This window comes from Ursus americanus, chromosome 6 (assembly GCF_024610735.1).
Source record: "Ursus americanus isolate L20-20 chromosome 6, mUrsAme1.1.p, whole genome shotgun sequence".
NCBI classification, from domain to species: Eukaryota; Metazoa; Chordata; class Mammalia; order Carnivora; family Ursidae; genus Ursus; species Ursus americanus.
In genome coordinates this window covers 26,503,394-26,625,289 of record NC_142132.1, presented here as the reverse complement: position 1 = coordinate 26,625,289, position 121,896 = coordinate 26,503,394, and the positions used below count along the sequence as shown (strand labels likewise).

Here is a 121,896-nt window from a genome sequence, read left to right as displayed (position 1 = left end):
TAGGGCAGGGCCCACAAGAGCTGCTGAGGAAAACAGGCGCTCCTAGGGCCTGACTTCATGAATTCTCTCTCTTACTCATCCACCCTTGCCCCCTTCTGAGCTCAGGAGCTGACTCAGGCCAGCCCATCTGGAGAGCCGTTAACTTGCCTTTCTGGGCTCCCATTCAGCTCCCATCTCCATCCCCACCCGGGTGGGCGGCCGGCAGGGACTGCAGCAGCTCAGAGACGCCAGGCGGTCGAACACCAAGTGCACTTTATTGGGCCCCTGGGCCTTCAAGTGCTGTCCTTACTGAGCCTCAGGTGCCCCCTCCCCACACCTCCAGCTGCAGAGGAAGTGGGCCGGGTAGAGGGAGTACGCGTGGAGTAGCGCATTCTCTTGCTCCAAAGGGTCTTAGGGTGTGCTCAGTCACAGCTGTTTGCCCCTCCCCTGCAGCTCGCATCCCACCCCCAGCAGCCAGACCCTCCATGGGTACGGAAGAGGGGGTGTCTGGGCCTTCAGCACAGGAAGCCGGCTTCACACCGGCACCTGTTCTTGCTGAAAACGGGGCAAGGGGCAGTGGTGATGCAGGCCAGCAGTCTGCTCCTGTTGAGGAGAGGGCCGGGCCGCTCCTGGGAGCCAGGCTGGCCCTCTCCCTCAGGCCCAGGCAGCTGACGTGGTGAGGTCCAGCCCGCTAAGGCTGGAGCCGAGTACTGGAAGGCCAGGTGGGGCAGCCGGTCCAGCTTGGCGCCCCTTCCCCCCAGCCATAGGTCACCAGTCCCGCTCAGCTGGTTCTCGGTAGGGTAGGCCTAAAAGCCTGAAGACATCCTTCTCCGTGGGGGTGGGCAGCACTCGGCCAGGCCCCACCTTGAGGCCTTGGGTGTCCCGTACCACAGAGGTGCTGAGGGCGTGCTCCGACAAGCTCATGCCTTTGGTCTTGGCCAGAGCCCGCATGGAGCGGTTGAAGTGGGCCGAGCCAGTGAAGTAGAGCAGGGCACAAGCGAACTCGCTGTAGGGCACAACGATGATATCTAGTCGTCGGTGCCGCCGCCCTGGCCCGGGGAGCTGGCACACGCCCAAGTACTTCTGCTGTTGGCCGTTCTCCTCCTGGCTCACCAGGTCATCCGTCAGGAACCCTGGCGCAACATCGGAAGGCCGCTGGGAGGGCGGGGAGCCAGCCCTGGGCTGCCCTGCCCTCCTGGGTCTCTCCTGTTCACCCCTGGGTCCTCCATTGCCAGCTCCCAAGTTTCGTTGCTGGGTGACCTTGCCCTCTCTGGGCCTGCCTCTTTAAACCATGCATAGTCATTCCTCCCCGTGTCCCCCACGCATAGTCATTCCTCCCCGTGTCCCCCTCCCCCCATGAGGGAGAGGTGGCCTTCTCACAAAGCAGCCTTCCCCTGCTTCCTGCCTAGAGCTTGAGACTCTGAGGCTCTCCCTCCTGGGGGTCGCCCTCCCGCACTGCGCCAGCCAGCCTGCTCCCCCAGAGACGGAGCTTATACCTTGGCGCCGAAGGCTGTCGAGGAGAAGACTGAAGATGCCCTGGTGAGACCGGCCGTCCGGGTGAGTGAGCAGCACGTCCACATCACCACAGGTTGCCTTCCCCCGTCGGTAAGAACCACATGCCATACACAGCAGCCCGGGGTTGAAAGCCTGAGCTGCTTCCCGGACCTGGGAAAGAGCGGGGGGCAGCGGGGAAGGCCTGTGGGCCTCAAGCCCTGCAAGGAGTTCCTCTCCCAGGGCGGTACAAGAGACTTCCCTGACCCAGGAGCCCACATGTCCAGCTGATGCCCCAAGCCAATCCCCGGATGTGTGATACAAGCCTGAGGGAAAGCCTCAAGGAGCAGATGCCAGAAGTCTGCCCTGGGGAATTGCAGTTCTCCAGCTTCACTAGGACAGAAGAGAAGAAAATCTGCTCCCGCCACCAGACTCAGCCTGAAGAGTGATCTAAGAGGCGTATACTCGGATTCTGAGGGAAGGCACTGATCTTTCCTCCTCGAGTTCTTTAAGAGCAGAGAGACACACCTTCACTTGGTCCCTGCCCCAACCCATGTGCCCAGGTCTGTCCACTTAGGACAAAGGGCCAGGTGCCTGGAAGCCCTCTGCCAGGTCTCAGCAGCCCCAGATATGGATTTGGAGCTAAAGGCAGAGTGTGTGAGTTGGGGCTTGAGGCCTAAGCAGGTGGCTAGCAGGGTGCCCTGGGCCCAGGCCTAGGGGGAAATGGAGCCCAGAAATACAGCTGTACCTACAGTAAAGGAAAAGAAAAAAAAAAAAAAGCAAAGAGGGAGGCAATTCTGAGCCAGTGTTCACACCCTTACTTGGAGGAAGGAGGCTCAAGGTTTGGAAAGGGAGTCAAGAAAGAGGGGGCTGTCAGCTGAAGGGTCATCCCTCACTGAGGGAATAAGCCCATTAACCTCTACCCCAGCGACATGCAAGCCTTTCATATGCAGATGGCCTCCACGCCTTTACCCCAGGACACTGAGATTTCTGGGACCCTGGATACTTTGGCCAGGACACCTCAATTCTCCTGACAGGCCAGGCTCTGCTAATCCCCTCACTCCTTTCTTGAGCCTCCCAAGAGGATGGGAGGAGACCCAGGGTAAGTAATCCCATCAAAAACTCCTAAAGCTGGAGCCCTTAAATGCCAGGTGGGAAGCCACTGCTGTTCCAATGGGCTGGGGGCTGGAGGCTGACTGGGACATTCTCTGTGCCTAGACACCGTGGCTGAGTGACGGTGTCATCACTAGCACCAAGGCCTGGTGATGGGTGGACAAAAGGGCCTGTCCTGTGCCAGCCTCACAGTCCCATAGCCTAGAGTAGAGCTGGAGGCTGATTTCAACTAAGGTGGGCCAGGGTCTCCATAGAGTCCTACCTTAACAAACCTGATCCCAAAGCCGCAAACCTTGCCCACAGCAACCAGCCCCTAATCCTGATACCAACTGAACAAATGATATATCTAACCCCAAATATACCCTAGTCTCTCTCTAATCTAGGTTTTACATGAATTTAATCCCTAAATCCAACTTTAAATCAAACCCTAATGTTGGCCAAATCTTATTTTTAGGACAATGACAAATCTTAACTAAAAGCATCCAATACTAAGAAAACCCTACTCTAAATTCAGGCCTAACATTAACTCAACTCAACCCAAGTTTTCCTCTGACCCCTAACCTAATCGTACTGGCACGGTGCTTCTACACCAACTCGAAACCAAACCCTGAACCAGCCTCAGGTTGTGGGGGGCTGGGGAGGGCACCTTCAGAAGATCTGCGCATCTGGGGATAGAGAACTTGGTACACAGATTTTGGAGACAAAGAGTCCATAGTTTTCATCAGGTTCTCAGAAAAGTTTGTGAATCAAAGAACATTAAGAACTCTGCTCTGACCTACCCTGACCTAACCCAGTTCAAACCCCAATATCCTCAAGTAGTTCTGACCATAACCCACCTCTAATCCAGCCCTAACACCATTCTAGCACCTAAACCAATGCTTATTCTACGCTAATCCAGAGACCTGGTGTTACAGCCCTTCCCTATCACAGCCACCCACCCTTCCAGCTTCAGTCTCAGCTGGCCCTCTCCCCATTGGTCCCAACCTCTGGTGTCTCACAGCTTCCTCGCCTGGCTCCCTAGCTGAGGGATCAGGTGTTCTTGGCTCGAGCCAGGCCCTGACCTTATAGCAAGGCCTGGCCCTCCTCACTGCTCTGGGACTTCTGCTTACTGTCTGCTCAATCTCTGTAGCCTCCTCCCGGGGTATGCGCTCCAGGAAGTCATCATAATGCTTCAGGCCAATGGCCTGCTGGGTAGTCAGGGAGGCCTGGCCACGGATATCTTCTAGGGTCCGGAAACCCTGGAAAAAAGAAGCCAGATGAGGAGGCTGTGAGCAGCCAGGACCACTTGAGAGGCAGTGAATGAGCACATACACAAGGCTTCCATCACCCCCAGATTCCAAGGAAGGCCTGAGGCAGGATCAACCCCAGGAGTGGTTGGGTCTGTAATCTGCGGGACCCAAGAAAGGTAGGGAACATGGGAGACACAGCCTAATCCAGTTCTGCCACAACCCTAAAATACTGGTTCTCAAGTCCATCGATCTGGGGGATTCTGGGCATCACCAGGTTGGGGAACCACTGATCTGGATACTCAGCCCTGAGGCCTGGTCTTCTCAGGAAGGCCCCTGCTGGTCTGGGAGACAGAGAAACACTCTTGTCTCTCTGCCTCCATCAGATTAATGCCTTGAGGCTATCAGGCAACAGGGCAGTTCTAGGAGCCAGGAGAGGGGTCTACATGAGCCCTAGTCCCCTTGAAAAGTGGTCTCCTTATAGTCCTGTTCATTCCCATCAGAGCACAAGGTATGAGAACTGTGGGGCAGGACTTCTGAGAAAGAGCAAAACTGAAGTGGGTGCTGGGACATGGTGTCACCTGTTGGTACCACATCTGGGCAGTTTTGGTTCCAGCTCCCCAGATGTTGGAGAAGAGCTCCAAGACAGGCACGCTCTCACTGATATGGTCCAGCTTCCGCAGATGCCCGCTTTCCAGGATTTCTATGATTTTCTCAGCCATCCGCTTTCCAATCCCAGGGATACTGAAGGCCTCCTGAGGGAGGAGGAGGCAGAGACAGGAAAAGAAGAGTGAGAGGATGGGAGGCACAGAGCCAGCAGTGGGTTAGCAGACCCCTTTAGCACATATCTGAGTAAAAGCCAGCTTGGCCAGTTTGCAGCTGATGGCTGTGTAGAGCCTGGGCACAAGTGAAGACGAGAAGTTTGGATGGGATGGGCTGGGTCGCTTGTCTTTTGGTTCTGAGAGGAACAGAGATCAGCACAGGAAGTAAAGAAAAGGCAGCAGTGTGACACTGGTCACCATTGCATGGCAACAGCGAGAGCAAGGCGTTCACTGAGGCCTTTCTTCCAATCAGGTCCTACACTGCAGGAGCATGACACTTGGTCCTCCCAGGAGCACTTGAGTCTCTCACTAGTCTTAGTTCCTTTTCATTGCTCATAGGGTTTAAGTAACTTGCCTAGAATCACACAGTTAGTGAATGATGGGAACCAGAATTCAAACCCTGATCTGTTGGCCTCTAGAGTCTAATCTTTTTTAAAACTTTTTACTTGGGAAGAATTCCCATAGTAGAGAGAACAGTATAATGATCCCCCAAGTACCTGTCAGCAGCTTCTGTAATTATCAAGATTCTGTCAATTTCATCCATCTCCCCATTTTATTTCTTTTATGCAAGTCTCAGACATCATAAAAGCTTTAGCATTCCACCTGATCCCCACTTGTGACTGGTGCCCAGTAACCAGAAAGCCCCCCATCTCCCTGCATGCCCTGCCCTGGCTCCCAGGTACCTGGTAGGAGGTGACAGGCTTGTGGAAGCTCTTGAGGGCATTGATGGCCTTGGCATAGCCCAGGGCCCTCCACTTGTCTCCCTGAACACTGTAGGCTTTGGCCAGCACTTCCAGCTTCTCTGTGATGTGGGGGTTGTGGTTGATCGCCTTCTGGCTCGAAGGCTGTGCACAGACCCACTTATCCAGGCCCTTAGGGGCTGGACTAGGCTCACCATCTTCCTCAAGGGGGGTGGAGCAGTGGCCACTGATAAGGGCTTCCAGATCAGCTGTGCTAACCTGGGTCTCTTCCCCGTCACTGGTTTCATCATCATAGCCAGGCTTGAGGTAAGGAAAGAGAAGAGATGATAAATTCATGTCCCCAGCCCCCAGGAGAGCTCCTCAAAGGTGCGGGCTGAGTCTCCTAGTCAGACCCACGAATGAAGCTGGGTCTCTTGCATCAGACCTGGGTCTCCTTAACTGTGGGGCCATGTTCCATTTGGCTTCCCCCAGTGCCAGCCGTAGAATCCCCAGTGGTACGTGGTAGATATGGAACTGGGCAAATGGAGCCATCATGAGTGTTGGGCAGACCCAAGTGGCTTCACAATAAAGAGATCCTTCCTCTGTCAGGGGCCTGGGACTTCCTGAACAACCACCAGGCCCTCCCTGTTTCTGTGACCCAGTTCCCAGGGGAAGGGAGCTCTGAGGGCTGGGAGGCTTCTGACCTGGGCTTGGGTGCTCGGGGCCTCCTCTATCCTCCGGGGAGGAGATACAGGCCTGGTGGGAGGACGCAGAGGAGAGACGGCTGTCCTGAGCACAGCCTCATGGGCTCCAGGAGGCGCAGAAAAGTCTTGGTCTGCCTTGCTGAGCTGTGCTTGGTCCAGGTACCTGCAGGGATGGTGATGGCAAGTTTAACACCCCAAAGGCCTGGCCCTACCTCTGCTCCCAATCCTCTACTCTCAAATCTTGGCTTTCTAATGTGTCTGATTAAGACAATGAAAGTTATTTTTAATAACCCAAGAAGAGAGCTCAAGATGCTGCCAGAAAACACTGAGGGAAGACAGGGTCCAGCCCACCTGTTGGGGATGCAGATGCCAAATCCTGCCGTGTCCACTAGCCTTTTCTCCTGCAGGCACAGGCTCAGCCAGGCAGACTTCACCAGCTGAGCACCCTGGGGTAGCTGGGGCAGTCGAAGGAGGCGGAGGGCTCGCTCACAGTCCATGCCTTCATCCACCACAATGTGAGTGACCCCTGGGGCCTGGGCAGCGCATATCTGGCCACCATGCTGGATAATCTGCTTCTCAAAGAGTTCTGCCCGGGCTCGCCCAATGCCACTGGGCACAATATGGGCCCGCAGGGAGCTCAGCCACTCTGTGGAGGGGACATCCAGATGCCTATTGTCATAACTGTCAGATATGATCCAAATGAACCCTTTACATTCCTTGCCCCAAAACGATCATTTTCCTTCCATCCAGACAGCCAGCCTTCTGGGGATTCTGCTGCAAGCATACAGTTAATTTACCCATGAACCATCACTTGATGTAAGGGGCAAGGATTTCGATATGTCTTATTCCCTCATATAACCCAGAAAAGTGTAGACTCTGTTAGAGCACATTGTAGGTATCCTGTATATCGGTTCATTTGATCACTTATTCTTTCAAGTATTAATAGACACCCACCTCCATACAAAGCTTAAGGCACATATGACTTGCCATTACAGGCCTCACAGTGTTAACAGATATTCCCTTCCCCTACCTGCCACATGAGCTGTCATTTATTTGTCAACTTGGCTGCAAAATAACATAACTCTGGCGACCTGAGTCTCCTCCCCCTCCCCCAATCCCTTTTTAGGCCACTTCCTGTAGAGCAAAGGGTTCTGCTGGTTATTTCCTTAGGGACAAGAGAGTATTTCCTGATTGATGGAGGTCTAGGGGTGGGGTAGAAAATAACATAGCAAGTGGCCTGTCAAAGACTGGGGCCCAAGCCTAGGGCAACAAAGATGCAAACCAACCTGTAGGCCATGGACTGGCAGAATCAGCTCTAATACCTGATTCTAGAAATGAACAATATAGGAAGCCTGAGGGTTCAAGTACGTGAGGGTTCTGAGAGTGGATCTGCTCACCTCCTGCTTCTTCTCCACCTTCTTGCTTGGGAATCTTTGCAAGTGCTTTTGATGATGGATTGGCATGAATTTTCCTCCGCTTGGGAAATGCCTTCAAGATGCCCCCAGGGTCCATTGAGGTATGGCCGGATCACGGTCTTTTGGTTTTAGGTTTGATCAGGGCAACTGTCATGTGGAAACCCAGAATTGAGGTTACCCAACTCTTTGCCTATGGAGGTGGTGTCTCCAGTGACCAGGCTTTAGGGGCAGTAGCTCAGTTCCGGGGGTGGGGGTGGGGTGTCTCCCAAAACCCGAATGAACTTCAGCAGGTTAGCATAGCACTTACCAGCCTTTCAAAGCTAGAGGTACTGGGGGAAATAAGAGGGAAGAATGGGACTACTGAGGAACTCTTGAGGGGTACAAAATGGTACTGCTCAGAGGGGTTGCTCGAAAGATTCACTGCAGTGTCTGCCCTGCTGCATCCCACTTTGAAAGGGCTTTACCAAAAGGGGATGCCAAGCTAGGAAATGGAGCTACATCTTTAAAAGGGTTTGGGCTCCCGAGAGGTTTGAAGGACTGAGAGGAATCTACATAGAAACCCCACATGATCGTTCTCGACCCCATCACAGACCAGCAGAGGAAACCCTGGTGGTGGCGGGTGTTCGGGAGGCGAGGGAACGCTCTACACCTGCCCTGGTGGCGGGCCTCTCGTCACGGGAGTACTCAGACCCGCAGCTGCGGGGAGATGGGGCATGGCCGCAGCAGGTGTGGGGCGCCTTCCGAGACTGGGGGAGTCTCGGCCTCACAGCTGGGGGTGGAGACGACCGGCAGCTGTGGGGCACCCGCCGAGTCCGCAGCTGGCACGCGCCAGGGACTCCCAGCTGGGGACGAGAGGAGGGCTGGAGTGTCCGGACCCTGCCCTAAGAGCCCCTCCCCGCCGCGGCGATTCGGTCCGCGGTGGGGGCCAACTTCAGGCCCCGCGGGTCACCCGCGGGTAGGCAGTTGTAAACCACTTACCAGGGCAGCCAATGAGAGCGGACGAAGGGCGTGGCAGGTGGGAAGTGGGGGGTGAGGGGGAAGGGCAAATGCCCAGAACACCTTCCGGGTCGGCCGGAAGTGACCGTAGGCCGAATGGTTACCATGGCAGCGGCTGGTCGCGCGGCTGGGTGGAGGGAAGATGGCGGTAACCGGCTGGTTGGAGAGTCTGCGGACCGCCGAGAAGACTGCGCTGCTGCAGGACGGTAACTCGAGGCTCCCCACGAGCTCCCTAGTCCTTTCCCCCAGGGTCCAGCCCTCCGCGCTGGCGCCTCCGCGAAGGGCCTCCAAGGCTGGGACCGCTGAACTGGAAGGGCCGCAGCTGCCAGACTAGCCCCAGTCCTGCATTGGCAGATGAGGAAACTGAGGCCCAGAGAGATGACGTGACAGGAACGCGCGTCTCTGGACACCTCCTAGTTTCCTCTACACCACTTCGCCCCGCTTTGAGTTCTGTGACTAATAAATATTAACTCCTTTCATATTTGTTATGTCATTTGCGCCCCACAGCTGTCCCAAGAGGCTGTTAATTTTCCACCCCATTTTACAGAAGAGGAAACTGAAATGAAAGAGGGTTTTAGACTAGCCCTGGCCCCTCGTCCAGTCAGTGGGGCTCTGTTGCTGAACGCAGCCTGGCGTCATGAAGAGGCGGGAGATCTGGGCTCTAGTTACTACTTTGCCATTAAGTCACAGTTAGCCTCTTTACTTGCTTGGGCCTTATTTTCCTCATCTGTAAAATGAGCTGGAGGGGCTACCTCTGATGTCCTTTGCAGCTGTAATATGTTTGTAAGTGACCTGAATGCTCCCTGGGGTCTGTAGGGAAAACAGCAAGGGTCCCGGCGCTGTGCCTGGAAAAGGTGGGCATAGGAGTAAGGAGTCCTGATTTTGTCTCACCCTGGGACTGGTGGATGTAGGACCTCCAGTGCTGCAGGGGTCCTTTCCTGGACCCTCTTGGCAGCCAGATGAATTAGGTCTAAATTCCTGTGGCGTGTGGGAGACCAGTTGGAGGCACACATCCACAGGCAGAGGCCAGTCAGGGAAGCATGGAAATTAAAATCACCTGCTCATTTGCTCATTCGTTCACGCAGCACTTAGGGAGGCTTTTAGTATGTTCTAGGCTGTGTGCTAGAGCAGGGAGAGGGGAAAAAAGATATGTAAATAAATAAGGGTGTGTGTTAAGTAGAAGCTGGAATCTTCTATAAAGTGTATGAGAGCACGAAGGCAGGAATGAGCGTCTCTTTGAAAGAAGACCTGACAGAAGAGGTGATGTTTATGAGTCCTAAAGAATTAATATGTGTTTGCTAAGTGTAGAAGAGGCAATGACTCACGTGTAGAGAAAGGTATGGATGTGTGAAAGTATCGGGCTGATTACTAGGGGAATAACGAAACATTCAGTGAGGCTTAAGTGTTCCCCCAGTCATAACGACCTCCCACACTGTGTCAGGTACTAGGCGCTAGGATGCAAGGGTGAATAAAATTCTCTTTTCTCAAGGAGCAGTGAGGAGAAATGGTGAGAAATGAAGAGGGATTTTAGATAAGTTGGGGTATGTTATGATCTCTTATGCCAAGCTAAAGATTTTGGACATTATCTCATAGGGTAGTGGTTTCTGGCTTTATTGTAAAAAATAGGTAACATAGAATTTACCATTTTAACCCTGTTCAAGGATACAGTTCTGTGGCATGAAGTATGTTCACATTGTGGTGTGACCGTCACCACCATCCGTCTCCAGCACTTCTTCACCTGCTAAACACTGACCGCCCCATTCCCAGCCTCTGGCAACTACCATTCTACTCTCTGTCTTTATGCATTTGGTAATGGCAGGAATGGCACATAAGTGGGGTTTGTCCTTTTGTGACTGGCTTATCTCACTTGGCATCCACTTATTTCACTTTAGTGTCCATCCGTGTTGCTGCATATATAGAGGCTAAATCGTATTCCACTGCACGTGTGCATACACCGCATCGTGTTTACCCATTCATCTGTTGACGGACACTTGGGTTGCTTCCACTTGTTTAGCTATTGTGAATAATCCTAGTGTGAACACGAGGGTACAGTTATTCGAGTCCCTGCTTTCACTTCCTTTGGTCAGGATGGTATCTAACCCAGTATTTCATCACCTAGGGTTTTGTTAGTTTTTTTTGTTAGTAGCATCACAAAACAATGCTGTTGGTCTTTTTTCCCCAAACCAAATAATAATAAATAATAATAATGTTAAGTATATGGATACATCTTGTCAAACGTTTCCTATAGATTTACGCTTCTGGTGGGTGTGTGGGTGTGGGGAGGATGTTACCTCCCTCCCACGAAAAAGCACTGCTATTGGTAATGAGAACCCAATACTCTTCATATTTTTTTCAGAAAGAATTTATGGTTGTTGTGGAAATACGAAAAATAAGTAAAATCACCCATCAGCTACCATCTAGAGATAATCATAACTTACATTTTTAAAAAAGATTTTATTTATTAGAGCACAAGCAGGGGATACAGCAGAGGGAGAGGGAGAAGCAGGGCCCCCATGGAGCAGGGAGCCTGATGCAGGACTTGATCCCAGGACCCTGGGATCATGACCTGAGCCCAAGGCAGACGCTCAACTGACTGAGCCACCCAGGCACCCCCATTTTCTTTAAGATTTTTATTTTATTTAGTGTTTTAGAGAGAGAGTGAAAGAGAACAAATGGGGGGAGGGGCAGAGGAAGAGACTTTCCAGCAGACTCCCTGTAGAGCCCACCATGGTGCTTGATCCCACAACCCCGAGATCATGACCCAAGCTGGAAACAAGAATTGGATGGTCAACTGACTGAGCCGCCCAGGCACTCCTATAATTTATATTTTCATGCATAAACTATCATATTGCTTCACGTACACTCATACATTTATTTTTTTTACCAAAGTAGACTAATATACTTAAAATTGTTTATTATCCCCATATGTACACATACATATATACATATAGAGTAAATTCTAGTATTAGAATAAAGTACAGGGGGCGCCTGGGTGGCACAGCGGTTAAGTGCTGCCTTCGGCTCAGGGCGTGATCCCGGCGTTATGGGATCGAGCCCCGTGTCAGGCTCCTCCGCTATGAGCCTGCTTCTTCCTCTCCCACTCCCCCTGCTTGTGTTCCCTCTCTCGCTGGCTGTCTCTATCTCTGTCAAATAAATAAATAAATAAATAAATAAAATAGAATAAAGTACAGATAATTATTATATGATCTTTGGGTAAGGGAGGATTTTTTTTTTTTTTGAAGATTTTATTTATTTATTTGACAGAAAGAGAGACAGCCAGTGAGAGACGGAATACAGGCGGGGGGGTGGGAGAGGAAGAAGCAGGCTCCCAGCGGAAGAGCCTGATGTGGGGCTCGATCCCAGAACGATCCCAAAAGGCCGGGATCACGCCCTGAGCCCAAGGCAGACGCTTACGGACTAAGCCTTCCAGGCGTCCCAGGGAGGATATTCTGAGCACAACTCCTGGGTAGTAAACACAAAGGACAAAATAGTTGACTATATAAAAATTAAGCAATTGTTTGGGAAAACCCCCTTCAAACAAAGTTAAAAAACAATAGAAATAATATTTGCAACATATATGATACATTGTTAATATCATAAAGGTCAATCAGATTAGTAAGAAAAAAATGAATATCCAAATAAAATAAAGTCTAAATAGGTAATAATTCATTAGAAACATGACCAATAAACCCTTGGAATAGTATTCAACCTTACAGATATTTAAAGCTATGCACATTATCCTAGTATAGTTATTAGGGCATGGATTTTGGCCTCAAATGAGCTTAAGTCTGGGTCTGTCATTTCATAGCTTTATGAGCTTGGACAAGTTACATGACCTTTAAGCCTCAATTTTCCTCATTTGTGAAATACAGGTAACGGGGGCACATAGGATTATTTTGAGAATTAAATGCAAAAAAACATGTAAAATACCTGGCCAATAGTAAGCACCGCATCCTGGCTGGACCCAGGATGGACTCCAAGGGGAGAAGAGGGTCAGGCCAGACACCTTCGGCTGCTCACAGGCAGCGCCTCTTACCCACTCCTGACAGGAAATCCCTTCTAGCTCTATTAGCCATCAAAATGACTTAAGGTGGTATAACCCAGGGGCGTGCTGAGAAGCCCTGCAACTTTGGGGATGAGTTTCCCCAGAATACAAATTAGGAATGACTTAAGGGAACTGTGTCCACGGGAATGAATTAATCGGGGAAACGGCTTGGAAGATCAGATACAGTTGCAAATTTCAGATGGTGACTCCTTTAGCTGCTCAAGGTCCTTGGGGCTCTTATTCATCAAGTGTAGGTTGGGTACCTGTCCCTGTTATTAGGCTCACTGAGGAGCCTACCTATGTCAGCTCTCCCATTTGTAAAAATAGGGAAATTATGTAGTCACTTTATTTATTTATTTATTTATTTATTTATTTATTTATTTATTTATTATTTTTTTAAAAAGATTTTATTTATTTGACAGAGAGACAGCCAGCAAGAGAGGGAACACAAGCAGGGGAAGTGGGAGGGGAAGAAGCAGACTCCCAGCAGAGGAGCCTGATGCGGGGCTCGATCTCAGAACGCTGGGATCATGCCCTGAGCCAAAGGCAGATGCTTAATGACTGAGCCACCCAGGCGCCCTTATGTAGTCACTTTAAAAAACAAAACAAAACTTATGATTATAAGATATAGGTGGAAGAGTTGGGCTAGGAGACTCCCCTAGATTCTTCCGTTCTTTCAATGAAAGTTGAATCAATGTTTATTCTTTCAATTAATCCTTAGTTGAGCTCCTAATATATGCCAGGTACTGTGCTTGTGTTAGGGAAACCACAGGCAAGCAGGATGATAAAACCCCTCCTATCTAACAGAGACAGGCAATAACCAAAGAATCACACACATGTAAATCGTAACTGCGGTAAGCGCCACGAAGAGAACGTAAGAGGACTAACATTACATGGCTGTGTGCTAGGAATGGCCTAGACACCTTGCAGAAGCCACAGCAGTGGTGTGGCTGGAAGGAGTGCTTGGTCAGGAAACCCAGTTCAATGTCCTGAGCACATAGGCTTGGTTTTAGGAACTGCGGAGACAACATAAATATGGCACCACTCCTGGGGAGACAGGAGGCTCTTTAAAAAAAGTATCCACCGTGCAGATGAATAAAGCACTAGGGAGGCCCAGACAAATAAGGGAGTGTGAATTCTGCCAGCGGCTGAAGATTTCCCAGTGGAGTGACATTTGAGCTGAATTTTGAAGGGCAAGGAGTTCAAGAGATCAGAAGTATGGAGCTCTGCTGGTAGAGGGAACAGCAGAGCAAAGACATATTCAGAGAAAGCTGCAGAAAGGAAAGGTTGTCCCAGGACACGTCTTAAAGTAGTGGTGGGCAACGACTGGCAAGGAGTTCGTGGGCAACTCTGGGCGGGTTTCTCACGCCCAAGCCCAAGGCTGTTGGTGTTTCCCAGGGAGATCCCTTGACGTGCGTGCAAGGCACAAGGTAAGAAGAGGCATGGGGGTAAGGCACTCTCTGCTTTGTGCATAGGGAGAAGAAAGGTGCACTATTTGTTCCCAGATGGAAAGGAAATGGCCGAAGAATATGATGAGAAGACGGGTGAACTGCTTGGTAAGTGACGGGGGCTTCCAGTGGGCCCGTAGGAGCCCTTGGGGTGACCTAAAGTGCACGTAAGCAATGCTAGCCTGAGGCTTGAGGGAGGAACTGAGCACCAAAGGTGGAAGCCAGGGGGAGACTGAGGCCCTCAAGGGAAGATTGTTCCTGAGAAGAATATGAGGTCAGGACTGGACACGAGAGGTGGAGTGGGTGTCTGCTGGACCGGTGTGCGCCCCCTGACCCCCAGCCCAGTGAGAGTGTGAGAAAGTCTTCTGTCGGGAAATGTTGGGCAAGAAATGTATGGAGAAGGCAGAATTGGAAGTGAGCCTCTGCTCCGGGCCGAGTGGGCAGAGGTAAGGGCAGGTTTAACTGCAGTTGTTCTGTTTGTTCGTTTGTTTGTCTTCCAAAGCCACATCAGCAGCAGGTATCAGGGCAGCAGGTACTGAGCTGGCTCAGAGGCCGCGCTGTTAAATCTGCCCCTTACCTTGGAAAATGTCTGAGTCAAAGGGGGTCGGGAGTAGAAATGGGGATTCTGCAACATTGTTGTTTTCATTCCTGCAGCTCTTTTGCTCTAACTCGAGGCTCGTGAATAGGGGCTCCAGCTCAGATTTCTGGGAATTATTTGATTTGTCCGTCCTCTGTGCCCAGGTCTGCACGTCCGCATTAACTGACGCCCAGAGCTGGGCGGCTGCTGCCCTGACCCAGGGCCTGAGCCTGTCAGCAGTGGGAGTTGGTCTTTATTAAGTTCCGCCTGAAATTTTAAATCCAATGGCGGAATCATGGGTTGGGTTATTTTCTTGTCATTATTCTTGACTTTAATTTCTTCCTGGGCCTGATCGACAGGTAGTATTGGCAAGGGAATTTCTTTTTCCCTTTTTCTGACAGCTCATAAATGTCGAGAACCGACAACGTGGATTACACTGGTTTGCATTTTCTTAGTCTCCAGTCTTAAAATGTGTGTCCTGCGCATGTTCAGTTGCAGAGTGAAGTGTTGATCCCTCCTTATTATGAGCTGCTTGGGCTGCAGTCCCAATTGGGTTAGTCTGGTGCTATTAAAAATCTTGATGTGTTTAGCATATGACACTGATTTGGTGGAAACCAATACAGTAGTAATATCCTCACAATGCATTGTAATTTATAGCGCTCCCAGGGGGCGACAGCCTTGGAATGCCTAACAGGGGCGAGTTTATGAAAGCAGAGGTCACGTGGGCTAACCACCACCATCGCCAGGCCGGAGACTAGCTGCAGTTCCTCCCCGTAGCCCCCAGCACCACCTCTCTCGTTCACTCAGAGCAAATAACCCACCGATGGCTGCTGTGGCCATAAAAACAAGCAAACAACCCCCGGCCTCTTAGTTGTGCTCGGACAAGAAATTAAACTGAAAAACAAGTTTGGTACCTTCCTCTGTAGCATCCCACATTAACCTGTCACTTCTCTTGGCAGGTGGGGAATAGACAATGGCCTACAAACTCCTTTTTTTCTTAAAAGCAGAAATGGAGATTGATAGGAGAACACTGGCTAAAGTTTACCTAATAGTGATATTAATACCATAACTTTTATTAGGCACCATGCTAAGTGCTTTACATGAGTTATCTCACTGAATCACCCTCGTGACAGCCTGACGAGGATGCCCTGTTGTCCCCTTTTACAGTCAGGGAAGAAACGGAAGCTCTAAGAGGTTAAGCACCTTGCTCAGAATTCCATAGCTGGTTAGTTTCTGAGTTAGGATTTAAATCTGAGTCTGCCTGGTTAGGAGCCCATGCTTTAATGCACAACAACATACTACTGGGAGTTGAGAATATTTAATCCTGCTTTCTTTTCTTACTAAATTTTGTTCTCCCCAGAATGACTGAAGTAGGGGCTGGTGGGAGCAGAACAGAGATGGGCGGACAGGAACACCCCACTCAAACCACTGGATCCTTTGAACAGCTGGTCCTTCTCTTACCATCTCCAACCACTCCACCCTCCCCCCACCAGCTGCCCTTGCAAAATGATTAATTTTTAAGTGTAAACAGTCTCAGGGCCTGAACTAACTAGAGCTTGAGCGCTCTGCGAAGTAAGACACGGACAGGGTTAGTATGGCCATAAATGGGAGTCGTTTTCCATTTTTCCAGCTAACTACAAATTTGATAATTGGCTAAACTGGTTTTCTGTTAGAAAAACCCAGAGAGTCATTTGTCGGTGGTGCATCTGTGTAGGAAGTTCTTCCAGGCGGTGTGAATAAGCAGAGTGGTGTCATATTTTTTTCAGCCGCCTCAGTGCTATTCATTCCCACCCTGCACAATGAGTGCTGCGTGTAGTCATAGAGGAAAAACCTGAAGGGCCCCATAACAATGATCGGAACATCAAACCAGCCCCAGAAGAACACAGCGCGTCCAGGGGGGCAGAGGCTGAAGGGCAGGCCATCCCCCAGCGATTACATTTGGATTACTGGCTTAATCTGCTTTGGTATTTGACCGCCAGCCTACCCCCCCAGGCTGCGTTTGGAGGGTATTGAGCACTTTCATCCCCAAGCACTTCACCGGCTTTTTAAATGACCCACTCGATCTCGTCAGCCTCCTCAGGGATGGGCCGGGGCAGCTGTTGAATAGCCACAGAGCGGAGCTGCAGCGTTCTAGGGCAGAAGAGAAGAATCCTGCGTCCCGTGTAAGCCGCAGGGCGTATGTAGGAAGGGGGAAAGTAATTATCCACATTGGAAGCAGGCCAAGGCTGGGAGCTTTGGGGAAAGAGGCCTTTAGGACCTCCACTTTCCAGCCCACCTGAAAGATGGGGCTTCCTTTCAGCAGTCCAGGACATCAGCCTGCTTCCTGCTGATTTAGGAAAAAGCCCCCAGGCACTGCCTCCTTCACGTATTCCCCATCAGATCCTTTAGGGTCACTGAGCGGCTCCTTTCCAAGGACTGGCCCTGGCTCAGCCAGGAAGATACGACAGCGTCCCAGGGAGCTACCCTCCACACACCAGTTTGGGCTTAACATGTAATCAAATCAGAGTGACAGCAGGTGGAAACAGTCCTCTGTTGCCGCAGGAACTGTCCTTGAGTTCTGGAACAAAGACAGGACAAGAAAGACCACATATGCGTTCGTGCCCATAGACATGGGAAAATAACAAGGACTTCACCAAAACCGTTTATTGGATCCTATAATAGAATGAGTAGGAAGACTTTCTTCTACATTCTAGCAAAGAATTTAATCCCAAGGTGTTTAAAAGAAAGAAAGCAGCGAAAGAGCCAGAAAGCTAGCCTCCAGTTAAGCGAGGTATTACACAAATAGATTTGGATATACTCCTGGTCACAGTCCATTCACTTAAGAGAGTAGAAGTATTTGTGAGAAAAAAAAAAGTTGCCTATAAAGCATATTTCCAAGTTTTACTCTTCCTTATTAATTTTCATTATAAACTTGGAAATGTGTTTCTAGGGAGAATTTTTGGCCCTAAGACGTAATAAAATCACGCTGCAGAATGCAGCCGACCTTATAAAAGCACATATTCAAGGGAAAATTCTAATTTTACAGCACACTTTTGTGTTAAGCTTGCATGCCTTCCTTGGAGCAGGGAGGGTGTTTGGGTTTGGCACGGCGGCTCCAAAGGTCTCGAAGAAACCCATCCTGAGAGTCCGACTCCAGGTCTCACCCCCCAGCCCAGAAAGGGGGTGGCTGGGAGTAGCTTTGGCACAACCCCAGGCACTTTTCGACCCGATTCGCTCCTTACAAGGGCTTCAGGAAGGCTGCTGGCCTTTGGAGGCACCCGGATGCTGCATGAAGAGAGGAGCCCAGGGGTTACAGCTGGGGTGGGGGTGGGGGGCGGGAAAGCCCCCTGCTGTGATGGCTGCACGGTGGAGATGTGGATGACTGGGGTGCCCAGAATCCTGGCAGGGGTCCTCAGGTAACGTCCACTGAACTAGTGTTTTCACTTATAATTTCCATACCGTATGCACCTTACTTGAAAAAAAGCTTAGGTAAACATGTGGGTTGTAAACGAAGATAAAGTAGAGACGACTGTGTGCATTGTGAAAGGGCGAGCCTGCTCTACGAGACAGTTGGCGGGAGATCTTCTAGAAATACTGCATTTAAAATCTGGTATGTGGGGCGCCTGGGTGGCTCAGTCGGTTAAGCGTCTGCCTTCAGCTCAGGTCATGATCCCGGGGTCCTGGGATCGAGCCCCACATCCGGCTCCCTGCTCAGCGGGGAGCCTGCTTCTCCCTCTGCCCCTCACTCCACTCATGCTCTTGTGCTCTCTCCCTCTCTCTCAAATAAATAAAATCTTTATTTAAAAAAAAAAATCTGGTATGTGCCTACCAGTCTGTTTAAATATGATTCTGGGGCTGTTGTTTTAAGGCAGGTATACCTGAAATGAATGAATTTTGTATTCGGACTTTCTAAACCATGAGACAAATCTGCCTGTCAGCTTTCATCTTAATTTATTTTTCCCTTGCCTATTTGTAGAGGGAAAAAATGCAACTCAGTTCATGCTTGTTGGGATCCAGATGTTCCCCGTTACCAGTAGCTCCCCTGCTCCTAACTAGCACGTATCTCCTTTGCTTGAAGTCACACCTGGAGCCAATCCACTTGGCTCCTTTCAGAGCTTTGTTCAATCCCTTTAGGTTGGGCGCCCGTGATGTGGGCTTTCCAGGTTATCCGGTGTGGAGATGCTCTGCTGGGCTTCCGGGGGCTGGGAGGTCCTGGTCCCCTGGACGGGCTGGTGTAAGGTGGAAAGGCTGCGTGCCCGCTTCTCCCCCCTTCCAGTCATCTAACGTGACATCAGTGATTCAGCAGGAAAAGCAGAGTCCCTTCCTTCCCCCTCGGTAATCCCGTTGCTTCCTTCTCTCCTCAGTGAGAAAGTGGCGTGTGAAAAGTGCCTTGGGAGCCTTGGGCCAGTGGCAGATTGAGGTGGGAGAGCCAGCACTCCCGGGAGCAGGGAGCCTGGGGCCTGAATTCATCAAGGAAAGCAATGCCAATGTATGTCTCTCTGTTAGGTGGCGGGGGAGGCGGGGGTGGGAGTGGGCTGCTGGCCCTGGAGGGCAGACACCACGTCTTGTTCACCTTGTCTCCAGTGTGCCCATCTGGTCACAGAGCTCTAGAAGCGTTTGCTTGAATGAATACCCAAAGGGTTTTGGCTTGGTCATCGCAGGACGAGGGCTCCAGGCCTGGAATGTCACAGCAATAGCGTCAGAGGGAAGCTGTGGAAAGAGCTGAGGGTCTTCTCCTGCTGTGGGCCCCGGGTAGAGCTTTGCAGAGCAGGGAGCCGTTCCTTGCTAGCCCTCACCAAGAGCGGTCCCTAAGTTGCATTTGCCTTCTGCAGCCCATCTTCATGCGCAAGGACACCAAGATGAGTTTCCAGTGGAGGATTCGAAACCTCCCCTACCCTAAGGACGTCTACGGTGTGTGTGTGGACCAGAAGGAGCGCTGCATCGTTGTCCGAACAACCAACAAAAAGTAAGTGGCAGGACGGGCACCTGCCTGCCTGTGTAAGAGCACAAGGGGGGGGGGGGGCTTGACCTGGGGTTGGGCTCAGACTGCTCCCTTCCAGCTCTGAGAGAGGGACGAGGGCTAAACTAAAGCCCAAGAAAGTGCTGAAAGCTGGAGGGCTTCCTCTCCGCAGGACCAGTGGGGGGAAATTGGAACAAGGCATGCCTGGTCCAGGAGCTGGCACATACTGGGGGTCAGCAAATACTTGTCGAATAAATGAGGGGATGAGGAATCACCTGGCCATTAACTTGTGATCTTAGGTGGTTCTGCTGTAAGATTATTACCTTGACCCCTGGCTGGATCCAGTCCATGGTGAACTTGGCCTGGTGACGTCACCATTGGGGCGGTCAGGGGGCCATGGCCTCTGTAGAAGGCACACCCAGCCAAGGTGGCAGTTAGAGGACTTTAAAGTACTCGTCTGGGGGCAGCCAACAGTATCCCTCCCTGGACTGAGGGGCAGTAGGCAGGTACACCTCAGCCTTCTGGAAGTCTCTTGCGTTCTGTTTCAGAAGGGGTACCTAACTTCCCTTTGTTTCTCTCCTGGTGTTCTGATGGGGGCAGGCAAGGGGGAGGCAAAATGTAGGGTTGAGGGGACAGAAGGTGGCCAAGGAGGAGATTGGATCCAGGCAGGGGTGTTTCTGGGCTGGCCATCTTGGAAATGCGTTGATCCTCTTTAGATTTCCAGAGCTCTGACTGATCCCAGGAGGAGAACCCTGTTCATGAGCTGGCCTTGACCTGGGCCAGAGGGACTGCAGAATAGGACCAACTCCCATGAAACACATTTGAGGTATTAGAATGGAAGGCTTTATGAGTGACTGGTCCGCACACCGAAGCCACCCAACACGTCTCGTGGGTGTGAGCTTGGGTCAGAGGTGCCGCCATCCATCGCGGGTTTACTTGCAGTGAGGAGGACCCAGCTCCCTGTCCGGCTCCTCGGGGTGTGGTGCGCCTCCCCTCCCGTCTCCCTCGGGTCCGCGAGGCCCACAGGAAAGCAGCAGAGCTCCCGGGCTCCCCCGTGCAGCCGTGGGTTCTGCCCTCTGCTTATGACCCCCGTACCCTCTCACTTTGCAGGGTTAAGGGGATGGGGAAGAGGTGGAGATGAATGAATTAATTTCAAGATTATTGCTCTGCATGCAGCCAGCAGCCCCTGCAGTGGGCTTCGTCTGTAAATATAAAGTCATAATAAGAAGGGTTTGCGTTTATAAAGCACTTTGAAGCCCTCAGATAAAAGGCAGTTTATCCCCGTTATTGTTCTCATCATTAACGGGAGTCGGTGCCGAAAGTGGAATTGAGCAATTTCAGACAACAGAGAAATTGCCTTCAGGAGAACAAACTCCATGCTTCAGCAAGCATTCCCTGGCGTAAGAGGCCCTGGGTCCAAACCAGGAACAAAAGTGCTTCTGATAGCACTTGAATCTGCAGCCCAGCAGTTTGTGGAGCTGGCTGCTGCCTCCCTTTTGTCCCCCAGAGGTCACTGTCGAATACAGATATCAGGCAGAAATGTGATTACCCGGGAGTGAGAGGAGAGAGGCTAGCTAGCTCACCAAAAAATTTATCCGCGGGCCGATCCTCTGGGGCCCATCTGCTGCGCGTCGCCAGCTGTAGGCGGCGCTGTTGGCCAGGAGCGACGAGGCCAGAAGCCCACTCCTGCGCTCTGGGCGGCGGGAGACGTGTTTAAACTGATGGGTGAGGCCAGGTGGGACGGGGGTGATGCCCCCGGAGGGGGCAGGGCTAGGGCTGGATCCCCACAGAGGGGAGAGGAGCGTGTGAGCGCCCGCTTCGGTGCCCGCCTGGAGCCTCTGGTCCAGCAGCCCCTGGTTGGCTCAGCCCAGCCTTCCTCAGGTCCCTCTGCCCAGAGGGAGGAGAGAAAGGCCGCCAGACCGCCTCTTTCTTGAGCCTAGTGGCATTTTCATCTCCTACCAGGGGCAGTAATGTGTCTTACACTTTACTACCACTAATTAAACCACTCAATGGTGGTTATTTTGAGCAGGATACTCAGTTTTCTCAGGATACGCTAAAAATCGGCCTTCTGATCGTCACACCAGCCAGCGCTGGGCAGGTACATACTTTCATTCTTGTGTTATAGCTTAATGATTATATAAATGTGTCTGTAAAGTCAGCGTGACGAGCTGACTTGTGAAGGGAAAGTTAGCGACGGTCTAGCTGCCCGGGCATGTGCAGTACCCACACTGTGGCATCTCTCCGATTTGTCTTCTTCCATTACCTGCTGGTTCTGTGCCTGCCCGAGTTCTAATATTCTGGAATGTGGTTACTAGTAAAAGGCAACGTTCCTTTGTCCATACGTGCCTTGTCCCTGAAGGACTGGGTTGGCCACTTTTCTGGAAAGGATTGATTCCAGTGTATCATGTCCTTGGCCTCACGTCTTAGTGAGAGGATAAATCAGGGAAGAAAGAAAGAGCTTTTCCAGAATCCCAGTGTGGTACTTCCTTTCCTGATGAGAGTGTCTGTGCAGAAGGAAGATGCTTAGCCTCAGCCTAGAAGCTGGCAGCCATAAGTGGAATAGACCAGGCACTGGAGTGGGAAGAGGTTGGCTTAAATCTGGCCTCTGCCACATACTAACTGTAGTATTTTGAGCAAGGCTTCCTCACGTATCGCAGGAGAATACTCATACCCATGTCACGGATTGTTTGGGCACGTGATGAAATCACATGTATACAAACTTCCAGCACAATGGCCAGCCTGAAGCATGTCTTCAGCAATTCTTTGGCAATTGGAACTTGGCTGATTTGACATTGGTGACATTAACACTGTGAGGGGTGTTAATAGGCATCACTAGAAAAACAGGATTCTGTGGTCAAATAAATTTAGGAAACTGGATTAAACAGTGTCTCTTTGGTAGGACATATGGCGGTCTTAGTACGCGCATGTGCGTTGGGAGTCTAGGAAGGGCTGCTGGACGCAGGGACGACCGGCTTGCCTGGAGCTGTGATGTTCAAGAAAGAAGGAAGGTTTGCCTCCTGCTTTTCTGAGGGCTGGACTGGCCAGAGGCTTCTCAGGACCGGTCTGGCCCAGCCTGTGTGGGGTGTGCGGGCCGCCCCGGAGCTGTGCGGGGCACGGCCCACGTGACTCTGCACAGCGGCCCTGTCCCCTCCGAGTCTCTCTAGATGCCTGGCCTCTCTGGTGAACTGCAAAGGAGAATAGGTTGGAAAATGACTGGAAATTGGGAAGGAGCAGCAGCAGCAGGAGAGCGGCGGGGTTCTGTGGGTCATTTCAGAAGCAGCCCAAATGAAGGAGCCATTCTTTCGGCACAGTGTGGGGGAGGTACAGGGTTGGCCTGTTCTGGTCCCTTTGACAGTAACTTAAAGTTCATCTCGTTCATCTGGTTCAGAGACTAAAGCTTTATTGGAGGAAGGAATCTGGAGGAAGAAGCCGGGACCCAGAAGGAAGTGGCCTGCCCGGGAAGGGGTCCCAGGCCAGGACCGGGAGTTGTCCTGACAGCCTTGGCTTCCCAGGTCTTTCGAACACTTTTGACATTCAGAAAGGAAAGCCACCGCGTTGGAGTGCCCGGAGGACCTGTAGGGCAGCTGGATCCTAAGGGAGACCCCCCGTCCCCCCGTACCTGCCCCATCCTTGGACAGCAGGGAACGTAGACTAGGGGACTGTGACTTTGAGGAGAGGGTGTGCAGAGATGGCGGGGTCAGGAGGTTTGGGGAGTTCTTACTCGTGGTAAGGGCTCCTCTGCTGACCAGTTTTGTGACTCCAGCAAGTTGTGTGTCTGTACCTCAGTTTTCTCTTTCATAAAAGAGGACAATAGAAGCAACCAGCCTGAGGGGTGGTTCTGAGAATTCCATGTGTGTAGAGCGGTGCCTGGCCCCGCTAAGCATTAACATCCCCTTTCCTTGTGTGACGGAGACCGAGGACAGTAATAGGAGATGGGAACGGAGTGTCACGTGTCAGCCCGAAGCCCAGGACCCGCTGCACTGTAAGGGTCTGGCTTTCAGGCGAAACACAAGATCTCCTCAGGCAGAGATAGGGCCTTCTTTCTTCTTCAACTTTAATCCCCAGCTCACAGCTCAAAGCCGAGGACACGGTTGATGCCTCAAGACATCTTTGCTGCCTCCCTCGGGCTGCCTGAGGCTGAGTGTTCTGTCTTTTCCAGAAGAACAACGGGTCTCTCTCTAGTGCAGGTACTGGTGAGAAGGTCAAGTGTGGTTCCTCTCAAGGCAAATCCCATGGCCAGGGGATGGAGGTGAGAAGGGGGTGGGCTGCACCCCAAGGAGAGGAAGCAGGTGTCCCATACTCCCTTGAACACTGCCCATCAGGAGCCTCTGAGGAAAGTTGTGTAACCTCAACCAGTAAACTAAATCCATTAGAACAGACTCGGGACAAAGCAGAGCGTCCACACTCACTCGGCCTCCACCCCCTAGCCTCGTGGTGACGGGTGTGGGAGTAGGACGGGGAGGAGGCAAGCCACGCACCTCAAGTTCCCTTTGAGGCCAAGGCCCCTGGGTTTCTATTTTCAGTCCCAGTGCCCCTCTGAGGGTACACAGGTGTGTCCCTGTCCCGCCCTGGTACACAAGCCAGGGACGCAGGAAGGCTGTCCCCACGCTCTGCACGGTAAGGCCTTACGCAGGTTCGGCTGGGCTGCGCGTGCCTGGGCTGCTTCTCTCTCAGTTCCGCTGCTTGTGTATATTTGCAGGGAAGATGTTAACACTTCCTAACAAGCCTTTGTGTTCATCTAATCTCTGCTGTTTAACCTTTGACTCCCCCCTATTATCAGTGTCTGCCACCTTTGCTGGCCAGCCCAAGGGCCCCAGGAAGAGCCCTCAGCCCAGCCTAGGACGGGGATGAGGCAGCATTCCACCCCGGTTTTGCAGGCAGATGGATCGCCTTTCCCTGCGGCAGAGCTCTGGGAAATAAAGCAAGCTTGCAGTGCCATTAGGGTCTCCCAGCCCCCACTCCTTTTGAACTGTCAGCCTTTAAGTAAACATTCTTTTCCTGCTGTGGGTCCCAGCACCTTGGCGGGGACTGGAGAACCTGGGAGGAGAGGGGCCCTGAGAGCCTCTGCTAAACTCCGAGGGATTTGGGCAGGAGAGCAGGGCAGGAGTGCTGCATTGATGTCAACTCTCTGAGACCCTGGGGCACCAGGGGCTTTTGAAGTGGACCCGGAGTAGCTGTCACCACAAGGACCAGGCCCCTCTGAAGTATTCAGAGCCCGGGCCTCTCCAGGCCTCCCCTTGAGTTTGTGTATACCTGTCTGCAGCGTTCCCCGTCCCAGCCCGCACCCCCAGCAGCAGCAGGGTTGCTGTGCCCGGGGGACAGGTCTGCCTCCTGTGGTCGGGGCGCAGGCTCCACTTCCACCAGGGAAGACGCCACACGGGCCTGTTGCTAGAGAGGCGGCGCTCTGTGGTAACAAGCCCCTGACCGGGAGCAAGGAGCTGGGTCCCGACTCCACGGACAGCTGGCTGTGAAGCCAGGCGAGACCCGTCACCTCCCTCTTCGGTAAAGAAGGCCGAAGTTCCTGTAAAACGAAATCTAGTTGTATACATCATGGGCTAGGTGTTGCTCTCTGGGTTTTCTGGGTCTGTTTTTACTCAAAAGGATCATTCATTTCTGGACCGGCCTTGCGGATGGTAGGGACTGTGTGTGAAACTGGAGGGGGGGGTGTCTCAGGGCCAGCAGGGCAGTCCAGAGAGCCAGCTTCTGAGAGGGGTCATGTGCTTTGTCCTCCTGGATTTCTCCTTGTGGATGTACTTCCCTCTCTGGCCTACAAGTAGAGTCAGGCCCACAGGGCCTTGGAAGACCCCAAAAGAGGGAAAAAGTAGCTGGGGCCTTCAGAGAAAGTTGCATGTAAGTGGCAACTGTTGGTCCCCAGCTTTGGGGAACAGCCCTAGACAGACTTACTCGGTCCCTCGTAGCATACATATTCCCACGTTCTCGAGGTACTGCGGAGGCCTGGCCTGCCCGAGCTGCTGTTCCAGGACGCTGCTTCGGCTTGTCTTTGGGAGTCTGAGCCTGAAGCACGAGTCGCTCTAACCCCTGGTCTAACCAAGGAACCATGACTGGTCCTGCCCTTCCACTGCTGGCCTGGCCAAAACGCCTTTCATTCACACTGGTGTTCTGATTGGCTTCTCTTCTTCCTCTTTGGCTCCGTGGAAGAAGTGTGTAAGAAGTTGGCACCACAGAGGGCCTGCTGCCCAGTTGGGGGTCACCTTGCTGGATGTGCCAGTGACCTCTTGGTGTTCCCACAGGTACTTCAAGAAGTTCTCCATTCCTGACCTAGACAGATACCAGCTACCTCTGGATGAGGCCTTGCTGAGCTTCGCTCACGCCAACTGCACCCTGATTGTCTCTGTAAGATTCACCCAGACTGGCCACTGCATCAGGGAGAGGCTCCTTTCCCTGCCCATGTCCCATCCCCAGCCCCTGGCGTGTGCTTGCTAGAGAATAGGCATCTCTCCTTCGGGGGGGGGGAGGGGGCTCAGCTTATCTTAGAAGAAGTTACAGCTGGAAGAGGATAGAGGGTGATGTGGAGGGGGGGGGATCACAAGACCGGGATTCTGCTGGAAGGCTCCTAGCTAGCCGTGTGACTGTGAGCAAATCATTAAACCCTGTAGGCATCAGTTTCCTCATTTCCAAATAATGGGATCAGAGGAGGCCCCAAGTGTGTACGTAGGCAGGGGAGATGTGGCTGAATGATGTGCTCTTTCTGGTTCCATCCACAGTACCAGAAGCCAAAGGAGGTCCTGGCGGCTGAGTCAGAGCTTCAGCAGGAGCTCAAGAAAGTGAAGACGGCCCACAGCAGCGATGGGGACTGTAAGACCCAGTAGCAGAGCGTCCCTGCGCAGGCACCTCATGCAGCGTGGCGGACCTCCGGCAGCAAGGCGGGTGGGTGAGGCTTTTCCGGACTTTGTGGCTTGGGCCTTTCTGGTATCGGGGTATGTCCTCTCTTCCAAGAGCTGCCCAGGCTCTGTGAGAACTGGGCCTTGGGGTGCTCCTAGCCCCCATATTATGGTTTGCTCTCCCGAGTAAAGTCATTCTGAGTCACTGTGGGGGGACTGCCCTCTTGTCCACCTCTCCATGCTCCTGTCTGTCACCAGGGAGGGTGCTGATGAGGACACTCCCTTCTATCCTCAGGGACCTTCAACATCAAGCCTTTCACATAAAGGGAAGCATGGGTCTCCGGTGGAGCATAGCTGGGGGAGCCCAAGCCTAGTGCTGGACGGGCATCTTCCCTGGCCTGTGTGCATAAATTCAGAGGGACACTAGGCTGGCAGAGACCCTGGGCTGTCTAAGCTTGCAGAGGGGCTCGGATGAGCTCTGTACGGTGAGGGGAGGTAAAGTAGTAAAGGAGTAGTTTTTGAAATACAGAAACCTTGGAAACAGCCCAGGATATTAAGACATTGTGGGTGTAAAGGCAGAAGGAGGGACGTATTGTTGCCAGGAGGGCGCGTGTGTTAGAGTGGGGTGAAGTGGAGGTATTGCAGATGGGGAGTAGCTTAGCTCCCCAACAGCACAGAGCCCTTCCATGGTCCCCTATCCCTACCCCACCACTGGGGCAGAAGGGGTGAGTGGTAATGAGAGGTTTGGTCTTTGGTCTTACTCTTTCCCCAACGTGCCCATCCTCGAGTTTGAATATGTCGTTCCCCCTTTTAGGGCCTCCCAGGACTCCCTAGCCAGAGAGGAACCAGGTCTGTGAACAATCAAGCTTTATTTTTACAAAAATGAACATTGTAGCCTGTCTTAGCAGCTCGCCTGAGATTGGACTGGCTCAGGACTCACTCAAAACTGCTGGGTTCCCTTTGTCCTTCCTCAATTTCAAAGCCAGACCAGGCCACAGTGCCCCAGGAATGAGCCCCGAGAGCTTGGTCCAGGGTGGGGACTGACTGAGGAGGTAGGGGCCAGAGCAGAGGATTGGCAGCCTCACCCCTCCTTCCAAGGAAGGGGCATAAAGGGACCGACTGGGACAGCTGGCGCCCCTCACCTCACTCTAAGCTATCATGACTCTAAGAAGGGTCAAGGTGCAGGGCAGGCCTGTCCAGACCAGATCCTTGCTCTGGCCAACAGGGAAGCAAGGCCCGGCCAGGTTCAGCCGTTCTCTCAAAGCAGCAGATCCCTTCTCTCCAACTAGTTCCTGGGAGGTACCCCCAAATTCCCGGGAGTCAGCAGCCTTTACCTGATGGTGCCCAAGCACTGTGGTCACAGGTCTAGGAGCACAGGCACAGCGGGGGAGGAGGTATCCCTGCACCCTCCAGGCAGGAGAGGTCCCTGAGTAGCTGGCTTCCCTGGCCCACGGGCCGGGGTGGCCCTGTCATGGGCTCTGAAAGTCCAGGACGTGGAGGTTGTAGGACAGCGCCGCGTACAGGTGCTTGGTGGTGAAGCGCAGGCAGTACACGGGACTGCTGAGCGGGGTCGAGGTCAGCGGGAAGGCCTGCAACCAAGGGAGGGACGGGAGATGCTGGGCTCTCCTCCCTGGCAGGACAGGAGAAGCAAGGCCCGAGTGGGAGAGGGAGAGAGCCCTGACCTAAGGGTCCCAGGCCCAGTGCAGGGGGCCAGGTCCCATGCACACTCCCCCCTCCCCCACCTTCTCCAGGCACCCCCACTCCCAGATACAGCCCCTAAGGAAGGAGTCGTGGCATCTCGGAGGTGAGGTGTGCGGCGCGCTTACGTGTAGGCAGGCCCTTTGACGCCGGTCCCACAGCCGCACCACCCCATAGTAGGAGGAACCAGTAGCCAGCAGGTGGTTCCCGTCGGTCTGCAAGCAGTACAGGGTGCTGTCGTGGGGCTCCTCCCACTCCATGACACACTTCCTGTCCAGGAGACAGAAGCTGATCACTACACTTAAGGGGGGAGAGCCGCTTCTGTAAGGGGCTCTTTCTTGCCAGTGCCCGAACCCCAGGCCGGATGAGGCCTTCATTTGTGCTTCACACGGCTGGCTATGCGTCACAGGACTTAGGCAGCAGGGCAGAAAGGCAAAATGCTGAGGGACAGGACCCTGACGACTCCTGGGGCTCTTAATCAGCACCTGGTGGCTATGGTCTCCCAGGCTTTGGGACCAGGGCTGCCAAGCGGGGAGTCTCAGCTTGATCCGACCTTGCTGGCTGCCGCTCCTAGCCTCCACCTGGAGGGCCCGTGCCTTCTGGGGGTGCACCAGGAGGGACGGAGGGAGGGCCGGGACTGCTGCCCACCTCCTGCCTAGCACACTCACCGGACACTGGCTCGGAGGTCCCAGTAGCGAACGTAGGTGTCATAGCCACAGGACAAGAGTGTGGAAGGGGACTCATACATGACATCCAACACCCCAGCCCCTGGGGGGAAGTCACTTCCCAGGTGTGTCATTAGCTGCCCACTGGGGAGAGAACAGAGGATGAGAGGCTGTCCCACCTTGGCCCCCACACCAGCTTGTAGCCTAACGGCCTCAGTCCCTGGGGAAATGCAGGTCTCCCTCCTGAGTGAAAATCAGGCTTCCTTAGGAAGGGGCCAAGGGAAGAAATGGCCCAGGACGCCTACCCTGTCACCCCAGTCCCAGTGCCTGCCCCTCCCCCAGCTAAAGGCCTCTGTCAGCCCAGCAGCCCCAGCATCACACCTGCTCGCCGCCTGGCTGCTGTTCCTCTGTTCCTCGGGGAGGAAGAATGGGCCTTGCGGACGGGCCAGCCCCCTCCCATGCGTGCGCACACACACTTGGTTACTTTATACTTCTTGATCCTGCGGGTCATGCCGTTCTGAGCTGCCTGAGCCCCATGCCTTAATTCCTGCCTGTAATCTGGGGCTCAAACCTCATTGGGATAAAGACCACACAAAGGGAGAAGGGGAGTCCCAGGAGATGTTAAAACAAGTAAACACCTTTGTGTCTGGGGAGAGAAATCGCTGAGAAAGCAGCTTAGCAGGCTGGTCCCTGGTGTTCTTGGCCCGGCTGGCCCCCAGCCCGGGGCTAGCACGCCTGTGTGATCACAGCCCCTGGCCTGCTGGGCTCCAGCGTGCTCCCCCACCCTCACCCCTCCCAGTGGCCGAGAGCAGATTACTGAGAAGAACAATTTCTTTGTGACTGTGTAATTCCCTCCGTGACCGCGGCAGTGGGCAGACCCCTCGCCCTGATGCCAGACCCCTAGCAACCACGTAGGGGGGCCTTCTGGCCCTAGCAACTACCCCTCAACATCAAGTGCACCCGCTAATCCCTGTGGCTAGGGAACGGGGAGAAGCAGGGAGTTTCTGCAGAATTACTGGGGGGGATGAAGAGGGGCACCCTCCAGACCTGATCCCACACTTTCACCCAAGAGATGCTGGGCTCTCCTCCCTAGCAGAACAAGAGAAGCAAGGCCATGAACACTTCCCAGGGACACCCAGGTAAGAGGCCGCGGTGACGGCGGCGGGAGGGAGGACTCCGTGATCTCACACGTAGTGCTCACCACAGGGCTGAGGCAGAGGCTGTGAGCCACAAGTGTGAAAGCAGACTGCAGCCCCAGGCCTTCCAGCTCGCACCAACTCTGACCCTCAACCTCCCTTCTCCCCAGTGTAGCCACCATCTTCCCCAGAAGCTGAAGGAACAGAGGCAACGGCTTGGGGTTCCCTTCCACCTTTCCCCTTGAGCCCTGGGCAATGAGGTGACCCCCCCCACACACACCAAGGGACACTGTTGCGGTCGGTGGGAGGTCAGGTCCTAAGTCAGCACCCCTGCCCCCAGCCTCCTTGAGGAGGTGTTCCTCTTTCTCTGAGGTAGAAGGTAAGCCTCTGTGGTGGGGGACCCTGAGGGATCAGGCAGAAGGCCACTACCCCCAGATCAGCATCTCCTAGTGATCGCTGACCTTGGCTCCTAGGAAGGGCCTGCCTTCGCAGAGGGGCCACCAGCCGTGACTGACCCATACCAGGCAGGCCAGAGTCCCCATAGGAGTCCGTCCCCTACCCCCACCTCTCTTTTATAGGTACTTCTGGACATTTGTGCACACCCGGTAGGGGCTGTTTGGCTCCAGTTCTCCCTCCTTCCAGATTTGGGGGCCCTGCCCCTTCCATTAGTGAGGCCTTCAGGAATGACTGAGGAGCTCTCCCCTTTAATCTGCAGAAGTAATTTCATGTTTGTTTGAAACAGAAGATGAAAGGCAGTGGGGGCTGGGGGCGTGAAGCCCAGCATGGCTCTACCTGCCTACCCCTGGTCCCAGGGTTTAGAGGGAAAGACAGCTGGGCACCCGTGGGCTGGACAGGGGCAGTGGTGTCAGGACTGGCAGCATCAGGGCCAATACCCAGACCAAGTTGCCACCCTGGGCCCCCGCCCAGTATCTAAGCCACCCCTGGAAAGGGTCATGCCAGCGTCTGCGATAAGAAACAGAACCCTGCCCACTGGGGGAAATCGGAGGGCCAGAGTGAGCACCAGCCCCCCGAGGCCAGCACAAGTCCCGGAGCCCCTTGTCCACTGGCCCAGCCTGGGCCAAGACAGAAGAGTTTCTTTCTGCTGCTGCCCGGTGCTCGGATTCTCTGAAACGGCCACACACACTTCAAATGGGCCAATAAAAAGATACAATTTCTTTTGCCTCTGGGCCTGGGACCCTCAAGACTGCTGTGCAGTGGCTGGGAGGTGAAGCCCAGAGCGTCTGTGGACACCCCGGCTCCGGGAAACGGCACGGCCCAGCCCTGCCACGGGAGCCCTGCTGGGGCTTTGATTTGGGAAAACAAACAGAGATGGCACCGTGGGCCCTTCATGGCCCCCACCCCGAGACCAATTTAACTAGAAAACTCTAGCTCAACAGCTCTGGGGAAGAGAGCAAGATCAGCCCGACAATAGCCCCAAACTTTGGGGGAAAGGGGGACAAAACAAGCTGTCTCCTCAGCCCCTCCTCTTGGGCTCCTTTTCTTCCTGCAAGTGTGTTCTTGTAAAAACGATTAGATTGCAATTTGTATAACATAGTGACCCCCAAATTCAGACGTTTCACCCCTTTTCTCTGGAAAGAATGTCAAGAATGCTTCTCGGCCTCCCACTGTGGGGGGTGGGAGGGGGGTGCAGAGCCTTGGCTGTCGCACAACTTGTGTGGGAACAGGACTGCCCCTCAGAGTCCCGGGCCAAGACAGGAGCAAGGGCCGGCTCTGTCACTACAGAGGCCCAGACAAAAAGTCCATTCCCTTACAACTTCTGCACACAAAGACGGGGCCTCCAGGAGCCGCTGGGGGGGGGGGGCGCCTCCACACCCCAGCCTCTCCTGAACCTGACTCCAGCAATTCTCTTTCCACCCAGGGAAAGAGAAAGACAGATGGGGCCACCCCTGTGAGCCTGAGGAACGAGAGGAGGCCCGGCTTGCAGTGCGCTCTGGGAGGCCCCAGAGTACCTGGGCAGGAAGAACAAGCAGAGGGCGGCCTCATCCCAGGGGCCTTGAGGGGGCGAGCAGGTGAGGGAACCGGGGCTCCCACCCTGCGGCACAGCAAGTCCAGCTCAAGGGAAGAGGGAGCCTAGGGAGGAGCTTCCTGACAGGGAGAAGGAAATCTAGTGAGACACGGACCCCTCCATCACCATCTTTAGAGGTCATCTAGGCACAGCTAACTGGAGGTGTTGGCCCTGAAGACCCAGATGTCCCAGTTGGGAGGGCCCCTCCCTCTCCTGGTCTGGGCCCTGCTGAGCTGGAAGTGGGTGCCCACCCTCCCCGAGGCCGCTCATCCCAGCCTCCACCTGCCTCCCTGACCGGCCTGCTTGTGCTCCCAGTACAAGCCACAGCCACAGAAAGTCCTCCTATGCTACGAGCGCCGAGCCAGGAGAAGCCAGATTCCCGTCCCCCTCCCAGCCTGCATCTAAACGGCCTGTGGCCCCCACACCATTTTACAGCCACTGTTAACACACGGGGTTCCTGAGGGTGTTCCCTGGGGATCCTAGAGGTTCTCCTTCCTCCGCCTGGCATGCGTCACCCTGAGACGCAACAGTAAGCTTTCAGGGGAGGGCAAGGATGGAAGAGTGACACACAGTTCACCTTCCCGCAGCCCGCCTCCCAGGCACAGAGGGCCTGAAGATGCAAGCTGGCCCAGACACGGCCACTCAGAGGACTGGAGGTTTTTCCTCCTTCCCATCCCTCTCCTTCCTGCTCTTCCTTCCTTTGAGCACCAGTCATTAAGTGAGCACCTTCTGTACACAAGGCAGTGTGCTTTAGCGAACTACTGGGAGACGTCAGGGATGACTGAAGGAGCTCTCCCTGCCCTCCAGGAGTTTTTAGTCCAGGGAGGGAGTCTGTCATGTATCCAACTAACAATACAAGGGGTGGCCGGATGGATCCCAGGAGAGAAATGAAAGTCTTACGTAAGAGGACAGATAAAACATTTCGGCCTGTGGGCATGGAGTGGTTCTCCAGGGAGTGACAGAAGTGAGACAGGCAATGACAGGAGCAGGGGGATGGCCCTGGTGAAGGACCCGCCCCTGCAGAGGGGCAGAGCCGGGGTGCCGGCACCATGTCTGCACCGGGCAGGCACTCGGGTCTGGCCGGGATCTGGCTTTCCGACCATGACAGCCCTCGGGTGCAGGAACTCTGGGAGGGGCCGGGAGTCACCAGGCTTCTCAGCCGGGAGGACCTGGCCTTGTCCAGCCCTCTGGTGGGGAGGGTGGGAATTAAGGAGGCATGTTAGGCCCCAAATGTAACACCAGAGTGGTGGAGACAAGGAGAAGCCCATGGAAGCTTCGCCTGCCTCAGCCCCATCCGGCGAGCGGGAAGGGCCCTGCACGAGCCCACAGCCTCTCCCCTGCATGTGTGTGTGCGTGCACGGCCCTCCGCGCCTGCCCGCGCACACGTGTTCAGACACAATGGCTCAAAGGCCAGGCAGCCGGGCAGCCCACTTTGTACTGCTAACAAGGGGCCCGTAATTACAGGAAGGGGCAGCCGGGCAGATAAAAGGATACAAAATTTCAACATCTGTTGCCATAAAGGGATAAGGAGAAGTGAAACGCAAAGTATCAGTTTGGTGTCAGCAGGCAGAGAGCCAATTTCAAAGAGTTCAGGGGGACAGAGGGGACAAGAAAGAAAAAGGAAAGGGGGGAGAAAGAAAGAAAGAAATTACAGGGTTCCTTAAAGAGTTAAAGAAAAAACAAAATGAAAAAAATCTGTCAGTAATACTTTCAAAGGAGAAGGCAGGTACTTTAAAGAAGGCAGCTCCCCAATCAGCCCGACCGAGGGCCGGGCCGCCCGGGGCGGAGGCGGAGGCGCAGGCCGAGACGAAGCCACACTGGGCCCAGCGCTCGGGTCGCCGCTTCCTTCTGTAGAAAGGGCTGCAGCCAGGCACCTCACCTTTCTGAAGGCCGCTAGATGCTCTGATAATGCATCTGCTGTGCTCACCCGGGGGTCCCAAGAGACGTTCCTGGCCCGTGGTGGCCGACGAGGCGGCCCTGTGAGTGCTTCAGCCCTGGGGGCTGGGATCAGGGACGGCTTTGTGGTGGAGGTGCTGTGTGCACCGGAGAGTAATAAGCAGGATCGAGGGGGGAAACCAGGCACAGAGGGCAGCTAGAGCAGAGGCTCAGAGGGGAAAATAGAGGGCACCTGTCAGAATGTGTGAGAAGCCTGTCTGCCCCAACTCTGGTGAGAAAGAGAAGATAGGGCTTTAGGATAGAAATGTAAGAGTAATGGGAAACGGGGATGACCTTGGCTGGAAGGGGAGATGAGGGGATGTGTGCAGGGCCCACACATAATCGCACGCATACGACTTGAAGTGCCAATCCTCTAGGAGTAGCCAGGTCACCTAAGCCCACCCCATCCCCTTCCCCAGGCTGGCTTAGGGCTGTGGTGGTACCCACTAGGATCCCTGCAGGTCCGGGATCACAGCCTCTCCATCCTGCTGCCCACCTGCACCAATGCTAAATCCGGCTCAAATGCCCTTGGCAGAAATGTAGAACGCATGGTGCGAGCAAGCTGGGAGGAGGGCTGTATATGATGTCAGGCCAGTCCGACCTCCCAGGCCTTTCAGCAGCTGGAAGGTACACCCCACACAGACAGCACCCTCCCTGGGACCTAGCTGAGGTTCCTGCTCAAATGCACACAGAGGACAGAAGATGGGCCTGGATTCCTTCAGACCCCAGGCTCAGGAATGGGACGGCTTCAGCCCAGTTCCTTGGGGTCTGATGGGACCATGGGGCCTAGCAAGGGATGCTTCAGTGGCTGCTGGCACTATCTGTCAGGATGGAGCTCTTGCGGGCCTGCAACTGGACCTAAAGACCATCTACCCTTGGAAGCAGGAACACTCTGGCACCTCCAGGTTGGTTAAAGGACTCTCTCTTTCTCTCTGCCTGGTTTAGACACGTTAGAAATGCCCCGTCCTTGGGCCCCGCCCATGGTTTCCAACTCCAGGGGAAAGAAAGGCAGAAAAGGAAGAAGAGAGAGAGAGACAGCCAAGCTCTTGCCATCTAGGTAATGGCTGTATGCCCACAGCTGCCCTCTGACCTGCGTACTCAGCCACCATCTCCCCGTCCCTAGCTTGCAGGGGGAGCAGAGTCTCCAGGGCTCTTGATGGAACAAAGGGCTGAGGGAGCCATGCATGGTGACTTTGAAGGGGTCCCCAGACATGGAGAGAAGTACCCTAAGCGGCCTGCCAGCGGGTCCCGGAGAGACAGCAGGGTGAAGACAAGCCCAGCAGGGCCCCTACACCCCCCCCCAGGTGTGTCCCAGCCCCCACCGTCATCCTGAGGGCGGCCCCAGAGGGGTGATGCTCTGAGGAAAACTGCCCCTCCAGCACTCCTTCCCCCCAAGTCACAGCACACACATAAAAGAGAAAATCCCGGAGCTCCTCAGGTTTCAGCAGTGACAGGTTAAAAGCAAGGAATCCACCCAGCCCCGCACAGTGCCCCGCCACCAAGTCCTGCCGGCGGTGCTGCTCCACCTTCCAGATTGGCCTGTCAGTCAGGCTTTGGCATTATTGAAAGATCAAACTCTGTCCTGCCTGTTCATTACCTTAATCCTATTTTCTACATGGCTTTATTATCTGCTTGGGCTTCTCTGGGAAAGACAGCTACAGACAGTCTCCCTGTCCATCCGCTTCCTCCCACCAAAAGCAGATGCCTCCAGCCGGCCATCTTCCCTTCGAGCCCTGCCCCACTCAGGCCTCCAAGCTTCCCTGGCAACAGGACAGATATTTCAACGAGGCCTGGCTCCTCTCGGTGGTGAAAAGGCGGGTCTGAGGGTCAGAGAGAAGGCCACACCACGTGCTGCCCGGGGCAGCCCTGCCATGGGCCATCCAAAGGGTGCAGGAGCGGCTTCTCATCCGGGTTCTTTCTGGATTCTGGAAAGACCCAGTGTTTGGGGTTTAGGAGGACTAAGGATTTCATAAGCGAGTGCTATTCAAGGAGTTGGCGCCTTATAACTACATGACCATAAATCTGTGCCCAGGAGTACCCCCACTGAGGACACCACAGGCAGAAGAGGCCCTCCAAGATGACTCGACCTCAGAGATAAAAGTGGGCCATGGTGGTACACCCCCCACCCCGGCTCATTCGCCATCCTGAGCGCAGGCCAGGGAGGATGCCAGGCACAAGGGCCAGCCACGTGACTGAGACTGACTTTCAGCAGCAACATCTGTCTTGTGGCCTACAGCCTCATGTACCGCCCGGAGCCTTCTCTATGCCATGAGGTCAGCAGGACCACTCTGCCTCTAGTGGTCACAAGGCCACAGGTATTTGGAGAATTAAAAAGCTGAGCCTCTGCAAACTCTCAGCTCCTAATGTGGAAGGCAGCTGCAGGTGAGGAAGGAGAGAATTAAGGGGACAGGTACGTATGGGCACTTTTTGAAAATAATGTGTTTTTCATACTAGTTCTGTTAAGCAGAGATAATTAAATCTCATTTACAAATGTGGAAGCCGAGGCCTCCCCTCGTTTACAAATGTGGAAGCCAAGGCCCAGACAGGCCCCCTTATCACAGAGCCAATCAGCAGTAGAGTCCGTTCTAGAACCCAAGTCTGTCCGACCACCAGCCTGTGCTCCCTCTGTAGCCCCTCACAGCCTCCCCAGCACACACCAGAGGAGCGGTTCCTTCTGCCTCCACCCCATGCAGAAGCAAGAAGTTGCCAGTGGCAGGAGTTTGGCACGGCAAGCCATGGGAACAACGTTCGCAGACTGCAAGCACTCCACATCCCAGAGGCTACAGAACAAACGAAGCCTTGGAAGTTTCAGCTGTGCTGGCAACAGTATGATGTGACCATCGGCTACATAACAAAAGCAGAAGTCTAGAATAAGGAAGATGGTAGCACCTGCCACTCAGCAGCTCACACCTGGTGTGTTCACTACTCAGTTGTGAACATCCCATTTCAAAAGGGTGTAACCAGAGAAACTGGAGACACTTCCAGGTGAGAATGGTCCTAGAACAAGTAGGAGACCAACGCCGCAGGTCACCCACCCAGCTCTTCCTCGCTTTCTTTCTTGCTGAACCAAATCTGATTCTGTGCTCACCCACCTTCCCCACTGCCAGTATGCACGTGGGCGACGCTGGGCTCTTCCCCAGGCCCAGAAGGTCAATCTGGACTCCTCATTCCATTTCCCTTGCCACAGTTTGGTTTGGGGTGAGTACTAGAACACACTTTCGGCTCACTAAATATAAGAAGTCTGCTTGGGGGCTCCTCTAAAAGATCTCCCCATCTTAAAAAGAGACCCCAGGCAGGGACATGTCCTCTTCCTTCCTTCTTCCCTTTGGGTATTGCCTTATAGGTTGGTAGAGCTTTTGTGAACAAGCCTGAGGTTCCGGAAAGGCAAAACCCACTTTGAGGTGGCAGGGCAGAAAGCTGAGAAAATGGGCTCTCAGGCCGAACCCATCGACCCTGGAAGCAGCGAACCACCCGACTCCTGGACAGACTCCTTCCATTCAAGATAATAATAATCCCCTTACTATTTGAGCCACCTTGAATTAGCTTCTCATTACTTACAGCCAAAAGCACCCTAACTGATGTTCATAAGCAACAACTGAAGGTCCTCAGACTTCTGGCCTGATAAAGAGAAGACGCTGGAGGAGCAGGGGTAAAGTTTTCAGATATTTAAAGGCCTGTCTTCAGAGGCAAAATTCAAGTTGCTTCTTATCTAGGACCACAGCTCCTGGAAGCAGATCAACCCCTGATGACCGACAGGCAGACCTTTCAGAGCTATCCAAAGATGTAATGTGGCATCTGGGGAAGTTGGGAGTTTCCTATCCCTGTGGTTGGATGACCACCAAGAGAATGTTGTAGAGAAAACCATACTTAATGACATCTCATGTGTTTAAAAAAAAAAAAAATCTTTTGGAGGGGCGCCTGGGGGGGCTCAGTCGGTTGAGCATCTGCCTTCAGTCCTAGGATCGGGTCCTGGGATCGAGTTGGCATTGGGCTCCCTGCTCAGCAGGGAGGCAGCTTCTCCCTCTGCACCTCCCTCTGCTCGTGCGCACTCTAATAAAAAAAATCTTAAAAAAAATATTTTGGGGGCGCCTGGGTGGCTCAGTCGTTAAGCATCTGCCTTTGGCTCAGGACGTGATCCCAGCGTTAAGGGATCGAGCCCCTCATCAGGCTCCTCCACCGGGAGCCTGCTTCTTCCTCTCCCACTCCCCCACTCCCCCTGCTTGTGTTTCCTCTCTTGCTGGCTGTCTCTCTCTCTGTCAAATAAATAAATAAATAAATAAATCTTAAAAAAAAAAATCTTTTGGAAAGACTGACAATACAACAGATTTTTCAGGGAAACAAGATATGGGTGATACTTTCCTGGGGAGACGGAGAGAAAAGGGGCCACGCTCGAGCAGCAGAGGCAGGAGGCGGGCAGAGCGCACCCTCACCGGTACTGTAGATCATGGCACCGCGAACCACAACGTGGGGGTCTGGGGCTCGGGGAAGACTTCTCAGACTTGATGCCAAGAGCACAAAAAGAAAAAGTCAATAATTTGGACGTCATCAAAATTTAAAATTTTGGTCCTTTATCCTGTCAAGAGGATAAAAAGACAGCTCCAGACTTAAAGGTACAGGCAAACCCCATGTCTGACAAAGGCCTCAGATCTGGAACATGCAAAGAACTCTCAAATCTCAACAGGGAAAAAGCAAACTATTCAATGAGAAAATGGGCAAAAGACCTGAGCAGGGATTTCACCAAAGAGAATGTGCGGAAGGCAAATAAGCACACGAGAGGTTCGTCATCATTAGCTATTAAGGAAATTCCAATTAAAGCCACGAGACATCGCACCTGTGAGAACAGCTAAGCTAAGAAACGACAGTTCCCAAAGCTGCTGAGGATGTGAGGGAACTAGATCTCCCCTACATCGGGGCTGGAGTATAATTGGTACAGATATTCAAATAGTTTGGGGCATTAATCCCAGAAAAATGAAACCCTAGGTCCACATGAAAGCTCATACACAAATGTTCCTAGCAGCCGAATTTGCAACAGTCAAAAACTGAAAATAACCCAGATGCCCTGCAGTGGGGGGTGCTGCTTGCTGGGAGCGCGCTGTGATGCATCCCCGCGGGGGACTGCCACCCAGCAACCTCAGGTAAAGCCCACTCCGTGCACCGACCGCAGTGCCCTCACGGGAATTACAGCGGGGGGAGCACATCTCAGCTGGTGACATACGTTATTCCACTTATGTAATACTTTCAAACGGACACAGTTACAGAGACGGAGAACACCAAAGTGGCTGCCAGATGTTAGGGACGAGAGGGAGTATAGGAAATGGGAGGTGGACGGGGCAAAGGGGCAGGTGAGGGTCCCAACAGTTCCATATCCTAACTGTGCTAATGGTAATGTGAATCTACACGTGGGATAAAGTCACACGGAACTACACACACACACACACACACACACACACACAGAAATCACTACAATCTGAATAAAGGTCTGTGGATTATACCAATGTCGACTTCCTGGTTCTGATTTATATATTATCCTATATATTATCTAATGTTACAAATGCACCTTGCTGTCCTATTTTTGGAACTTACGAATCTATAATGATTTCAAAATAAAAAGCTAAAAAAACAAAAACTCAACAGAATGGTAGATAATCCGACGGGAATGCGTCAAGTCTGCCAAGGCAGAGAACTGTGAGTAAAACCTGGATGTATTTTAACTGTTCTGTATTATTCTTTTTATGGATCTGTAGGTCACTTCCAAAATTTATTTTAGGATAGATGGGATTTTACGTAGCCACGTAATCAGGCGCTCCCCTTTGAGAAAAAGTAGCCCAAATCCAAATTGTTGTTATCCTAATACCTAAGTGAAATTATTTACCTATTATAAATTCCTCCCAACAGTTTCCTCAAGCTCACTCTAACGAGGCCAGGAGAGACAGCACACCTTGGCGGTGGTCAGTGGGTCGTGGGCCGGGCTGGGTACTTCCCAGCCTCCTCCTGGACCACCTGGTGGCCAACGGAAGCCGGAGGCCTGGGCAGGTCTGGCCTAAAGGTCTTTGCTTTGCCTCCCCAGCTGCTCCAGCCCCACCCCCTCCAGCCCCACCCCCACGGGAAGCCAGGGTGGTTCAGAAATCTCTTACCTGTTGAGGTCCCAGATTCTTAAGGGTGAGAAGTGCCCACAACAAGCCGTCCCTGTCACAAAAGAGCTGCCAAACAAAAGGAGAGCAGAGTCAGGGCGGGCTTGTCAGAACTTGTGGTGGAAAGGGCAACACAATGGCAAGTGCAGTGCTTGTTCTCTGGGGATCATGGTGCGGAGACAGGATGAGAGGAGGGGTTGGGGGGGGGGCATCGGAGAAGCTGCGGGAAGACAGCTGGGAGCACAGGGAGGTCTGCAACCCCCCAGGGGCCCCACAGGTGTAAGGACAGTGGAACTCGCTACTCAGAAGGGTCCCACCAGAAAACCCCATCTCTGGATGTACAACCCTCAGGCCAAGGGAGGGCAGGCCCGTGAGGCTGCACGAAACAGCTCCCCGGTAACAGGCTGCAGGGTGCGGGAAGAAGATGCCCTGGTCCGACGTCAGGTGGTTGGGGGGCAGTGCTGACGGTGTTAAGAACTAGGTAACGTGCAAGCACAGAGCAGGCGTAATGGCACCGAACTGAGCAGAGGGAACCATCCGAGGCCAGTAATTCCAGGAAAAGGCGAGCTGGGCGGTGTGCTGGTACGAGGGCGGGAGGCGAGAGTGGCAAGCGCCAGGCGGCCGCCACTACCCTCAAGCGGGACGGCAGGCAGAGTTCAGAACGCAGCAACGTGCCCTACTTCCCCAGAGTAACTCTTAAATCCCTACAAAGTCCAGCACAAGCCATCTGCAGGTCCATGTGTAGGTGGAGGCACAGAGCCGGTGGGCAAGCTCTACGCCGTGAGCCAGGCTGGCTGGAGCGCCAGGACCGCACTGGGGACCGAGGTGCCAGACCACACCTTTGCCGAGGACCTGCTGGGTGGGGAGGGAGGCCTGCGGGAACCCTAGCTAGAACACCTAACCTGGAGCAAGACAGTTGAAAGCAGTGGCATCACTCAGGAGCCCTGGGGCAGGGAAGAGCACTGTCCCTACAGGTCGGGTGCTGGGGTGAGAGGGGCTAGACACACTAACGACACGTTGGCAGTGTCGGGCAGCAGCCATCCGCCCTGGCCCTGCCCACCACCTGTGGCTCTCTGGTCCTAAGCAGGTCAGTGGGCAGAGAGATTTCTGTAGCAAGGGCTCTGAAAAAGCCATCGGCTTCGGCGGGGGAGGGAGGGGGCAGACAGAGGTGGCCTGCCAGCTGCCGATGGGGGAGAGGTCAGGGCAGGCACTGGCCAAGCTGCTGACTGACAATCAAAATTGCGGGGCCGGTGTCTGCTTTTCAACCCCAGACTGATAAAAAGGCCACATGAGCTACTCTGGGGCTTCCCATGCCCCAAGCCAGACTTCCCCTAGGGACACGCTCCATTCTCCCAGCTTCCTCCCGACCCACAGGAGGGCCAGCAACCACTCCACTAGAATGGCGTGCCAACACAGCCTCTGTGTCATGCCCCAAGTGACTCCCAGGCTGGAGAGCAGCCACCGGACACTGAAGCCCCAAACTGCAAAGCCAGGAGATGTTGTCCTTACCTCCCACCTCTCGACATTTTTCTCTTGAGGGTAATCCATTAATAACTGGTAAAGCCAATTACCTTGGGTTAGAAACATAATAGCCACTTGGAAAGCATTCGAGCGGGCAATTGGGCCCTTCAGACTTCTGAGGAGTGCAGCCAGGTGAGGGGCGCCAGCACAGGTGTGCAGACGTCTCCTACGGAGGCCTGTAGCAGGCCACTGACTGACCACAGGTCCAAGTTAGTGACAAGGGAAGCGGAGATGAGGGGGAAGGCACGAAGCTGCCACTCCCAACACCCCAGAAGGCTGGGGTGGGGCCGCAAGCACCTTCTCCTGGGACCCCCGTCCTTCTCTATTCCTGCCCACCCGCCCCCGCCCCCAGGCCTGTCCATCTGCCACCAGCAGGAGTGCCTCTCACCTTCACACCACACAAAAGCCTTTTGTGATTGCCAGGACACAGCACCCAGAAACGTTTCTTTCCAAAAGCCGCCCTCTTGCCTTGCCCAACCCTGTGGTGCAGGGAGGAAGAGAAGGAAGGAAAGTAGAGAGCCACCCCCCGCCCCCGGCACGTAGAGGGACCTGAGGCATATAATCAAATTTAACACTCGGTACAAGCCCTGTAAGCAACAGTCAAGCAGCTTTGGAGCCAGGTCCTGCTGGGGACACACACGGGGGGACTCACACCCAAACCATGGGGACTGCTAGGACTCTAGGGGTGAAGCTGGCTGCAGACAAGCACTGCCAACCTCACACTATTCCTGCCTGCCTGCGGCCACTCTTGCTCCCCACCTCACCCTCCAATTCCCATGGACTTCAGGAGGCATCAGGCAAAAGCCACAGATCAGCCACATTCAGGGTCAGAGGACGATAAGGGTATGCCCACGAGCAGTCTTGCCCGAGTGCAGCAGACACACGGAGCCCAGGAGAAGATGGGATTCGCAGTCCTGGGATGCCCGAAGAGTGCCTCACACCACACGGTAAGTTCACCCAAGAGATGCTATGATTCCCACCGTACAGGAAGGGAAAATGAAGTGCCAGCCAAGCTCCCAGGAAGTTTCATGAACTCCTTCTGCACACTCGCTCCCCTCCCCAGAGCCGCACTGGATAAGGTGCTCCCAGCCCTAGGAGCAGGCGGGGTGGGATGTGCGCACCTCAGGCGGCCTCCTGCCCCCACGAGCTCAGCCTCCACCACGCCGTCTCACCTGCACGGAGTGCCGTCCTATTCCACAGGCCGCAGCCCACCCTCTTCTGCCAGCAGGTCGTCCACGTCCTCCCCGCGCTGGACCCTGTGCCCCACGTGCCAAAGGCTCCCAACAAATGCTCAGAGTCGCCCAAAATGGACACACGCATCCCCTTTCAATGGCGTTTCCCAAGGGACTACTCTGGGAGTCTAAGCCATTAGAAGGTCTTTGCTATAATCTCAACTTAGAGTCTGAAGTTACAGAAAAAGCCAGCTCTCCTCAGAAAGGAAAGAGGATTCAAATGGCTTTTGCCCTCAGTCCCATGTCGCGTTCTCAGGGGTGTCTTAGGGATAGCGACAGCAAACCTGTGCTGAAGCAGAAGCTGCTGGCTCCCCAGGGGACTTGCCCAGCCTTCCTCCAAGTCCCTACCACGCTTTATCTTGCTCTCAGGGGACACATGGTATTTTTGGGGTTATCTCCCCATCTTCCCTTTGAGATCACAGACCATCCGGTGATTCCTGGGTCCTCTGGTGCTCAGCCCAGTGCCTGGCCTAGAAGAAGTACTTGATACGAGTCTGTGGAACTGGACCAAAAGGGCCCTCTGGAGCTCACAGCCGACAAGGACAGGGAAGCAAGACATAAGCTGTGAAGGGGGTCCCTCTGCTTCCTCACACAACCCCCACATCACCAGACTCAGACCTGAAGGACACATGCCACAGTCTCCTACATCGTTGGGGCAGTGAAATCCCTCATAAGCACCACGACGAGATTATAGATGAGAAGTACCATCAATACCGACACATTAATGTCGAAACACGCATGTTCTTGTACGAGTGCACACACTCTTTCAGCATGAGGGTCTAAAAGTCATTCTGATTCTGGGGCACCTGGGTGGCTCAGTCTGTTCGGCTCAGGTCATGATCTCAGGGTCCTGGGATCAAGCCCTGCGTTGGGCTCCCTGCTCAGTGAGGGAGTCTACTTCTCCTTCTCCTCTGCCTCTCCCCACTCATGCTCTCAATCTCTCTCTCGCTCTCTCAAATAAATAAAATCTTAAATCAGTGAAAGTCATTCTGATTCTATAAAATCTGTCTTCAGATGAGAAAGCCCCTATCAGAAGCTAGGCTCCTCCCATGTCCCATCTTGCCCCAGACCTTCCACATTCCCAACCTACCTTCCTGGCCCCCTGCACCTAGCTCAAGCAAACCTGGCATCACAGAGATTATCCTCAGGCCCAAGAAGACGACGCAGGAGCCCCCACATCAGAGAGAGACCCCAGGAGCATTAGGGGTTCTGGTACTCAAAGGAATGGAAAACGAGAATCAGAAGAGGAAGGGACGAAGGGAAATTACTCAGGCATGAGCAGGCTGGAAAGAAGGTAGGCTCTTGCTGCCTCTGCTTTGCTTTAGGCCCTCTTAATGACATCCATCATTTGTTGAGCACTTACTATGCTCTGAGAAAGGGTTTCAAAAACTTCCTCCCATCTAAGCCTCATAACCCGGTGCAGGAGGTGCCACCTGCCCCATTTTACAGGCCAGAAAACTGAGGCCCGGGGAGGAAGTGCAACGTGCTCCCATTGGGGAGCCACGAGCAGGGCTGGAATCTGAGCCCAGCCCCGGCCCGCTGCCTTCTCTCCCTGGCACCTCGTACGCTGCCTGACACAGACTGAGAACTCACGCACTTGTCGATGAACAAATGGACGACTGAACAAATGGCTCCACGTGGAAGAAGAAAGGGGCGACTGCGTGGCTCGGAGGCGGCAGCAGAGTGGCGTGCTTCGCAGCTGTGCCCTGTGGCTGGCCCGGAGCCACCCAGCTGGCCCAGGCCCCGGCCGCCTCTGAGCCGTGGCTGACACACTTTGGCAAGGGAGGCCACCAGAGCTGTCACATCATTCACCAACATGCCCATCAAGTGTATTCAGTTCTCTTCAACCCGCATTGGCATTTTAATTACTGTTGGGTAAACTAATTTGTACAAATGAAGGCCGGGCTGCCTAATAGAATATGCAAGCTCTCTGACCTCTGACAGGCACTGACACGAGATACAAAGGCCGCCGAGGAAGGCTTTTTATCTGAGCCTTATTACTCTCTATTACTCCAATTAGTCAGGCTCCAGTGCTCCTAATTGGAGGAAAAATTGCAATTAAATCAATTTTTGATGGGCTGCAAGTGGGCTCCCGAACCGCCCTGCTTGTGAAACACTGATATTATAGCGGCAAAGGTCACGGGCCCCATCGGCACCTGGGGGCCCCCCGAGTTCCCGTGGCCCCCTCCAAAAATGCCTCAAGGAAACTCCAGCCCCTCTGTCGGCGCGGCTGGCAAGGGTGGGCAGGAGGGAGTCATTAGAACATGTCAGGTCTCATTGCTGCGGCCATCTGCTAACCTGCGCCACTGACATCATTACGGCGGCTCAGTCCCCAAGCAGGAATGCAGCTCGAAGGTCACACAAACTGGCTGGGCCAGGGCAGCCGGGAGCAGGAGTGCAGTGACAGCACCGTGAGGGAGGGCCGGGGAGTAGGAACAGGAGGGCAAGGGAAGTCAGGAAGGGGAGAGGGGAGAGGAGAGAGACACAGGCCGGGGCCAGTGAAAGTGTAAGGCCGCCAGCTCCCCAGATCCAGCCAACGGGGTACCCCAGGCCACCCAAGGGGAAGGGAAATGTATGTGTCTGGAAAGGAAAAAAAGAGAGAGAGAGAAAGAAATCTTCTCTCTCCAGTAAACATCCCACATTGCAGTTGGGGAGACATGCTCCTGAATTGCTGTACACGGACCAGAAGGCTGAGAGGCACATCAGCGATGGGGCAGGAGTACACGGGGGGGGGGGGCTGCCAACCACAGGAGCACCTGCCTGGAAGGGCTGGGGGTGTGTGTGCCCAGAATTAAGGCTGTAGGACCAGGGAGGGGACGTAAATACAACTGCGTTCCTCAAACTAAAGGATAATGAGACCAAGAGGCCTGTCTGAAGCTTGAATGAGTCAAGTTTAAGGCAAATAAAAAGAAGGTCCATTTTACATTATCTCAAAGATGTGGCAGAGCCAGAAAATATCAATCCAAAAATTTACCCACCTTAATGGATGACTGAACCAAAATGGATTAACAGAGAAAGGAGGCCTTCCATCTACTTAATGGAATATTACACAATCATTTAAAACGATGCTCCCAGAGTACAGGCAAGATGCTTATGATACTATTATAAGAAAAAAAAGTAGAGGACAAACAGCCTTAATACAACTGTTTTTTTTAAAGCCTGTGCATAGAAAAGGAAAGAGTAGAAAAAAACATGCTAAGATGCTCAGTGATTATGTTTGGGCAATAGAGTAATTAGCAATTCTTTCTTTTAACTTTTATTTTCCAAATGAGCAGGCACTACTTTTTAAAGGGAAAAACGTATTTATGCCTTGTAAGGGAAAACACAACGTGACTGGACACTCCTGTCTCCTGTCCGTGGCCAAGAGCAGGTAGACCCAATAGTGAGCTTCCTGCTAGAGTAGGTGTTGGCAACAGCGGCCCTGGCACAACTTGGACTGAAGCTTTGGGACTGACCAGTAGCCCAAGGTTAGTCAGGAAGCCCAGATCAGAAATTAGGGGCTCCGTTGGCCTCTTTCTCCCAACTAGGCACGCTACCCATTAGCAAGCAAGAGCAACTCCTGACTCCAACAGCTGGCAGAGGCCTCTAACACCCGCTCAGTCACCCCCCCTCCCCCCGCCCAAGCCTCTCTAGACGCGGCATTCAGAGGCTGGGTTCCAGTGTCCACACTCCCACTGCAACCCTAACAAACAAGGGCCAACAAAGCAAGTTCGCGGCCACTCCATGGATGAGGGCAGTCCTACAGCTGGAAAATGCCTCCAAAGAAACACACATGGTCATTTTCCGTTTTAACCAAGGGCAAAAGCTCAGCCTAAAGAAGGTTTTAAGATCCTGGCCCAGGTTAGAGAGGAGGAATCTTGAGGTAGCTCTTCCCAAATGCACACATTCCACTCAAGAAGTAGGAACCCAGAAACCTGTTACAATGGAAGGACAGAATAACAGAGAGGAAAAATTAAGGACACCAAAAACAAGAAGTCACTGTACAATCTATGAATTAAACAAGATGTGTTGGGGGCCTGCAGGGAGAAGAGCTTCTATGCTCTATTTTCCATCTGCATGGCCTCTAAACACAAGACCTGTTCCACCCGATCCCAAGAGGAAGAAATGGCAATACGTTCCAGTGCTGAAGTACAAGCTGGCTGGGCCGGACTTACTGAGAAATGATGACATAAGACTCACACAACTGTGTGCCCGACAAGAGGCATGGGAAGAGATCAAGATGGTCATTATTTGCAGACAGTATCATTGCCTGAGAAAATCCAAAACTGAACTAAAAACCTATTACAGTGAATAGCAGGGTCAGCATGCTGTGCAAACAGTGAAAAGGGCGCAGCCTCTGGGCTCCTGGCTCTACCTTCTAGTAAGTATATGAACTTGGACAAGGTATTTAACTTCTCTGATATCCAGCTTCTTTATCTGTGAAATAGAAATAATAGTATCTGGGCATGGGCTTGTTGTAAAAATGACAGGAGATGGGATACTTAAGCACCGTGTGGCACGTAGCAAATACCCGCAGAGGTTAGCTATTATTATACACCAGCAATCACCAAAAGGTAACTAGAAATCCACTGACAAAAAAGAATTTAAAATTTGTAAAATAGCCAAGAATAAACCTAACAAAAACCCCAAACCACCACCAACAGAAAACAAGACAGGCGCATATGAAAAAAACAAAACTATAAAGCTTTACTGAAGAACACAGAATTGCTGAATAAGTAGAAAGATATACCATGTTCCTGGATAGTAAGTCTCAAGATCCGAAACTGTCACTTCTCAAAAACAAAATAAAATAAAACTGTCACTCCTTCCTTAATTAATGGATAAACTCAACACAGTCCCATCCAAACAAGATTTTTTACTTAATCAATTGATTCTAAAATTCATCTGGAAGTGGAAATGCATAAGAATAACCAGAACAATAGAAGATTTTTTTGTGTGGGTTTTTTTTTTCAAGATTTTATTTTGGGGGCACCTGGTGGCTCAGTCGGTTGGGTGTCTTTGGCTCAGGTCATGATCTCATGGCTGCTGGATCAAGGCCTGCCTCAGTCTGCACCTAGTGGGAAGTCTACCTGAGATTCTCTCTCTCTCTCTCTCTCCCCCTCTGCCCCTCCATTGGCTCACGCACACTCACGTTCTCTCTATAAAATAAATAAATCTTTAAAAAAAAAGATTTTAAGTAATCTCTATACCCAGTGTGGGGCTTAAACTCACAACTCTGAGATCAAGAGTCACATGCTCCACTGACTGAGCCAGCCAGGTGCCACAAGAAAGAAGTTGTTCTACCAGATATCAAATATACTCTAAAGTTGCAGTATGATGTTCATGCTGGAACAAACATATCAATGGATTAGAATAAGAATCCAAAGCTATCTCCATAATTTGTAAGGAATTAGTAAATCCTAAACATGGCTTTTTTTTTTTTTTTGAAGATTTTATTTATTTGACAGAGAGAGAGCACAAACAGGGGGAGCATCAGGCAGAGGCAGAGGGAGACGCAGGCTCCCCTGCAGAGCAGGGAGCCCGATTCGGGGCTCAGTCACAGGAACCCGGGTTCATGATCCAAGCCAAAGGCAGTTGTTCAACCAACTGAGCCACCCAGGCACCCCTAAACATGGCTTTTAAAGACAGTTGATGGGGGCGCCTGGGTGGCACAGCGGTTGAGCGTCTGCCTTCGGCTCAGGGTGTGATCCTGGCGTTATGGGATCGAGCCCCACATCAGGCTCCTCCGCTGGGAGCCTGCCTCTTCCTCTCTCACTCCCCCTGCTTGTGTTCCCTCTCTCGCTGGCTGTCTCTATCTCTGTCAAATAAATAAATAAGAAAGAAAGAAAGAAAGAAAGAAAGAAAGAAAGAAAGAAAGAAAGAAAGAAAGAAAGAAAGAAAGAAAGAAAGAAAGAAAGGAAGGAAGGAAGGAAGGAAGGAGGGAGGGAGGGAGGGAGGGAGGGCGGAAGGAAGGAAGGAAGGAAGGAAGGAAGGAAGGAAGGAAGGAAGGAAGGGAGGAAGCCGATGAAGAATGAACCAATCAGTAAAAGGGTAGAGACACCACAAAGTACACGTTTGGAAAGAAAATAAAAGCAGAGTACTACCTCAGAGCAGACCTCAATTCTAGCTGGATTAAGGAGGGAAAACTTTTCAAAGATTACATGAAAGACCATAAAAATATTGAAGGAAAATATAGGAAGATACTTTTACAGTCTCGGGTGGGAAAGACATTCTTAAAGGGAAACAAAACTCTGAGGCCGTAAAGGTAAAGAGGACAGAACTCTTCTCCAAACAACCAAACTTCCACATGACAGAAGACACCATCGATGTTGGCTGAAAGGAAGTACCAAATATATATAATAATCAAAAGGTTCATATGTAGAACATATCAAGAAGTCTTATAAATCACAAGGGGAAAAAGTAGATTAATGAGCAAGAATTTTTAATAAGTGATTTATAAAAAAAATACACATGGCCAAGAACCATGATGTAAATCTCCTAGTAATCAAGGAATTCCAAGTTACACCACCCGCGACAACGGCTACACACGCTTCTACTACAGCATTTACTGCATGCCAGCCACTGTTCCAGGCTCAGTACAGATGTATATTAGTCCACTTAACCCTTAAGATATTCCTACATATTTGACGACAGTTTTCCAAATATAATAATAGTATGGTAATTAAATTTTTAAAGTATTACCATCTTTCATAATACACGCTGAAATATTTATATGATGTTTGCGCTTCACAAAACTATAGAGGGGATAGTGTGTGGGGCGTACTGAAGAAACAGGATTGACCAAGAATTGGCACTTATTCTACTGCTATATGTTTCAAAATGTTCCATAAGAAAAAGGTTTTTTTTAAGTTACTATGAGGTATTAACTACCAGTGTCATTCCCCTTTCACAGATGAAGAATAGAGAGGTTACACAATTCCCCAAGGTCACACAACTAGTACGTGGGAGGACTCAGGACTTGACCTCAGCCAGATGGGCTCAAGTCCAGCTCATAAAAACTCTTCTATAACCACTCCCAAAATTAGATAGTTTTTTACCCATCAGAGAAACAAAAATTTTCTCCAAAACAAAAAAAAACTGGGGGGGCGCCTGGGTGGCTCAGTCAGTTAAGTGATTGACTCTTGGTTTCGGCTCAGGTTGTGATTTCAGGGTCTTGGGATGGAGCCCCATGTCTGGCTCACTGCTCAGCAGGGAGTCTGCTTCTCCCTCCACCCCTCCCCCCTGCTCGCTTACGCTCATGTTCACTCTCTCTAAAATAATCTTTAAAAAAACCCCAAAATGGTATTACCCAGTAGTAGTAAGTCCAAGAGGAAATAGGTACTTGTATACACTGTTCATGGGTGTATATATTCTGATACTGTCCAACTGGAGGGCACTTGGCAACATCTAAAAACTTTGAAATGTACTTATCCCTCAATCCAGTAAGTCTCTTCTAAGGATCTTTCCTAGAAAAACACCTGACCGTATGCACTGAGGCCAGACAAGCTCTGGTGTTTTTTCAGGTTTGCTGATGAACATGAGTGGCTGGCATCTGAATAGTGGCATGCGGAGGGAGAATGATGAGAACCATTAGGATCAACTGGGGCTCCACAAACAAACAGAGAGGAGAGGAGAGCTCGCCTGGAGAACTGCTCAGATAAGCCGGACATAAACTCAACACGTTTATTTTAAAATCTGATTCTTTCTAAACATACTCACATCAACAAACCACAGAGGGACCTCGAAACTCAGAGCTAATCCAGATTTGGGCAGCAGCATTAAGTACTTATTACACCAACACAGAACAGAGATGAAGTCAGGTCAAAGAAAAATCTGTGTGAGCCACAATCCTGAGGCCTTACATCCCTGATGTAAGGTCATATTTAGGCCCAGCAATGGAGTCCCTAGAGATGGACCTGGCACTTATTTTTATTCTCATTATTCCATAAGCACCATGTGAGAAGCACCAATGTCATTTTCATGTGACAAGCATCAAAGCACAATCAAGACCTTCTAGAAAGAGATTCTTTTTTATGAAACAAAGGTCAGGAGAGCCCATACACATGACCTGCTACAAGACTTCATGGCCTTTCCTCATCTGATGGCCTTGTAACTCTAGCAAGGCTTAAAGTAAGAGAAGCCCTAATGACCCACCAATGAAAAAAAGTCCCACAGTGACATCCAGCAAACTAAAAACAGGGAAGCAAAGGGTGTGAATGTCGACCTATGGACTGACCACCATGATCTGCATCCCTGGACCACTTCCCTTTCATACAAACAAGGTAGGAGAAAGGGAGGTGAAGCTCTACACTCCTCAACCTTGTCTGATTGCTGTGGCATGTTCCACCATCACCCTGAAGGCTGGCGGGGGAGTGGGGAGTTGAGGAGGGGGAAGGGGGGGTCGTGGAGGTCGACTGGCCAGTAGGGCCTGCTACGCATCATCAAGTACGCACGGCAGAGCTTCAGAAGTACAACCCAGGGCAAGAAGAAAAGAGAGGTGACTGTGTGCACAGCAGGTAAAGCCTATCCCTCAAGGAAGAAGGGCTCCATTATAGAGGAGGGCCAGCAGTAGACCTTGGTGTGCAAACCCAACCAATAACTTGTGTCCACTCCTTCCCTCTCATGGGAGAAAAGGGCCCCAGAGTCCTTGCTTCGGCTACACAGACTGAGGCCTACATTACAGGGGGAAGCGGGAAGCTGGGGATGGTAGAAAAGCCAACTGAAGTCCTTTCTTGCCAGACTTCCATTACAGGGCTTTCCAGGAAGGCAAAATTCCGAGGAACCCTCTCATTCCCAGGAACCCTCTCATTCCCAGATTAGTTAGCAGCAGCTGGAATCTCGATCTGAACTTTGTTCCTCCCCAAAATTTGCTGCCCTCTTGACCGTGGCACGGGAGAGGAGAGGCAGCAGTCCGTCTTCCATCCTGTTCTGCAAGGTAAACTGTACTCAAGTAACATTCAGGCCTCCTGCTAGTCGCTGCCCTCTGCAGGAGGCTCGGCCAGGTCAGAGTCTGTCATCCCAGACTCTCTGCCCCACTGGCACAACACTGGGCCACTCACTGTTCATCTGTCTAACCTCACGAATCCAGGTCCCTTCCCCCGTGCAGGTCACATTAGGAAAGCGGCAGGTTTTTGTAAGCACTCTATTAACAGCTTACAGAGGAGAAATCTCTCATCAGCAGATCAGTAACAAAGTAAGAAAGAGGGGGGTACCTGGGTGGCTCAGTTAGGCGTCTGCCTTCAACTGGGGTCATGATCCTGGGGTCCTGGGATTGAGCCCCACGTCAGGCTTCCTGATTGGCAGCGAGACTGCTTCTCCTTCTCCTCCCAGCTCGCTATCTCTCTCTCTCAAATAAATAAATAAAATCTTTTTTTTTTTCTTAATGTGAAAGTGAGGAAGAGGAGGCAAGAGGCTATAGTTTGACAGTTCTCTCCAGACTCTTGATTTGAGAGCTGGTGGCCAAGGCTCTGGGCTCGGTCACCATCCACATATTAATGCCATTCACATAGACACTTTGGGGCCAGATGTCGTGGAGTAATTTGGCCTTTGTGAAAATAGTAGACACCTATTGTTTTGTCTGCCCTACAATCTCCCTCCATATGGGTGATTCCTGAGAGACTTCCTCCTTGGCCACAGTTAATGAGTCAAGGGGTGGGAGCTGACCCGAGCTGGGCCAACGAGTCTCTGCCCTGGGATTTTGGGAAGCCAGTCACTTTCCCTTCAACTATGAGTTGCCAAACTCAAGCACTCTTGGTAGCCTCCAGAATAAGCTGGTAAGCTGGGGAAAGAAAGGTGCAGAGATCGAGGAAGAAACAAAGACGAGCAGCACCCCAAAAGGATAAAGTCCTGGGAGCACCGTGGCCTCCGTCAGGTCCAGCCACTCCTGAGCCCAGTCGTATTCGTGCTCCTCCTTTGGCTTGCTTGCTCAGCTGTACCCTTGCATTTCATGAGCCAAACATTCCCTGCTTTATTTAAGTTCATGTGGGCTTGGTCTCTGTCACTTACAACCAGTGTGTCCCAACCACCACAGAGCCTCTGTTCAGTAGCTGCTAAGCTTCTCCCCCATTTGACTGTTTCTCACTGACAGATGCACGACAGGCTTTGCCAGGCACCTACTGGACACTGTGAAGCCTGGCTGAGGACACCCCAACCATGAAGTCAATAGCCGGTGTGTCTACTAGGAGAGCAGATAAAGCAGGACAGCACAGGCCGGCCCACAACTTTGAAAGGGGATGAAGTGGTCTTACCCTGAGGCCCAAGGAGAGGGCCAGGAAAAAGGCTACTCTCCCCCTCCCAACAAGGGGAGGGAAGGTGGTCTGCACAAGAGCAGATAATAAAGGCTGACTCAGTCGAAAAGAGCATGCAACTCTTGATCTTGGGGTCATAAGTTCAAGCTCCACATTTGGCGTAACGCTTACTTTAAAAAAAAATTTTTTTTTTTTAAAAAGAGGAGACGGGGGGCGCCTGGGTGGCGCAGTCGTTAAGCGTCTGCCTTCGGCTCAGGGCGTGATCCCAGCGTTCTGGGATCGAGCCCCACATCAGGCTCCTCTGCTAGGAGCCTGCTTCTTCCTCTCCCACTCCCCCTGCTTGTGTTCTCTCTCTCACCGGCTGTCTCTGTCAAATAAATAAATAAAATCTTTTTTAAAAAAAAAGAGGAGACGGGGGCGCCTGGGTGGCTCAGTCTGTTGGACATCCGCCTTCAGCTCGGGTCATGATCCCAGGGTCCTGGGATTAAGCCCCATATCAGGCTCCCTGCTCAGTGGGGAGCATGCTTCTCCCTTTCCCTGCTACTCCCCCCTGCTTGTGCTCTCTCTGTCAAATAAATAAATAAAATCTTAAAAAAAAAAGAACAGACAATAAAGATGTGCTTGAGAGACTAGATTATCCTTTAGAAGGCAGAAAGCCCTGATCTTAAGAGATATGGCCTCCTGGATCCTTTTTGACAGACTGAGTATGAATCCTGCCAGAACCCACAAGGCACCTCCACCAGGCTGCGCCTGGGACCCTGGAGCGCCAGCTCCCTGAGCGGGTGGCTCATTAAAGATGCGTCCCAGTATCTCTCAGACCTAAAGTACAGATGCACACAGAAAACTGGTAAGATGGAGATGAGAATGTGGAAGGTGATTCTATGTTCGGTGTGTGTTTGAGAGTTTTCAAGATTAAAAATTTGAAAACACACACACACACAAAGTAAAACTTTGTAACCCCAAGCAACCGCTTTGTTGCACCTCCTTTTCTCTCTTCCCACCCTGACTCAGTACTAACAGCCCCCAAAGCAAGGGGAAAAGAGATCTGGCCACACAAGCAAACTCAAATATCCCACTGCTGGATCCCTCTTAGGGACACACCAAATGCAGGAGGAACCAAGCAGGAAACCCACACATCGCAGGTATAACTTTTCTTAAAAAACAAAAACCAGAGGGGCACCTGGGCGGCTCAGTGGGTCAAAGCATCTGCCTTTGGCTCAGGGTATGATCCCAGGGTCCTGGGATGGAGCCCCGCGTTGGGCTCCCTGCTCAGCGGGGAGCCTGCTTCCCCCGTTCCCTCTGCTGCTCCCCCTGCTTGTGTGCTCACTCTCTCTGACAAATAAATAAAATAATAAGAAAGCCAAATAAAACAAACAAAAAAACACTCCACGCATACCTCAAACAGTCCCCAAAAACTGGTTTGTTCTTTTTAATGAAACTAGGAAGCCACCTAAAGTCATAAATCAGAAACCAGGTATGAAGAAACCAAGGCTCATTCATGGAAAACCACATTCTAGAGCATAGAATAATAAATGATATCATATGTTGTATAAAAACTCTATAAACTCATCACCATATAGTCTGTAAATAGACATGTGTCTGTGCTAATGCCTATCTCGTCTACCTGTACAAACAGTCTGAAACAAAGAGTGACATATATTTGAGATTCATGCTCTTCTAAGACCCATTCCCTTACAGGCAGCCACTGTGTGGAGCCTGTCGCAGGGAGCAGCACCCCCATTCCAGTTCCTCTGAGCTATTCCACGCCCTCCCGAGCCCCCAAATTCCAACCAGCCCCTGTGCTGCCTAAAGCCTCCCCTCCACGCTCCTGCTCAGGACTTTGTCAACAGCCCTCACCTCCCCACTGCCAGCCTGTAGGCACCAAATTCTACCTCCTAAGGCCTCTTGGTAGGCAAATAACTTGGCATATTTGTTTTCTGGGAAAAGTCAACCCCTCAGTGTTTAATTTCACCTCTTTGGAACATTGGAATAATGTTCCAATACTAATAATCATGAGCCGCAGGGAAGCACTGAGGCCAGGGCAGTGCCTGACTCGGTGCCATGCCCACCATCAGCGCCACCAGGCCCTCCCCTGAAGTACCACGATTTGGGGCAGGGTGGGGTGTGCCACCTATGCTACCTGTGATCTGTGGGTACACACGTGCATAAGCACCTGTAAATTACCAAATTACAGACTTCTGATAGAAAAGTCTACCTCCCTCCCCACCATCTTCCCCGGATCAGATCAGATCACCTTGTCTTTCCACCTTGTGTTTCCCATCAGAAATTGGGGGTGGGCGGGTTGCCAACTGGAGACTCCCACCGTATGCTCCATCAGCCAAGTTAGATACCAAGAAAATACGTGCCAGGCCGTGGCTTTCTTTCCTGCTGAGTCTCCATACCCTCATCCCCACCCCAGCAACGTGGGGAAGAACACTGTGGAGATCAGCGTGTCCATCCATCACTCCCTCCAGCCCATTCCTAGCCCCGGGCCAGTAGGCGGCTGCTGGCCATTCAGCCCTCACTGCCGTGGCCCAGCTCCCAGGTGCTGGTATTTGGCTCCTGGGAGGAGAGAGAACATGGGCCCAGTCACAGCCTCGGGAGGAGGTGCATGTCCAGCTGGGTTGCCTTGGCCTTGCCACCCTCTGCTGAGAAGGCGTATGTAAGTGCGCGCGCACACACGCGTGCGCACACACACAGAGCCTGTGCTCGCTCCCTTCAGTAAGGGGCACCCAGGATGCCACACACAGACACACCCACCACCACAGCTTGATGTTCCCACTCCTGATGAGGGGAGAGCAGGTCCGTGGACACACTCATGTCCCACACATACAGACCTTGCCACACCACCTGTGTAAGCACTGTGCCCAGAGAAGTCTCTACCCAGTCTTACTGGGCAGTTGTGATTTTTAGTCAGCCCAGGTGTTAAGCCCCTGCCATTTTCTCCCCCCTTCGGCCTGTCTCTGTCCCTCCTTCTGCCCTCCCACAGTAAGTGCTTTCAGGCCACACAATGAGTAGGAGGAGGAGAAACACTTCTATTGAGGAAGGCGTTTTGTTGTTTCATCCCAAGGGAGGGGCAGGGGTAGGGAAGGGGGGGACCCACAAAATTTCTAATAAGCAGTTTCTCTCCTCAAAGCTAAAATGATTTTAATTGCTCGGTGGGAACAGTTTATCATGGGGGTCTCTGCCCTCCCCCCCCCCCAGCCTAATTGACTTACTGAAGTTTAACAGGGGCTTTCACCTGGAGAGACTGCAATTATTCCCCCCATCCCACATTCGTACCTGGGCTCTCCCCACAGGGGGCCTTTGTTCCCCCTAAATACAGCAGTGACACAAATGTCCTCAGCAGCAGGGGAACGCAGGGAAGTGGTAATTTTCAGCCCAACGCAATTAGCTGAGGGCTTTTCAGCCTTCCCAGTGAATGGTAGGGAAAGTTCGGCATGTGGGAATGGTGAGCCAGGCTGCTCTGTGCAAGTCAAACAAAAGAGGCCTCTGAATTGGGCCCCATGGTGAGCCAGACCAGAGCTGGTGGGGGCAGCTGGGACTGGGGCCTGGAGGAGGGACCTACATCATCACCCACCCAACACTGGTCTTCCAGTCAGAGCCAGTGGCCCCAGACAGTTAGTTCTGAGAGGTAGAGGCACGCAAGACGATACCGTTGACTTGTACCTAGTACCACAGCCCTGCATTTATGATGCAAAGAATAGGGAAAGGGTGGTGGACCGAGCTGGGGCAGGACGAGGGGGGCCGGAGGGCTACAGTGCTGGTCTGTATCATTGTCCTCACCACTGGAGCTCACATTACATTTTGGGCCTTCACGGACACCTCCGAGTCGGGAAGCTTTAGGGAAAGAGACTCTCCTGGGGGCCGAGGCAGGGAGACCCGGGGCCTCTCAAACACTTCTCTCTACTGTTGCTGCCACAGCAGCCCCTACAGCCCAGCTGAGCAGAGGAAAAACAGCCCTCTGCCCAGGGTGGCTTCAAGGCTAGAGAGGCACGGGGTGAAGGCGGCACAGGGCTTATCTGGGGTCAGTGCTGGGGTGTCCAAAGGCCAGAAATGTGGGCTCCAGCAGTGGAAATAACCACTGAGGCAGCAGCAAACAGGTCTGCCGGCCTCTCACAACCAGCCCTTATGAGAGCCCTGATCCGAGACCCAGGAGAGAAAGAAGGAGTTCAAAGAATGAAAAAATGAGAACCAGAAACATACGGCCTGGTTGATAAATGAGCAATGCATGGGTGAGAGAGAAAATGAGGAGTTGAGGTCATTGCCAGGCGAGAATGCCCAGGACAAAGGCCACCGGAGGCACCCAGGCAGCCAGCACGGCAGCTCACGGGAAGGGCCAGGAGCTGGGATGCAGGGGGACAGTGTCCAGAGCCAGCTCAGCTGCTCACAGGCTGGCTCGCCTCGGACAAGCCTAAAACCTCCTAGGGACCTCACATTTCTCATCTGCAAAATGGTAAACAGAACAATGTTTTTTAACTTGTTAAAAAGGCAACGGAACACCCGTGAGAGCTAGCATCTCTGATAGATTTATAAAACTGGAAATGGGGGGGGGGGCTCTTCCATGTAAGCAGAAGTAGGTGATGGAGGGGCCCGCCCGTGTGGCCTCCGACCCTCCCGCCTTTGGCACACACCTTCAGAGCCCAGTCTGCTAACCACAGCAGACCGTCTCCAGGGCTACCCTGCTACTAACACAGCAACCCAGCAGAACCCGGGACTGACGGAAAAGAACAAAGCCGAACTGCCCACGGCACATGCCACTCTCTGCAGCCCTGCCTCCTGGCTGCCCTCAGACCCACCAACAGAGGTGGGACCAGGCCCGCACTGGCCATCCTCGCCACACACGATGGAGTCCGAGAGTCCAGGTGAACTGTGGAGCCGTGTGGCATTTGGCTTATAGGAGGTGGTCAGCTCAAATGTTGTGCCTGTTTCTCCACCATTGAGATCTAGCCACAAGCACTATTACAATGGGTCATGCTACTGACACAGTGCTCTTCACTGGCCTCGCTGCTAGGACTACTGTTCCCGCCCTCAAGCCCTGGCAACAGAGGTTCAAAGTGATTCTCTACAGAACAGTCTACAAAGTAAAGGGTGGCTAGTCCAAACACCCACAGTTCAGAGACATGAAAGCAGACCCTCCCCTCACACCCCACTATTCCTGAAACAGCCTCTTCCCTCTGGGGGCAGCCCAGCCCAACAAACAGCAGGGGACAAGCAGCCTGGTGCTCAGAACAGCTGGCTCGACTCCAGTCACATCTGGCCTGGTTTCTGTCCCCCCATCTTCTACTGCCCCTCATCAGTCCTGGCTCCCACCTACCCAGGCCGCCCTCTCCCCTCAGATGGGAGCTCCTGCTCTGGGACTGACTGCCCCTCTCACAGAACAAGGTCTTGCCTGGGTCATTCCTGAACTGGAGGCAGAGACGGGGCCTCATTCCTTCCACAAGTACCTGAGTGCACCCAAGCCAGCTTTGGGTGCCAGGGGGCTCAGGAAAAACAAAACTCACAGAGGCCTGCCCTTAGGCAGCTTAAGGTCCAGCCAGAGAGTCAAGTCTTCAATTAACATTAAAAAAAAAAAAAAATCAGAAGAAATGGAGACCATCAAGTTCTAATCCCAAAGGAGAGTGAGACCCGCGCCGCCAAGGCAGGGAAGGCAGACAGTGTCGCACGGTAGTTAGAAAGCATGAACTCTGGAATCAGATGCCAGGGCTCAACCCCTGAACACCTCACTTACCAGATTTGGCTTTAGGCATGTTAATTAAGCTCTCTCAGGCCTCAGTTTCCTTCCTTGAAAACAGGAGGTGAGGACAGTACCTATCTGGGAGGATTAAAGGAACTATAAAGTGTTCAGCACAGCACTTGGCATTTAGCTGCCATCATTGTCCTCACCACTGGCTAGGCAGCACAGAGGCACTGGGGACTCCCAAGCAAGAAGTAGCCTGTAAGGGGAACCTACATCACTCCCCTTCTGAAGCATCAAGAACTAAGCAAGAAGAGAGACCTTGGGTTTACTGTCCCCATTTGCAGACCACTTCAGAAAGCTACTGTCAGTGTTGATGACAGATAGGACAAATTTAACCTGGCCAGGGCCACAGGAGATCATGAGCCAACCAGGGGCCCTAAAGGGGCAGACTGGAATTTGTGCCCCCTTTAAACTGACCACAGCCCCCCTTCGTCCTCTCCCGCCCCTCACTCTGCCATCAGCCTGCTGGCTGGAATGTGGGGGCTCCTGTGCCAGAAGGCCTAGGCCAGGCAGGAGGCCGGGAGGCACAGGTGGTTCTCAGAGGAGATCCCTGGGCTCCAGAAAGCAGTTCCCCCACAGGCGCAACAAAGCTGGGGCTTGTTGTTGGTCAAGGCGCCTTTGCTTGTTTGGGCTGTGGCCCAGACAGTGGGGCGGCCGGGGCAGGCCAGGGGATGCAGAGCTGGGGGGCAGCAGCCAGCCCTTTTGGCACCAGCTTCCTCCTTCCCTGGGTTTCTCACTTTGTTCAGCACGGCAATCCAAAGGAGGCTAGGGAAAGCACTTCTCACTACCCAGCAAATAAAGCCACAGGGAAAGGGAAAAGGATGAAAGGTTTGGGGGTTTTAAATTTTGGTTTTGGGGTATTTAGTTGGTTTGAAAAAATAATAAAAGTAAGTTGTTTCTGCAATCCAATTAATTTCAAACCCAGGATTCAGATCATAAATAGCCAACAGTGATCCCACAGCACCTAATACCTATCATCCCTCTTCTGAGACTTCAGTCCCACTGGAGCCAGAGTTGGTCCAAAGAGGACTGGAGGGGAGTTTTTGGATTGTTTGGTTTTTGTTTTGTTTTGTTTTACCTCTTGGTAGGGGTGGTTAGGGATGGGGCACAAGTATGGCTTCCTAGCATAAAGCTCTGGGACCTCGAGCTCCCCAGGTCCACACACACCCATGTGGTCCTGCCCATCACAAATACGCACGGCTTTCAAATGGAGGTTTGACATCAGGGGCTGCCAGAGTCCACATCTTCCCAAGAATCAGGTCCTCCTAGCCCCAGCCTTAGGCAAGGCCCCCTACAATGTGCTGAGGAGATGCCAATGGGAACCATAACTGATTCGTTTCCTTCATTATCTCTAGGATGAGAGTCCTCACCCACAGGTCATTCTACCTCTGGTAGCTCCCTTCCCCTAGGCCTCTGAGCACGGACTCCAGACCTTTCCTGGTCCTACCACCTTAGAGGATGAGTGGAAGGACTATTCTCACAGCTCTCTGGCGTAGGAGAGGTTTTCACACAGGCCTTTTAGAAGCCACTGGACCTAGGAGCCCCTCCCTAAGCAGCTGCCTGCACAGCCCACCCACTTCTTCAAGTTTAGCCCAAACCCCCTCATTCCTCCCCCTCCAATGCTTGCTTTGAGACAGATATTTTCTGGTGGCATGTTTTTATCATGCATTTTTGAAATCACCCACTATAAAAAGCATGGATTTTTCTCTTTGGAAAAACATGAGGATACCAAAAAGTTCCTTTGATTAGAAGTTTCTTGTCTTGGGGCGCCTGGGTAGCGCAGTCGTTAAGCGTCTGCCTTCGGCTCAGGGCGTGATCCCGGCATTCCGGGATCGAGTCCCACATCGGGCTCCTCCGCTGGGAGCCTGCTTCTTCCTCTCCCACTCCCCCTGCTTGTGTTCCCTCTCTCTCTGGTTGTCTCTCTGTCACATAAATAAAATAAAAAATCTTAAAAAAAAAAAAAAAGAAAAAAAAAAAAGAAGTTTCTTGTTTTTCCTATTAAGCCACTTGGGGTGGGATACAAATCTTTTAGAAGAATGAAAACAAGTGTCACAAATTTGCAAACACACTTGACAGTGGTTTGGGTTCCTGATTTACTGGCTGGGCGGCCCCCCTCACTTCAAGCTTTCCTTGCTACGCCAAATACTGGACACTGTTAGCCACTGACAGAGAAAACCAACTTCCCGTCCCCCTCCCAACATTCTGCTCCTTCTGTGGAAAAGCCAAAGAGTTTTGACCCTAATAATAAACTGCTCAGAAGCCTCAGGTCAGCTGCAACCTGCACAGGCCTCTGCCCTCAGACAACTCCACAGCTCCTGCCTTCTCAGCTCAGGTTCGGCATTCTCCCACATGCCCACAGCCACCCGCTGGGACTTGCTTGAGAGGCGCACAGCCCCTTCCAGAAAACACTTCCTTGCCCGCTGCCACCAATAGGAAGAAAATTCACAGAGAAGAGGAATCCCAAGGAGAAGCCTGGGCAAAAGATAAGCTAGAGGGACAAGAAAACTTCAGGAAACACAGGGACTGCCAGAAACTCCATGACCAGGTTCCCAGCCCCCCTCCATGCTCCAGGGAAGAGAAAACAAAGGAAGCCACACACTGCGCACTCACTTAGGCTGAGGTGCCTTCTTGAGGTGATGCTATCCCAGGAGAAGCAGGGACATCAACACAAGTCAGGAAAGCAAAGGGCAGAGGAACCCATGTGTATCATCTCAGGACAGCTCTTGTTTGGGGTGGCAGTGGGGTGCACCCAGAGACCAAGGAATCCTCCTGCTACCCCGACACATACTTTCAGATGCACAGGCTCAGAGACGGGACGGATACACACAGACCTGGGCTGAGCTCCTGCGCCTGCAAATAAAAAAGCAGCGCCGGCTACCTATCCCTCAGCTAAGGTGCCAACCGCTGCCTCAGATCATCGATCATCGCGGCTCCTCTTCTTTGGGAAGTGGGAAGTGCAGACGGATACTTTTCCTCTTTGGGAGGGGGCAGAAATTGAGGGAAGGGGGGGTTGGAAATAGCACCTCCTACAGGTGCGCGGTGAGTTCTTAAATCCCAGGTTCACCCAATCACCAGGGAGGCCCCAGGCGGTGGACGGAAGGGACGAGGCCTCCATTAGGAATTAGGTCTACCAGCCCCAGAAGACAGCCTGTGTATTGATAGTCCTCAGGGAGGCTGAGCTAAGCAGAGACTTGTGGTAAAAGCAAAGGATGGTTTGGGAGAAAGCAAAACCTCCAGGCCATTGATGAAGTCACAACAAGCACGGATTCTAAATGAGATTTTGTACCCCTGCACCTGGTACCATGGCCACGCAGGAAATTCTCCCGTGACAAAATGTTATCTTCTCTCAGCTTCCCTGAGAACACTGAACAACAGATAATCCAATTGACTAGACAAAACCTAGACAAGCCACTTCTTTGAGCAAGCACTCCAGATCAGAATTCTCTTGGGACGGATTATACTTTGGACATGAGCCCTGAGGCAGCAGCAGCAGGAAAAGGAGTCAGAAAAGTAAAGCCAAGCTCATCTGACTGATTCACACCATCTTCTACGGACAGGACTAAGCCGCCCTTCTGCCTGGACGGACGTTAACATGCATCCCACCAGGCCCAGTTGAAGGCAGCACACCCCAGCCCTTCCCTGGCCCCAAAGGACAAGGTCCTGTATATCCTGGAAACAACAACTGTGTCAGACCACTGCACTGCATCTGAAGTCCACCATTTTGGACTTTTAATTCAAACTTAAAATAATCAGATAGCAGATCTCTCAGGAAGGCAGGGTTTCTAATCAACATTTTTCTTAACATCCCAAATTCCTCAATCCAGAGGTGAGGACCCCATTTTCACCAGGGCTTTTTCATTTCTATATTGTTACAGAACGAGGGAGGCCTCTGGCACCCTCCCACTGTCCCCCTCTCTCTCCTACCTTGCTCCAAACTTGGCTTTAAATCCCTGGGTGCTCCGTGAAGTTACTGAGAGCAATTCCTGCCTCTTCCCCCTACCTAAACACGACTGTACTTTTAAAGGGAGGAAAAACAGCCCGGGGATCCCCAGAGAGGCCGACTGCACTCTTCCCCCTTGTAATGAAGCTTAATAATGAAATGCCCTGCACTCCAATTAGTAAGAAATGCTCATTTTCTCTAGCTGAACACCCCCTATAGATAGATCTAATTCGTTTCCACGCTTCCTCCTCTTTCCTCCATCCAGTTTGCATTTAAAAGGTTGTGGTCTGTTGTGCCCTCCCAGCCAGGCACTGGCAGGGACAGCCCAGGGAGGAAGGGGGAGGTGACGGTGTTTTTGACAATCCTGGAGCCCCAGCCTGACCATCCCTGACACCCCTTCCCTCCATTATCACATCCACACACATAAACTGTGTCTCTTTTAGGATCTTTATGAGCCGTTCACAAAATGCAAGAGAAGGGAGAAGAGAAACAGCATTTGGAAAAGTTAAGGGAAAAGAACTGTAAAAGGAAAAAGGGAGGGGGTGGGTATTGCCAGGAGTGCCTATTTCTCAGCGAAGGAAATGTTCTCTGCCACACGGTGGCCCAACGTAGGAGCTGCTCCTTACCGGCGGGCCCCTCTGGGACTCAGGCCCCTCACAGGCCTTGCAGTTCCAGCTGCTTGCCCCTGGTCAGGCCTGGCAGCGGCACTGGCACCAATTCCCGAGACAGTCTGAAGGGTGCCAACGGCAGCACAGAGGAGACGCTGTGCTTGGGCAACCTTGGCGGGATGCCTCCCCAGGGCCACCTCATCTCAGGGGCCAGCCCACATCTCTGCCTTCTGATCCCTATGGAAAGTGAGGACACAGTCCCTTTCTAAACACCGGACTCCTCAGCCGAAGGCCTCTAGCACCACACCAGATACCAGTGCCATGGCCTGGCCATGGTGGTGGGTGGGCAGGTCCTTACCCACTAGCTCCTTGACTCAGAGGGATCCCTGCATTTCCCCCTCCCCAGGAATACAGCAGGCCACATGAAGGCTGATGCTCCGAGTCTCCCCCTCCTAGAGGCATGTGTACCCACCTTCTCTCTCAGCAAGACCAGGGGCTCAGAATGTAAAGACCCTTTCCCCCAACTCCTGGCGCAGGGAGATGAATGGTAAAGACAGAAGATTTCCTGTTGGACAGTACCCAGTGGTCGTACCTGTGAGGGGCCCCAGTTCTCCTTACTGGGGAACACGAATCCCATCCTGTCCCGACGCTCTAAGGGACTCTTCCCTCAAGTGCTGGAGAGGAGCATTTGTGATTTGCCAATGTTCTCCCAGACACTGGCCTCTTTTCTGTCTGGTCCTGTTCTCTTTTGACCCTTACCAATTGCTGGGTAGTCGTCTACAGCAGACTTGTGCTCTCCCAGCGCCCCTCCTGCCTGCCCCCACCTTCCCAAACCCCTGCAGACAAGGCCCTGCCCTGACTCCCCGAGGCTCACAATCTGTCCTTCTGCCAGACTCAGTCACAAGGGGGGTGTCACTCATTTCAAGCTGGCAGCCCTACATGGTAGAATGACCTGCCCTCCTCGGGGTGGGGGGCAGGCGAGCGTGTGCCCGAGCATCCCAAGGTGCTCTGCTTTCCTAGGCACCCCACGGTGGTATGTGACAGACACACGGATGGGGGACCCTCTGCCAGCCACAGTTGGCATCTCACTCTACCTCTCAAATCTGCCACTTGCCTCCAGGGCTGAAGACCCTCCAAGAAGAGGAGGCCCTGCAAAACAAAGACCCGAGGCCCCCCAGCCTGGCCTCTCAGCCCGACACAGGCCCGCATTAAAATCAACACTCCGTGAACACACAAAACTGACAGGGCAGAGGGGGAGCACACAGCGGATACAAAGATCGGGCTCTCAGGAGACGCGGCCTGTCGGTCTCCCATGTTAGCTCCAAGCCACTAAGCGCAGGGTGGGAAAGAACGCCGTCGGGGTGGCAAGCTCCCGCCTGGGCTCCGGGCTCGGCAGCCTTTTCACGGGGAAGATGCCTCCGCCTAGAAAAAATGCAAGCATTGTGTGGGGACCATTAATGCATGCGCCTCTGCACATTCCTTCGAGAAGCAGGAGCACACTGGTCCCGGAGCCCCCAGCCCTGTGCCCCAGCGATTGTACAGGCCTGGAACACACTGCACATGCCACCTGGTCCTTCCCCCCAGGCCCCCGGCTCTGTGAGCGGTGGGAAGGGGCCCGCCAAACACCCTGGCTTCATTGTGCCCCAGAAAGAGGGGACTAATTACTCGCCTACACTCTGGAGCGCCCAGGGAGAAAACAGAGGCCAGTGGCGTGGAGAGGGTGGGAAATGGGGGTGGGGGGCTTGAAGAAGGGAGAGAGAAAGCCACAGGATACATTTCAAAGTTTCTCTAGCAATTTGGGGGTGGGGGAAAGAAAGCCTGGTCCTGATGTGAAATCATACAGAGGTCAGGGCTGGGTCTCCCACCCTTGTGAGAAAGTGGTGAATCGGGGACGGTTTATCAAACGATCATTTTTTTCTTTTGAAACCGGGAGGCAGAAGCCTGGACAATTCTGCAGATGTGCTTGATGAGTTAGGGACAAAAATGGCCCTTCTCTGCCCCCCTCCTCCCCTCCTTCTATAAGGGCTCCCATCGGGGGTTGCTTCTCCCTCCACTGCCTCCCGGGCCCTCCCCTCCCTTCTTCAGTGGTCAGCTGAGACCCCCACCCACTGCTTGCTTTTGTACTCTTGGCCTTTGGACATACTGACAGGGGCCTTTATGAGACCCCAATCAAGACCCCCATGTCACAGGTACCTAGTAGAGACACCAGACCTTTTCAAACAAGGGACAACAAGGAAAATCGGCGGGCCCATTGTCTCTCCTCTGTGCTAAGTGAGATGAAAGGGACCCGCGGCCCCCTCCCCACAGCCTGCCTGCCAATCACCTCTAGTTATTAAGGTCACAATGTGTAAATTCTTTTGACCTGCACCTAATCAAAGATTCACCGGCCCTTTCAAATCCGAATGGGGAGGAGGGGAGAGATTCCCTCCCATAAACCCAGCAAACTCTCCCTCAATAAAATTTCTCTCTCTGATTCCTTCTCTGCCTCCCATCTCCACCCCCTCGCTTCTCCTCACTCCGCCCTCCTCACCACCAGCTTCAAACACAAATGACAAGCCCCATGGAATTACTACCCTGAAGAACCTGAGGAGGATTTGAAAAGTTTCTATTTGGTTCCCGTTAAAGAAAGATTTCAGACAGGCACAGTTGCCCAAGCAAGCCTAGGACCTGGGCTGCCCCTGGGGCTCTGATGCCAAATTGCTCCAAATGGCAAAGTGGTCAGTTGGCTTTTTACTTTCTCCTCAACCGGGCTCTCGCTTTGCCCTGAACACCATCATGCATGGAGCAAACACCACGGGAGAAAACCAGAAATGACACCGCCTCACTTTGTCACTTAGCACCTCTTGCTCTGCTGCTGACCCTCTAAAACAGAACTGAGGGAAAAATTACCAAGCCCAAACTAGGCCGCCCTCAAGGGAAACCACCACAGGGAAGAAGGGAGAAGAGAACAAGAGCCAGAGGAGAGAACCTGGGAGAAAGCAAAACTTGGCATTTACTGTAGTTTAAAAGTACGAAATGCTTAAATCAAGCAAGGAGAATAAAATGCTTGCTAATCTCCGTGCATCAATATCAAGGTTATGCATTTTTACCATATCTATCCTATGTGTCACCGAGAATGGGGAGGATACATTAATTTATGGAAGCTGTCCACTGTCGACTTTCACTGGATGTGCCACTCTCCCCCGGCTCCTAGCTTTCCTGCCTTTCTGATGGCACCTTTGGCCTCTTGGTTTCTCCTAGCCTGGCTGTCTTGATTTCTCAGCTCTTTCCCTTGGTGTGAATCCCTTGTGGTATTTCAGCTGTTGTCTCCATGCCATGTCTGAGCTCCAGGCCACCATCCCAGGCTGTCGCTGCTCACAGCTACCTGACTGTCCCAGTACCACCTCAAACCAACAGGTGGAGGACAGAACTCAGCTTGGTCAAAACCAGGCCCCCTTCAGTTATCACGCTCAGGGAGGAACTCATGTGGGTCCCTTCCCTCCCCGCCACATGCGGTCGTGACCACTGAGTTCTTTCTGAATCCAAGGCCATCTTCCCACTCTGCCTGGGAGCCCAGGCCCTTATTGCTCACAAACCAAGCTCCTGGAAAAGTATCCCAACGGCCTCAGTCCTTCCCCCTCCAAAGCATCCTATACACTGTGCAGCCACATTAATCCTGTAACTGCTTCAATCTGGTCACAAATCTTCCAAGGGCCCCTGCCATCCTCAGGTTAAAGTCCAGCTGCTCCTCAAAGCTTCTGAAACCCTGCCCCAAATGTCTCCTCCAGCCTCACTGCCCACCACTCCTTAAACTCTCCACTCCAGCCAGCTACATTGGTCTCCTCTGAACCCCCAGACTTACAATGAGCTTCCCCACCCCTTACCAGGTCTTTGCTCCACCGGTCCCCATGCCTCAAGTTCCCTCCTGCAATGTAAATAGAGCCGCCCTTAAGTCCCACTTCAAATTCCATGTCACCCAGAAAGCTCCCCCCATTTCACTAAAAGGCTACTGCTCTCCTCCGATTTCCTGTCCAGAACCCTGGCAGTTGATGGCACTTACACTCCATAGAAACTGGGACGAATTGTTGTCTGAGTAGATGCACTGTTTTCCCAACTGGACTGCAAGCTCCTGGGTAGTAAAAACTGTCTCTTGGGTTTCATACTCCCCATGTGACATAGCACATAGCAGCATTCTCGAAACGTCTGTAAGGCAGGCACTCAGACATACATCACACAGAAAAACAGTTCTGAGTTTACACTACCTTTTTAAAAAATTCCAGTATTTTAGCTAATTTCTTTCCTCCACAAAAGGTCCCAAGCATGAAACCAAGTTTACTGCTGCAAAAGTAAAAGTAAAGAAGGACTTTTTCAGGGTGATAGAAATATTCTAAACTGAATTGTGGTGATGGTTGTACAACTCTGTAAATTTACCAAAAATCATGGAATCATATACTTAAATTGTCTCTTAAAATGTGCAAATTTTATGGTATGTAAATTATACTTTCATACAAATGTTTAAAATGAAAAACTAAATGTAGGTCCACGCAACCTTAATTTAAATAACTATGTAAAGAAAAAAGGAAGGATTCTTTCTATAGTTGCCAGGTGCTGAAATGGATATTTGTGTTTGTGCTCATTACAAAAACATTTAAATACCGATCCCGCCCAAAAAAAAGAAAGAAAAAAACAGGAAAGGTCAACAGAAATCCCCCCACATAAGAAATAACTCTGAAGAGATAGTCAAATAACTATTATACTATTTTGTGACCTTTTTTTATTTAATAATAGGCTAGAACATCTTTTGGAGTCAATAAATACAGTTCTCATCATCCTTTTCAGGGGTGAGGTGGGCTTCTACTGGGTGAACATACCATAAAATATTTAGCCAGACCCCTATTCCTGGGTATTTATGTGTTTTTAATGAAAGCCTTTACGCAGGCATCTTGCACACTTGTCTGGTTGTTGCCTTAGGATAAATTCCTAGATGCGGAATTTATGTGTCAAAAGGTTTCATGTTTTTATTTGGGTACTCACTGCCAAACTAATGAAATTTTTAAAACTCTAACTTTCCCTCTTATTCCTGGATCCGCCCTTACCCGCCTGCAAAGGATTTTCCTGGCCACAGACCTCTAACAAGTGGAAGAATCCTTTGAATAATCTGTATTTTTTTTTCCTGTTAATTTTTTGTTTTTATTCTCAATCACAGCTCACCCTGGATACTAGTAAGATTCAAGCTGGCCGGGAAAGTAGGGTGTTGCAAACACATTAACCCGCGTGTCCCTCTCTCTTGGCCAAATGTTACAGATCGCACCCCATGTCCAGCTGACCCTTCTCTTGCGTCCTTCACCATAGGACCCCAGTTCAATCACTCACTTGTTCTCCTCCCATTCGGGCTGAGGAGAAAAGAGGCCCAGGCTTGGCCACAACAGCTAAAGTCACAGCCACGACAGGGAGAATGTAACAGGAGAAAGAGAAACACCCTACAAGAGAGTCCTCAGGAGAAAGAGACAGGAGGGTCACATGCTTGGAGCTGGACTCTCTCTGCAGTCCCTGAAGGCCATGGTGCAGCAAGTTCAGAGTGCAGAGCATGTGCTAATAAGCAGTGGCTGATTGAATATGGAAGCATCCTATAGGGGGAGTGTGCTCCTGAGACTCCAAAGTTTGGCCCAGGCAACACAGGACTCACCCAGGGCACCATTTGAGCTAATCTCGCTCTCAAAATTCCCCAATGAAGGAGGGAGGGAGGGAGGAAGGAAGGAAGACTCCTGGTGGCCACAGGCAGAAAGGGTACATACATTTCACTTTACCCCACACAGATCAGCCTTCCCTCCCCTCCTGTTTAGACAGTGTTTGTCACATGTGCAAGAGAGCCATACAGGAAGGGGCAGAAGCAAGCCCGCGGCTGCACGCTGGCTCTACTACCGGGGCATATTTGTATTTGAAAAGCTCTTGCCGCTGGCCTCTCTTCATGTCTTCCTGTCTAGCTCAGCTCCTAGAAAAAAGCCAGTCTGACGCTTCCCACCTGACCAACTGATTGCTCTGCCAGCATAATGAAAGTAGCGGTCACCCCCTGCCTATCCCCACCTCCAACATCACCAAAGCATCCAGAAGCAACCAGACATCAGGTGTCTTCAGCCTGGAAGCAGAAAGCCACACGTGTTCCCTAGATGCAGCAGAGGAAGCACGGGAAATCAGCGGAAAAAAGCTCAGTGACCCCATGTTATACTTCATTGAGTATACCCACAGTGTGAAGAGAGTCAGAAAAAGCAGAGGAATAGCAACTTGGCTTTAACACCTTCCCCAGGTGGGCAAGCTCCTGCCTTCAAGATGCAGGGTCTTCAACCTGCACACGGTCAAGGCTCCAGTCCCCAGGGCCAGGGCGCACGCTGTCCAAAGTGCACCAACTTTAGATGGGGCCACTGTTTCCAATCTGCTGTGAGGATCAAATACTATACCATGAGCACCATGACCATTGTTCTAGAAGTTGGATTATGGCTTTGCTGTAGGAAGAAGCAGAGGTGGACAACAGTGTAAGCTGAGCAGGGCCAGAGACAAGTCTGAACACAACAAGGAAAAGATATAGGTGTGCACATGAGGGTGGAGGGCCACAGCAAAATACAATTTATAATTATTTTAATCTCCTAAATGTTTCTCTCCCACGACTTAAAATTCTCTTTTGCAAATTAGGACCCTGCTCAAGATTTTGGAGGTTATCACATCCCAACTGGCACTCCATCTGCCCCCTCCCTTACTTTTTTGTGTACCGTTCGTGTTTCAAATCTGCATTGCAAACTATGAAAAAGGAAAGCTTCTGCAGAAAGCAATTTCCTGGGCCAGCAGCTCTTGGACTAATATTCCTTTTGCAATTACCATGGCTTCTGCATGCACATACCCCTCCTCCCTCCTCCTTTCTCCACTCTTCCCTATCTTGCCAGCACCTTCTGTCTGAGCCAAGCCAACTGGACAGGGTACTACAGACCAGGTCACAAACTACCCCCTCTGAAAATGCCCTAGCCAGAGAAAGGAGCAAGAACAAGGGGGAAAGGGGGTAAGGTCTTGGGTAGTCAGCTCGGTAGGGTACTCCAGAGGCAGAGGGGTTTTATCTGTAGCACACAGGCAGACAACTCACACAAGACAGGAAATAAAACCCCTCCCCATAAAGGTTAAAATCTGGAACCTTCGAAAGAGTCCTATTCAAGAAACTGCTAGAGAGGCACAAGGATTAGCAGATGTCCAAGTCACACAGCCAGGGTTCATCTAGTATCGGTCTGAAGGAAGAGAACACAGTGGTCAGCTTGCTGAGGGATAAAGCATCCTTTACCATCATCCTATGTAGAAGCTCTAGTCAGCACAGCAAAATTCAGAGTCAACACAGACTTTCTGAGCATCTTTACAGACAGTTCCCCATATCAGTAGCATCAACATATTCCACTGCCGCTGTATACGATGGGGTCTATTCTTTTTCCTGTCTCAGCTCTTAGGTCCCCAGCTCCTAATCTCCCAAATGGAACTACTATAATAATGGAACTCACTCACATCCAGAAACGGTCATGGGCAGCAGAAGTCCTGCTTGGGTTTTAAGAACATGACCAAGCAGGGCCATGTGTGACTGCCCTGAACTCAGACACTGTGGACTGCCAGCTGGAGAGCCCAGGGACCAGGACTCTGGTAAATGGAAAGGTGGTGGGGGAAACAGGGACACCTTTTCAAAAAACTTGGTTTGAAATGCAAACAAGGAACTTAAGACTTGACTCCAAACTGAAGTACCAAAATCTGTCCCAAATGGCCCGAGAGCCACCTACTTGCAGCAGGAGGATGGGGGGATCCTTCCACCCCTGACATCACCCCTCAATGCACAAACATACATTATGCTACTGATCCAGCCACATCTAAGCATTGCCTTATTCACTTGGGCCCAGTACAAACCCTACCCTACCCCCCAATCTACTTGCAAATGTGAGCTCCATTGGCCCAAGAAACTAAAAGCACAGATATTTCATGAAGACGCCTCTTTTGACTGATTTGAGTGTTACAGCGAACAGGTGGGGAAATCTTCTTAAATATACGAGTATTATCATGACAGAGCCACTGGAACGGATCAGTGCCGTAAGTCAGACAGGGCTAAGTTTCCGCCCCACCATCAGGTTCCTTTTTAGCCTTGACAGATCAAACTCAAGCCGAAGCAGGCTACAGAGATCAGTTCAGTGTCCGAGCCAAAGGTCTTCACAGTGAGGGACCAAAGCTGCCCTGGCTGGGCCTCTGCCGGCCCGTGTCCCAGATTAATCACCACCAGGCGGGGCCTGGACACCAGGCTGCAATCCGAGCCCAGCAGCACCTGCACGGGGTCGCCCCAGCTCCTCCCGCACTCCTCTCAGGCAGGACTCCGGGCCATGAGGGTGTCCACCTGTTGACTAGGCTACCTGGAGCAGGAGGGCAGGACACTCAGCCACCTTGAATCCTGCAGATAAGTCACAGATGGTTTGAGCAGGTTCGTGGAGAAAGGAGGAAGGAAGGATATGGCAACTCGAGCAGTAAAGTCAGGGCTCTGAGAGAAAGAAAATTCTCAGCCCCTGGACAGGAAGAGAAAAAGGCGCCAATGCTCCCCTCTTCACTGTCCGGAGGGGAACTCTAGCTGGAGACCAGCAGTGGGTGAACTCAGCCCTGAGGTTATGAACTAACGAGAGGCTCTGGGGTGTTTGGGACACATTCTTGTCATTACACATCAACAGGATGCTGATGGGGAGGACAGAGACAGAGCAGGGATGGCTTTTCAAAACACCCCCAAATGCTGCCAGATACGCCTTATGAAAGGAAGCTTAGAAACAATTCTCCCTGTGAGGGCACAGAAGAGCGTCCTCTGAATGCCAGAACCTCAGAGAACAGGTCTCAAATGAGCTCCTAGATCAGTAAGCTACTTCAGACGTGTGCACGCTCAGAGCGAGCAACTACATATGGTGTGTGTACACGTGTCAATACTAGAACACACTTTTAAGGACCAAAGGGCCTTATTATAAATTCTTCTCAGATGGCAATCTCTTTCATATTGTTGTTTCTCTGAGGAGAGTAGGAGGAAGTATTCTTGAAGCTCAAAAAAAAAAAAAAATCAAAAGGAGGAAGATAAGCATGAAGATCTGTATCTCAGAACCATCTGTCCCAGGCCCTCACTTGTGCTACAAGGAGCGGGCACTCACGGATGCTCCCTGTCCCTCATGCCCGAGGCCCCAGGGAAGGAAGGGTGGGAAGCGGTCAGACTCAGACTGGAGTGTGTGTCTGTGTGTCCCTTGAAAGAGCAAAGCACAGGTAGGATGCGAGGAGAAAGAGCTCCTACACAGCACCTTTGTGTCAGAGGGAACACCCACATCCTGACTGTTACACCTTGTACCTCCAGAGCTCCAGCTCCAGGAATTCCCTTTGAACTCTGGCTGCAACCCAGTGAGGACAGAGCAGTGGCTACAATTACACACTTGCGGGGTGTGTGTGTGTGTGTGTGTGCGCGTGTGACAGGCCATGAAAGGTCCCTGCCTATAAAACAGACTGGAAAACAAACCCTTAATTTAAATGTTAATGAAAGTGCTGTGGAGACATCAGAGGCTTCCCGGCTGCTCAGAGAACAGCTACACCAGGCCCAGGATTTATGGCTCCCCTTCGCCCTCCCGCCTCCCTGCCTCATCACCCACTGAAGTTTAAAGAGAGAGAGAGAGACAGAGAGAGTGTGTGTGTGTGTGTGTGTGTGTGTGTGTGTGTGTGTATAAACCCACCAACTAATTTTAACATTAACTCCATGTTTCCACCTGGGGATGTGGATTGCTAAATTATGTGTTGGCAGAACAGTGATCAAAGGCGGACAAACACAGGCACACTGCGCACACAACCCAGAAAAGATAGGGGCAGCTCCGGCAGGAAAAGGACGTGCTCTCTTCCTTGTGAGAGGAGAGAAGAAACCCCGCCCGTGCAGGCAGGGACTAGAGCCAGGAGGAGCAGCAGGAGAGAGAGAGCAGGAGGCAGGCCGCTCCCTCCAGTGCGCTATTCCCCCCGTTGGGAACTCAACACACCATATTACCTGTTTGACTGGTCCCTGTCACACGACGCTGTCCAGTTTACGGTGGCTCCCCCAGGGTCTTCCCCAGGGTCTAGCATGTAACAATGCTTAAGTATCGTATTGAGACGGGGCGGGGGGAAGGAGGGGGGAGACAGACAGCCTTGGAGATGGAGAGAGAAAGAATGCGACAGAGACTGAGAGATGGCCATGTCTCCCTGTCAGGAGAGGCAGGGTCTCAGGGCACAACTCTGCATGTGCAGTACCTATCTTCTGCAGTGGCTTCTGCTTCTATTTGTGGTGTTTTATTTAAGTCCGCTCTTGACAACTGAGCCAACCTTGCTGGCCAGGGAAGAAGTGGCTCCCACAAATGGGTTCTGGGCCAGCCGGGGCTGGCCGGGTTGCTGGTCTGAGGCCAGCAGCTTAGCACATGAGCCTCCCTGTGCCCATCCTGCCCTGGGCAGTGGCGAAAATCCAGGGTCTTGAGGAAGTGAAACCCACCCCTGTGGCATCTCATCTTTGCTATTGACGGATACACTTGCACCCGCCAGAGAGACCTGGATTAGCACAGGCGGTGAACTCTGGTGGCGGGCACTGCACTTTGATTCGGCAGGACCAGACTCCGTTTCAGTCATACCCCTACACTGATCCTTTTCCAATTTACAGTCATTTCAGGCTGGACCAGGAGGCCCACCTAGCATTACCCAGAGCTTCTTCCTTCTTTCTCCAGGTGTCATGCCCCCTCTTCCCGCCATGCCTGCCCTGGCCCTTCCACGGTGTCTTTGCGCCTCTGACTCTCTCACCCAGGACCACCACCCGCAGGAGGCTCCCTCCTGTCTGCTCCATAGCCTGGCAAAGGAGGACACCGAGACACTCCTTGCTTAGGGAAGGTCTCCCTTCCCTAGATGGGCCCCAGAGGAAGCTTCCCTCTGCCCTGGCCCCAAGGCAGGAGAGAGACCGAGTTGGCCACAGGCCAAGCCACAATGTAAAGCATGACCAAGTCAGCCTCAGACTCTCTCCTCAGGTTATCGAGGTTAGGGCTCCTTTTAACAGCCCAGCTCCCCATCACCAACCAGAAAGAGCAAAACTCAGAGGCACAACCTTGACTTTTGACTCATTTTCCTCTAAAAGCTCAGAGTTATGAAGTCCAGGGCCACAGGATCGCTGAGCCACTGGGAACCAAAAGAATCCAAACTGAAAGTTGGCTGTCTCTTTTTTCCAATCTTTCAAACCTCTCTGTCAGAGAAAACTCCAGATGCAATTACCTTTCTCTAAAGAAAGGTGTATTTCAACAGGCTGGTGAATATGCGTTTACCACACACACAACACACAGTAAACCCTGGAGCCACTGGGACAAACACCCTGCTCTCCCCAGAAACCTGCCCCCTCCCCAAACAGTACACAGTGATTGCTTTCCTTCCAGACTCTCCCTCACCTCTGGGAGAAATGAAGCAAGCAGGGGCAGCTCCTCCACCAAAACCCCCCAGAGGCCACAACTCACTTTACAAATTTGAATTGGTACATTTCATGCAGACTTGGACTATTCCCCCAAAAAACAAACAGGCCACCACAGTGAGCAAAGTTACAGAAAATTATATTGTATATTTAATAACACAGCTAAGTCAATTTTCTACACCTATACCACTCATATATTTCTCTAATGACAGAAACAAGAGAGAAGGGATTAAAACCCAAGTGTCCTGGGAAGCCTTCCTGACCACACTCACTCACAGGATAGCAAAAGTTGTTCGGAGATGGGGAAAGGAGTCTGCTCGGCACCTCCCATTCTTGGTGGGCAGTAAATATGGTGTCTGCAGAGGAAGGAGGAGCTGTGGGCTCCTCACTCTTCCCCTAGCAGGCCAACAGGGCAAGTGGGTCTTGGGATTTATTTCACCCCCCCCCCCAGGGCCCCACAGCTGGCTGGACTGCCCCCCCACCCCACACCCTTGCAAACCAAAGATCGACAAGAATTCACACTCCTGTGATGGGGTAAGCATTCACAGCCACCTGAGTGAGGCTAGGCCTCAAAGATGTAGTGCTCTCCCCCACCCCTTCACCTCAACTCGGGCCTCTAGGAAGAGAGAATGTTCCTCAGGCCCCAAGAGTCTTTCACAGGCCACAGCTACTGTCCAACATGCTGGTGGATGAAGACATAGCAATGACCTGGGGCCTGCCTTGTGGTCATCCCTCAGCACCACAGGACTCAGCCCTAGGCTACAGACCTGAGCACGAACAGCCACCTCTTCTGCCCCATGCCACGTAAGCTCTGCATCAGTCTTCCCTGAGCCTCACTTTCTCCCTCTGCTGGGAGGGTGTGGTAGTGGCGGCACCCCCTTCCCCTCAAGCCAGAGAGGGCTGAATTTCAGGCACTTAGTATCACCTGGCAGCCATTACAGTTACAAGCCCATCTTACTCTACCACGGAGTAAAATCCTCACAGGAGCTGCCATCTATCAAGGGTTCGGTCAATACGTTGGGGGCGGGGGGGGGGGGGGGAGAAGGAAGAGATGGAAAGTCAGAGGGAAGGAAGGAGTCTTTAGCAGTTCTTTATTTCCTCACTCTTGAATATGTTAAACTTATTCAGCTGGAAATAGTTTTTAAATGGCAATAAAACTTATCACATATTTTTAAAATTCTGCTTGTCTGTGTTACTCATGGAAAAGTGCTCAGAATCCAACGTGACCTCGGAAGGTTGTATGTGAGCTACAAAGCACACCTGGAGACACGCCCTTATGCCCCAGGTGAGCCTCCCACAGTTCCTCTCTCTCCCATCTCAGCCTGTCCTCCTTTCCCTCATCAAACAGCTCCAGGCTGGGTCTCCTCTCCAGAAGGATGGCTTCACCAGTAAGTCAGGAATCTTAAAAACAGGATCACTGGTGTCAGAGCAAGAAGACGGGCAGGAGGGCACACAAGAAGTAGAGAAAAAGGTCCTTGTCTGCCACCCTCCTGTGGAGACTACTGGCTTTCCTTCTGTGGTTTCAAGCACCCAAACACAGCTCTAAGCACATATCTGGTATTAAATATCACCCTCCTCAGCTGTTTACCAATTAGGAACTCAAGGGCACGGGAGGAAGGAAAGGTGACATTTGGACACAGGACAGAATACCAGCTTTCTCCCAGTCATGAGCACCTCAAATAAAGCCTGAGGGTTGAGGTTTCATGTTTCCTGCTACAAGTGTCTAAGCACACACCTAAGCAAAGAAGGCAGGAAAGCCCCAGCATCAGAGATAAATACGATGCATAGCTCTAACAAACTGTTTCCAGTAGAAAAAAGATTAATTGAGAAAAGGGATGTGGCAGGTCTCCTAACCATTCAGGACCCTCCTAAAGGGATGAGGGAGCAGTGAGAGACTGGGATGTTATCGGGTCGCCCAGGAATACCTGCTCCAGAGGGTAGCTGCTGCCCACCTCCCCTCACATTCTTTGTGAGGGGTTCATAGTCACATGCTGGTAGTGACCACATGCACACCGATGACCGTACTCAACAGGGAAGGTGACAGACACAGGAACAGAAGACAGCCATCGCGGGCAGGAACACCAGAGCGGGGGGGAAAGGAAAGAGATTCCTGCCGAGGGTCCCCCACCTCAAGAAGACTGCAGACGAGCAGTGTAGCTCCAGGAGAGCTGGGAGAAGCCCCCAGGTAAGCTGGAGACAGCAGAGCAACTAAAGCCTCTGAACAAATGCCATCCCGGAGAGGAGAGATTCTGGGTTAGATAGGCCCTCTAGCTCTGGAGTATTTTCTTATTATTTCAGGTCATCTTCACAATCATCTAGTGAGGTCTATAAAGGAAACAGTATCCACATTGAATAAATGAGGAAACAGGCTCAGAGAAGGGAATGACTCACCTGAGGCCACCTGCCAGTGGTGGCAAAGCAGAACCCCAGTCTTTCAGAACTGACCCCAAGGCCAGGAGGCAGGGTCTCCCCAGATTGGGAAAACAGAAGCGTTCACTGAAAGGTTCAAATTCATGGACATGGGGAAAAGAAATGGATCTTATAATGGGATGAAACAGCCCTAGCCCAGGACGCTTTAGGGTAAGAGAAAATGGGGGAGAAAGAACAGCAGCATCCGCCCCAGCCATCTAGTAAAGCCAAGATCCCCAGTGCAAACTATTTTCAAAGAGTCCACAACACCATCTGTCGAGCTGGGGAAAAAGTCATCTCAAATAACTGTGGTTTAGGAGCTGAAGAGCCAGTCAACAGTGAGGGAAAGCGTCATCTTAGGGCCAAGAAGAACACCAAGAGGACAAGGAAACTCTGAAGGAGAATAAGAGAACAAAAGACCCAGGTTTTCACCAAAGGTGAGGCACGTCAAGGACTCAGCAAAGGGTCTGGCACAGGACAAATGACTAATATACATGTATCGAGGTCACTGTAGACTAGTACTGGTACTGTCAAAAAGCTAGGTCTTCCTCAAAGCCAGTCTGCAAGTTGTGGCCAAAAGAAAAGCCAGTTTACTGTGTTCTAAAATGCTTCTTAATGACGAGACAGACTCTGACCTCAACCTCTTTTACTGAAACTATCCTCAACAGTTGTCATGCTCTATTGTTATGGGGTAGCCTAACACATTCCAGAGAGGTGGAGTAGAGGACCAAGGAATGAGGTGCTAGTTGAAGCTGGCCAAGAGCTTCCCTCTACCACCAGCCCCACCCCAGTCCACCCTAGTCTCCTGAAGCCAGCAGAAGTCCATAGGACAGCCACCAGCCCACCTATCACCTCCCACAGGCTGTTCTGCCTTCCTTCAATCCTTACACATATCCAGCCCACAGACCTCCAAGCCTGGCCAACTGGCTTTAAAAGGGGCAGCAGAGGAAAAACACTGCGGAGGGGACCATACCCCATGGCTCTGTTCTCCACCAACCGCTCCCACACACTTAGGCCTCTCTACTCCCCTCTGGTCTTTCCTTCCCTCTTTCCTAGGATTGCTAGAATGATTTGTTCTGAACAGCGACAGGTTTATAGGTTAGCCGACACCTCCGCTCTGTGGAATTTTAATTAACTTCTCCCATCGTCAATATGCTAAGGAACGGGGTCTCCATTCTCTGGGGTCAGCAATGTGTTTCGGGTCCTGCTATATCAGCCGTCAAATTGAAGAATTAATGACGTGGCTAATCGGCTCTAATTCTTTAGAAAGAAAAAAAATTGAAAGGGAGTTGTAGAAGGGGGCAGGAGGAGAGGTGCAAGCTCCATGGGGTGAGGAGAGGGAGGCTGAGGGTGGCTGAGTTGAGGGGGGGAATCAACTCTCTCGTAAAACTACTGACAGACTTAAACCCCGTGTTGGAGGGTGACAGACCTAGAGCTTTCCCATTGATCACTTAGGTGAGGAGTGAGGGATGAAGGAAGTGAAGGAAGACCCTAGAAAAACAAACACTCTGACAAGAGCAGGTGCAGGAGAGAGTCTACGTATCCTGCTGGTGAGGAGAGAGGCCGGCTCTGCCTTGGTTCAAGAAAGCCTAGAAAGCAGAAGTCAGGATGCAAAGCTCACTCGTTTACATGTAGAGCTAGAGAAAAACAGGCCAAAGGATAAAGCAAAGCCACCATCAAAAATTTGGCACTTCTGCTACAATTAACTCTCTACCCCACATTCCTGTCTTTGGATGAGGGCCCAATTGGAGATGGGCCCCATGCCTCTCCTGAGGACTCAACTCTGTAAGGGATACTCCAGAAGACATTTTCCAAAGGGAATAAACCAGGTGTAGGTTGTGAAAGCAGACTGGCTGGTGCAGTAACTTCCCAGGGGTGCTAACAGGCCTCCGCTTTGGAAGCAACCCCAGAGGGCATATGCTCCAGAAGGGGCACTCTTGTAATAGCTGGACTCAGTTACATTTTAATGGTATCTTTCCCTTCACATTTCTGGGGTAGGTGCCTAGGAAACTAACCCCTGGAATGTTGTCTCCACTGCACACATATATGAAGTGAGCCACAGACCTCAAGCCTCTGGAGGATTTTCAAAATCTCCAGAAGACAGGCTCAAAGCAACCTAGAATATACAAGATTTCCTAGCCCACCCAACCTCAGAAAATAAAAGCATTATTATACAGGACAAAACCATACCCCAAAATGTCTCCCTTACCCGAGTACTGGGCTGATAGCGATGGACCAAACTCGGTCTTCAGTCTGGATGGTGTGTAAGCACTGCCCCAGCCGACCCGAGGCCAAAGGCCATACCTGAAAACAGGAGAGGAGACGCTCTCATTGGCACTGCCTGGGACTGGGGTGTGAGGTGAGTGTCCCAGAGACAGCGGGAGGGGAACGGAGACTCCTTTCTGTCCTGCATATGCCGAGTCCAGAGAATGAGCAGACGAGCCTCCCCAGCCCCCGGCTCACCTACCTCCCAGCCCGAACCGCCCTCCTTAACGTCCACCTGAGAGCCCTTCTGCACCACCCAATTCTATACCAGGGAATCAGAGGCTCCACGTTCTTCAGCTGAGACTTGACTCAGCAGGGAGAGCAGGTGGGACCCACCTCTCTTAGTAACCTTGTATTTGTGGGTTTTCCTTTTCCCTATCTGTGACCCAGATTTTCCTTTGGGAGGTAGGGAGGAGGAATCAAGACCCAGGATGGGGGAACAAAGACAGAATTAGAGCAGAATTAAGAGAGAGGAGTAAAAAGAAAGCCACAAGGAAAGGAAAGAATGGAAGAAGAGAGGCTTCAAAGCACGAAGGTGGTGTGTTGTTGTTTGTTTGTTGATAATGCCCAGGATCCAGTGCTATTCATGTCAGCAGGGAATTTAGCACCTAGTGTCACCGAAAGTAGCAGAAAAGCTTAACTCTTTTAAGCTTCCATATCTCCTACAGGTTAAAAATATTGCTTGGAGCACGTTATCTGGTCCCTATCAGTCAGGAATGTACATTAGCAGCCACTCCGGGCTTAGCTCTAATCAACACTCAGGGAGCCCTCAGCGGCCAGTGCATTTAGAAATCTCCCATTAAGCACAAGGCCCCCCCACCTCACCCAACCCCAGATGACACACTCGGGGAAATAAGCCTCTAACCAAACAGAAAGGAAGCCTCGAATGTACAGGATTGTCCCAGACAGCGGCCAAGGAGGGATCCTGAGGCTGTCAGATGGATCGCTGACCTCTCAAGGTTTCCGCAGTGCTCTAAGGGGAACACACAAAAGCCAGTCAGGACCTTAGATGGAAGAACTTTCAGGGGACATTCCTTGAGTTTTAAGGGGCAGGTGACGGAGTGGGGGTGGTCTTGCCTTCTTAGGGTCACATGACATGTCTTTCCTATAAAAGGAGAAAGTGTTTTAAGATTTTGTGTATGCATGACAGGGGGAGGAGGGTGTGAGTTCCTTCCAACATAGGGAAAAGAAAATAAACTTAACAAGAAGATCCTGAACAAGGAGGGGCAGAAAACAGAGGTAAATACCCCAACTTTCCTGGAGTGCCATGATTCTGGCTTATTCTTCTGGGTCTACAGTCAGGCCACTTAGCCTGTAACAGATGCACTTCTAATGTCTTCTTTCAGGCATTCCCAGCATGGAAGAGAGGTTTGCCTTTTCTCAGATGCCAACTCCCTAGGAGGCAAGTCGGAAGGTGAGGAGACACTAAGGCCTCTGATTGTAAAATCTATAGGGCCAGCTCCAGTCCTGAACTCACCAGTGCCCCGCATGGAAGGGGCTGGCGGATTCCGACATTGTGCAAACCACAGGACAAGGTTCCTGGTCTCCAGGAGTGGCTCACCATCCACCAGAAACCAAAGTGTCATGACGCCTGAGGGAGGGGAGTTGACAACAATATGCTGATCACACCTTCACCCTCAGTGGTCAGATCCAAAACAAATCCATCCCTGGAAAACATATAACTTGGACATTTATATAGTCCTTTCAAAAAGCAGTTGACAATATGTATCAAGACCCTTAAAACAACCAAAGCCTCACACCCAGTAATTCTATTGCTGAGACTCTACTCAAAGATAGTAATTCTAAAGTGAAGAGAAACCAATATGGTAAAAATATTCCCAGCAGTCCACAGTTGCAGGAAGAGCAGGCGTGGGCTTTGGAATCAGACACATGTGGGTCTGAACCCAGTTGTTACTTATTATCTCTGATCTTAGGGATGTGTCAGGACTTCTTAGCCTCAGTTTCTTCATATGTACAATGGGAAATAATACCTATCTTTTGAGGGCTGCAGAAAAGTCAAGAACTGCGTAAAGCACCGAACACGGTAAACCAGCATCTGGCAGGTGCTCAGCATTCAATAATGGTGGGTCTTATTAAGCCATTAAAGATGACACTTATAAATAATACATAATAATAATAGAAAACGTTATAAAATGAATAATTGTAAAGTGCTTAACATCATTTCTGTTTACTTGTATATAAACAAGCAAACCTCTGCACTGAAAAATAACTCAAAGAAGAAAAAAACAAGTTCAAATGTTCCTTCCTTCATAAAGCCTCCCCTTTCAAGCCAGATGTGATCTCTCCACCCTCTGAACTTTCTGGCCCTTTCCCTAGAGTCTTACACTTCACAGTCCTGGCCACTTCCGATCAGCTTCAGAGCCACTGCAGGCATGTCTCAGCTCGCCTCAAGAAGAGAGGCTGTTTCTTCCTCACCTTTGAAGAGTCCCAGTGCCTTGTACGCTACGCCTTGCATACAGTAGATACTTTTAAGAATGAATGGAAGAATAGAGAACTAGAGGAAAGAATGAAAGAATGGTCAGGACCAGCCCAGGCCCACTGAGAACATTCCTACATGCCTATCACATCTCAGGATGGAGCTGGCCTCACTAAAGCCCAGAGGGGGAATCCAAACTAAGTTATGGTAAGTTTGAAAGTGGCGGGGGTGGGGGTGGGGAAGGCTCCCTGAGCAGTCCCCTAACTCAGAAGTCTTACAAAGAAAATGTTTTAGATCCTTTCACCTCAATAAAACAAATTTCTTTCCTAAAACACAGTATGTATTTGGGGGAAGGCCCAACAAACAGGCTATAGATGTTTACAGGCAAACATGACTAAGTTCTCTTGTAGGCTGGGGTGTATTAGAAGCCTACAGAAGTAGCTATGGGATTGCAGAAGCCACCAAAAGAAATGGAGAGCTGGTTATAAAAGACTAGCAGTAGGTAATGTGGAAACAGGTCAGGAAGATGAAGGCAGCTAGAGGCAAAGACAGCGACGGAGAGGGAGCAGGAGCAGCATCCAGTAATCTGCTAAGATGAGCTCGCCTGGAGGTCACTGGGGAGCCCCAAAACAGCAGGTCAGCTTTCTGGAGTTGAAGAACCGGGGCGGTGGGGGGGGGAATTCTGTCACTGACTTAAAAGAAATCCTCAAAGGGAACAGGATGAACTGTGGTGACAATTTTGGAATTAGAAAGTACCTAGTTTAATGCTTAAAAAAAACTGAATTCACCAAAAGGACTAAGTACTTAAAACATGAAATTAACCCAATATCCCAAATATTGGGATTACTATCCTTTGACTACAAGCAGTCCATCCCCCTGAATTGCTACCCTTGGTCATAAAGCTTAGTTTTATACTGCTCTGGGTGCCAGACCACAGAGAAAAGGATAGAAAAAAGAGATGTTACTTAAAAGGAGGGGCCGGGGGAGACTTGAAGTCATGACAGGAAGATGCCAGAAGGAGATGGGAATATTTTTAGGTCACACATGCCATGAAGATTTCTGCAATTGCAAATCAATTTCATGCAAATTGATTTCTGAGGAGTACAGCAAGTTAGGGCCAGTCTCTTTGCAAGGAATGGTACAATGACAGTGACTAATCAGAAACCTAAAGTAAGTATTGGGTAGGGGAAATGGAAACAGGCAATAGAAAATTCAGTTTCCAAGTTGGGTCCAAAGATTTTCTGGATTTTTCTCAGGCTTCCTGTGCTGGTGTGCATGTCTCTGACAGAATACAAAGTGTTAGGAAGAAAAGAGCAAAGAGAGGAGAAACTTCCATAAGTAGAAAGGAACATATGTAGCCCTTCTTTTTATATAAATTGGTGGCGTTTTTATATGGAGTACTCACCAGAGAGTACATGGAGTCAGAAAAGTTAATGAGTAAAAATTGCAACTTCCCTTTCCGGAGACCCTCCCTATGTGTCTTAGAGGCGCATTTGCTGACACGAACAGGCATTTTGCTCCTGCTGGCACTATGGAGTCTCCAGATGCCGGGAAACAGGCAAGTAAGATACTACCAGGCCTCCTGCACCTCGACAGAATTGTCAGCAAATTTCCCACAGCAGCCCTGTAGGACCAGGTGTGTGGGGGCCCTGCCCAGGGCTGCTGGACACAGGGATGGAGAAAGATGCTCTTCTCTGTCTCATGGGTGGAGGCCTGTTTGACTCAAACGCAGATGAGCAGAGTCCCTAAAGCAGGGGTCACACTACTTATCAGCCTCATTCTGTTCTGCATTGGCAGATGACTGACCGTAGACCAGGCAGTTTGGCAATGACGCACCAAAACGCCTTTTTCTCCTCCTCTTTCTCCTGCTTGCTGACCACATCACTCTCCAGAGAAGCAGTAAAAACACATTTTAATTATCAGCCTGATTGCTTATAAACAAGGTGGTGAAAAATTAACCTCCCTAAACAGAGAGTGAGCAAAAGGAGGGAGATTTTAAAATAAAATATTGGGGTCAGAACTCAGCCCACAAACTTGAGGAAATTCAGCACAGGGAGGAAAAGCTGGCCAGGCCCTCTGTTTTTGAGTTCACGCCACATTTCAAGTGAGTGGCAAGCTTCCCGGCCACTGTCCGCTCCTTTCTCAGGCCAGCTGGCAGGGACATAGCCTGGCATGGCGAACTGCATGCCAAAGGCACATAAGTGAGTCCTTTATCGTGTCGTTCCCCCCCTGCCCCCACCCAATGCCCTCAGCCAATCCCAAGACTCAAGGCCCTATCCACCCTCTCCCACCCCACTCCCTATAGACAGGAGGGAATAGCCGTACATAAGGGCGAGACCACTCACCTTGGCCGTCCTGTCCCTGGAGCCACTCACAATGATGCCCCCTCTGCAATCCACACAGTTCACCTCCTGTTCATGAGCCGAGTACTTGACAGTGAAGGTGCTATGAATCTTATGAACGCCAATCTTCCCATCTCTAGGAGAGAAACAGGGAGCCCAAAAGCCAATTATTCTCTCTGTCGGAAGAGAACAAGTCTACAGAAGCAGGCTGAGTCTCCAGTGATGTCCAAATTTGCTGTTTTAGACAATTCAGCTCAACAGGGAGCTAAGCTTTGAGATACCTCTACTTCTTCAGTACACTTGGGGCTGAAAAGAGCTGAGAGACAAAACAAATTTCCCCCATAAGAGTATCAAAACCAGCTTCACTTTTCATTAAAGGCTCTTCCTGTTTTCCTTCTCCAGCTAACCCTATTAAGTGCCTTTGGTAAATATCTCTGCTTCAAATGGGGAAAAAAAAAAACCACTCCCTCTTCTTATGATCTCCCTCTTCATCCCTTTGGAGTTGAGAGAGAAAAGTCAGAGGCAAGCAGAAGTTCCCTGAAGAATGCTAAGGAAGAAGTAGAAGGAGAAGCCTGCAGCACTTACCCTCCTGCACTGATAATATGCGAGTTGGCCAGCACGAAGTGGCAAACATCCTCATCATGCCCAGCAAAGACTCCCAGGGGCCGACGGTTCAAGCTGGCACCATCTGGGCGGAACTGATAGGCCAGGATGAAATTAGCCTGGGATATGTACAGAGAATCACCTTCTAGCTGCATCCAGGGCATCTGACTGCAGAGATGTAAAACACAATTTAAGGATCATCAAGATACAGCATGAAAACTCGACTCCAATCTTTGGAGAGGCTGATTGATCCCCAACTTAGCGAGTACAACCTGCACAGCTAAGCCTTTACCCTCCCCCCTCCTATAAAATTACCTACCCTTAGGTCACCCTTAGACAACCATAGAGACTGAGCTTTGTGGTAACCTAATCTTCTTTGGACTTTCTAAAAGAAAGTCAGAGCTAAAAGACCAATTAAATATCACTCTTAATTGGAGAATGCTTACGACTCAAATTACCGGCAGCGCAGACTTCTTGGGGGTAGGCAGAGCTCAGCGAATTCAATGACTGGGGAGCAGAGAGGGTTAAAAAAGGAACCTTCCACCCAGATGAAGTGATTTTCTTTCATTCTGCATCCTCCCTGATTTGAAGTGTTAAGTGATAAGTTTCGAGGTTCCAAGACTCCCACACATACTTCTTAATGTCTTCCCCCAACAGAGCAGATGGAAAAAAGAGAAGAGTGAGCCCCAAGAAGCCCCATTCCCTTATCCCGCTACAGCAAAGGGGCCATTTATAAGTGAAAGGAATAAGGCCATTCAGGAAAGGATGCTAATGTACTGGTTAGCTATCTAGATCCTCACAGGGGATGTCTGCATTTCTGTATTAGAATGTAAGAGGGGCAATGGGAAAACACAGCCCCGCAGCAGTCCACTACAGTTTGGGGGCTCCAGGGAAATAGTCAGCTCTCCTAGACAGCTGATAAGAGAAATCCACAAATAGTTAAAGATTCCCTCTATAGTCTGGCAGGAGGAAAAAAGGTTAGAAGCCACAGGCCAGTCCCACAGCATGGAATGAGCCTTAAGAAAGAAGGCTCTGCCAGGGGCACCTGCATGGCTCAGTCAGTTAAGTGACCAACTCTTGATTTCAACTCAGGTCACAATCTCAGGGTCTTGAGATCAAGCCCAGCAACAGGCTCCACTCAGCATGGAGTCTGCTTGCCCCTCTCCCTCTGCTCCTCCCCCTGGGCTCTATCTGTCTCTCTCTTTCTCTCTCACACACATAAATAAATAAAATCTTTTTTAAAAAAGGAAAGAAAAAGAAAGGAAGAGGGGGAGGGAGAGTGGGAGGGGGAGGGAGGTAGGAAGGAAGGGAGGGAGGGAGGGAGGAAGGAAAAAAGAAAGAAAAAGAGAAGAGAAAAAAGAAGAGAAGAGAGAAAAGAAAAGGAGAAAAGAGAAAAAGAAAAGGAAAGAAAAAAGGAAAGAAAAGAAAAGAAAAAAGGCAAGCAGACTCTGCCAGACCCCAGGCTCTCTGGTGGGAACTAGGCCCCTTTCCCAAGGTAGACATCCCAGCAGCCTATCCTACTCTATGTAGGAGTTCTGGAGCTACCAGATCCCAAGCAAAGCATAGGGACAGCTGATTCATCCACAGTTACAGAGACACCATCTCCCACTGCCAAGCCTGTCTGAGCAAACTGGGCTGTGTTTCTTCCCCAGACTCCTTAATACAAGCGTCATGGGAATGTGGAAAAGTTCTGCAAATTGACTTGACGGGCCATTAAATGCAGCTTGGACTTTGTAGTAGCTGAGTTTCTGCTCAGGAGGTTTTTACAAGTGTGTGCATATATTATACAGAACATGTGTAGAGTGTGTATAGATGCCTACATTCTCACTCTTTACGAACTTCCCTCTTCAACATCCCCTTGCACAGGTTTGTGGCACACTCAAGTGGGGAGCAAGCAGAAGAGGTTGGAATGCATGTGTTTAGAGCCATCTGGTAAACAGCCATTTGCCTAGGACAAGAAACCAGGTTCATGCCAGGTGAACAGTGGAGAATCCCGGGGCAGCCTGGTAACTGCTTTGTGTGTTTATTTGCCAAACTGCTTTGAAAACCATCCCCAAAAGGACGTCAGGGACAAAACCTTGACAGAAATAAACTCTACTTTCTGGTATTAAAAGGCAAAAGCAGGAAGCACAGGGTAAAGTTTTTTACCATAAAAATCGGTCTTTCTCCCTAGTAGTTTCTTTACCATCACCACCACCAGGACCCCTGCATAATTTACAGCAACCACCACCCATGAAAGCAGCAGAAACTGAACACTAGCAAGAGAGAAGGGGTCCTCAGATGAAGAAGCCTGTCTGTACAGGTCAGCCTGGAATGAGGAACCATGATGTTCCTATCCATTCCAACCAATCAACAAGAAGCACTTTTTTGGCAGGGAGTCAAATGATAACCATGAAATAACGTAGCACCACTGAAGCATAAAATTTGTGGCATTAGCAGTCCAAAGCCACTGCCTAAATTTCCTCGCAGTTCTGAGCTCTACCTCTTATAACATCTACAGCCAAGCTTTTAGATCCTATTTTGCCTTCTTAATAAAGCTGGGCAGAGGGCTAATGGAGTGAAGGAAGTGAAGGCATAACTCCAGAGAGTAAATTTAAAGAAAAATAACTGTAAAACAAGATGGGTTGAAATGCTGGCTTCATTTCTTTTGATGAGGTACATTAATAGAGGTTACCTCTGAGTGGGAGCATTATACAGAAGTCTTATTTTCTTCTTTAAACTTTTCTATTTTTTCAAATCTCTACAATAAACCTGTGTTATTTTTATAATCATAAAAATGTGGAATCTGTTAAAATAAAGTACATTTTTTGGTAATTTTTACAAATGTAAAAAAAAAAAAGTGTCTCTCCAATGCCCCCTCTGTGATGTTTAAAGGATCACCAGTGTCACACCACTCAAGAAAGGCACATTTACACTCTAGCTAAGATCTTTTACTTCCCAGCATGCTTTGCTGTCGCAGGTAGCTTTCAAAGAGTCAAGAGGCTACTTTACCTGCATCTCCACTTCAGCAGAATCCCCTCTCGGCAGCGCCCCAACCTCCAGTTCTGAGACACCTTCACCCGTTCCTTCACCGGAACACTGGCCATCCTGTGTTCAGACAGAACAGATAACCCAGTCACGACAACTTATTGCCAACCAGAGAAAATTCCATAGGCTTATGAGTCAGAACTCAGGAGTATCTAGAATACGTCTAGATGTAAATGATGGGGTTAGGACACAAGAAAGGAATAACTTTCTCTCTCCACCCTAGAATAACCAAGAAAGCCAAGGAGAACAGCCTGCCCAGTACAGAGTCTATAGCAATGCCAAAGCAATCTAGTGGAGAAAGGATAACAGAGAGCTGGAACCACTGGCTATCTCTAAGGAAAAACATGCACTCTGACTCCTACCGCATACCAAACAGAAAAATTAATTCAAAATAAATTTAAACATAACATCTAAATCTATCAAGCTGATAGAAGAAAATATATCAAAATACCTCTGCAACTTGGGGGCTAAGCAAAGGTCTCTTAAGACACAGAAAGCAACAGCATAAAAGTCTAATAAATGAGACATCAAAATTTTAAATTTTTGCTCACCAAAATTAATATACACACCACAGTCTGGGGGGAAATGTTCACAAAATGTATATTTGACAAATGGCTTATATCCAGAAAATATGAAGAAATTATAAATACATATGTATAATCGTATGTATACATATATGTATATATTATACATGCATTTACGTATGTATATTTGTAATTTTATACATGTAATTGTATGTATATAATTGTATACATATGTATATGAACCTATACATTTTTATATATTTTTTCAAGGCCAGTAAGGAACTCTGCTACAATCTTGATGGGAAAGCAAAATGGTACAGCCATTTTGGAAAAATTTTTCATTTAAGAAAATGTTGAGGGGCGCCTGGGTGGCACAGCGGTTAAGCGTCTGCCTTCGGCTCAGGGCGTGATCCCGGCGTTCTGGGATCGAGCCCCACATCAGGCTCCTCCGCTATGAGCCTGCTTCTTCCTCTCCCACTCCCCCTGCTTGTGTTCCCTCTCTCGCTGGCTGTCTCTATCTCTGTCGAATAAATAAATAAAATCTTTAAAAAAAAAAAAAAAGAAAATGTTGAGAGTGTCAATAGTACTTTATGGGTTAGGAAAGTTAGAGCAGTAAGAGAGAAGGGAGCACACCAGCAACAGGAATGGCATAGTTTGTGACTGGTTGGAGTGGTAGATAGGGAGAAGAGCTCAAAGCCCCTCTGAAAATGCACCTTTGGACAGAATTTTGAAATTCTGGGCAAGAATTTGAAAACTTCATTTTAGGCCCCATAGCTCCCCTGTGTTTCTTTGGCCTGCTTCATTGGACAATAAGAGTACACTACTTGGAACAGAGAGTGGTAACTACCATGTCTACTGAGAAAAGAAGAGAGAGACATGCATTTCTTCCAGTCTCTGCTATACCTTCATATTTACTAACTACCCTTTGCTAAAAGGCAGCAATCAAGTCCTGCTTTCAAGATTACAACAGATACAGGTTAGAAAGGATGCTTTTGGGGGTACCTAGATGGCTCAATCAGTTAAGCATCCAACTCTTGATTTGGGCTCAGATCATGATCTCAGGGTCCTGAAATCAAGCCTCCTGGGCGCAGAGCCTGCTTGGGATTTTCTCTCTCCTTCTCCCCCTTCTCTCTCTCCCTCTCTTAAAAAAAAAAAAAAAAAAAAAAAAAGGATGGTTTTGGCAGGCCAAAAGATACTTATTCCGTTTCTAGATAAATAATACTCTACACCTCCTGACCTCATTTGTTTATTTGTATAGACTAATTATTTTTGATTAATAAATAAAATGATATATGTACAGGGTAAAAAAAAACTGTTAGTATGAAAAGTTAGCCATGCAAAAGTGACTATATATATAGTCTCTATATACTGATATATACCATAGATGCATATATATTAGTGTGTATTTATACATATTCCCAGTTTTTAATTAAAAAAACAGTATACTATTCTATTCATTGCTTTCTTCACTGAACACTGTACCTTAGGAACCATTCCATATCAATACACTGGGATCCATCTCATTCTCTTTAATAGTTGCGTAGAATTCTGCTGTGGAACCCTATCATCATTTACTCAATCACATACTGATTGACATTTTAAAGATTTCCAGACTTTAGTTATTATAAATGCTTCTCCAATAAATATCTTTGCATCTCATTTAGATGTGAGAATCTATCTGGAGAAAAAATTATTAGAAATGGTATTGAATGGGCCAAAGGAAATTGTGAGGTTTTTACTTTGATAGATACTGTCAAATTGTCATCCAAAAGAGGTTATACCAACTTACAGTTCTAATACCATATTAGGGTGTTTATTTCTGGATATCTTTTATTATCTTGTCTTTTAAAAAATAAACATTTCTAAAATTTTAGAATAATTTTAGATTTCCAGAAAAACTGCAAAGATTGTACAGAGTTCTCATGTGTCCTTCACTTGTCTTCCCCTACTGTTAACATCTTACATAACCATGGTACATTTATTTGTCAAAGCTTAAGAGATTAACATTGGTACATTACTACTAACTAAACTCCACTCTGTATTAGCTCACCAATTTCTCCACTAATGTCTTTTCCTGTCCCAGGATCCCATCTAGCTCACCACATTGAACTTAGTTTTCATGTCTTCTTAGTTTCTTCTGGTCTATAGCAGTTTCTTAGTCTTTCCTTATTTTTCATGATCATGACACTTTTAAAATTTTCTTTTTTATCTCTGCCATTCTAAGAAGTAAAAAAAAAAAAAATGTTCCTGGGGCACCTCGGCGGCTCAGTCAGTTGAACACCCAACTCTTGATTTTGGCTCAGGTCATGATCTCATGGGTCGTGGGATAGAGCCCTGCATCAGGCTCTGCGCTCAGTGGGCAGTCTGCTTGAAGATTCTCTTCCTCTGCCCTTCCCTCCACTCACACTCTCTCTCTCTCAAATAAATCAATAAAAATCTTTTTTAAAAAGTTTCTTTCCTGTTGTTTAAATGTGTACAGTATTTTTTTCTAATTATGGATAAGACTGAGTATCTGGTTATATGTTTGAAAGCAATTAGCATTTCTTCTGGGAAATGCTTGTTCATATCCTTTATCCCTGTTCCTATGATGACTTTGGTCTTTTTCTTGTGAGTGTGTAAAGGCTCTTTATATAATCTGTATTGTCAATTTTGTTCCAATTTATTATTACTTTTATTGCATTTTATCCATGTGGACACTGAAAAAATTTTTACATATCCATGACTTCATATCAAACTTTTGAAACACTTTAAAGAGAGTGAATGTTCAGGAAGGGATTCCTTATTATAATTTTCTGGCTAGAAGAAAATCAACCCAAAATAGATTTTTTTTTTGGTAGGCTCCACACCCAATGAGGGGCTTGAACTCACGACCCTGAGTTCAAGGATCACATGCTCTACTGACTTAGTCAGCCAGGCACCCCCAAAATACATTTTTATTTTAAATCTTACTATGAAAAATCTTTCAACATAGTAGAGTTTAGTTAACCCAACTGAATACTATTTTAAAAATTACATAGAATGTTTTAATCTCTCTGGATTATAATTCCGAAGATAATTTATTTAAATTTAATATGGTGTTTATGCTGTGCCAGGAACTGTTTTTCATTTATCCAACATCTATGCATAGTAAGTATCAATAAGTATTTGTTTATAGTGCAATTATACTTCCTGTATTTTATCCAATTAGAAGACCTTGGAAACAAGCAATAAGCAAACTGGCTGATAATTCAATTTAAAAAGAGAAAGCCAGAAATGATGCAAACGGACATGAACTTAATATATAACAAACCAAGTAAAATTTTAAAGTAAGGAAAGAAATCACTACTTCATTAGTGTTGTTGGGTTTACATAGCATGCTCCCAAGTTTATGAAAAAGAAGGGTGGGAAGAGGAATATACATGGCTAAAAAGAACATGGGAAGTAAATACTCTAAAATAGTTACCTGGGTCCCATCCCCCCTCACTTATTGGAGATGCTATGGGACAATGAAGGAATGGTCAGACCAATGCACTAGGTCTGACACTATATTTATAAAATGAACAATTAAAAATAAAAAAAAATAGTTAACTGTGGACAGCCAACTTTGTTTTTATTTTGTCTTTTTATGTATTTTCCAATTTTTCTACACTGTAATATTTTGGTGAAGAGGAAAATACTCATTAAAATAATAATGCTGGTAACAAAATTGGGTATCAATGGAGAAAAAACTGATTTAGATTATATCTCATAACCCAATATAATAAATCCCCTCAAAATGAAAGTGAATTTAAAATATTTTTTTAACTAGAAGATTTTAAAGTGTTTAAATTTTAAATGCTGCACAGAAGAAAAAAGAGATTAAAATGAAAACAGAGTAAACAACAGTGGAAAATTACCAATACTATAGGTACAAGTTTTATCTCTAAAACTTTTAAGGGACTGATAGAAATCTACCAGAATAACACCCTGTCTCCAATACCCTGTCATCCATAACCAACAGCAGATAAGAACAGTCAAACGGTGTCCACATTATGAAACACTGGGGAAACATCTCACAACATTAATATAGACATGCATATTAAAACCACTATTAATAAGTGCCACCTCACATCTATTATTAGGTAGAAAAACAGAAACTGGCTTTGTTTGATAGAACGATTGGGTTTAGTTATATATTGCAGGTAGCACACCGGTACAGCCTTTCAGGAAGGAATTCTGTTGAGGAGAATTGTTAAATGACAGCTTCTGACCCAGCATTCCCATTTTTGGCACTAAATCACAAAGAAATAATTCAAAAGAAAACTATATTTTTTTACAAAGATATTTATAGTTGCAGCTATATATCTGAGCTAAAACCTGGAAATAGCCCAAATGTTTGTCTGTGGGGGAGAACAGTATACTCATGCAATGGAATATACTGCCGCTAGAAATGACAAATGTGGGAACTGCCAAACACTTTGGAAATGACCACAGCAAGCAATGGTAATTTTAAAATGAAATCAGATTTATAAAGGTAGAGGTGAAGAGATGCTACATAAAATTATGTCTCTGGGGGCACCTGGGTGGCACAGCGGTTAAGCGTCTGCCTTCGGCTCAGGGCGTGATCCCGGCGTTATGGGATCGAGCCCCACATCAGGCTCCTCCGCTATGAGCCTGCTTCTTCCTCTCCCACTCCCCCTGCCTGCCCCCTGCCTGTGTTCCCTCTCTCGCTGGCTGTCTCTATCTCTGTCGAATAAATAAATAAAATCTTAAAAATAAAATAAAATAAAATAAAATAAAATAAAATAAAATAAAATAAAATAAAATAAAATAAAACAAAATAAAATTATGTCTCTGTAAACACGTCAGAAGAGGTAAATAGATGGTGCCTAGGAAGTGAGTTTATAGATCTTACATAACATATTTATGCCTATCTCTCTCACATAATTGTTGATAGATAAGTCTGTCAATTTACCTTAAATTAAATAGTAGCTCAATGTAGTTGTGGGAAAAGCCCAGAATGCACACTTAGGAAACTGGGATCTGAATCCCAGTTCTACCTCTTACTAATTAAAAAATTCTGGTTACCTGGCTTCTCTAATGGTCAATATCTTCCCCCAAGAAATGACGATAATATTTCTCATAACCGTGGCTTTAAAATGACAACTAAAACAAAGTACTGTGTAAGTACAAAAAAGGGTCATTCTTTTTACACAAATATAAACACAGGTAGTAGTTAATATTGATTAATGGTGTCGTCCCTGAAGCTAATCCAATAACCATTTATTTTCCTTCTAATTTAATTACAATTATTAAACATTACTCTAATGTCAAACAGTAGTCCTCTTTCAGGCTGAATGATAAGGATCTGGGTATACACACATTAAAGCTAAAATATATTCCTGAATTTGTCCACTGCGTGAATACGGTCCCCGGTTTCACACTGCTAGAGAGCAAGCTTCACTACCAGATGGAGGGAGAACTAAGCGCAGCAAAAGACAGTTAACAGGATGCACCAAAGAACTGAACTCTTAAAGAGAAAGATGAGATTCCCTGTCAAATCTTATCCGCAAATCCCTCCCAGGTATAAAAGAAGACATCCTCCATAGCTCACCTTTCCTCTGGAGTTAGGTCCAAGTTAAGAGGTGGAGGTGAAAACAAAAATTGAATATTCTGGATCACAGCAGGAAGGAAGCAAGGGGGAAAGAATCAATATATTTACTGAACTGGGTTAAGGACAACACTTCTCTCATCTCTCTGATCACTTAACTGCCATTTGCTGACACTTTACTAAGGGTCAAAGCACTGCCCTAAGGGCCTGATCACGGCAGCAAGAAACTTGCCAAGTTGAACTTTAAAAGCTGCTACCAAACAGCAGGTGCAGGCGTCCTCTCCCACAACCAACTCCATCCTCGCAACACCTGGCTCCGGCCCTTAAAATCAAATTTCGACTTTGTTAAGCCACTCCCTTTGGCTTTGACTTGAGAAATAGTAGCACTTTGTTAAAAGCAGCTTAACAACTCAGCTTTTTCACCCCTTTTGTCCACTCCATCTTCTTTGATGGTTAGATTCCCTAGCTGGTGGCGAAATCAGATGTATATTCTTATTAGCCTCAGCAACTGAAAAATCAGAAGAAATAAAACAATCTTTCTTGGAAAACAGGTACCCATCCCCGCTGTGGGACTTGTCACAGTCCAAAGAGGTTGGTAGAACAAGGCAGCAGACGTGCCTAAGAAGACAGGAGCAGGTGCTCCTTGGGATTCAGTAAGGACCCTTGTTCCCATCTCTGAAATGCTCTCTGGTTAGCTGTTTCTCCAATACACCTGCTGGTGTAAAGAGGGGGTGCTCCCCCCCCAAAATGATTAGTGCCCTGTAAATAAACCTCTCACAGGGCTGTTAATGCAGGGAGGAATCTCTAACCAGCCCGTGGGCCTGGTGGAACTTCCATTTTCCCAGCCCGCCTTCTCTTGCCTGAGGCTCATTTTCCACTTGGGCCCCCTCCCTCTCAGCTTTCCGGCACTTAGTCACCATTACAGTTTGACTGCATTCCTGGGCACAAGACCTATTTTAAACAAAAACAACACAACATGCACCCATGGTAAGCTATTGGGCCCCTTAAAATCTTGGCAAAAATTGAGTCCAGAGGGACAAATTAATCTAGGCAGTTATCTAGATTCCCCTTTCATTTCACTTCTCCTCCCTTACCCCCCAAACTCAAAGCAAATAAATAAACTTAGTCTGAATAAAAATGGCCTGGGGTGAAGGAGCAGGAAGTGAGGGTATCTTAGAGAGGTCTTAAACTTGCATGGTCTCTAAGATCAGTAAACTCCCGGATCACAACTCAGTTTCCCTCCCTGCCCCATCTTGCAGTTCAGTTCCCCTTGATGCTGTGGATGCTGCCTCCGTGCATGAATGGCATGACTTCCATAAGCATAACTCCCTGCTGATTTGGGAATTCGGCAAAGGAGGGGATTTGTCCACAAATGGAGAACAAGGCCATCTCAGGGTGCTCTCGGCTGAGGAGGGGAGACAGGGCTATGCAAAATGATGCTCAGGGCTTGGAATTTTAACACTGTCTCTGGATTTATTTGATCTCGCTTTCCAGAAAGATTTTCCCTTGTATGGCCTGTACCTACCCTACCTTCTACCAATACTAAGAATTTGGCTTTCATGTACAAGTATTTTTTTTTAATGTAGTCAATTTTATTCTTCTTAAACCACAAAATAGAGTCTTTGGTGGTACAAACGTCACTAGTTACAGTCTTGCCAACAGCTCCCAGCTGGGGAGGAGGCAGTTAGTCGATGGCCAGAACTCCTGAGGCGTCTCTTCAAAATGCTAACACCCATACATCAAAAACTAATGAAGTACTGTATGGTGACTAACATAACATAATAAAAAAAATGAGTAAAATTAAAATATAGATAAATAAATAAATAGATAGATAGATAAATAAATAAATAAATAAATAAATAAATAAATAAAACGCTAACACCCAGGTTAAAAGACTCAGGCAAGGGTGGTGGTGCAGCTGGCAGTGTACAAGTATTTAAACAGCCCGTAACAGGAAACTTCTAACTCTTCATTTACACTTGCATCAGACTAAACCCTCCAATGGCCTCAGCAGCAGAGGTCCATAATTAAGATTTTTAAAAATTCTTATTGATATATTTATTTATTTGAGATCGAAAGGGAGAGAACAAGCACAAGGGAGAAGGAAGAGAGGGAGAGAGAGAATCCTAAGCAGGCTCCACACCCAAGACAGAGCCTGACACGGGGCTCAATCCCACAACCCTGAGATCCCATGACCTGAGCCGAAATCAAAGAGTCGGACACTCAACTGACTGAGCCACCCAGGCTACTCAATTAAGATTTTTTTTAATCAAGGGCGCCTGGGTGGCACAGCGGTTAAGCGTCTGCCTTCGGCTCAGGGCGTGATCCCGGCGTTCTGGGATCGAGCCCCACGTCAGGCTCCTCTGCTGTGAGCCTGCTTCTTCCTCTCCCACTCCCCCTGCTTGTGTTCCCTCTCTCGCTGGCTGTCTCTATCTCTGTCGAATAAATAAATAAAATCTTTAAAAAAAAAAAAAAAGATTTTTTTTAATCAATGACGAATCATTATGTTGTGTTAAATTGCTTACCCTTCTGGTCAGGAAACAGGGAAACAGCCAGGGTGAAGTGAGACTGTTCTCTCTAGTGATGACAGGACCATGTACAAGGTGAGGGAGCAGACCCACCTGTCCCTTGCAAGGCCTCACTTTGTTCATCCAACTTCACCTCCGGTGGTCCCACACCATGCAAGCGAACTCCAGCCAAGCCCATCTCGTCTACATTCATTCCTACTTCCATACCTTCTCCTAAATTGCCAGCACCAGCCTACCTTGTCCCTGACAAATGCCTGTTTCCCTTCTTCTGGGCACTAGTCAAATTCGCCCATTCTAATCAAGATCCAGCTTATGCCTCTACTTTCCTAAGTCCTGCAAACAGTCCTCTCCCTCTTATGTGAACCCCTGGACTGAATGTACCACAGTTAACTTCTTGTGGCTCTATGTCTTGCTTGTCCAATACAGTCATGAATTCCACAGGATCAAGTCTTAACCTCTTAATGCTTCTAAAAGTACATCACAATCAGCATGCTGCAGAGCAGTGGTATACTGGGAACCCCAAATAACTGTGCCATCAAACTTCAAACAATTTATAGAATTTATTTTCATTCAACTAAAGAGCCACACTTTCATGAAGATTTTAGACAAACCACTGAGCCACAATGTGGCCCATGGCCCAATTTGCTGCAAAGTAAGATGAAGATTGTGTGTTCGGAGGAAGGTAACTGAAAGGATGTAAGAGAAAAAGTCAGGGCAATAAACGGTTCTACCCAAACAGTAACATACCAGATGGTGAATAAATAAATATACAGGTGTTTCAACTTTCTAAAACTTGATTTAAAAAAAAAAAATTTACATTTTAATCCTTTAATGTACTACCAAAAATTCTAACAGCATACAAAAGTATGTCAGACACAAAAGGGGAGACCCGTGGTCCTAGCATAACAGGTATTTTGATATATACTGCTTAGGAACTGCTTAAGTAAATCCTCAAAAGTACAGTTCTCCCTTTGGCAAGTCACACTTTCAACAATACTTGTAGCTTTTCAGGAGCCTGGACACATTACCGTCTAGCTCCAAAGTTCCTTCCTAAAAATGTGTACTATACCACACCTTTAGGAATTCAACAAAAGCTTCCAAATTCTTACACTAGAGAAGTTCAAGGGAAGGAACTTGAGCAGATAAATTACCTTAATGTGATACCACATGTCAAAGCTGTCCAAAGAGGTTATGAAAGTGCTAGGGATAACCCCAATTCAGAACCCTGAGTATAGGATTTAGGACTGTGTTCACACTCACATTCATTTCCTCCTACTACTGGTCAAGTTCTATATTTACAGGGCACTTGACCATGTATGTTCTCCAAGATGTTAAGAGATATTAAGCGGGGGGGGGGGGGGCGGGGGATTTATGGTCAAAAGCTACAGACAATGCTGGCTGAAACAAAATTAAACAGGTCTCTCAATCGCAGGACTTCTCAGTGTCTTTAATTTACCAACGGGCATTGTGAACCTCCAAGAGAAGCAATGCGGAGCACAGCATTTCCCATACTCATTTGATCACAGAATCAGTTTTTCACAAATCCCAAAATACAGCTTTCAGAAAGACTGATCTAGCAGTTTCTGAGCATAAACAACAGCAAGAAAGATGCCACTATTTTTCGTGAACAGGCCATCCTCTCAGTGAGTCATGAATTAGGCACTAGCAGCTTCACAAGTGGACTTTGTTCTCATACCTTGAAAATGACTTTTCCCTGGACTCCCCATCTGAAATGTAAGGAATAATTACACTGCTCTGCTTCTCAGGGTTGTTTTTTATTGTTTTTAATCTTGCAACTGTGTTCCATATTAATCACTAAAACAGGTTCTCAGCCCAAGTAGCCAGGCTTCAAAATCCCTGGTGCCCTTCCAGCCTGGATGAAGGGATGGAAAGAACATGAACCAGACGCCACCCAGAAAGTTTTTACATCTCCAGTTTTGAAGCCATTATGATAAAGTCAAATTGCAGCCAAGATACTGGATAAATGAGAGCTTCTTCTTTAGTAACTCACTTCTAAAGAGAGGCCCCTCTTAGGCTCACACAGCACCTGTATCTGAATCTTGACTCACATTTTCACTATGGACTTCTCTTTAAAAAAAATAATAATAATAAAAATAAAAAAAATTTCAAAGAAACATGGGAGGTCAAAGCTGGAGCTACAGGAAAGAAAGAAAAAGATGTACTGGAAGAACACTGTTTCCCTTTCTCTGCAGAGAAAGAACCCATTACAAGCTCGTGAGCAGGGGAAATATCATTCCTTCTGGTGAAACAGCTTTCCAGGAAAAGTATCTCAACATATTTACTATAAAACAATTTAATTTCCCTGTCCCATCACCTGCCACCCCATCCCCATTCCCCCCAAAAAGCCCTCAGATTGTGGATTTCCTCTCATTCTTGGCAGAGTTACCAGAAGAAACATAATACCCCCTTCGGACTGCTCCCAACAGCTGCTGGAACAAGATGGGGAGCTAGGGTAACCTTCCAAAAGCTGCCTCTAAAAATGACCATTCCCCCTGCCAAACCACGCAGCCAGTGAACATAAGACTTGTCTTTCCCTACTTTCTTAAAGCAAGGAGACCCCCAAAACAACAGCGTCCCCTAGTCCAAAATACTTGCCTCCCCATCTGATCTCCTCAACTTGACTGTAAGCTGAAAGTTGTGTACAGTAAGCCCCCACTCTGTCTTCCCTGACACGTGTTTCTTGAAACAGTCCTCTACTACTTCACAGGACTAGTATCTTTTATTTGTTTGCTTAACCCACCAATTTCCAAGTTTGGATTTTTACCGAACTCCTATTCAGTGTAATCTCCTTGTCTCTGTCCACCTCCCCAGAACCACGCCCCTTGTACACACACACACACACACACACACACACACTCCTTTTAGGTCAAGAGCCCCAAAAAAACAAATGTCTAGGAAAAATTCCACAATGACTACACCATATCCCAGCCCTTTACCCTTCCCCAACATCATCAGACACTAAATGCGCTTCAGTTCTGTGAGAAAAGCCCCCTTGCCAGGCAGAGGAGAGACTTCGTTAGTCTTCAGCCTCTCAGCTGAGACCACCAACAAAGAAGTTCATGAATGTCAACTGGGGCAAGAGGCAATATCTCTCTTTGCTGAGGAGAAACTGGATGGAGCCTCCAGCATCATTCCCCAAAGGTGACAGCCGGGGTTGAGTGAAGACCGTGAAAACTGTACAAGAGCTGAGGAAGAAAATATAATGTTAAGGAATGATTCAGAATCAGGGGCAGAAGAAGGTGGAGGGATGAACTGGCTGACCCCAAATGTCTTTTCCATCTCTAACTCCTATGATTCTTTGACCTCCAATTTTGTGCTGCAGACAAGGAATGGAAAGTCAACAGACGTGGCGATGTTTTGAAAGAGCCTGGCGGTCTGCTCTTGTCATTTAGTGGCCTTTGCATGTATTTTTTAAGGTGTCTCTAAGCCCTGTCTTCATTTCACAGTTGTCACCTTTCTCAGCAACTTGAGCTCATGTCAAATACCAAAAAGAAGGAGAAGAAGAAAGAATGTACTGGCAATTAATTGTGGGCTAAAGAGGGGCAGCCTAGGGCCCATTGGGTGGCCCAGACTTCCAGGGAGGGCAATGAGGATGGTTTGGGTCTAATGGAGAACTGACTCGGAGTTGAGACAAGGCAGCTAAACCTCTAACAAGAGATAAATTCTTTTTCCAGATAGTCTCGTCCTCAGCTTTAGATCCAGTTCAAGTGTTCACATGATTTGGGATTCACAAACATATTCTTAATCAGCACAACCGTCTCGTTTCCATTGACTACAACTGGATTTCCATCTGAATTCTGTTCAAATCTGAGCAAGACTGCTGAATAGAAAGGACTTTCCTCAAGAATAAACCAAATCTGGGGCACCTGGGTGGCTCAGTCAGTTAAGCATCTGCCTTTGGCTCAGGTCATGATCCCAGGGGCCTGCGATCGAGCCCCATGTCAGGCTCCCTGCTCAGCCGGGAAGCCTGCTTCTCCCTCTCCCTCTGCCTGCTGCTCCCCCTGCTTGTGCTCTCTCTCTCTCTGTCAAATAAATAAATAAAATCTTTAAAAAAAATAAGAAAGCAAATCTTTGAATTCTCAACCTAGTCTGATGGTTGACTCACCTGAGATAAATTCTGGAGCTTAGCGAAAATCTGTTTCTGTAGATCAGAGTGAGGGGTATGCCAATTTTCATTGAAAATTCAAAACTTGACTCTGTCCTCACTTTTTCAAACAGCTGATCTCATCTTAAATTTTCAAAATTTACTGGCCTTAAGAAGAGTCTACCTAAATACTCCCTGTCCCATGGTTATGAGTCAGAACCAGAAACAAATCCAATGCCAGGGTCAACCCAGGGTTAAGGTTACGTTGTCATACAAAGATAATCCTTTTCTATGTCAAACACTCAAAAAACATATATATTTTTAAATCTGTATGGTTCCTCAGTAACTTCACTGTCAGTTTGATTTCGGTAGCTCACAATCTTTACCTAAGGTGAAGGTGCTAGGCACAGAAAATTCAAAGTGTGGAGCACTGAAATATTTTCAGAGATCCCATCCCAACAGGAGTTGCTCATCTTACAGACTGTGGAAGACTTTGGGTTTCCTCCATGTTTCTGCCTTGAACGTTAGGAAATTCATCCCCTACTACTCAAGTTTTACAAGACTGGAAAGGATATAAGCAGCTCTATATTCTCACGGTCTTGGAAGAAAAGGCCTCTTCCATTCTTCCAGTTTCCATTTGGAGGTACTAACTGCACTAGACCATTTCCTGCTTCCACAGGTGTATTGTTTTATTTATTTTAAGCATGTAAACTGAACTCAACTTTTATTAACTCACAAAATGATTAAAAATAAGGCCTTTTCAGAACAGCTAAAGAGAAATACATCCATCTATGAAACTTTTCGGTCAACTAGAGAAAAAGTGACTCCCCTTCCTAGGTAAGGCAGAAAGGCAAAGGAGAAAAGCCTAAGCTACTTTAAGTTGCTAATTGTTTTCTGAAAAATCACTGTTCAGACCTTAAATGTAACCAGGCAGCAATGCCTTCTCCAGGTCAGAGTTAGGAAAGGAAACTTTATGCTTTCTGGGCCAAAAAAATGCTCTTAGGTGCAATCATTTTAAAACAAACAAACACACTCTGCTTATCTGTGTCCATCTCACCACTCTGGACGTTAATCATCACTGTAATAGATACCCTGTTCCCCAGCCTCAAAGAGCTCCAAGCCTGCAAGACCCTAGCTAAGGAATGAATGTACATGCCAGGGCAAACACCTCAGAGCCTTACTTCCTAAACACCTATTGTTAATTCTAGGCAAATCTATCACAAGTAAATGCAAGAGAGCACCCAGGTATTGCTCAAAGGATAGTTAAAATAAAATTCAAGTTTGAAAACACATAGGACTTAATTTGGGAGGAATTAACATGAGACTGGTAAAGGTATTTTTTTAAAACCCTTAGATTATATACATAGGTATACTGCATTCTCTCTGTTCTTTGCTCTTGTTCATTTTCAGTATTGGAATTTACAGATAGCACCTCTGCTCTTCCACCTGTCATATTGTCTGTCCACCTCTTGCATTTAGCCTTCATTATAAACTGACAGGGTTAAATTTCACTGTTTTGTTCTTGAAGACTAAACTAGGTTAGTTTCCCCCCTACTCTTCAGGGAAAACTTAAAAGATCGCTATATGAAACATTTCCTTGATTTTTATATTAAAGATATTTCTATTCCCCCTGGCTTCATAAAACCTTCAAAGAAAACTGATTTTAAACCAGATGACTGACTCAAACTGTCTTTGTGTTCACTTTTTTTTTTTTTTTTTTTTTTTTAAAGCTCAGGATACCTACCCATGTTCACTGTTTGGGCAAGAGGCCTAAAGGGAAGCAAATTATTTGTTTGTGGTTTTAAAGTGGCCAAAATGCCTTCAAGCACAAGTATAAGACCATTAACAAATCACAAGGAACCAAAGCAGTTCATCTTACTCAACAAAGCTATGATCAGTTAGGAACAGCCAAACTAAATGGGACTTGCCCTGGGCCGGAAGGTCAGTAAACTTTAGCAGTTTGTGTTTCTGAGAATCCAGAGGTTCTTACAGCAGGGAGTGCAGACCCTAGGCCCACAGGTTCTGCTGTCATGCTTCTAAAAACATTCGAGACAGGTGAGAGAAACTAAGCTGTGTGTGTGTGTGTGTGTGTGTGTGTTTTCCCCCACCTCCTCCTGTCTTTTGGCAGCACCTCCAATTCAAACCATCTCTTTTGCTAAATACAGACTGACTAGACAAGCCAAGCTATTAAAAAGTTCCATTTTACAACAATTTATTGAGTGCCTACTATGTGCTGAACACTGTGCTGGTGCTTACACATTCATACATTTAAGTCTCATTTTACTGGGTAGGTCATTCCCATTCTTTATATATGATAAAACTCAGGTCCAGTGAGGCTGTGTAACTTCTGATAAAATGAAGCTGTGTGTTGTGCTCATAAAAACATCCCACTGTCCAGTCTGCAGTTAATTAGCCAAAACCATAAACTACAGCACTGCCACTATCCAAGTAGCCATAGTCTCATTATACTTTGGGCCCAAGCTCTTTGACGCTCTAAGAGGACTGGGGTGTATGCTGTCTCCCTCCAGGGATGACAAGCACCTCACATGGTGGCTTATCACGTCTCTGCAGCTGTCCAGAAACAGACCACACTGGTAAACATTCTCTCCACCTGCTGTAACATGCATAACTTCTCCCCTCAACTCAGAAAACATGAGCAGTGACCCTGCTCTTTATCAAGTGCTGTGGTAAAACAACTTCCCTAGAAGGTCGGAGATACCTCATCCTAGGACACAGGCAAGAAATCAAAACACACATGGCTAATAAATAATAAAGTCATATCACTTGACAGTCTCAAAACACTTTATACTATAAACTCATTTTCATTTTGTTGTTTTTGCTCACAGAACGAACACTAATTTCTATTATCTCTCTTTTAGCGCATTTGAAAAGGAAAGAAAAATAAAACATCAATTCTTTCATTCTTTCATTCAATCTCTATAAGGAAAGAAACCAAGCTTTGCCTTAGCTGGCTTGGGTTTTCAGTCACTTTAGCCAACTTCCCCTTAAAGGTCAACTGACAGGTCCTTTGAAACAATTTTTTTATAAGAAATGAAGGTAATAAGACTGCATGCCAAAAGATCCCAAAGAATCATTATCCTCATACTAGGTAACAAACCTGACTAGATAAATAGACAAAATCATACTAGAATAAAAGTTAAGCAAAATAATCAGGTTCAAAATTTACAAAAGATTATAGTAATCTTGTACATCATTAGTAACACCCAGCTGAAAAACATACTGAAAAAGAGACTACAGTCACAATAAAAACAAAATGTGTAACACATACAGGAATACTTAGGAATAAATTTGACAGCAGATATATGGGAACTTTACAGTGAAAATCACAGAAACTTTTGAAAAGGCACAGAATTTTTTTTTTTGCTGGGGAGTTGAATGGGAGTGGAGACCTGACACACACAAAAAGGATATATCTAACCCTAACCAATACTAGACTCTACCAAAGAGCAACAACATTTAAAACATGAGGAAAATGGAAAAATGTATCTGTGGAACAAAATGGAGTTCATATGTACATACATACGTGTGTGTGTGTGTGTGTGTGTGTGTATACACACACACAAACTTAATAACTGGCAACATAAGCTTTCTTAAACAAAGGGAAAGAGAAGAATTATTTAACAAAAGGTACAGTGATAACTAGGTAGCCGTTTAGGGGAAAAAAAATTAAATTCACCCTTGCATCAGAATAAAACTGATATTGATGAAAGTGTTAACTATTTTTAAAAATCAAATTATAAGAAAACCAGCAGAATATCAAAAAGAAGATTCATCAGGTCTTGGAGAAATTATAAATGTCTCAGCTTTGGGGTAAAAAAGAAAAAAAAACACGAAAGACTGACATTCTGATATATTTAAGTGTAAAACTTCTATAGGCTAAAAACAGTAAAGTAAAAAGGACCGGGGAAAATACTTGCATCAAAGATGATAGATGAGACCCTAGTATCTATGACCCACAGGATTCCAGATTTATGAGAAAAACATCAAGACCCCAAAAATAAATGGGCAAAGACTAGGGACAGATGATCTCACAGGTGAAACAAACACCTGGAAAAAATATTTATTGGGGTCAACAATTAATAAAACAAAATAAAATAAAATAAAACAAAACAATAAAACTTTGGAATACAATCATATGCCCAACTAAAATAATAGATTTTTAAATTTTCACATGAAACTGGCTTAATCATTCTTTGCTGGTGCCACCGTATCTTGGTACAATTTTACAAACCATAACCTTTGATCCAATAATGCCAATCTTGAGCATTTATCCTAAGGAAGTAATTTAAAAAGGCGTATGTGTGGTATGTGATATATCTCAAAAGCTGTTACCCAAAAATGCTTTATTTGTTTCATTGTTATCTATAATAGCAAAAATCTGGACACACATGAAAGTTTAATATTAGAGGAATGTTTTTAATCTCATTACGGTAAACTTTACAAACATTTATTATGCACCTATTCTGTCAGGATCAGTAAAACAGCAACTGAGAGGGGGTAAGAAGTATGCAAGTGAAAAGTAATTTTAAATAATGAATAGTTGTCTAAAGATGGTGGTATTATATAGCGTTTTACATTTTAAAAAACTTTCTTTAATGTTGTTATACTGTTTTAGAATTACCTTTTTTAAAACCCAAACTGGAGGAGTTTTAGGTGCAATCTAAAAGCTTTTACTCACCCAATTCTTTTTTTTTTTTTCCCTTCCTATTGAACAGCTCAAATGGTTCAAGAAAGTCTTCCATTCCCAGGTCTTTGATCCTACCCAAAACAGGCCAAACTGCAATACCACGCTTTGCATACCACCTAGACCTAATCCAGTCCCCTGCCATCACCAGGCACCCTTTTTTGAGTCATTCTGCCTGAATCAAGTTAAACTATGGTTGACGCTTGGACCAGGAGCCGCCTTTTCAGGCTGAGCCCTTTTCTCCATATTCGATTTTATCTGAGCCCTGCAGCCTAACAACCTTCAGAAGCGGGTGAGAGGATGAATGTCCACAAAAACGTTCTGATAGACCACACAGTGGACATGGGTCCTACACCTGGACCGGAGGAGGCGTCTGAAGCCTCAGACCAGCCTGGCTCCTGGGTGGGGGGGCTGAGGCACCGGGCCAGTCACCGTCTGTGAGGGAAGACACAATTACAAGCTGAAGGCAGTGCTTAAGATGGCTAATTGTGAGAAGCCGCCCAAGGAGGGTACCGACTGAGGGATGCTCATGGGAGGCTTCCTCGGAGGGAGGCCTCCGACAGGAGAGGGGCGCTCGGGGAAGGGTCCCCGCCGAGGCCGGGCCTCGGCATTCGGGGGTGCGACACAACCCCGGGCCGACCAGGCCGCGGCGCCCCGCCCTTTCCCGGGACGCGGGCCGGCCGGGGGCGGGGAGCGGGCGGGTGAGCGGGCGCTTACAGGTCGGTGCCGAGCCGCGTGAAGCCGGAGTTGAGCGAGGCCCGGGCTATCCGGCGCCAGAGCAGGTCGCAGCTGGTGAAGCGCCGCAGCCAGCGGCACACCTGCGCCAGGCGGCCGAGGGCCCGCATGTCCAGGTAGGAGCAGATCAGCAGCAGCAGCTCCTCCGGCAGGCGCAAGAGCGCCGGCCCCGCAGCGGGGCGGCCGGCCGGCTCCCGGGCCGCCGCCGCCTCCTCCTCCTCCTCCTCCTCCTCCTCCTCGGCCGCCGCCGCCATAGCCACCCCCGCCGCCCCAGCCCCTGCGATGCAGCCCCAAGCCTGACTCCCTCGTCCCTGCGCTCTCCCCGGCCTCGCGTCCTCCCGCCGCCCAGGCCTGACCCTCCATTCCGCCTTCTTCCCATCACCTCTTCCTCTGGCCTCCTTCCCCTCCCCTGCGCTCCCCTCATCTCCCCTCACGAACCCTCTCGCCCCTTCCTCCACGCTTCCACCTCCCTCTCCTTCCTCCCCCGGGCCTGCCCTGGCTCCAGCCTCGGCCCCCAGCCCCGCTGTCTCCTTCGCTTTCTGCAGCCCCGGCTTCCCTTCCGCCCCGCTTCCTCTTCCGCCCTTCCCTGCTCCTGCTTTTCCCTTCCCCTTCCTTCGCTTCCCCCTCGCAACCCTCCCTTCCTGCAGTTTCCTTGCCTCCCCGCCCTCGCCCTCGCCCGGCCCGCCGTTCCCGGGCGGCCCCGGGTGGCCCTGGCTGCCCATGAGCGGCCGCGGGCCCGGCCCGAAGCAGAGCCGAGCCGCCGCCGCAGCCGCCCCAGGAGGAGGCGACACCATGTCGGACCGGGTCACATGGGGCGGCGCGGGCCGAAACCTGGGCCCGCCCCTCACACCCGCGGCCGTGGAGCCGCTGCGGGGTGCGGGCCAGGGCGCAGACCCCCTCCCCCATCCGCAGGGCCGCCGGGATCACCAGGTGGAAGCACATGCATTCACTCGTCTGGCATGTGAGGCCGACTGCGGCCCGCGAAGGCCCCAAGAAGAGCTTCCGCCTTCCACGAATCTACCTAGTTAGGTGCCTCTGCCTTCAAGAAGCATCCACTTGGGTGGCCTTCCCTCTCAAGGAACCTTTCTCTTCCTTGGGTGATGCCTCCTTTCCACAGGCCACCTCCCAGGACCGTATAAACCGCAGCCCTGGAACTTGGCACTTTCCTTAGTCCGGGTCCTCCCACAGGGTAGGACAGTGAGCTGGTATTTTAGACATCTGAGGAAGCTGCAGTCCTCTAGATCCTGAATCCGTAACTCCCAGTGATGTTATCAGGAAATGGCAAAAGCTAGGGCTTCTTACTAGTTACCACACAAGTGCAAATGGATTCTCCAAGGTCACGTGGGAGTCCTTTCCCCACACCACCATTCCATTCACAAGGGCACCAATCTGAAGGGAGAGCTACGAAAACCTTACTGAAGTCTAGACATGCTGTCCAACACATCCTGCTAGTCACATTAAGTATTGGGCATTTGAAATGTGGCTGGTCCAAACTGAGGTGTGCTATGTGAAATATACAACAGATTTTGAAGACTTACAGAAGAAAAAGCGTGTTAATTATCTTAATACTTTCATATTACCTGTGGAAGTGATAAAGATTTTTGATACACTGGGTAAATGAAATATATTTTAATGTAACTACAAGGTAATTTATAGAGGCCCCTGGGTGGCTCAGTCAGTTCAGCGTCGACTCTTGAGTTGGGCTCAGGTCATTATCTCAGGGTTATGAGACTGAGCCTCCATCAGGCTCTGCTCAGCAGGGAGTCTGATTGAGATTCTCTCTCCCTCTGCCCCTTCCCCCCCCCCACTTGCCTGTGCTCTCAATCCCTAAATAAATAAAATCTTTAAAAATAAAATAAGGGGTACCTGGGTGGCTCAGTCGTTAAGTCATCTGCCTTCAGCTCAGATCATGATCCCAAGGTCTTGGGATCTAGCCCCAAGTTGGGCTCCCTGCTCAGCAGGGAGCCTGCTTCTCCCTCTCCGGCTCCTGCTCCCCCTGCTTGTGTTCCCTCTGTCACTGTCTCTCTCTGTCAAATAAATAAAATATTTTTTAAAAATAAAAATTAAAAATAAAATAAAATTATACATGTGACTTACATTTATGGCCCCAATTATTTTTCTATACATAGCACTGGACTAGGCAGTAAGATTTGGGAGGAAGATGACTAACCCTGTGTAGCCTGTACCCCAAATCCTGTTTGAGGGTATTATTTTGTATTTACATCTGAAGACCCATTTTCCGGGAGCAAGAATGAATGAGAAATCAACTCTAGAAATTATTCAACACCTAGGATAGCCAAGGGGAGACCTAGGAAATCTACTAGGTTGCATTATGGTGCTGCAGAAGCATCATGTAACAAGGTCAGACCGGAATCTGGCTTTGCCCTAGAATTACTTTTTGATCTTAGCAAAACAACAACAAAAAACCCCACCTATCTTGGCCTTTTAGTGTTCTCAGTTTATAGTGGAGATAATGCCTCTGCCTTACTTTCGAGGGATAAATGAGATGATCCCTGTAAAATGCTTTGAACTCCTAAGAAAATTCTCAATAATAGTTACAGGTCAAATCCTGTTACAAAAAATACCCTTACAAAAAAAAAAAAAAGGCTTTGAGTAGAAAAAGATTTCCAAATTCCAGCCAGTGGTTTACTTAAAAGCAATATTTGATACGACATTTCTGTACAACTAAAGAACTTAGACTATCTTAAAGATCATTATAAAGAAATTTATTCACAGGTACCATACTGTTAGAAGGTTTGAGGTAGGAATACTACAAATTGAAATAAGGTCATCAACTCAACATTTATTGATTTTGCTATATTTGTATAGCATGAGCCACTGTGGAAGGAAGACAGATGAATATAGCATATGGTTCCTACATTTTGTGTTCAGATTAGTGTTAGACATGTTTGTAATTTCTTATTCTTTGACTATTTTTTAACCATTCCTCTACAGAGTCAAGCTGAGTTTATGCACATGACCTAGTTTTTACTGGAGAACTTGAAGGCACAAAAAATTATTTAATTAACCCAACATAAATCAAGTCAGTGTTAAAATCCACCCTCACAGAAATATAACTTACTCTTTACCCTATGTTACCTTTATTGGGGAAATTAAACCATCATTTAAAAACATCAAATCATGGGGCTCCTGGGTGGCTCAGCCGTTAAGCATCTGCCTTTGGCTCATGTCATGATCCCAGGGTCCTAGGATCGAGCCCCACATCAAGATCCCTGCTCGGTGGGAAGCCTGCTACTCCCTCTCACATTCCCCTTGCTTGTGTTCCCTCTCACTGTCTCTGTCAAATAAATAAATAAAATCTTTAAAATAGATAAATACATACATACATCAACTCACCCTCTTCCACACCCAAACCAGAAATCAAGTGAACTGTCTGTACTAGAATTTATGGTTTAATGATTTACCAAAAAATGCCTACTCACTACGTTGAAAGGCAAAGCCAAAATGGAAAATTGGCATATGTTCTGTTACTTGGTGGTCGTGTATATCCCGAAAGTCCTGAGCATGAAAAGAAACCCAAAACTATAGTCTTAGCTCAGAGAAGCAGCTAGAATTTTTACTCTCAAAATTCTTTTTTGGGACAGGGTACTTAAAAAAAAAAGTCAACTATGGCTGAAAGATGGGTTTATAATAAATGTATATCTTCATGGAGTACCTGAATAGCATTTTATTATCAAAGAAAATATATTAATAGCCCCCAAAAAGGGAGATTAGAAAGAGTAGAGTGGACTTTAGAATATTTTTAAGAAAAGTCATCAACTTCCTTGAAATTCAAATTCAGGAAGCAATCATAATAAAATAATGTAGGATGGTGAAACTTACCTTTATTTTTATAAAGCTTTTTATTAAAATTTTTAATTTGCATATTAATAGGTAAACTGAAAGTATTAAACTAAACTTAGAATGTCAGAAACATGGAACTGAGAATATATTAAAACTTAAGACTCAATATGAATTTCATACTGGTTATTTAGAAACACTAATATTATTTACTTTTAAAGAGGATTTTTAGTATAGAAATAAAGTTCTTTGTGTATGTCCATGTAAGTGACGTGCATAGTAGTGACTATTGCTGTTATAGGTAATACATAATGTACGCTTAGGATTGTAAACAACACTAAAATTGTGTGTTCTGTCCATTCTTGTAAATACAGGCGGCAGTCTCAGACAGGAGCCCATGTACCCACTGGTGAAACATCCAGGGCCCCAGCCTTTAACTTTAGGAGTAGGCAGATTTAACAGGGAAATCATTCTGAGATGAATTAGAAAGAGATGATTTCATGAATGACAGTTTTCAATGGCATATACTGGTTCAGATGCTCACCATTATTCTTGTATAATAATAATACCTTATATTTATTAAACACTATTTATCAGGCACTATTATAAGAGTTTTCCATGTATTATCTTATTCCTATCAACAATCACATGAGGAAGATACTATTAACCCAGTTTTTTGCAGATGAGACTGAAGCCTGAGGCCACATGGTTCCTAACTGGCAGTCTAACCCCAAAGCTATACTCTGAACCATGTTTTTGCCATACATAGTAGAGAATGGAAGAAGACATTGAATACAAGGTCCTCTGAGATTCCTTGCAACTGATAAAGACACACTTAATAATAATATACTTTAACCTCTGACTATCAAGCAGTTCTGGTATCTAAATAAAAGCTGCTTCTAAGCAGTTAAAGTAGCTCCTTTCTTATCTCCATTACTTTTTTAAGAGTTAACTATGCAGACCTCAGCCTCTTAGTGCTTTCCATAATCTTTTTGCAAAACTTTAAAGGGACTTGTAGGAACTAATCTATCTTGCAAAAGAACATTTAACTAAAGTTTAATAATTTGCTTCAGCTTTAATTTCTTCTGTTAAATTTAAGTAACAATATATGTGTGGTACGTATTATATGAGGTTTTTTTGGTAATTTTATCCCATTTGTAAATACGCAAAGAGAGATTTTGTGAAATGATGTTAATAATGGTTCTTTTTATACCATATGATCCAATAATTCCATTACTGGGTACTTACCCAAAGGAAACAAAACACTAATTTGAAAAGATATATGTACCTCTATGTTTTTGCAGCATTATTTACAATAGCCAAAATATGGAAACAACCTATGTGTCCATCAATACACGGTGGATAAGAAAGATGTGGTGTATGTATACGAACACACACACACATACACATGCTGGAAAATTATGTAGCCATAAAAAGGATGGTATTATGCCACTCGCAAGAACATGGATGGACCTAGAGGGTATTATGCTAAGTGAAATAAGTCAGACTGAGGAAGACAAATATCATATGATTTCACTCATGTGAAATCTAAAAAACAAAACAAATGAATAAACCAAAAGTAGAATCAGACCTATAAATACAGAGTACAAGCTGGTGGTTGCCAAAAGGGAGGGGTAGGGGCGTTGGGCAAAATGGGTGAAGGAGAGTGAAAGACACAGGCTTCCAGTTATGGAATGAGTAAAGTCCCAAGAATAAAAGGCACAGCATAGGGAATATAGCCAATGATACTGTAATACCATTGAATGGTGACAGATGGTAGCTACACTGTGTAAGCATAGCATAACATATAAAGAAATTGAATCAGTATGTTGTACACCTGAAATTAATATAACATGTGGTCAACTAAACTCAAGTGGAAAAAAAAATTTTTTTTAAAGTAAGCTCCAGGGGTGCCTGGGTGGCGCAGTCGTTAAGCATCTGCCTTCGGCTCAGGGCGTGATCCCGGCATTCCAGGATCAAGCCCCACATCAGGCTCCTCCGCTGGGAGCCTGCTTCTTCCTCTCCCACTGCCCCTGGTGTGTTCTCTCTCTCTCGCTGGCTGGCTGTCTCTGTCAAAAAAATAAATAAAATCTTTTAAAAAAATAAAAATAAAAAAAAATAAAGTAAGCTCCAGGCCCAGCATGGAGCCCAACATGGAGCTTGAACTCACAACCCTGTGATTGAGACCTGAGCTGAAATCAAGAGTCAGAGACTTAACTGAACCACTCAGGTGCCCCTCAAATAAAAATTTTTTGAAAAATAATGGTTATTTCTAGGTAATAAATTTTTGGATTTAACTTTGTACTTCTCTGTATTCCTTGATTTTTTAAATAGGAAGCATGTATCACCTTTACAAAACCAATAAAGTCTCTCAAAAAGAAAAATAGTTGTCATGAGTCCAAACACACCATGCAACAAGAAAGTTGGAGATTTGAAGCCTAGATTATTACCAGAATTTTTAACTAGCCACCTAAGTTTCATTTTCATTTCAAATAAACTTTATTTATTCCATTTAAAATGTGTATCCTCTATTAGTAAAATAAAGAACAAATTAGGGTATTAGAGATGAGAAAAAGTAAGAAGCCTAACAGTGAATACTGCATCTATTAACATGTAAGCAACACACAAATAGAAGGATGGAGTCTAAAGTTTTGTTTTCAGAAATTATCAGGTCGGTAGTTTATATTCATCATGTTAGACATACTAAGATCTTCTGTTTTTTATGAATCCACTGTCTTTGTCATATTCAAAGATAAAATATTTTTATTTCATATGAAACAATTTTAAGGTAATTGGGTGGTATGCATTAAGGAGAGCACCTGATGTAATGAACACTGGGTGTTATATGCAACTGATGAATCACTAAATTCTACCCCTGAAACTGATAATACACTATATGTCAACTAAAATGAATTTAAATAAAAATAAATAAATAATAAAGTACTGTTTAAAAATAGTTACTTTATGCAGAAAAAAACCAGAAGGAAATATGACCAAATGCTAGAAATGGATGCTTATGAGAGGTAGAATCATGGATAGTTCTTTTTGCTGTTGCTTTACACTTTTCTGCATTTTCTAAGTCTTTCTGCAGTGAACACGTATTACACAAATAATCAGTTCTTGAAAAATCCTAAGTATTTACATCTAAATGTAAGAAATAATTTAATTAGTGCATTTTAATATTTTGATATTAGTTCATTTTAATATTAAAGTTCATTTTACACATCACCTATGCAGAAGAGTTCCTAATAATTTGTGTTGTATTTCATCTTCACCAAGGCCTCTCACCCACCCCCATTCCTAAAGTGAGGGCTGCACACAGTGACTCTTTCTAAGGAGCACAATACGGAAAGAGGGGGAGAGTAACTTTACGGTGGAGAAAGCTGACAAACACTATTTCAGCCAGGAGATCAAGGTCGACATCAACAGTGATAAGTCATGTTGATAGCAGGTACCCTTGATATATCGTGATGAAAATGGTACTTTACCTCTGTGGCCTTCCTCCCCAAAACTGATAATCCCAGTCTAATAATGAAAAAAAAAAAAATGAGACAAATCCCAACTGACAGACATTCTACAAACTACCTGACCAGTGCTCCTCAAAAATGTCAAGATCATCAAAAACAAGGGAAGTCTGAGAAACTGTCACAGCCAAGAGGTGCCAAAGGAGATATGACAACTAAATGTAATGGACTATCTGGGAACAAAAAAGAAAAAGGATGTTAGGTAAAAAGTGAGGAATTGTGATTGTCTATTAATCATTACAAATACATGATAGTACTGCAAGATGTTGATAATGGGAATATATGGGAACTCTCTCTACTGGCATCACAATTTTTCGGTAAATCTAAATCTGTTCTACAAAATCAAGGGGTTTGTTTTAAAGTTCATTTTAGCATTTTATGACTTCTACAGAAAATCTCTGCAAAAACTGTAGTGCACGTGAAGGCAGTGTGTTTCCTGAGTTATAGAGATTCCTGATATGAAACTCTATCCTCTCACCATACGTACAAAACAAAAAAGTAAAATTAATGTCCCATAGGTCATCTCCAACAAAAACCTCTACTTAAGAGTTCTAGTCACCCAAATTGACAACTCTACCAGAAAGATTCATTTTCCAAAAGGACAGATATCATTCCAAGATACTGTCCTAACTTTACAACTGTGAGAAAACAGGCATTTCCAAGCACCAATTTTTATAGAAATGATATACATGTATTTAAATATACAAATGTAAATATACACATATATATACAAAATTTAAGGACTCCATGTCTATAATGGGTAGAACAAGTAAGGGATACAAATATAAAATGTAACTCTGGGGAAGAGAAAACAGATTTTCAGATTTGCCAGTTAGGTAATGTTATCATTAGTTAGTCTCAGATAGCCTTCTTCATGTCAACAGGTGATGCTGAAAGAGATTTTGATATAGAGTACACCATCAGCATTAGGATAAGATAAATTCCTGTGTTGCCATGTGGCAATAGAATTTGTGAGTTTTCTTTTTTTTTTTTTTTAAAGATTTTATTTATTTATTTATTCGACAGAGATAGAGACAGCCAGCGAGAGAGGGAACACAGGCAGGGGGAGTGGGAGAGGAAGAAGCAGGCTCATAGCGGAGGAGCCTGATGTGGGGCTCGATCCCAGAACGCCGGGATCACGCCCTGAGCCGAAGGCAGACACTTAACCGCTGTGCCACCCAGGCGCCCCAGAATTTGTGAGTTTTCTGATCTCCGCCAGTTAGAAGACTCATTTGGCACAAGATGATGGAAGATATAAAACTTAAAGATGAAGGAAACCAAAAAATCTTGTGAAATTTTCATGATCAACCGGGGATTTCTTTAAATAAATATATACTTCTAAACAAATATGCATACACACATACACAGATAAATAAAAATAAGGTCATCATTAAGATAGAATAACATACAGGGCGTCTAGCTGGCACAGTCAGTTGAGCACCGACTCCTGGTTTTTGCCGAGGTCTCGATCTCAGTGTTGTGAAACTTAGCCCCACTTGGGGCTCCCCACTCAGTGCCAAGTCTGCTTGGGATTCTCTCTCTCTGACCCACCCCTGCTCCCTCTCTCTAAAATACATAAATCTTTTTAAAAAAAAGATAGAATACATGCAAATATGATCTTATGAGTTCTCTTCCAAGAAAAGGGTGATAATTCAGCTCTAGAAAAAAATTAAGTATCTTTAGTAGTTCTGGAAGAAAGTGCCAGGTCAAATATAAGATTCTTATACCTGATTCTATAATTATTATTACTATTTAAGAATGCCTAACTTCAGGTCAATTTTTTCATCTGAAACATTGATTACACTGAATGAAACCATAGGATATAATTTATCTTGTCCTAGGTTTGGGGTCTGTTAAAAATGAGAAAAATACAGGGGCACCTGGGTGGCTCAGTTGGTTAAGTGTCCGACTCAATTTCAACTCAGGTCATGATCTCAGGGTTATGAGTTTGAGCCCTGCGTCCGAGTGGAGCCTGCTTAAGATTCTCTCTTATTCCCTCTCTGCCCCTCCCCACACTCTCCCTCTCTAAAAAGAGAGAGAGAGAAACACAAAAAGCAACTTTTCTGGAGTTTCAATTGCATTATTTTGAACAGATGGTGGGTTGTATTTAGTTGTTAAATAAGAACAGAAGTTTGGATGTGAATAGAATAAGGATAGGTCTTATTTAATTTTTTTGGTTTTTACTTTACTAAAAAATGCATGTATACACACACACTCATATACCACATCAAGAGCAGTTATGGCCTTTGTACTAAAACTGCACTGTTATCCTTTGAGATCCTGTGTCACTGCTCCTTAAAAATTATATATTCTATATAATGTGCCTATTCTCTTTTCTATAGCAGCTGTTTCAAACACAAATGCAGGGATGAATGAGGAAAATCCCCTACATTTAAAATCCACCATGGAGAGAAAAGCAGGAAAAGGTCCAAGCTAGCCCCTGGGGATTTTCCCAGGTTCAGTAGATTGACCTGGAAAACAAGGAGTACAGCTTGAGCTCTTCTTCCTTTAGCAGCACAAGCACTGGTCAGAGAAGTTTCCAAACACATGGAGCTTAGTGAGACCACCTGCTCCTAACACAGGACAATGGCTACTGGACCACCAACTCTGTTGCTTCAAGTCAACACCAGCTCTCCTTTACAACAGATGACAGGCTTTCTGCCAGAAGAGTCTCCCAGTAAAAGAGTGAGCAAAGAAAAGCTAAACTTCTCTGCAACAGAAGCTCATAAATCAGGAGCAAAATGAACACATTAAAAACCTGAAACTGAACTAGGTCTGACAGTAGAACCAAAAAATAATCACATAGATATTAACCCTAGTCAGGCAGAGTTAAGAGTTCAATCCTTACTTGGCAAGGGCATGGGCTTCCAAGTGCTATGGAGCCACCAATAAATAGAAGTTTCTGCCCAGGTACCCATGCATGCTTTAAGCATGACCAATCTTGGCGGATGTGTGACACAACCCAGGAGCTAGCCTGGACCTCTTCCTGCTTCGGGGGATCTTAATCTATAACCTCCCAAGATCTTCATCTCTTAGACCACTCAATAATAGGAGAAGAATCACAATGGTGGGGCCCCACAGCTTGCCTCTCCCAAAAGAGTTGAGGTTAACCAGAAGTTCCAATTTCTCTGATTTGAGTCCTTAGTCATGTATGAGATAGCATATCGAATTAGTTTTTAATTCAAGGTGTATGAAGCAACATTTAATAATATTTTGTAGGTTAAGAGAATTAAAGTTCATATGAGCTATTGGAAGGAAATGCTTAATACAGAATCTTATATTAGTCCATATAGGAAAATCCATGAAAAATGGAGTTTTAAATGTTCAAGCAGTTAGGTCATGACACAATCCAGGCGGGATCTATGATGATACTGAGAGGAAATAATTCAAAAAATCATTCAAAGTCTTGGCATCACACAACTTCCATAATGCTATTTTTTAAAAAACTATAAACACATATTCCTTTGGGTAATTTTTTTAAGTTTTTAAATGTATAGAAAATAAATCTGAACATTCGTTTCAGAGCCCTTCGCGTTTCAACTCAGTCTACTTATTTACAGTACCTAGGATAGAGTTATAGATACAACCTGTGAAGAAACAAGCCACTGACAGAGAATAGAAGCATTTGGAACAAATGTATTCCAAACTGTTTAAATAAATCATGGAACATCTGTAGAATATGATACTAAGCAACTGTGAAAAAGAATGAGGAAGATCAATTTAAAATTTAAAAAAAAAAGAACGACGAAGATCGTACGCATTGTTATAGAACAATCTCTAACATATATTGAGTGAAAAAAGCAAGATACGGAAGTGTGTGTAGAATATACTGCCATTTGCAGGGAAAACTACATTTCTGTTCTTTGGCTTTTGTATGCCAAAAAATCTCTGGAGAGTTACACAAAAACCTAGTACCAGTGTTTGCTTCTAAGGAGGGGACCTGGGTGGCATGCTATTTTATACCGTCTGAATTTCTAATTATTAACTATTTATATGTATCACCTATCAAATCACAACCTTTACTCTCAAAACGGGGCACACTTTAAAAAGTGGAAGGGCATTTTGAAGCATGTTTTAGGTAAACAGAAGAGGCCATAATGAAAGAAATTGCCATTATTTTGTAATAGAGAGCTATAGTTGACGAGGGGGGGGGATTTTGCAATCTGTTAACTGGGATGTCAGAAAGGAGATCAAAATGAATACCCAGACTGTGAAAATATGGTGATTACTGACAGAAGGAAAAAGCATCAAGTCCATCCCATTACATTTTAAGTCAGCAGTGATATGGTAGGAAAAAGGACTGCGCAGGAACAAAATACTGGAACTCAACTACAAATTATAAAAGGAGAAAGAAAATCATTTGTGAAATAAACTTCAAAATGGTATAGCATCACAGTAAAATGTATAAATAAGTTTTCAAATGAACTCCAGCAGATCCTGAAATCAGTAAAACAATTTCACTGTCTTCAAACACTTAAACAAACACAACCCAAAAGCACACACACATTCAAACACACGCTATAAGCAGCCGATAAGACCATTAAGACAATTCTGAACTTTATGGCTATTTCTTTTTTAGGGGTCATTCTTTGCATTTTTACTGCCCTAAATTTACCTCTTCAAGTCACAGCAATGCAGATTGAGCTTCCTTTCTTCTTTAGTTTTGTTTCCAACCAAATCTTTTGTACATTTCTGGAATTTAAGCCACCTGAGTTACCGCTACTTATCCATAACACCATTGCTTTGAGGGATTAAAGCAGGTTTCTTGTAATACACTTAGATCAAGAGTTATCTGAATTGAGAAGAATATCCTGTTTGAGTTGGGGATGGGGAATCTTTTTTTATTTTTTATTTTTTATTTATTTTTTTTCCTCTTGAGCTGTTTTGATTTCCCCTGAGAGCAGTAATCTTCAGCAAGTAATATTTTTTAAAAAGCCCCAACCCACCACAAAACATTCCAAGTGATTTTAACTCCTGAATGAGGTTGGGCTACCTGAGTGATTCTCTCTCTTCTCTTCTTTGGCAGAAAGGATTAGAAACCTCCACAGAACTTGCTCTCTATTAAAGTGGAGTGCTGTGCATTCATTGGCAAGAGGTGAATTGTTTTCAGATTACATGTGAAAGAGTGTGTGTGTTTCTTTCCCACATCAAAGACTTGGATGGAGGCAGTTCTGAGTATTGCCAGGGATGCAAGAATTGGTGCTAAAGTGATTAACAAAATTGCTTTCCTGCAAAAGAAGCACAAAACATTACCTAGGGATTAGAGGAGGAGAGGGCAAGATTAAAGGTGATGCTGAATTTTGGGTGGAATATCTTATCCATCTTTTTCAAATCATGCTTCAAGGATTCTGCGGCCCCTCCTCAGGGAAACCTGAGCAAATCAAGGTCTAGCTTTCTCAAGTTGTACACAGGGGCTCCAACAGGGTAAAATTAAAACTACTAACATAAGCAGCACTCACTTGTGACGTCCATATCTTCACCTCACACTACAAATACATTTTGGATTTTGGATGGATTTTATTCAGCACACACCAATGACTCCCATTAATCAAAGATTCTTTCATCTGTAATTGGTATGTGTGTCCACCTGTTGGATTTAAATGATAGTGTTTTGTAGAATTTCTGAAGTGGTCTGGTTTTAGTAAATCTCTACTTGATTAGTATAGCATCCCTTTTTAAACATCTTTCCCAGTGAAACCTTCATCTGGTCAAAACATAATAAATAAATTAATTAATTAATTAATAAAATAGAACCTATATTCCAAATAATGAAGGAAAGATCATATAGCAAATCTCACAAATACTAGTTTAGGAAATTATTTTAAAGGATATCTCTAAAATGCCCTATGACGTTCTTTGCAGCTTAGCATTTTTTCATCTCTTTTAAAAACTGAATTTAGGTTGCCCTTCCTCCAAGAAGTCCTCCTGACGTTAGTCTCCTAAATCGAGACAGGCAGAAACATATAGGTACATGTAACTGTTCTGGTGTGAATAAACTTTTCTTCCTCCTTGCTTTCTTCCTTTAAAACATTAAGTCCCCAAAAGGAATGAAACATTTATCTGGATAGGTGGGAAAAGCATAAAGTTGAGTGTAACAGCAAAATAAATAAATAAATTCAAAGCAATATATACAGTATGATGCCGTTTACGAAAAAAATTAACACAAAAAGCAATATCTTAACTCTTGAGGGAACACATATATGTATGTAAAAGTACAAAAAAGAGAACAGAATTATACATCTTAAACTCATGGTAATGGCCGCCTCTGGGAAGGAAGATGGGAAATGAGATTGAGGGTAGTGGTGAAAGGGAATTTTAGCTACATCTATACTGTCTATTTTCTTTAAAAGAAAAAAAAAAACATTAAGCTAAGATGATTCACTTAGACATAGTTAGGGGATGTGAAGGGTCATTGAAATTCTTATCTAAAAACACAGCAGAGGTTTGAGACCTCAGCTTTGTCCTCAAATTATTCTTTCACATAACATACGAAGGGTTTTTCTGTCAGACGGAACTTCTGTCTCACTTTCTTTATAATGACGATAAAACCTGTTTCAAATTGATTAAATAATTCAGAAGAGTTGTTATCTTCTCTTTTCTCACAATAACATTATCTTGGAAATTTATGTGCCATGGTGATGGAACCTGACCTTTGCATGTGTTCTGTAAAGAATATGAGTCCTCAGTAAAAAGAATAAATAAACGAATAAATAAATAAGCAAGAGTTTGTGGGTGTTTGCATTTTGAAAAGTTGTTTCTCGACGTTGCCTGTGTGACTTCTTCGCTTTCAGGAACGAGTTGAGAACAATCATTTTTTATCTGTCTTTCCCTCGGGGTCCCGTAAGGTCACTGGACATAAGATAGCTGTGAAATTTGACATTGTTCCAATTTAAATGCTTTACTCCAGCAAGTGCAAGACTGTGGGCGCGTCGGTGCGGGGATTGCCACGGCCAGGCCGGTTCTGAGACTCGCCAGCCCTCCAGGCTTCAAAGCCTGCCATCCTTGATCTCACTAAAGAATGTTTTTGAATTCTATGTCCATCTAGTGGTTGCCTGCAAAGATCTACTTGGCTTTTTCTTTCTTCCCTTTCTTTCACACTTGATCAGTGAGATTCTGTTTGTGATGGGGGTTTCGCCCCCCTTGGTCTTTAATTCTTTCACAGGTGGTTTCAAAGTGTCTATCCTTAGTCACTGCTTTCTATAAACAAGCAGGAATTCATGAACCTCAGTCACTGATGGCTCTCCTCACGCAGCAATTCTCCTCTCACTTTGAAAATAGACTGTTTTGTGGACAGTAAAGTACAGTTCTTTTTCACAGATGAGATTAGAGGCTTGAGGGGAGGTTAGAGGGAGGGGAGTTTCTTTTCCTTTTTTCTTTTTCTTTTTTTTTTAAACTGGAGAGCCTTTATGTTGTAATTCATTTTAGGAAAGACAAGAACTTCACTTATTTTACACTCAGTTGCACTTTCGGTTAAAAATGACATGGTACTAAGCAGAGGTGCTGGGAATTTGCTGATTTCCTCATTAATTCCATCGTCCCCAGCATTCCAAGTATAAGGATAGGAATTGAAGATCCAGTGGTGACAGGAGCTAATGTGGTTGCATATTTAAGGATTCAAATGATCTCAGTTCCACTGGAGAATTCTGATGTGCCATAGGGGTGGCTGTATCTCACATCACTTCCTCCCCTCTGTGAGCTGAGCAGTCTCTCCCCAGGACTCAGTTCCTCTGATTTGAGGTTTTAGAAGGAATGGGATACAATGTCTATCTGTAGCAGTCATTGGTCTTTATGGTTTTTCCTATGGATCAAGTTGGGGAGTTGATAGATTTATAATACTCTGAATTCTGTGAGGAAAAAAAAAAAACAGAGGCCAAGTTTCCTAACACATCAACAGGGAAAGGTGGCATCTTGGGCCACCCTAGTCTCTAGGAATATGGGTGCACACACTGAATTAAAGTCACTGCCTTCAGGGTGTCTGGGTGGTTCAGTAGGTTAAGCGTCTGCCTTTGGCTCAGGTCATGATCCCAGAGTCCTGGGATCAAGCCCCACATCCAGCTCCCTGCTTGGTGGGAAGCCTGCTTCTCCCTCTCCCTCTGCCGCTCCCCCTGCTTGTGCTTGCTCTCTCTCTGTCAAATAAATAAAATCTTTAAAAAAATAATATAAAATAAAAAATAAAAATAATAAAGTCACTGCCTTCATTCCAGCTCAAATTAAAACAATAGATATTTTTACTATTTTAAAATACTTTCTCTTTAAAAAGATTTATTAATTTATTTGAGAGAGAGAGAGACAGCATGTGCGCAAGTGAGCGGGGGCGGGGGGCAGAGGGAGGGGGACAGAGAGAATCTCAGGCAGACTCCCCGCTCAGCATGGAGCCCGACGTGGGCCTCGATCTCACAACCCGGAGATCACGACCTGAGCTGAAATCAAGAGTCCAAAGCTTAACCTACTGTGCCACCCAGGTGCCCCTAAAATACTTTCTAAGTGTAACATATTTTATCAGAATCAATTTAAAAAAACATAAATCGTGTACACCCAACATTGTTTGTAATAACAAAAACTACAATTAAACAACCTTAATGTCCATCAATGGTCAACTAGCTAAATAAACCACAACGTGTCCATCTATAGAATAATATGTAATCATTTGAAAGAGTGAAACTGGAAAAGAGTGACATGGAAACATACCTAAGAAATGGTGTTGAGTGAAAAAAAGTT

General features: G+C 48.1%; 3 protein-coding genes across 9 annotated transcripts; 1 reads left to right on the top strand and 2 right to left on the bottom strand.

The window, feature by feature from the left end:
- Positions 1–234: 234 nt before the first annotated feature.
- Positions 235–8,648, bottom strand: POLL (DNA polymerase lambda). Of its 4 annotated transcripts, none has more exons than XM_087862766.1 (9): positions 8,530–8,648; positions 7,412–7,576; positions 6,366–6,660; positions 6,015–6,177; positions 5,314–5,631; positions 4,391–4,564; positions 3,693–3,821; positions 1,476–1,644; positions 235–1,112 (listed from the first exon to the last, which is right to left on the bottom strand). In XM_087862766.1, exons 2-9 carry the CDS (start codon positions 7,524–7,526, stop codon positions 748–750), a joined length of 1,728 nt encoding a protein of 575 aa, XP_087718892.1. In that variant the 5' UTR covers positions 7,527–7,576; positions 8,530–8,648; the 3' UTR covers positions 235–747. The 4 variants fall into 4 exon arrangements, with proteins under 4 accessions (XP_087718892.1, XP_045658885.1, XP_045658886.1 ...); XM_045802929.2 differs by lacking the exon at positions 8,530–8,648 and adding an exon at positions 8,408–8,483; XM_045802930.2 differs by lacking the exon at positions 8,530–8,648 and having other exon boundaries at positions 5,590–5,631; positions 7,412–8,401.
- On the top strand, positions 8,521–26,481 carry DPCD (deleted in primary ciliary dyskinesia homolog (mouse)). The gene is made up of 6 exons (XM_045802933.2): positions 8,521–8,631; positions 13,946–14,026; positions 18,839–18,963; positions 19,307–19,440; positions 25,686–25,788; positions 26,160–26,481. The coding sequence occupies exons 1-6, from the start codon at positions 8,568–8,570 to the stop codon at positions 26,262–26,264; spliced, it is 612 nt and encodes a 203-aa protein (XP_045658889.1). The 5' UTR covers positions 8,521–8,567; the 3' UTR covers positions 26,265–26,481.
- A 647-nt stretch (positions 26,482–27,128) lies between these two features.
- On the bottom strand, positions 27,129–106,662 carry FBXW4 (F-box and WD repeat domain containing 4). 4 transcript variants are annotated; one of them, XM_045802927.2, is made up of 9 exons: positions 105,836–106,662; positions 87,652–87,747; positions 84,643–84,828; positions 84,061–84,193; positions 79,223–79,317; positions 39,871–39,936; positions 28,643–28,783; positions 28,103–28,244; positions 27,129–27,865 (listed from the first exon to the last, which is right to left on the bottom strand). In XM_045802927.2, the coding sequence occupies exons 1-9, from the start codon at positions 106,645–106,647 to the stop codon at positions 27,746–27,748; spliced, it is 1,791 nt and encodes a 596-aa protein (XP_045658883.2). In that variant the 5' UTR covers positions 106,648–106,662; the 3' UTR covers positions 27,129–27,745. The 4 variants fall into 4 exon arrangements, with proteins under 4 accessions (XP_045658883.2, XP_045658884.1, XP_087718891.1 ...); XM_045802928.2 differs by lacking the exon at positions 105,836–106,662 and adding an exon at positions 96,306–97,160; XM_087862765.1 differs by lacking the exon at positions 28,103–28,244.
- Between the last annotated feature and the right edge of the window lie 15,234 nt (positions 106,663–121,896).

Bases quoted from the DNA above. Each gene is read 5' to 3' on its own strand.
- DPCD (XM_045802933.2), top strand. From the start codon at position 8,568: ATGGCGGTAACCGGCTGGTTGGAGAGTCTGCGGACCGCCGAGAAGACT. The intron at 14,027-18,838 runs GTAAGTGACGGG...TTCTCTCCTCAG, and splicing joins GAAGACGGGTGAACTGCTTG to TGAGAAAGTGGCGTGTGAAA. The intron at 18,964-19,306 runs GTATGTCTCTCT...TGCCTTCTGCAG, and splicing joins TCAAGGAAAGCAATGCCAAT to CCCATCTTCATGCGCAAGGA.
- POLL (XM_087862766.1), bottom strand. From the start codon at position 7,526: ATGGACCCTGGGGGCATCTTGAAGGCATTTCCCAAGCGGAGGAAAATT. The intron at 6,661-7,411 runs GTGAGCAGATCC...TCCCCTCCACAG, and splicing joins AGGTGGAGAAGAAGCAGGAG to AGTGGCTGAGCTCCCTGCGG. The intron at 3,822-4,390 runs GTGACACCATGT...TCTTTTTTCCAG, and splicing joins CCCAGATGTGGTACCAACAG to GGTTTCCGGACCCTAGAAGA.
- FBXW4 (XM_045802927.2), bottom strand. From the start codon at position 106,647: ATGGTGTCGCCTCCTCCTGGGGCGGCTGCGGCGGCGGCTCGGCTCTGC. The intron at 84,829-87,651 runs GTAAAGTAGCCT...ACATCTCTGCAG, and splicing joins CTGCTGAAGTGGAGATGCAG to TCAGATGCCCTGGATGCAGC. The intron at 84,194-84,642 runs GTAAGTGCTGCA...TTTCTCTCCTAG, and splicing joins CATATTATCAGTGCAGGAGG to AGATGGGAAGATTGGCGTTC.